Source organism: Pteropus medius, unplaced genomic scaffold, assembly GCF_902729225.1.
Source record: "Pteropus medius unplaced genomic scaffold, Ma_sr-lr_union100, whole genome shotgun sequence".
Lineage (NCBI taxonomy): Eukaryota > Metazoa > Chordata > Mammalia > Chiroptera > Pteropodidae > Pteropus > Pteropus medius.
This window is the reverse complement of record NW_024349802.1, coordinates 26,741,229-26,885,407: the sequence shown is the minus strand read 5'-3', so window position 1 is coordinate 26,885,407 and position 144,179 is coordinate 26,741,229. Positions and strand designations below refer to the sequence as shown.

Below are 144,179 nucleotides of genomic sequence, written 5' to 3'. Positions count from 1 at the left end.
GGATTTTTACAACAGACTCTCCCAGAATTGTAAAGGTAGAAGCCTTTATTTTCTTGCATTTCATAGATAAGTAAACTGAGGCTCCAGGAAGTTAAATAAGTTGCTAAAGTTTCTTCGGTCATTGCAGGAGTGAAGATTTCAGTCCAGTAGTTCAAGCTCTTAACTGCTAGACTGCCCTGTATATATGAGTTTTGAGAAGTGAGTGGTGCTCCGTGAATATCGGCATCATCATTATTATGCTTCCCCGTGTATGCTCTGAACTCCAGAAGACATTAAGTGAAAAGAGGGGACATTACTAGAACTCATTCCTTGAGTGTGAGACTGGTTGTTTGGACCCCAAAATACTTCACTACTGGCACCCAGTGGCACCCACAGGCATTGCCTAACCCCGCTCGGACCAATGACCCTTGTCTATAAGCCTTGGAAGACCCATTTGGCTGTGAGTAGTAAAGTAGAAGCAGACCAGCTCACCCCAAAGGACAGTTCACACGATCCCCAAACCCTCCCCCAGCGGCTCTGGCAGAGGCTAACCTCGGTCACTCTCCTCTAGCTTTCCCAGGCCTCCATGGGTGGGACCAAGCACAAGGGCTTAAAAGGAAGTTTGGTTTCTGTTAGATAACACAGCAGTCAAGATATGTGTGGGGCTCTGTGCTGGGTTCTAGAATTTACTGTTAGAAAATACAAACAGGCAAGTTAAATGCTCACCTGTAAGATGAGTAAGAAGCCATCCACACTGCAGTCTGTTCTCAGAAGCCCCAGGTGCTACCTGGGGTAGCAGGACAAGGGGGGTTTACAGTGCGGGGGTCTCTTTCTCTCCTACAGACATGGTCCTCGCTTTGCCCAAGCCGTGAGTGTCTGACCCCAGGGGACAGGAGTCTCACTGCTCTGCTTTGCATTTTCACTCTCTCAGACACTGCATTTGCCCCCAGCCAGCTTCTGCAGGAGCCCCAGTTAGTGAGTGGGTGCTAATTTGCCTAACAGGCATGTTACCAGGGCCTGTCGGGGAGGTGTTGGATCTGACTAAGGCAGTAAAACCACTGATTTCTCATAATCTCAGGAGACCTGGCTGGGGGATAGGGAGGAGTGGACAGAAGGAGGAATCATATTCATTGACACAAGCAAAGACCCCTGAACCACCAGGCCTCTTCCCAGTAGAGAATTTAGTTGGGAGAGAAGAGTGCTTGGCAGGGCCCTCTTGCCCCACACGTGAAGAAGCTGGCAGCTCGGAAGCATCAGGGCCAGAGCAAGTGTGCTCAGGTGGGAGGGGCCGTCAGACCAGGTCTGGCCCTTCCACTCCAGCACTCCCTCTGTGGGCCAGCACCACACGCTCAAGTTTCAATAGACAGTAAGCTGCAAAATGAAACGGCTAATGCATAATGTTCTTATGCAGAAGTCATGGCTTAAGCATGTCAGGCAAGAAACCTTGAGGGGAGGAGTCTCTTTTGAGTTGGTTCGGGATGGGTATCGAGGACATCTGCTGCTTTTGCCTGTCCACCAGGGCTACCACTTACAGTCGTCCAGGTATCACACTGCACAAGAGTACCTGCTGAGGAAACAACATCTGGGTTAATATCCAGCTTTAGCTCTGCTGACTCAACCATGTGTCCTGGGTGTGGGGCTGCTTCTGCCCAGAGGAAGGTGGGTGCCATCCACCCCCAGGCAGTGGGAGCACAAGAGTGCTTCAGCCTGGAGGGGGAGCCTATCTCCAACTCACAAGGGTCCCCTATGGGCCAGTTATGGCATCCTGCACCCATTTCCCCTTCTGAAGAGGAAACGATTTTCTTTTGGGGAACCTGATCTCAGAAGTCTATGGTTACATGGGGCTGACCCCACTCCCACCTCCAGGAAAGGACCAATGACTCAAGCCTGAAACCAGTTCAAGGACGGGCACCTGACCCAGTGAGCATTAACTCCAGAATTATTGCTGGGAACTATTGGTACCGAGGCAAACTTTGCCATGAAGTTGCTAATGTTGGGAGAGGCAGAGGGAGAGGAAAAGAAGACGCATTGACGGAGACCTTGGAATCAGTCGTGTCTGACCAGATTCACCCCCTTCAATTTCCCAGTTATATGAACCAAATCTCTTTTTTTGCTTGGGCTGGGGTATGTTGAGTTCTGTCCCTCGCAAAAGAGTCCTGACCACTGAAGTGAGAGAGTTAAAGTTTCACCTTGTAGAAAACTCCTTGTAGCCTCCTCCCGGGTTGCCTGAGAGATCTTTCCAAACCTGAGCCATTCTAATCTCCCGTCCTCATCCCCCAGGGCATGTTAGAAAGATTAGGGAGCGAGGGGAACCTAGGAGCACGCATCCGTGATATCTATTCTTTCTCTTCTCCCTGTTCTGGAAAACGCTGAAGCACTTATCCCTCAGGTCACTAACAGAACTGTCAAGCAAAGACCTGCATTTTAAATTTCGTTTAAGCTTTCGGCAGAGCTGGGTAACCAAATGAGACAGCCATGGAAAATATATGATTTTCATTATTATGACATGGAAAGTGGAGCTGTCTAATTGCTTTTGTCCACTGGTGTATAAAGATTGAGACCAGATGTGTGTGTGTTTTTTTTTCTTTAAAGGAGGAAAAGAAAGGAAAAAAGGCTTGTGTTGGCCGTTGCTTTGAACAAAGCAGTCTGATTTCCTCTCTCTCTCCCTCTCTCTCACTCACTCAGGGGAGGACGACATGAAAGTATTTTAACTGCTTGTAAGTTTTCATAGCCTTGTTGATTTTGCTTTTCACAGAAGATAAAATTGTGAAATTGGCCTTGAAAACTTTATTTTTGCTTTCCTCAATTCAAAGGAACAGTTGTGGAACTGAAGAACTGAGCTGCTGGTCAGACCTGACGTGCTCCTTTCTCTCTGGACAGCTGCTGCTTTGCAGAGGGTCGTGGGAGGAGTGAGTCCTAACAGGCACATCAGACCCTCCTTCCCTCAGCCAGCTTGGAGAGTGAAAAGTCTTCACATGTAAATCCACAGGAAGGGATGAGATGATGATCATCTTTAAATAGAACCACCCAGGGCCCAGCTTCTGTGTTTCATTTTCCAGAAGAGCCCCTAAATCTGCTTCAACATTTTTTTTTTAACCTCTTCAGTTATTTTTAGCACACACAGCCAAGAGAGCCCTGCAGCACCGCAGAGGCCCAGTGACGTCCAGATTTGGGAGGTGGAGTTCACTTCTCCTTCAGCAAAGGTGCATTTGAAGCTTGCAGTACAGAACAAAACAAAGGTGCAGGCCCAAAGAGGATGATGATTTAGAGGCCAGGCTGCATGGCCTTGACGCTTCTATATCAAGTCAGGGTTGCCCACTGGAAATACAATCCATTTAAAGATTACCTCATTACTCCTGAAACTAAATTTTTCTCTGCAAATTCAGAGCATGTATGGTGGAATTAGAAAGAGAGAGAAGCGGCTCTTCCCTGAGGGTCCTGGGTACTGTGCATCGTGGTGTCCAGACAAGCCTGGGAAATGGGAAGGAGTGGAAGGCAGACTCTTCCATGGCACCTCCGTGGGGCCCCTTCAGCCCCAGTTCCTGGCAGCCGGCAGAGCCACTGTCACATCTTCTGGGGAAGAGGAGATCGCTAGGTCACTGTTCCCCGAGTGCATGGAGCTCCTTCCCAGCCTGGGTCTGAAGCTGTGTCGTTGCATCTCTGAATATTTACAGGGATCTCATAGCTCCTGGGGGTCCTTTCCTTCCTTCTGCTGCAGTTCCCCACAGTTAGCCCCTGGTTTGGGGAAGATAAATAACTAATTTCCCTCACCTATTTCATAGGCAACAAGCCCTCAGTGATACTACCAGGAGAAAAATAAAATTATTGTGTAAAAGGCTATGAGATTTTAAACACTTTTGCTGGACAACATTTCCCCGCACTTATATTTACACAGCTATCTCTCCATCCTTATGTGTATTATCATTCCAAATCAGAGTTCCACAAAATTCAGGCCTCTGTTTTCTAGCATGGTGCCCTTGGCTTTAAATTAATTCCAACCTGATTTCCAGAGGGAGTGACTAATGTGTGGCATTAATGAGAACAGCCATTACAGAGGAATTGCATCAGAGAAAGCTGTAGACTCATTCTGGTGCTGTATGTAGGAGCCAGGTGACCTTGGGCAAGTCATTTAGCTGCTATGAGCCTTGATTTCCTCCTCTATGGGATGGGGCAGAGCTAAGGACTCCTTTGAGGCATTGTTATAAAGATTAAATGAGAAGAGAAAGTGATGCTCAATAAATGGGATTGCTAATATGATTATATCATTACCAGAGCCTCTCTTATAACGTGACCCCAGGATTCAGGCTGTAGGTGCCTTAGAAAAAGGAGTTTGGAGCTTGGACGAATGGAACACAGTCTCAGGTTTGATGTGGAACCCAGGATTCCACCACATTCTCCGGGGGCCTGTGCAAGAGACGTCTGCTTGAATATGTTCCTGCTACAGGAGGGTCTTGCTCCACAGGAAGAGACTGAAAGGGCAGGTCTGGGGGGCTGTGATCCGAGTCAGGTGGCCCTGCTGCCCTCCCCAAGCTCCTCAAGACTCCAAGTGACTGGACCAGGGAAAGACACCTGATCTAAGGTCAGCCTGTCCCTGGGTGGCCAGCAAACTTTCAATACTTGGGACTTTGAGTTGGGAAACCTGGAAGGACGTATTGAATAACAGAGGGATCCAAGGCTCAGGGTCATGAAGTTGGGAGAAAATGAAAACCGTAGGAAGCAGGAGCAGCTCGCAGAGGACAGTGGAACTGACCTGTTCTCCAGTTTCATTTCCTGTCTGCATGTCTCCTTCTCACAAATCACCTTTCTCCTGTGGCGGGAGGGATGAGAGGCACTCCATGCCTTGTACAGAGGGCTGAAATGTGGCTCCAAAACAGACATGTCCACATCTTAACCGTTGGAACCTGTGAATGCAAACTTCCTTGGAAAAAGGGTCTTTGCAGATATAATTAAGTTACGGATCTTGATTTGACATCATCTCGGATTATCTGGGTGAACCCTAAATTCAATGGCAAATGTCCTTAGAAGAGACAGAAAAGGAGAAGACACAGAGAGACACGGGGAGGAAGGCATGTGATCATGGAGGCAGAGATTGGATTGTGCTGCCACAAAACTAAGGAGTGCCTGGAGCCACCAGAAGCTGGAAGAGGCGAGGAGGGATGCTCCCCTAGGGTCTGTAAAGGAGCACAGGCCTGCCAACACTTTGATTGTGAACTTCTGGCCTCTAGAACTGTGAGAGAATAAATTTCTGTTGTTTTAAGCCTCCAAGTTTGTGGTAATTTGTAACAGAAGCCAATGGAAACGAATGCATCTTACAAACCAAAATTGCCTGACTATAACAGACGTGTCAAAGTTAAAGGGAAGTTACTTTTTGAGAAATTATGCCGACTCTAGACAAGGAGGTACATATCACAAGCTAATATCTGCTTTGTTTTCATCTCTAAATTTTGTTTCCTACTGCAGCTACTATAAAACAATAACAAACAGTGACCATTAACGGAACACATATTATGTACCAGGAAATATAATGTTTTCTACTTACCTCTCAGGTTTTTTTTTTAATTCACTGAAAATCTTTTTTTTTTTTTTGTTAAATCCTGCTCTAATGTCATTTCCATTTTATAGTTAAGGAAACTGAGGTTTAGATAAGTGGGATAACCAAGACTGGGAGCCAGACCAAACCCTCCAGGCCGTAAGAATGGGAGCTTCTCTGCTTCCACATCCCCACTGACAGAAGCAGAAGAGGAGAAAGAAAGGTGGTAGGAAGCCAGGGGGAGAGGGCTCTCACAGGCTCATGCTGCCACATCAGATCAGGTGTACGGGACAGGTCCAGGCTGCTTGATTGGCACAATGGCAGGCTGAAAGAAGTTGTTCTGAATCTAGGTCCCGACACTACTTCTTGGCTGAGGGACCTTGTATCACTACTCATCCTCTCTGAGTCTCTGTTTCCTCTCCCAAGAAACGAGGATTATAACATTCCTCGTCTAGTGTTGGGATTAAAGTAGAAGAACATCCTGTTCAGCGTGGAGCAGAGGCTCAGTAAAGCTTTGTTTGACATGGGAGAAACTGTCAGACCAAACTGAGGTTACTAGTCCCTTCTGAAATCCCAGGGTGTGTCAGAGGTCCTTGACCTGATAGTCAACTGTCCTAAAAGATATTTACTATCTCTCTCTCCAAGAGGTCGGTTTCCGCCTTCGTCTTTAAAACTACGTATTTAAAGTATTGCTAACCAAAATTACCTGATGAGAAGACTTCAGGAGCCTTCTTAAAAATTTACATTCCGGAGCCTCACCCTCACATCACTGAATTAATCACTACAATGGGGAGCATGAGAACCTGGATTCTTTAATAAGCAGTCCTAGATGGTTATTAAAATTAGAAAAGTTTAGCAATCTTCTACTTGAATGGGCTTGCCAGCTGCCTAAGAGATCTTGTAGAAATGCAGATTTTGGTTCAGTCAACTGGTTGGGCCTGAGAGTCTGCATTTCTCACAAGCTCCAGAGGATCCTTGTGTGGATCTTGGAAACCATACTCTGAGCAGTAAGAATAACTAACAAGCATGATGTGGACTGAATTTAGAGGTCTCAGTTATAATCCTCAAGGCCTATCAGTGCTTTAGAATCTTTGCAAGACGTTCACATTCATGTGCTTTAACCGGCAGAACTATCATGCGAGGTGAACATCATCCTCTTTTTACATATGAGGGTCCCAGCAACATATGCATTCAGGCAGATTTCTATATGGGAAATTGCAGTTTCCCATGGATGCCCATTTATAAAAGCCATGTTCCCAGCTCATGCTCACTCATGCATTCAGTCAACCAAGAGATTGTGCCCCCACAGCGCTGCTAAGTACACACCCAAAGGAAAAAGAAAGTCTGGGTGCAGCGAGGTTGTCTCCACATGCCTGGTTGTGGAAGTGCTTGGGTAGCACTTTCGAACCATGTCAGCCCTTACAGAAATTTCCACCCTGGAATCTCCCCTGAAGCTGCCCCTGACTATCACTCTAACCATCTCAGCCCAAAGGCACATCTGCCCCACTGAATGAAGCTCTGTCATCACTTCCCCGCTTTTGAGAACTTAGGTTTCCTTTCCCTTCTGCCTGGCTACCCACACTAACTTTTTAAAACTTTTTACCTTGAAATAATTTCAAATTTTGAGAAGAGTTGTAAGACTAGTACAAATAGTACAATGACACATCCACTTTGAAAAATGATTTGGCCATTTCTTAAAAAATTAAACATAAATTTACCATATGACATAGCAATGCCGCTCCTAGGAATATACCCCCAAAGGACTGAAAACAGGTACTAGAACACATAGCAGTACTATTCACAATAGCCAAAAGGTGGAAACAACCCAAATATCCATCGATGGATAAAGGGATAAAATGTAGTATATACATACAGTGGAATATTATTCAGCCATAAAAAGAAATGAAGTCCTAATATGTGTTTCAATGTGAATGAACATCAAAAACACTATGGTAAGTAAAAGAAGCCAACACAAAAGATTTCATTTACGTGAAATATCCAGAATAGGTAAGTCCATATATAAAGTGAATTGGTGGTTGCCAGGTTCTCAGGGCAGAATGGGAATGGGAACTGGTTGCTTAATTGATATGGGACTTTGCGGGGATGATGAAAATGTTTTAGAACTAGATAGAGGTGGTAGTTGTACAACAGTGTGACTGTACTAAATGCCACTGAATTATACACTTTTAAATGGTTAATTTAATGTTATGAATTGTACCCCAATTTTTAAAAACTGAACTTAGACTTATTTGACTATATATATATTTTTTCTTTTTCTGAACCATTTATGTCAACCAAATATTTCAGCATGTCTCCCCTAAAAACAAATACATAATACATCTTACATAACTCCAGTATAATTATTGAATTCAGCCAATTTAACATGAATACAATACTATTATCTGAGCTAGAATCCACATTCAAATTTTGCCAATTTCCCACCGATGTCATTTACAGCAATTTTCCTCCCAGTTAAGGATCTAGGATTACACAATGCATTTATTTGTCAAGTCTCTTTACTCTCTTTTAATCTGGAACCATCTCTCAGCCTTTATAATTGTTTTTATTTTTCTTTCTTTTGGTCTTTCCTGACATTGCCATTTTTGAAGAGCGTAGGCCGACTGTTTTATAGACTGTCTCTCAGTTTGGGTCTGTCTACTGTTTCCTCGTGATTAGATTCAGGTCGTGCATCTTTGGCAGAAATACCCCAGAAGTGATGCTGTCCTTCTCGATGCATCGCATCAATTTGTCTCATTACTGATTCTGTGCACTTTAATCATTTGGTTTAGGCGGTGTCTGCCAGGTTTCTCTGCTGCAAAGCTACCTTTCTTCTCTTTGTATTTAGTAATAGAGTATGGTGTTTTTAAGGTCAAACTGAACTAATTCGTAAAATCATTTTTTTGGTGCCGCCTGTTTTTGTTTATTTGTCATTCATTCAATCCCTACTTAGTTCAGGAAGGATATAAAGCTTTACATACATAAAGTTCATGATAGTCCCTGCCTTCACAGAACTCATTGCTTTGTTGGAATGACAGGTTTTAAAGTCCCAAATTCTAGAGTACTGAGTCCGTCCATTATATTAGCTACTTCTTTTATCAATTTTGTAAGCTGAACATGAGAGCTATATGAGAATCAAGGACAGAATATAACCATTTGGGGCATGAAAACCAACCAGTTGTTAAAACTCTTTCAAACAGTGAAACTAATAACAAGTCTAGAATATTTAACTAGATCAAGCAAAGAACTGAAATAATAATATACAGGCTAAGGCACAGATTTTTCTTATAAAGTCTGTTTCAATATTTTGTGCTTTGAAAATAATACTTGCTGTTTGTTTGAGTTTTATATTTTTAATGGACTGATTCTTTGAGTTGTTAAAATAAAACGATTTAAAAGAGAATAATCACAAGTAGGTACCCAAACTGGAGACAAGGTTAAACTGCTGTTCTGTGACTGCGAATCAGCTGGTTTTCACTTATTCGTTTTCCCTTATATGATTAACCCTTATTGTCCCCAATGTGAATGGTCAAACAGAGGAGAAAAAAGCAGAATGACAAAAATATATGTCTTGTGCAACTGCCAAGTATTTATCATACTGTCACTTTCCTAAACTTGAGTGCTAGAAAAGTTGTGAAAATATAATATAGAATTAAAGACATATATCTCTATATCTATATCACAGCCACCAAGTACCTGACCAAAACACATGAGTTAGCAGCCGAAGTATGGTGGTCAATGAATGTTTTAGGTCATTGTTTTTTAAATTAAAAAAAATAAACGCTTATTTGCTCTCAATCTGCCTTCTCCTAGGGCTGATTACATTTCTAGATCTGTCAGCTGTGATGTGGTTTTAAAAACAATTATCATTTTGTACTATTTAAGTCATACATGCTCACCATAGAAAAGGTCAGATACAGTACAGTAAAAGAGACATTACTCATAATTCTTATTCAGAAGTAATTATATATAAATAATTGTGTATATGAAACATTTAAGGCATGTTGTATTCACTTTCCTATGGTGAAATATATATACATATATATACATACATATATACACACACACACACACACACACATATATATGATATTTAAGCCAAGCTTTGTAACTGCTTCAAAGAAACTAGCGATATCCATAGCAAAAGTAAAACCTGCCTCTACCCTGCTTGCATCTTTCCCCTGGCCAAAGCTCCCTGCAGGTTCTCTGAGGCCCAGTCAGTGATGAAGTCTTTTCTACCCTTTGATTTCCCAGTGTTTAAAAAAAGGGCTATTCCCACCATCCTCCCTCAACTCAATCACTGGGCATGTGGAAGAGACACCAGGCAGAAACCATGGCTTGCTGGTTACTACTCTGTTTTTGACTTGCTACATCTCAACGAGGTGACAGCGATTTCTTCAAAGTTTGGGGACACACAAACACAAGGCACAAGTCCCTCTCTTTAGACCTGCAAGTTCACGCTGAGGCACAAAGGCTCAGGAACTCTGAATAAAATTTAAAAAAAAAAAAAAAATGGAATGGAAAACAAAATCCTAAGGAAAGCTGTTAAGCTGAGGGGCCCCAATAAAAATGGCCAACATTTAACGAGCACTTCTACAGGCTGCTCGTTATGCAAAGAACCTAACATTTCATTTCATCCTTCCTACAAAATACAAGTTATGATTACTCTCACTTTTCAAAACAGAACGTGAGGCTTAGAGGGTGCAGCAGATGCTGCCGTTGCTCCCGTATCCCCTTCCCATGTAAGTACCCGCCAGCTTGGCTCCCAGTGGCCAGCTCTGGAGCTTTGTGAGAGCTGCCTTTGGGTTGCAAAAATCGACTTTGCCTATGAACACGACAGGTCAGAGGTACCAGAAAGATAAACTACTTCCCTTGGGAGGCCCTTCACATGTGCCTGACATGTATGGGGTGTAAATACCCCAGCTCCCTCACCTGTTGGCTGGGAGGGAAGATGATCTGTGCGTTCTATACCATGTTCTGGAGTATCCGTGCAGGTAGAAGCTCCAGCTGACTGCTGTGGGAGCTGGCATAATAATACACTCTTATTGGCTGCTGCCACAGACTGAATGTCTGCGTCACTCCGCAAATTCATATGTTGAAACTTCATCCCCAATATGATGATTTTGGAGGTGGGACCTTTGGGAGGCGATTAGGTCATGAGGGTGGAGTCTGCATGAATAGGATTAGTGCCCTTATTAAAAGCACCCTAGATACAAAGTTCTAATGGTAAGATAAATAAGTCATGGGGATGTAATGAACAGCATGGTGACTGTAGTTAATAATACTGTATTGTACATTTGACAGTTGCTAAGGGAATGGACCTTAAAAGTTCTCATCACAAGGAAAAAAATAATGTGTTACTATGTGTGGTGATGGGTGTTAACTTATTGTGGTGATCATTTCACAATATACACATATATCAAACCATTATGTTGTATACCTAAAACTAAGACAATGTTATATGTCAATTACATCTCGATTTAAAAGAGAAGGAGGGAAAATGAGAGACAGAGAGACTCCAGAGAGTTCCCTTGCCCCTTCTGCCATGTGAGGACACAGTGAGAAGATAGCCATCTATGAACCAGAAGCAGGCTTTCAACAGAAGCCAAATCTACAAGTGACTTGGTTGTGGACCTCCCAGCCTCCAGAACTGTGGGAAATAAGTTGCCATTGTTTATAAGTCACCCAGTAAGTGGTATTCTGTTATAGCAGCAGAATGGACTAAGACAGCTGCCTTTCCTCCACTTTCCCTGGCCTATCCCCACACCTCCCAGATAACCGCCCTGACTCCGTCTCTTAGGGTAGGCTTCTGTGCGACACTCGGCCAAAAGAAAGATTGAGCCACTTGCCAGATGCTGCACGGGTGGTAAATAACAGAGCCAAGACTAGAACCGTGAGGTCTCTCCAGAGCCAACTCTCATAACTTCTAAGACAACTTGCTTCCCCAATTTGGGAACCTCCTTGGGGATCCTGAACTTTGGGCTCACAGGGATCAAAGAAGTGATGGTGGGGGGTGGGAGGAGATAGTTTTCTTAAACAGTGTTACACAGGCCCCACTGCTCAGCCCACAAAACTCACCACCACCTTCAAGGCCCAACAAAGGAGATGTGCTTCATCAGCCCAATTTCACATACCTGTCACACCTCACATTATCTTTCTGTCTCTCAAAATGAAGCTGCAGGTACTGGCCTTTCTAGCCTTGCTCTCTTGCATATAAATGCCCAGAGTTGGGCAGCCAGAGAGCGTTTGGTGGCCTGAGGTTCACACCTAGGCAGTGTGCCTGCTGCTTGGGAGAGGAGCAATGGCTACTTTTGTTTCTGAGCAGCGACCCTGTTGCCTTGGCCCCAGCTTCCCTGTGGAAGCTGAGGCTTTGCCCTGCATGTGGCAGATGGGCAGAAAGTGTGTGTAGCCTGCGTGCCTGGCACAAAGCCCCAAAGGACACGCAAATGTCTTTGCGGAGGGTGCCAGGGCTGAACCGTGCCACAGAGGGCTGAATGTTGTCCTTTAGAAAGGATGAGGCGTCTTTCAAAGGAAAACCCATGTTTCAGAACCACTGGGGAATAAGTAGCCAGACAACATGAAGTTATCATCCTTTGTCCCTCTGAGACTGAGTGCGAGGTTGCAGATTTCCCAAGGAAAGCACGTGATCCTTTTCTGTAAAGCATAATTCATTCCAGAAAAGTTCACTTTGTTCTCCTAGTGATCGGGAATAGAATCAGTATCTTGAACATATAAACAGAAGCAATGTCCCCTATTATCACATTTAAAAATAAAAAATAACTCAATTCTGTAAGACTCTACAAAGTAGGTGTTCAGAGTTTTCTGTTACATTATTGATGATGGGAAGACTCACAATCTCTATTTTATATTATAATTTACTTTATCCCTCATCCTGAACCCATAGATCATTACCTGAAATCTTCTGTGAGCCTGATGTGAGCAGGACGTAGCTTCTATTTTCACAGGGGCTCACCTAGGTTTACAGGAAGGAACCAGGTCTGCGTGTGGCAGGAGGCTGCCCTGTGCTCAGAGGCCCACATACCACCTGGGCAGTTCTAAGACCAGCCCTCTTCTGGTGGGTACCCTGGGAGGAGTCCATCTCTCCCTTACCTTGTCCCAGGTCCCAGCAACTGGACACTTTTCTTTCTTCTCTCCCTCCAAGCACCATCCGCTCCAGCTCTTGACGGCTTCCTGCCTCTCTAGCCTAGTGCCGTCTTCTCAGCTTCCCTTTCCTTAATGCCCTTGTAGAGAAGCTCGTGAGCCCTTTTCATAGAATGTTTTCACCACTCATTGCAGAAAGACTGACTAGGAGAAAGAATATCAATAAATGTAGGAAAGAAGTTTTTTTAAAAAGCATAAAATTGCAGAATGGCTACTGTGAGGATTAAATGAGATCGTGTAGAATGAGATCGTGACCCAAGGAAGTAAAAGAAACAGTAGAATATTAGAGTTCCAAGGTGGGACATGCTAAGCTGAGCTGTCTCAGCGATAATGGCCACCTCTCCATGTTCACATACTCAGAGCTGTCCAGTAGAAATAGAAGGTAAACTACATATGAAATAAAATTTCTATCAGCCACATTTTTAAAAAGTAAAAATAAACAGGTAAAACTTATTTAAAGAATATATTTTAATCAAATATTATCATCAACATGTAATCAATATAAAAAGTTAAGGAGATAATTTACAATCCTTTTTCATATGAAGTCTATGAGACTTGCTATGTATCTTACACTTAGAGCATGTCTGCACTCAGACCAGCCACCTTTCAAGTGGACATGTGGCCAGTGGCTGTCATAGGTCTACCATGTCTTGTTTTGTTTCATCCTCCGTGCTAGGTGAGAATTATTACTATTTGTTTTTTATAAATGGGAAACCGAGGCTGAGGGGTTGGGTAAAGTGATTGGCAATGAATGTTGGCTTTATTATTAAACAGAATTTTAATAATAAATTTTATTGCCAAAGTGACCAGCAATGAATGTTGATTTTATTATTAAACAGGGTTGTTTGAATACTGGTTTTGCAAATTCCAACTTCTATGACCTCTGGCAGGCTGCTCAGAGTGTCCTCAATTTCCCCGTAACTGGAGTAAAAAAGAAAAAATAATGCCTACTATTAGAGTGGTCACAAGGATTAGAGACCATGGATGTAGAGACCTATTGAGTGGCTAGAGCATTAAAAAAAAAAAAAGAACCTTAATAAATGTCAGCTGTTCTGATAGAAAGGACAGGGCAGGACGTCTCTGCCAGGTGAGTGAATAGCTGCTTTCCAGGGCCAGTGAGCCTAAACTGGCTACCTCCTCCTCTGGGCAGCCTTTCCAGTGTGCCCAGCACCCTCATGCATCCCCTTGGCTGTCGCAGATCCAGACTGTCCAGCCCATCAGTTCCTGACTCCCAGGCCAGCCCCACATTCCTGCCCCCGAAGCCTAGGAATCTCTCCCCAGTCCCTATCTTTTTCCCTGTGAGATTTGCTTACTGGGTAATCAAGCTAATGGAATCTCAATACATCTATTCTAGTTATCTATTACTGCATTAAAAAATCATAACCTTAGTGGCTTAAAACAACATTTATGTTGCTCATAAATCTGCAATTTGGGCATAAATTCAGTTGCCCAATCTGAGAGTGTTTTGTATACCTACTCAATGCCAGGCACTATGTAGATTCTGTGGATATAGAAATAAACCTGAGCCCCTGCCTCTCAGGGAGCCAAAAATCTGGTAGAAGTCTCCCTGCAGAGGTGCCTACCTCCTTGCCCTACACCACGACTCAGGAATTCCTTGCTGAATATGGACTGGAGTTTTTAATCCTGGAATCCTCCGCGCCTGCACTTCCAGGGACTTTTGAACCCACGGTGAGGCCCGGAGGACAATAAATGTAGATAAGGTTTCAGGTGGGGCATCCATCTGGAAATTGGACGGAAAAGGATTCCCACTGAGTAATTTCATTTTAATCTTAAATCTGGATTTATTTATTTATTTTTTTTTAGGCGAGGCAACGCTTGATTGACCTCACAGATTGCAAGGACCTGGTCAGCTTACGATCTCTTTTTTTTTATGCCTACAGCACCTATTTTTATGCTTATGGCACCTGGTCTTCCCAGGTGGTCTCCCATCCAAGCACTGACCAGGCCTGACCCTACTTAGCTTCCAAGATCAGATGGGATCAGGCTTGTTTAGGGTGGCATGGCCATAGACTGGAATTTTTTTTTTTCTTAAAAAAACTTCACTGTGGTTAGGCTTCTCCATAATTACACTTTTAAATGTTCCCTATTCTACTTTAAGTAAAAAATGTTCCCTATTCTACTTTAAGTAATGGCTAACTTTAAATTTTTAACATCTTCTAATTTTAAAAGGTCAACATCAACCTTTCTTGGTTCATGATGGCTGACTAAACATCTGTGTTTATACCTTTTCCCTACTTAAATCCCACTGATGTGGCGGAAGAAATATAACCATCATATAAACCTGTTGCAGTGTTGGGACCTGGGTGGGATGCCACCAAGAGGTGACATGATCAGTGAGGAATTTTGAGTTGAGATGAACAGCAAAATCTCATGAAACTGAAGGACTCAGTCCCCCCAAAAAACAGAGAAAGGGTCTCCCCTAACAGTGAAATTTTGCAGAAGAATCATGGAAAATCCCAAGGAAAAGAGACAGCAAGAGCCAGGGAAAAGAGTGAGTGATGGGTAGTCAACAAGATTACTGAAGAGCAGCAAAAAACTAGGCCCCATGTCTCAGAGGCTGCCTCTGGAGTTTGTCCCTTGGGAAAACCTGTGAGAATCTGGCTAGAAAAACGTAGGTTCTCCACAGGAAACTCTCTGGGAACTGGACTCAATACTCTTTGAGTTGTGCTCTAGGTAACCTTTGTTGCCATGAGGAACAGGGAGGTCCATATCTAGAAAATGCTGGAAAGGAAAAAAGGCCACACGTGCTATACCTCCTGTCCCTCTCACAATTACTGGAGCTAGAACTCACCTCGTCAGATGAGACAGATTTTTGTTCATCAAATTGGTAAATTTAAAGGATTGATAAATTACAGTGTTGGATGTGGGTAAGCAGGAATTCTCATATGCTGTCATTGGTACAAGGTGGTAGAGCTCTGTTTTGGAAGGCAATTTGGCAATGCCTATCGAAATTATAAATGTGACATTTTAAAGAGACACTGAAGGATGAGAATAATCCAGCTAAGCAGGGAACTGTAAGAAAACCCTCTTCGTCAGAGGGGAAATAAGTCCGAAGACCTGGAAGAGGGAAAGGGCTTAGTATGTTCAAATAAGAGAAGCAACAGAGTGAAGGAAAGCATGATTTGATCCATCGAAGCTCTAACACTGGGAAGACAGAGCGGTCTTCTGGGGAACTACCTCAGAGAAGTTGGGGTGCTGGGTGTGTGAGCTAATCATTTCCCTCCCCTGGGAGAAGCTTTGAGCTAGGAGGTCTCTTTCTGGTTGTACGGGAGATGTCAGAATGTTTGAAATTGACATGGTGCAGTGACTAGTGCGGCCACGTCAAAGCTGAGAGCAGGGCGGTGGGTAATGCGGTGAGGGTGGGGGACAAGTTACTGACAGACTGGAGTACTACGAGACCCCTAATGTGGGTGTCGAAATTACCAAGAACAAGGACAGGAGTCAGATGGACAGGAAGACGGTAAACTGGGAGATTAAATACTCAATGAGTAAAGTGCAGCAAGAAGGCAGCTGGTTGATGGGTGCATGGAGTGATGCCAGGGGCCTCTCAAAACCTTCCAAAGTCATTTAGGTCTTTCGGAGAGAATGGAGTTGAAATAGTTCGGCAATGGCACTGGGTAGCAAATTGGACATCTATTCCCCTTCCTGGCCCTAATGGACATTCTTTTCTAATGCATAGAAAATGATCTGAAAAGATATGCAACCACCCAGAAACCATGGCTGCTGCTTTGGGCGTGAAACTAGAATTGGAAACAGATTGAAAGAGATTTTTCTCCTGGAGTAGTGTACTTCTGTGTGGTCAGTTCATTTTTAACAATGAGTATTGTTGATGTAAGAATGGCCAAACCTGTAGAGAAATTTTATGAGTGTCTATTTGAGCCCAACTGATGGCATGCCAAGAAGCAAGATCTCAGATGCTCCTGAGAATGACAGCTTTGCAGCTTCTTTTATGTATTTGGATTAAGGAGGCATTTTAAGGAAGATTACAGAAGGTGGGAGAAGCAAGTCAGGGAAAATCTCTGTGATTGGATTACAGGATAGTTAACATGACTACTGCTCCCTTGAGGATGGCTATGCCTCCAAGGGGTCTGAAAAAAATTACTCTCGCATTTCAAAAGTGAGTTAGCCTAGATGAGCAAGAACAATGGACAGGGCTTGCTTAAGGCCAAGATAAATCTTTTACTTAAAAAGTTATAGGTCTGAGGTGTGACTACCAACCAGGACCTGCCCAATTAGAAATTTATGATCGGATCACCCTGTGAGAATACTTTCAGTCACTTGAACTTGTCAGATATATCACAGAGCCCCTTTTTCATTCACAGTGTACACGCATGATTTGCGCATTTTTTAAAACAGTGAAAATGGAGAATAGGATTAATGATGGGGCGGCGGGGGGTGGGGGAGGCCAACATAAACATTGTACCATCCCCATCACAACTGTTAATAGAATGATTTTTCACTAACAGTTCCGGGGGTGTATGAGCTGGCATTACAGGGTTTCCCCACAATCCTGTAAGATCAGCCACTCAACCTCTCTGACGGAGGGACCACCCTCATCTTCCTAGTCACTGTTCTAATACCTGAAATGAGCAGTAAGAAACCGTAATGGGTCCAGAGGGGCCATTGCGATTGGTTGGGTAGTCCGAGGGAGTCTCCAATTTTAAAAGGAGGTATCTTTATGAATCAATCATCCTAAAACTTATTTTGACAAGATTAAAAAGAATTAACTTTTGAGGCTGATAATAAAAAAAGGAGAACTCGTGAAATGTTGGGTGCTTCCGAGTCAGTCTCTATCAAGTGCAGTATCTCTGGGTGTCTGCTTCTCCTTATCTGTCCTCTTTTCTGGGGAGGTTCCTTTATTACATTCCAAGAGAGAGAACTGTCTCAATGCCCAAACCTTTAAGGAGCCATCTCCCTGTGCAGATGTCTGTGATTTAGAATGGGTGTGGTTCTTGCCTGCAGGTGGTTTATGATCTAGCTGTGTTCCCCAGGTGGCTTTGTCACACAGTCCCAGGGTACTGGCTTTATAAGGCAGCTGTCGGACTCTCCTCAATTGTAATGAGTCAGGATCTCTGCAGGTGGGGCCTGGGAGTCAACACTTTCAACCAGATTCCCCAGGTGATTCTTCTGCACAGTAAATTTTGAGAAATGACTGAGGTTGTAAAGGGTCATTTCAGAGGCGTAACCATCAGAATGTGTACAGTTCATGAAATGCCTTCCCTCCTTCTTGGCATGTAGCTTGACAGTTGTCATTCATTCAAATATATACTTAATAAATATAATGATATAAAGGAACTCGTTGCATTGTCGTTGAAGTTAGACAATTTTTTTTAAGTAAGCTGAAATAACTTAAACTGAAAATTGTTCTGTTGAGTTTTACATGAAATTATGGAGTTCCAGATAACTTTTTAAAAGCCAAGAAAAGCCGTCTCTCCAGTCCCTGAATGTTTCGAACCCTGGCATTTAATGCTTTAGATCCTCGTAACCTGTCCCGAAGTTCAGTGTCTAAACCTGAAAAAACAAATGCCAAATGTTCTCTCATACACACACACACTTATGATATTTAACCCTCCTTAAAAGAAAGCAGCAAATTCGGGAACAAGAGGCAGAATCAGATCCCAGCTATTACATAGTCTTGTCTGTGGAGCAAATGAAAAAATCATTACATGTTTTATTACATTTCTGAACCGGTTTACAGTTGCCTAGTCATTCTGAGTTTAGATTTTCCTTTGAAATGAAAAGCCCTGTGATAAAAACAACAATAATAATAATAGAGAGGGAAGAATGGTAATGGAACTGTAAAAAAAAAAATTAAAATGAATTATGCTATTGTTGTTCTTTAGGATTCACTCAATATTCACTTTTTAAAAAATGAATTAGGATCCAGGCAGTGTTCTAAGGACTTGACAGCAGCAGTGAATGAAACTAAACAACCATCCTTGTTCACATAAAGCTTTTATTTGAGTTAGGAAGGATATAAACAAATATATAGAATACCATGTGTGAGATATGCTATGAAGAAAAATAAGGCAGGGTTAGAGGTTAAGTGGGGGCAGGGCTTTGTTTTGTTTTGTTTTGTTTTGTTTTTGTGGGGGAATGTGTTACTATTTTAGATGAGCCAGTTAGGGGAGGCCAAGGTGACATTTGAGCAGAGACCGGAAGGAAGGAAGTGAGGGAGTGAGGCAAGTAGCTAGATTGGGGGCCAGGGCAGTGGGGTGATGGGGAGGCTGGAGGTGGGAGCAGCATGCATCTGTTCTGGCAGAGGGATCAGTAAGGGCAAAGGCCCTGAGGCAGAAGTGTCCTTGGTGCATTTAAGGAACAGCTAGAACATCAGTGTGGCTGGAGTAGAGTAAGCAAAGGGAGAAGTAACAGGAGATGTAATGAGAAAGGTGTCAGGGAATGCCAGTTCATATAGAAGCTTACAGATTTAGATTTCACTCAGAGCTGGAAAGCCACTGGAAGGTTTTGAGCAGATGAGTGACCTGATCTGACTTGTGATTTGTAGATACAGAACAGTAGGACGCCACAGGTGGAAGAAGGGAGACTAGTTCGGAGGTCACTGCAGGAAGCCAGGTGAGAGATAATGACAGTTGCCCTAGGAAGGTAGCTGAAGGTTGTGAGAAGTGTTAGATCCCTCTCTTTCTTCCTCTGGGTTGCCAACTAAAGAGCTGAATAAGAAAAGATTTCTCTGTAAAGACATGACCTGAAGCAAGCCCAAGTTTACTGAGCTACCTTTCTGTTCAGGCGGGCCCTTTGCCCTGCCCAGTTCTGCTCCAAAAGAAGTCTCTAAGTTGTGAGGGTCACACTCTTTCTCATTTCAGATTATTTCATCCATGCCAGGCAAACAATGTCACCAAAGACCTTTCAGTGGGAAGATTCCATTGGCCTCTCTATTCTCTATTCCTTGAGTTTTTAAAGACAAGTGTCCTTGCTCCTAGAGAAAACATCCTTGATGGGGACACGATTTATGAATATTCTAAAGGACAAAGAACTTCGCTCATGAGGCTGGTTGATCTAGAATGTTAATGACTGTAGCAAACTATAGGAAGACTCTTCTCTGAAAACCCAGCCTCAGCATATCTGCAAAAGCTATTAAATGAAACAGGTAGCCCTCCCATGGGAGGTTCATTTTTGAAAATTGGCCCTCTGAAGACTGCTGCAAAGAAATTATCTCATGGTAGAACTTGACTCACCAGAGGAGATGTTTGGGGTCTAGGTGGGAGAGGAAGGAGATGTCTGACTTATATCATTAGGCAGCTGCCCACTGTCTCCACATTATTCATTCATTCACTCATTCACTCAGTTATTGATCCATTCATTCATCCATCAAATGTATTGCATACCTACTATGTGTCAGGTACAGTTCTGAGCTTTGAGGTGCAGAGACTTAAAAACAAAAGCAAAACCAAAAACCAGACAATTCCTACTTTAAAGGAGCTTGCACAGTTGAAACGCCCCCTTTCAGCCTATGCCCCACAGGTAAAGTTTTCATTCTGTCTTACAAAGGTGAAAGGGGCTGTGATGCCCAGAACAAACGTGGGTCTTGTGCAGGGCCCTAAAACCACTGGCCCACCTCTCTGGGGTCTCCTGGGCCTGCTGTCAGTCCCCCAGGAGGTTCTCTCTCCGAATGCATTGGGTCTACCACTAAAATATTCAAACACAGGTCAGTTCTGATCTGAATTCTTAAATTAAAGTTAAAGGAATTAAAATTAGATAAAAAGAACTTTCTGATCCTGAGAGTAAGCCCCGGGAAGCAGCTTGTGTATGCACTGGTTTCGAGTGTTTTAAAAATGCTCATCATGTAAATGTGAAGAGAAAAAAATATTCAGGATGCAAATGTATACATACAGAATGATCCCTATTTGGTAAAAAATAATATATTTATATACATGCACATATGTGTGGAGAAAATACTGGAAGGAAATGCAACTAAATGTTTCCACGGTTATCTCGGGATAGTGGATTTATGGGAGAGTTTTTATGTTTTCTCTATCTTTTCTTCATTTTCCAAATTTCCTATACTAAGTGGGTAGTACTTCTAATGATCACTCAAGAGAAACTTCTTTGAAAACCGATTTTAAATCATTGCTACCATTTATGAAGTGCAGTTTACTGCAACTTCAAAAAAGCCCTATAGGGACATTTAGAAAGCTGCTGCTAAGTTCCATGGGATTCTCAGCCATGATCTTCAGCCATCTTCATTTTTATAGAGCAACTAAACCACCAAAAGTTAAAAAAAACAGGGTCCCATGAGGGTCAGAATGAGAACCTGTGCTCAGGGCAGCAATGTCCTTAGAGACAACGAGCAGCACTAGAATGTGTCTGTCCACTGACTGCCGTGGTGTCTTGTGCAGATACGAAGCAGCGACTACGCTGCTGGTCTACAGACCTCACAGCAGCTGCAGGGGTCTGTGTTAGGATCCCGGCTCTAAGGCTGGTTGACTTTAGATCTCCTACTTTTCTGTGTCTCAGTTTCCTCATCTGTAAGCCAGGAATATTAGTTTCTACCTCACGGGGTGGTTATGAAGATAAAACGAGAAGATGGCATCTGTAGAGCATTTAGCATGGTGCCTGGTCCACACGTGTGCTCGATGACTGTCAGACATTTTTCACAAACCCAGTGCTCGCTCCCCAGGTTATACCACACTTGCTTGTCAATATCCGCCAGCCTTACTGGAATCCATCAATGCCTCTCTTATTCCAGCTGCCCCAAGCACAGTCTCGACTCACCCACACGTAGATGTAAATATTGTCTAAGGGGCCTCTGTTTGCAAGAAGGCCCAGGAAAATACTAAGTCTTTCTTTACTGAAGAAATTTACTTTGCACTTTTTAAAAAACGTAAGGGATCTTTGGTTGAAATGTTTGCTTGGGGGCTGAGAATTAAAATTTATTTTCCTGAACCCACCAAAACAATTTTCTGTGAAGATTTCAGTTTTCAAATTTAGTGTAAAGAACCTCGGAGGAAGAAAAGAAGAAAGTGGTTTTTTGTTTGTTTCGCAGACACTTCAAAGGGTTTCCTCCTACACAGATGGAAGGGGAGGGTGGTGACTGGGAGTAAAGGGGGAGGAGAGAGAAGGAGGGACATTAAAGAGACCCTGAGAGGCCCCATTTATTGACAAACTTTCTGGCTCAGTGTGTCAATTCTCTAAGATCCTAACGTTGGAGGAATACGGCTTCCTGAGCTAATTGTCTTACTTGCTCAGGGAAATCCCAACAAGGAGGACAAACAAGTTAGGATGGATCAAAAACAGTTTCCCTGAGTTTGGTTTTCCCCTTTTCTGCCCCAGTTGAGGATGGATGGGGAGGGGAAGATGAGACTCTGCTTCCTGGTGAATACTGGACCGTGCCCACCTGGACAGGTGCTAGGGCTCAAGCCCAGCATTTTTCTTAGTAACGACCATCTCCAGGGTGATTGCATAGATTAATTTTACAATCTGGTTGTTGGCTGTCAGTCTAGACAGACTGTTGACTGAAGAGTGGTTATGACTGAGGTTGAGACAGGAAGAGCAAGGGAAGTCCAAGGGTTTCTGGGGCTTACAGGGGCCTTTGCTTGGATTCTCTCAAGGTGTGGCCTGGCTGCTGGCCTTTCTTGCTCCCCAGATCCACCATGAAACCCGGTTTCGTAAAAATCCTTCTCTGGCAGTCGTTTGTTCTGTTCTGATGAGTGGTATCAGGGATCCCTGAAGATTTTCTGCAATGCTATTCTTCTTGAGCAATGCATCTAGGTCCCCACAACCAGATGCACAGAGGATACAAATAGCAGAGTGCCAATAAAGGCATGATGATAACAGCATCAGAAGGCACTGTACGGTGTACAGAGCACCACTCCACATGACCTTATTTGATCCTTAGGACAACCTGTGAGGTATGACTTACTAGCATCATTTTATAGCTGTGAAAACAAGGATTAGAGAGTAAGTGACTGGACCTAATAACACAAAAAGTAAAGTGTTGAATAATATTGAAGCAACCAGGTATGAAATGTGAAGGAAATAATATGATATCTAATACAGAATAAATAAATGTTCCCCAACTTAACATGAAGTTTGATGAAATTTATACTCTGGTCAGGCTGAGGCTGTTTCAGGCAAACCACTTAATATTTATGCACCTCTGTGTACTTTTCCATCTGTGTTTGGTTTGACAGCTGTTTATTCATTCAATCATTCATTCACTTATTCATTCAACAAATATTTATTGATTGGCTGTTGGGCGAAACCCAAGAGGATGGGAAAGAAGACACACTGCCTGCCAGAGATATGAGGGGAAGGTGGAAAGGGAAGGGATGCCAGAGCAGCTGCAGACATGAGAACACCCACAGGCTGCCGGGAGGGTGGAGAGGAGAGGGGCTCCCCCGAGGGATGGTGAGTCCTCTTCTGCTTCTGGGGCAGGAAATTCGAGTCTGAGTCCCAGGTTGTGAAGCTGCATTTTGCAACTCAAGTCCTTGTGTAGAGTTGTTCTAGGTTCAGCACAAGGCATTCTACTAAGTTATGAGTTTGCATATTCTTGGGATTTGAAATCCAGCTGATGAAAATGGTAGTCATTATTGTCATTCATGGGCAGCTGGGAGGTTGGGCTCTGGAGTCAGTCCTGAGTTTGAATTCTGGCTCTGTCACCTAACAGCTGTGTTACTCTGTTCAACCTCTCTCTAACCTTAAATTTTCTCACCTGTAAATTGGGGATAATAAATGCAGCTACCTTAAAGGGCTGTTGTAAAGATTATGTGAAATAAGACAGGTAGAATACTTAGGACATAGAAAGCAAGCATCACATTTTGTCCTTTAATAATTAATAATGCTGTCTGACCCCCTATTCCAAATCATCTTTAGGAGCTTTAAAATGGAAATAGGCTATGGGAAATTTTCAAGAAACCATTTTTTTTTATATATATAACTATCAGGCATGATAAAAGATCATTATAATTTTTCAATTTTGTGATATAATTACTTTACCACAGCTCACTGAGATTTTGATGTCCCTCCCCCACATTGGATCGATGTATACGCTTTTAAATCTATTTCAAAGATCTTACTGGCTTTTATATAAGTTTTAATAAGTACTTTAAAAGTTAGGGTTATTACAGTTAGCAAATTAAACATTTTGTATTTCTGAATTTAAAGCGGACTGGAAAGGCAGGGGAATAAACCTAGTGACATCAGTAGCAAATATTTTCTGAGGAATGCACACAGTATTCACAGCTATTTTGACTCTGTGTGGACATAAAATGTGATGGCTCTGGCTGAGAATTCTGGGGGTTTAGATGCCATTCACCAAGTATGATTTCACACCTTGGAGGGGACAGATGCTCATCTGAAAGGTTTAACCCAGAGGACCCGGTGACAGCCACGCTTCTTTGTCCTAACCACACCTTTAAAAAGAACTCTCATGGTCATCATGTTAAGGTATAATTGACAAACTAATTTTCTTGATTTAAAAATCCTGGAGAAAAACAAAAACTTTTTTTTTTTTTTACTTACAGAAACAGCAGAATAGATCCTTTCAGAAACCACACAGTCTGTTAATATTGTTTTAGGACCAAGTGAAGCTATTTGGAAATCAATATTTAAACATTTTTTATGAAGTGAGCTATATGTCAAATAAACAGGACAAAAGGAGTAGAATTGTGGAGAAGAAAATACCGAATATCTGTTTATGGTGTCACTTCATATGTCTATTTCCCTCTAGGCAAAGTTTTTTATTATTGTTGATGTGATTTCTTTTATTCTGTTGTCAGTACCACTAGAGCAGGTAAGTAATAAATGATTCTGATTGTTATTTTATATCCATAATGCATGTCTTCCCCTGTAAATGCCTATTCATTTCGTGGTTATTAAAGTAATAGAATAACATCAGTGCAAGTCTGAAAAATAGAAAGGAAAAAACAAAAACAAAACACTATCCTCTCAATCCCCTAACACAACAACTGGTATTTTTGTGTCAATACCTCACTTTTGTACGGTATTACACGATTTCTTGCACAGGCTCTGTAGTCGGGCTGGTTGTGTTTACATGCCACCTCCCCCCTCTTAACCAGATGTTTGACTTGGACTAAATTGCTTAAACTCTCTGTGTCTCAGTTTCTTCATCTGTGCAATGGAGATGATAATAGTGGTACCTGTCTCTCATGGTTAGTGCAAGGATTAACGGAAATAGTGAATGGAAAGCTCTGCATAGCGCTTGACATAGTGATTGCCCAATAAATGGTAGTTATTAGTGGTGTTACTGTTATGTTCTCTTATGGTCCTTACCACAATCCTGTGAAGTTGCAGAGGTAAGTACTGGTTTTGTCTCTCACAAGAAAACTGAGGATCAGAGAGGTTAAATGACATTTGCATTTCTGGCTTCAGGTCCGGTGATGTCTTTTAAGAGAAATGAGAAATGGCAAATGTTTCTGCTTCTCAAAGGTGCCTTTCAAGGGACAAGAAGTCATTGCCTCCTGTTGTGATGCAAGGAGAAGTACAAAGTATACCTATGACTTGACCGTCTTGCCCGAAATGTTTAACTGAAATGAATAACTCCTTTCTATGAAACCTCAAATGTTCAGGACCTAGAAAGGATAGAGGGGTCATGTTAAATGGTATGACAAGGAAAAACAATCAAGCAAATCCAGAAGATGGGACATTCTGCAATACAAATTGGCATGTCTCTTCAATAAGCCAGTGCCACTGTAAAAAAAAACAAAAACAAAAACAAAAACAAATGGTGGGAGAAGGTCTTGATTAGAATAGTGATTTGAACCTCAAAGAAAATTAGAGAATTGAATATGTATGGAATATTTAGACAATACCGAGGATCTTCTGCTAGTTTTGTCAGGTGTGATAATGGTATGTATTTTGAAGAAGAATGTTGAAGAATTAGGGGTAAATTGTCTTGATGTTTGTAATTTTAAATGAATTAGCAAAACAATAGATAAAGCAAATATGACAAATATGATCAATTCTTGAATATCAGTGATGGGGTGGATATAGGAGGATCTTGTACTATTCTTTCTACTTTTCCAAATGTTTGAAATTTTTCACAATAAAATATAAACAAACAAAAAGGGGCTTTTTTAAGAAGCGTAAGCTGTGTTTTAAAGTTGTTCCAGAGATAGCACAACACTGTGTTCAAGTCCATGATGGCGACACAGCACAGCATTGCCTTCTACATCTTACACAAGTGGGAGTTTCATATATATTTCATAAAAAGAGGATAGAAAAATCCTATATTGAAAACAAAATAAAACACCCTATACTTCTAAGGAAAACCTCTCTAGCCTCTCCTATGAAGGGCCAAATCTAAATTTTCTAAATGTGCAATAAATAAATGATGGCATGGTATCAATAATAATATGTGTTTATAATATGAACACATTAGAGATCAAAGCAAGTTAGGCGTTTTTTGTTTGTCTTTGTTTTTAAGAAGGGGATGGTTGATAATTTTGGTAAAGATTGATACATAAGCAGAGACAGAGCTGAGGCAAATCTATAGAATTTGAATTCCCTATTTTGGGCTCTGCTCTAAACCATTCATTTCCAAGTGAGAAAGTTTGAGCAGAGTAAATGTATTCACCTCCAGGTTCATAAAATATTTTATTCATGCCAAGTTCAAGGAAAATCACAAGTTTTCATTTCATTCTCTAGCAGTTTCCAAAAATAACATCTTAAATATATACCTCTTAGGCCAACACCCCCCCCCAAAAAAAAACTTATTTTAAGACACAACTGGAACTAAGTAAACTCTAAATATTGGAATGTAAAACTCAGCATTAGAAGGATCCTTCTAATCTCTCTGCTTATATCATTCAAGGATACAGTAGTGCCAAGGAGTGACCCAGAGCTGTGGATAAGTGGCTTTTTCACTATTTGAGTGTTTCTGAATATAAATCTTTATATAATTATATTTTAAAAATCTGTTTTCAAAGAAAAGTTGACTCTCAACCCCTAAATATAATTAAAATATTGAAATCTAAGAAGAGGACAAATATTTCCCCAAATTATACAGTTCTAAATCTTTCCCCTAGAGTGGCCATAAGAACCCGAGCAAATGCTGCAGAACATGACTTTTTCAAACAAAAAGTGCTGATTATAATAGTTCTATTGTGTTGGGATTCCAAAGTGCAAATCTTATAGGGAAAAATAATCACTTTAAGGAGCCTAAACATTCTCACCAACATTTTTCACGCTCACCCGTGTTGTGATTGACAAATTGCCCAGAGAAAGTCCTTGTGTTTTAAACTTCTTTGAAAATCCCACCTTGCCCACAGCCAGTTTTCTTTAGGATCTCTTGATTTAACACTTTTAAGAGTCTGAACTAACATTCCATCTAGAGAGAAAGAGAATTCCGTGTGAGAGACACAAATCCTCTGAAACGAACCTTCACCTGACAGTTTTCCAGACAATTTAAGTGGAAGCATCACGTACTTGGGCCCTTCTGACTCACTCATTTAGAGAGGAACATTTCTGGGTAAAACCCAGATGTTTTCTGACTTACCTGTTTGTTCATGCTCTTTCAGAGGCTCTTGTCACCGTAGCAATCAGTCAACAGGTGGTTACTCAGTTCCATAATTTGGCATTGGGCTAAAGCTGGAATAGAGCAGGGGTCCTCTGCTTTTTCTAACAATTTTACAACTGACAGGAAACAACACAAAATAGTATATGGGAGGTTTGGCTGCATGCACACTTCTAATTTATTAACTCTGGAACAACCAAAGAAAGTCCGAGGTCACTGAATTAAATCTTGAAAAATACATTAAACCAGGATAACATGTTAAGTTCAGCTGATGATAGCTACCATTTATTGGGCACGTAGGCCATGTCAGGCACTGGACTAAGCATTTTACAGACGTTTCTCATTTAACCTTCAAAAATCTCATAAAGTCAGATTTTACACATGCGACAATAAAGACTCAGCAGGTTGAAGGACTTGTCAAAGTGCCCCACCTGTTTCTCTACTGCATTTTCCTCTTTTCCTATTTCACCGAGATCTAAAAAGACTTAAGGTGACAGAGGTCAGGAATGAAGAAGGGAATATAGGAATCTTTGTTTCTACTCTCACAGCCACATTGGGCAAATATCTGTCTTCACCTTACTCTGAGGTTTAGGATTGCTTTCAAGTTAGTAGATGTAACTCAGGAACCAAGGAGTGTGTGTGTGTGTGTGTGTGTGTGTGTGCCCGCACACGTGCACATATGTAGTGAATCTGCGCCCAAACTAATGACCCCTGCCGAGGGGAGATCAAAGATTATGATAGAGTCCAGCTCCATGGAAAGCAGTGCTGGGTAGATAGAAGAGCATCTTTGCCTCCACGGAGGTTCCCTCTGGCTTCTGTAGTCCCTGGCTGCTGCTCCATGTTTAAGATGTGAAGAGATGGATTCCTCAAGTCCCCAGAGTCCACGTTGATTTTTCCAAGGGAAAGGTCTTAGTTCTGAGGCCTAATCTTAGAAAACTCATCTTGCTTCTCTGGAACTCGGCTTTCATATCTGTCAATAGAACAGGGTAGGTTTGATGCTCTCTAGAGCTCTCCCAGCGTGGCATTCCATAACTCTGATGTCAAGGCGGGGATCCCTTTCCACACTGCGGGGTGGGGTGTCCTTCAGGCCTCATCCTGGGATCACTCACGCTTCCCTGGGAACAGCAACCCAGGCCCGACGCATCCCTTGTCAATGGCTTGATGGTGTAATCATGCATCTGTGATTGATGATCAGAAGAGGTGGGAAAAGGAAAGCGGGACAATTACAGACAAGGACGGTTTTCATTCCCTACCTTTGTTAATTTTTTAATTGCATGCCTACTAAGTGCCAAGCATTGTTCTAAAATAGCTCTAAGCAGATAGACTCTGTGCTACCACGGGACTTAAATTCCCAGAGCTTCCGCATTTAACAGTGATTAATTAAAATAAGCGCAGAGAATTAGGAATTAGGAGCTGCTTCCCTAAGCCTAGACTCCTCAATGGCTTCCTCCTGGTTTCCTTGACTTCTTTCTTTCCTTTCTGGCTTTTCTGTCAAACTAATCTTCTTAAAATACCCTCAGGCTAAAATGCCTCTAATGTCTTTCCCTTGTACCTTTCATCCTCTAATGAAATCCAGAATTCTTAGTTTACTGTGGAAGCCCCCCTGCAAACTCCAGGTACCTACTTTCATCCTTCTACCCACCACTCGCTTTTCTGAGTCCTTCAGCCAAATTAGTGTATTCATGGTCTCCCCAATCACTTCCTGAGTTTTTCGGCTTCCATATATATTTTTGTTCTTTAAAGATTTAGTGGTTAGACTTTTTAAAGGAACTAAAGTAATGCACAACTTACTTTAAGAAGTGAAACAATAGAGAGATGTGTAATGAGTTAGCAATCTCTCCTTCATTCCATTTCATTTCCTCTGAGGTAAACTACATTTTTTTTCCCCTCCAAATTTACGGGAAAGTCACGAGAATAACAGAGAACATAGGTATACCATTTATCCAGATTTACCAAATTGTAACATTTGGGCACTTTTGTTTCTCTCTCCCTCCCTTGCCCCCCAAACATATATTGTTGTTTATTTTTCTGAGCTATTTAAATCATTTTCAGACATCATGAATCTTTATTCTGTAATGTGTCAGTGTGTATTTCCTAAAAATAAGAATATCCTTAGTACAGTTATCAACTTCAGGAAATTTAACATAGGTGTAATACTTTTATCTAATCTAACTTCCATGCTCTTATATTTTCACTTGATCTAATTATAGTCTTTATAATTTTTTGCCCATCCTGTACAGGATGTGGTCCAGGATCATATATTACCCTTCAGTTCTCAGGCTTTTAGTCTCCTCTAATCTGGAATTTCAATTTTTCTTTGTCTTTCATGCTAGTGACATTTTTGAAGAATAAAGACCAGTTTCTTTCAGTTTTTAATGTAAAATATTTTATATGATATATATTTATATTTGAGTAATAAAATATTTTGAGTCCGATGTTTCCCCGTATCTTTTTAAATGCCATTTCAATATCTGGGCATGCCTCTCCATCCTCCCAAGTCCTACTGGCCCTTCTAGATTATATGATCCCTTCTCCCCTAGCCCATGCTGGAGGCCAGAGAGAACCTCTTAGACTTCTTTAGATCTGCCACAACACCTAGCACTGTGCTTAGCGCACATATGTCAATTAATAAATATTTGTTGATGAACTGATTTGGGGCTGAGACATGAGTACTGTCTGCTGCAAAGACAAAACTTGTCAGGTAGGCTTCACAAGTCAAGATTGCTATCTTTGCTGCTAATTGCCTCTGGGGTTTGCAATTATTGAAATAAAGTTCGGGTTCAAAACTGGATCCTTAACTATAGATTTGCCATACCATGGACCTATGAGGAAGCTGACGTTTTAAAAAATGTTTTACAGTTGAGAATTAAAAGTGTGACATTAATTTTTCCCTACTATTTCATTCCTCCAAATTTCAGTAAACTGAAAAAGTGCTAAGTTCAAGAAAGGTTTCAGAGACTAATGAACCAAACTGCTCACACTGCAATCCAGTATGTTCCAATATAGTCTGTCCTTGTGTTATTAACGTATAGGAGGTTGAAGAAGGCTAGTTTGTTTAGAGAGTAGGCCCTAGGAGGAGATCCTAAATTATAAACTGAGAAGAATGCTTTCATACTAAGCACTATTCATTTGTCGACATCAAACTTTTTTGCCCATGCCTGAGAAAGCATTAGACTCTTATTAAGTCTTGGTAAATTTTGAAAATCTCATGGTTGTTCAATGCCTCCATGTGGTAGAAAAAATAATTTAGCTCTTGTCCTAGCTTCCTGTGATAGCAAAATTTAGGACCAATAAAGTCTGACAATGCTTAGAGTCCTTCAAAGAGATTGGTGTTTTTTGTTATTTGGTTTTTTTTTTTTTTAAGCCTATGGAAAAGTAACCTGATGTACAGATTAAAAAACCCAGATCATTAGGCTTTGTGGAATTGACCCTTCTTTGGGAACCTTATTTTTAGGCAAAGGAGCATCGTAAAATACAAGTGGACTGACACCTGCAGTGCGTCCATCTTTTCAGAAAGGCTTTACAGAAATTCTTTTACAATTCCAAAAATAAGATTTTTTTTTCTTTTGAGAGATAAAGGAAATCCTTTCTATCCAGCTATAAGGTAAGTTTTAAAACCCATATTAAGAAATGTTAATTTGCTTGACATTCTTTGGGTGTGAAATTGGCCAATGAGAATGGCCGCCTTTATGAAATATTTGGAGTTCAGTGTAAGCAACAAGCCAAAAATACCAGTGCTCAAAAGTGAGACTGGGTCTCTTTGTTTTGAATCAACTGTATTATTTCACCTCCCAGGGATCAGTTAGCACCTTGATCTTCAAGTGCTTCTACTTAAAAGTGCTTGATACTCTAAAATGGCTTGAAGAAGAGAGTGGGATTATTCAGAGAATCAGGAATAAGTATTAGTAAAAATTGAAGCTCACTTTCTCAAAGCCCACAGCTATCACAGTGTTGCACCATTTGGGCTTCTGTGACCGGATGCATCTTTTAAATGTAAATTGAGCATTCCAATCAAAGCATCCCCACGTATCTGTATGCATTTGCTTCCAAATGTATAGACTACCACGGAGCTGGGGGAGAAGCAGAGGGATATTTTCGTGGCATACCCTTCGATATCCTTAGGAGAATACAGCATGAGAATGCGTTACATATTTAAAATATATTCTTAAATAATGTAAATAAATGATGATTATTCTAAGAATGGAGAGTAGAAAACTTCAATGGGGTAATTAATTGGTTCAAGTAAATATGATAAAATCAGTGATTCCCTTGTTTCCATTTTTCTATTTTCCTGTCTTGATTGTTAGTATCTTTTTGTAAATCAGTTTTTCACTATTTAATATATCTTTTTATAATATAATTGAGGATCCTCCCCATCTCCCCCAATATTGCCAGAATTGACAAAATCATCTGTAGGCAACATGGGCCATAGCCACAATTTTGCCACTTATTTACTGAATGACCTTGGACAAGACATAGTGACTTTCTTTGCTTTAATTTGAACTCAAACATATCTTAGATACCTTATAGTAAATAAAATCCTATGATTCCTTGATTCTCTTTCTCCTGGGAGGTTTCTGATACCTGTCATCCATTCTAAGTCACAAAGACCCCGTGTCCTAACAAAATTCCTGAGAAGTAGGATCGGGGTGGGATTATTAATAATTTACTTTGTATAACAGTTAATAAACCATCTTTATTATAGATACGCATTTGGTTCTTCTAACAATTCTGCCAGTCAGTACAGTGCAGGTATTCTTGCCCTTTCTAGATGAGGATCTGAGGCTCAGAGAGATCAATTTAGCTCCTTAGGCCGCATAGTTAATAAGTAGAAGAGCTGAAAGGTTGTGAATGAATTTTTTTTTTTTTATGACTCAGACAACAATATATTTAAAATAATCTAACATAAAGATTAGTCTTTTGAGAGTAGTGGATTCTTTCCTAAACATTTTGACGTTTTTATTCCCCCTCAGTGGTCATTCCCAAACTGTAAAGCACTAACCAGGGTTAGAGATAAGGAAGGCTAGTACACAAAATAGGGCTGGTGTCCCTCCAGAGCGGTGGGTGGTTAGAAAAGCACTTCCCTATAAAGGAGACCTTCGATTATATGATTTATTTCCCCAGGGACGAGTCCAACCCAAGCATCAACAATGACACACGAATTAGCATATTCCATTTTTTAAAAGAAATATTGTAGTTGGTATCCAAGTTTACGATTTATGTAAGCCAAAATGAAAGAAAAAATTCACCCACCGTCCTAGCCACATCAGCAAATCAAACCGTTTATTTTCCTGTGTTCTCAGCCAGTTCTCATCCTATATATGACTTTTTACTGGTTATACTCATAGCGTAGACTCATATTTTATATTTTAAAGTATCAGAAAACCAGATTTTTGTAAGAGGAAGTCCCGATTTTAATAACTGTTTTTAGATTTCCTTCATCCCAAATGAGTTTATTTCATGTTTCTTGTTTTCTCTTGAATTTATATATTTTTCATCAGAAATACAAAAAGTATACAACCTGGTTTTATGGATTTTGTTTTGTTTTCAAATAGCGTACAGCAGGGAATGTCTTTATTTTTATATACTCTACCAGGACTCTTGAAACCAAACACTTATGTCTGGGAATCTTTTCAACATTTTAATGTATTTGAGCAACTGAGAGATAGCTCTGTCTGCAGATACGAAGCTGGAGGCTGAAATGATGACCTATAGGTTTTTTCCAGCAATTGGACTCCTTGATTCTATGACAATTCCTTGTATACAGGTTTCCTGGTAAGTATTGAGCAAGCAACATGAACAATTATTTTATGAGTCTCGATAAAGTTGGGAGTTTCATGTCGATGGTTAGAAGGGGTTTAGGGGAGTGGTAAGAATGCTTGTTTTCTTGGTTAGTGGATATATCATGGGCTTTATATCTTGTGTTGTCTTGTGGTAACTGAAGCCACTGTTGCCATGGGAAAGGATGGCAATTTGAATGAGATAATTTAGAGTGGCCCACGGAAATCTGACTGGGCGATCTCCTTAGAGTACCAGACCTTGTACATGTGGCATTGCATATCTCTTTAAATACCTTCAACTGAAATGAAAAATAAGAAACTAAATCGTTATTTGATGGCTTAACCTTAAAAAAATTAATCTTGGAAAAAATACTGAATAAGGAACAATTCAGAATTTCCGAGGGATTATTTTAAAACGATTATTTGAATAGCATTTATATTGTGGCTGAAGAAGATACAAGAGTCCCCAAAACTTTTAATCCAATTTCCAAACATCAGACTGTCTAAATCCAGTCTAATTCAGTAGCATAGGGTCTATTCCCCGTGATTTCTCACACTTGTAAACCTGTTACACGTTGGTTTTACCTGTCATGAAATCCTTTATATCACTTTTATAAAACTCCACCACTTTCTATAAGTGACTAAAATTGTAAAATTGCACGTGCCTGAGCAGAAAATTTCTAGTTTGGTTTTTTTTTCCCCCCCAGGCGTGCCTAACCCAACCGACCTCTGTTCCTAGCAGGTAAACTGCCAGAGAGGGAAGCCCAAAGGAAACCCCTGTTTTGGGATTTCTGTTTCCCCCATAAACTGATCACTTTCAGGAGTTCCGCTGCATTCTCTAGTCCAAAGTCCTTGCCACCAGATTACCATCTTTTTCACCAATTTGCCACCGCCCCCTCCTTCCAAAAGCCCTTATTGGAAAGAACTTCCTCTCGTGGCCCCCTATTCCATACAGTTCCAATCGCTCCCAGAACCCCACTTCTCGGAACGGCTTTCCCTCTCCAGCCCAGGATCCAGGTCCCCAAACCGCTTGAGAGAAAATTCACACCCCTCGACCCCTTCCCTGGCGTCCGAGGAAGCGCTCGGTGGGGATGTGGGTGGGGAGGGGGGCAGGGTTTCCCGGGGACCCCAGGGTCCTGGCCCTCGCGCCCCCACCGAGGTGTGCAGGGGGAGGGGAGCGCGGGTGGGTGGGACCGGGCCCGGGTGGGGAGGGGTGAGAGCAGGAGGGAGGGGAGGAGGGAGGAGGAGTGTGTGTGCGAGTGTGTGTGGCTGGGGGAAGCCATTGCCTGTTTAATAGTTGCTGTTGCTGCACTTCCGCTTCTCTCCCAGCTAGAGACACGAGTGGCCAGGCCCAGCCGCAGCCGCAGCAGCAGCCGCCGCGGCGGCACGGAGGAGCCAGACACAAAGAGAGGTACGGGGATCCCCCCCGCCGCCCGCCGCCCCCCGGCCGCGTCGCGGGGCCTCAGGGACACCCCTCGCCGCCTCCACCGACCCGCTGCGCCCGGGCCGCCGGGCACCGGGCTGGGGGGCCCGGAGAGGGGCCGGGGAGCCCCAGGGGTCCGGGGCCCGCCCGCGGGGGATGGGCAAGGACCCCGGGCCGCGTGGGGTGCGGAGACCGCCCGCGTCGGGGACGCGGGGGGGCATCGTGGCTCGAACTGTCAGCGCTGCCCCGGGAGCCCCCCACTGGCCGCCCAGGGGGCCGGGAGCGGGGGAGGGGGAGCCCCGTTTTCCCCTGGGGTGGGGGCCCGCGGGGTTTAACTCCTCCGGGGCGGACGGGCTCATTGTTATTCCCTCACTGAGGAGGCCTGTTCCCCCTCGCACCCCCACCCCCACCCCCACCTGGGGTGCCAATCGGGCGTGTGCTCAGGACCCCCGCCGCGGTCGCGCAGCCCCGAGCCGGGCGGCGGAGCGGCAGGCCGGCGGGGAGGGGCGTCGGGGCGCGGCGTGCGGGGGACTTCGGGCCTCCTCGTCCCTGCACCCCCCCGCCCCGTGCCGGCCTCTCCCTTCCCCCACTCGGGCACCCGCTCCCCGCCTCCGTCCCCCTGTTTCGGCTTCCTCTCTTACTCCTCTCCGCCCCTGCTCTCTTCCCGACCTTGCCAAACTCTGCTCCTGGCCCCAGCAGACTCGCCCTGGCCACCCGCCCCCTCAGTGACTTCTGGGAAAGCTGTGACGAAAACACTCCCCGAGGATGGCTGACCGCTGGACCTTCCTCCTGTTGCTCGCTGAGGTGCGCCCGCGCCCCCACCCAGCCCTCCTCCGCCCGCCAGGCTTCTCCCCTCCCAGCCCCGATGCGAGCCCCGGGGGGCGAGGGAGGGGCAGCTCGCTTTGCTCCTGACGGTTTTCCCACCGCGTCCCCCGCTTGGGGCCCAAAATAAACAAACAAGCCGCGTCCAATGTGCAGAAGCCTTAATGGGCCTGAAGACTTTGAAAAGCGAGTGGAGGGCGGTGGGCGGTCGGGTGCACCCCTGACCCAAGTCCTGCTGACAGCACCCGAGTTCCTTATTTACACTGGCTGCAGGGTTGTGTTTCTGTTTTGTTTCCCTCCCCCTGCAGGGGCTGTTTGCGGGGTGGGGTGGGGGGTTCGCTATGTCGGATGACGATTCGAGGGCCAGCACCAGCTCCTCCTCATCTTCGTCCTCCAACCAGCAAACCGAGAAAGAAACAAACACCCCCAAGAAGAAGGAGAGTAAAGTCAGCATGAGCAAAAACTCCAAACTCCTCTCCACCAGCGCCAAGAGGTACCGTACTTTTTTTTTTCTTCAGGCTTCCTATTTCCCGAACTGCCTCTTGCGGCATTTGGTCTGTCTCCCAATGAGGGTAGCATAAATGCGCCTCATGATTTGTGTTCTTAAAAATGAAAGAAGGGCCTCGGACGCCCTAATTATTTTTTCTCTTGCTGCTTGTTTTTCGTTTTCTTTTTTTTTTTTTCCTTTTAATCGTTGTCCACCTGTCTCTGTTGTGGCTTGCCTTTTCCATTTCTTGCTGAAGTTTGTGAGAATCCTCATTTCTATTACTGACCCCCCCCAAAATGATTTCAGATTACTTGTCTTATTAATCACAAATATGTGACCCTCTCCAAGGCAGTCATCGCACTTAATTACTAATTCCTGCTCAGACAACTCTCAAAATGAAAATTCTATTACCATCTTACATCTTCCTCACCTGTTGCACATACGATCTTTTTGAATGGAGCTTTCCTCCACAAATTGCATAAGGAATAAATAACTCATACTAGCAGAGTAAGAAATGTAATAAGTGGAGACAGAAGTTTTCCAATGGAGTTTAAAGAGATTTTTCTGATTCGGAGTTGAGGCAAATGAAGGAATCAATATGTGATGAAAACGGTAATTCTCTTGTTCAGTTTAAGCAATTGAATTTACCGAATTTCAGGGAGACTCAAAAATTTTGGTGCTATTTCCTCTTGTGCTGTAAATTTTTTTTTTTTTAATGGCACAAGTTGTAATCAAGTGCTGGCTCTTTTTCTTTACTCTTTTCCTCTTGGAAGAGAAGAAACTACTTTTTACCTTCATCATCCTTCAGTAATTCCCTCTGATCCCCATGACTCTTCCAAGAATCTATAGCAGATTCCTGGAAACCCCCTTACTTTCATTAACTCCTCCTCTCAGGTGGACCGTCATTAAACTTTAAAGTGACAAACCAGAAAGATAGTAAGGAATCTAAATCTAACCAGATAGGGACATCTTTCTTAAAAGAATGTAAAAAATGGAACATGAGGCTTTAGATCTCTCCACTGACTAGTGAACCTGGAACTTGGAGTTTGCAAGTTCGTTCTGTCATTCTCTTTGACTTGAAATTTGAAAAGTTGGTAAAGTGCTTTGGTGATCTAACCCTGAGTAGATGGAGTGACTTAAGCTTAAATAGTCTAGACTATTAAGTGGCAAGAGTCCTTGGCAAGATTGTTCTCGTTTTCAGAGAATTGGTTTGACTGCATCTCAGCCTCCCGGGAGTCCTTACTGGCCCTCATTGTGTAGTGGAACCTGACATCTAGGCTGCCCACTCAGGATGGGGCCTTCCTTGATCACGCTCCCCTCTCAGGGTCAGGGCTCCTTGATCTGTACTGGGACAACTTTTGGCCTGATCTGACTAAAGCAGGATATTTGCTTTAGGTTATTAGTGTTTCTGTATTTTGTGTACATGTATATATTTGAGGGTAAAGGCGCAAGTTTCAGATAGAAAATAGTCTGCTTTGTGTCAGTAAATTACAGAGGGGGATTTGTCACAAAACAAAATTTGTCTGTTTATGCTAAGGAAGTTAAACTTTTGGAAATGCCTGGGAAGGTAAGTGTAAAAAATGAGATGGAAGCTACAAATATAATTTTACCTATAAAGTTAACATCAGTTTTAGCTCCGTGGATATCTTGCTGAAAGAGTGGCTGTTAGTGTTAAAGCAGAGCTTAGGTTAGTAGTAAAGGTAAAAAATGGAAAGCGACGGTGTATCCAGTAAAGAATAAGGGCAAATTGATCTTAGCCGGACCCAATAGAAGCGACTCTGTGAAATACATTGATTTGGAAAGCAGGTGTTGCTCATAGAATTGGAAGACGCTTGTATACCCGGAGATAGAATGAAAAAGAAGCCTGAATTGGCTGACAGAAGGTTACTTAACTGTATACTGGAAAGTGGCTTCTAGCCCACGGGTACAGGAAAGCCCCCATTGAGAGTGGTCTGGACAGGAATGTCTATGGAACATATGTGAGTTACTCTTGCAAATCTTTTGCCAGTATTCTGGAAATGGTGCAAATGTTTGCTGTAGAGATGAAGTGGATAAAGCTGTCTGGTGTTACACTTTTTAGATATTAAAGAAGCGACTACTCTTGACTATTTAGTAGTAGAGGTTGGGTTGGCAAGGAGAAGTGAAGTCATTGAGTATTTTTATGCGACATCCTCAGGGGGAGGATATTTTTTGCCTATGTACTTAGGTCTTAACATACAGTCATTCTAATATGCATGCAGGTCAAGAATCAGGAAACCAGGGTTCCAAACTTTTACTCCGACATGCAATAATGAGTCATACAGCAGGGATGTATCTCAGAACTAAGATAGTTATTGCTAGCAGTAGAATTTAGCAGGACACATAGATATTAGTAGGGATTGTGAGCAAAACCCCTAAAGTTGACCAGATTTGTAGGGGACAGGAAATGTTCTCCAGTAGGAGACTCAAAGCACGTCTCCAATCACCACCCTTAAATTCTCTTATACCTGGAAAAAACAGTGCTTTCTAAAACCTGCTCCCCAAAGGATCCAGCCAGCCTTGTCTTTCTACCCTCAGAAAACCTTTTAAAAGAGAAAAGCATCCATTGTGATTCAGATTGCCTTTAGAATGTGTATTAGTTTTTTACTACCGTGCTGCCTCAGTAAGATTTTTAAGTTAAAACCTAGCCCGTTAGAGCTTTAAATGAGAGGAGCAGGAAAGGTTATAAAAATTGAAGGCAGTGTTTCGAAGGCCTCAAACTTTGTCGTCTTAATTGATGCTCTAAGCGCCTAGGTAAGCAGAAGACAAAGGCAAGGGCTTGGTGTGAACGGCCTGGTGGCGTCGGCCTAGGAGTGGGGGATGGAGTTCTTTGTGAAGTCGTGAGTTGTTGCAGAGACAGAAAACCGGATGGAGAAAGAAGGGGACAGACCTAAGGGAAGTTAGAGAATGTCCGGGGAAAAAGCAGGTCCGCAAAGGTGGGCCGAGAGTGCGAGCGAGCCTGCGGGACCCGGGGCGGGCCCAGGTGCACCTGTGCGGGCTGCGGGCCTGCTACTGGAGGCCGTGTTCGCGGCTGGGGCCCGCGCGCGGCGTCGGGGCTGGAGGCTACGGGGCGCGGTGGAGGTGAGCTGGGAAGTCGCCCGGTGTCTCAGCGCAGTTCTCTCCACCCCTGACACGCAACTTCACCCGCGCGGCCGGCATGCGCGGCCCCAGCCGTGGGGTGCACGCGGGTGGGGGCGGGGATCCCGGGCGGCCGTGGGCGGCCAGCCGGAGGGGTCCGCTTTGCGGCCTGTGCGCTCCCGGCACCCCGCGACGGCGGGCAGGTCACTTAGGGCCCGAGGGGCCCCGCGGGGAGCGGCCATTTTGACATCTTCACTGAGGACGCGGGGCGGCCTGGGGGGGCGCCCTGCGGGGTTGGGCGTGAGGACGTCCCAGGTGCAAGGGGTGACTCGGGCGGGCTCTGAGGGGCGGGGGGGCGGAGACTGTGGGGCGTGTCCTTACACCCTCGCGATGGCTCTGATTTCTCCGGAGGTCCAGGGAAGATGAATGTGTGCTGCTGACACATTCTAGTACCATTCAGAAAACTAGTCCGCAAGTGAGAAGCTTTTAAATTATTTCCTAAGTGGAAAACACCAAGAAATAAAACTGCTTTAGGGTCCGAGGCCAGATTCGCACCCAAACGTTGTAGATGATAACAAGAGACCCTGGCCCGCCAACTCGCTGCCCGTGTGAAAAGTTTTTTCCTAAATGACGGATCTCTGAAGCTTTTGGTGTGTGGTTTTCTCCCTTAGTAGAATCCAGTTATCACGGCAGGAGGTTAGGTTTATCTGCCAGAACGGTGCATTACAGATGGGAGGTTACCAACGCCTAAATGCTTCTTGTGTTTTTCTCTCTTACTTCCCTGACTCCAGGATTCAGAAGGAACTGGCAGATATCACTTTAGACCCTCCGCCTAACTGCAGGTGAGCGTTCTTTCAAATTTATTTCTTTTTAAAATTCTTCTAACCTTCATCTTGGATTTTTTTCTTTTTATTATGAACTTTGCTTTTATTCTTTCGTTTAATACCCCTCGTTTTGGTGCTAACGTCAAGTAAAGCTGATATTAACCTGAGTATGATGTTTCGATGCGCCTCTGACAATTTCAGTACTATAATGAAGAGAAGTAATAGTTTATTTGGAGTGGATGCTTTTACATATATGAAACAAAACTGTCAAGTGAATTTAAAGATGTACATTTGCCTAATTCTGGATCTTTCATATGTCATAAGGATGATGTAAAACCGTTTAGATGATCAGGGACATTGAGGCTTAGAAAGTTGCTCTGCTATGATCGGTTATTCAAGCCCTCTACTAGGAAAGCATAGAGTTAAATCAAACAGTGGATCCTCAAATTTTTCCATAATATGTAAGTTTTGTGTTGGGCTTTTGGCAAACCAATTTAGGAAATAATTTGTGGCTTTGATAAAAAGGTTTTAAGTTATTTTATACATTTAAACTTTTCCATTGGGATGTTTTTCCTTGAAATTGCTTTATTCAGACTGTATACAGTAAATATGTGTTTCAATTTCAAAAACAGTGTGATACCAGTTTTCAAAGGGTTATTGATCACTTGATTTTATTTAGAATAGCCATTTGGCTACTGTTGAGTAAAGGTGGAAAACTTGGTGACTTTACTAAATCAACAGTGAAGTGAAGAAAGACTTAGTGCCATTTATTTAAGAGAGATTAATTGTCCAGTTCTTTTACTCTCGTTTAAAATTAAGTATAACATTTAACTTCTCAGTTCTCAGAATCGGCATTGGAATGGAAAGTGTCATTTCAGAAGTGTGCTAAACTTAGAGGTAGAGGTAGAAGTTACTGACAAGAAAATACTCAAGTGGCCATATACAGAATTTAAAACGAGCATTGTGGAAATAGGGAAGTTGAAGGCTAAATGAAATATTTTGCTTATTAACACTGACTTTCTAAACTATGGTTAATGGATTAAATGGAAACTAATTTTGCTATTGAGTTACATATATTCTTAGTGTTGGTCAGGTGTGAGATGTTCTTTGGTAAAATTTTCTCCTGCTTTGTAAGGAAAGTCATTTTGAGTATGAAATGCTCTCAAACTATAGTTTGTAACTGAACCACTCAGTCATTTTTGAGGGTTTCTTTCCTGGCTATTAAGAATCTTTCAGGCTTTTGAGAAAGTGGAGAAATGAGTAAGGCTTCGGGCTGTGATGTTTTCTTTCTTTCTTTTTTTTTTTAATCTTGGTGGAGTCGTTGAGTGGAAGCCTGGCGCTTCCCTTGGTTGGTCACGCTGCGGGCACAGGCATTCCCCATGCTAGATCTGTGTCCTGTAGTTAACTGCTCCTGTTCTGAATCGTCTCTTCCATGTGTCTCTTGAGAGTTCAGGCAGCTTTAGCTGATAATTATAAAGTTTTTAAAGCATGGTTTCAGAACTGATAACATTTACCAAAATACATAATGGCTTTCTTGCAAGTAAGTGCAATGAAATTAAAAAATTGTAAATAACTTGAAGGTTTTCATGGGATTAATTGCTTTTAAAGAATAGGATAAATTAAAGAATAGGTTAAGGACATTTTAGTTTCATACCATTTTAACTGAGTTCACCTGTGAGAGGTTTGTGCAGCTGAACATACAGAACTTTTTATCCTTGGAAAACACTCCTAATTACCTCTTCAAGGTGAAACTTTTAAACATTACCTGTGGTCAGGTGGAGCACCAAACTGGATGGTTATTGGGTAGTTTGGTGGTGGGGAGACAAACTTTTAACATACTTAAACATTTTGAGGAAACACCAGGCATCTTTATTTTGCAAAAGAATATATGTTATGTTGACTTTTAAAAATAAAGACTGCTCCATTTTCTGAAGATATTTTCTGGTGGGGCTATCTAAATAATTCGAATTACAGTTTCTACTTTGGATTGGCTTGTGTTACTGACTTAAATAATAGTCGTAATATTCAGCTTACTAAAATGAGTTTGGTTTTATGTTTTGTGTTGTACCTTGTGGAATTGAATTATTTAATATTTAAATGTACACTCTTGTTCAGACAGAAGTGGATTATTTAGTGTGGAAATAGTTTTTGAAGTTAGCTTCCGATTAAAATACGTGAATTAAATGATACATTAGATGCATGCATGTTTATTTTTTATAGTTTTTTTTTAATGTTACTCAGCATGAAAGCTTGATAGTTTGGTTTTTATGAAATTGTAAATTCAACTGTAAATTATATTTTGAATTTGTTAAATAATTGGCTTTCAATCAGTGTATCTTATGTATTAACTCTTTGTAGGATTGCATTTTTTTCTATCTATATTCAGTGTGTAGTTTTAAGTAAACACTTTTCTTCATTAAAGTATAGTAGTTGACGCATAGTAACCTCTCAAACAGTTGAATATTGCAAATCATCGTGAGAATTTTCTCTTGAAGGTGCCCATTTTATGTTCACTAATTTTAGCACTTTACTTGGCAAAAATATTTGGCTTCCAAGTTACTGAACTTCAAAACTTGTGTGAAATGCAGTTGCTAAATATGTTATAATGTAGGAGCACATAAAGTTAAATCCTCAGTGTTATATGTTGAGTAGATTTTACATGACTACTTTAAAACTCATACTGCCATAGAAATCAAATGCTTTGGTATCTCTGAACTCTTTGGTTATATGTAAGATAAGTCTCCCAACTCACGTACTGTGCATTTAGTTAGCGCCCCCCCTTCCTCGGCCCCCCCTTATTTTGGCTCTGTTCTGTTCGTTTAGGAAAAACATTTTCTTAACTATAATGATTTCCTAAAGCATGCGTTATCTGGGATTGTAAAATTATGCCTTTTCGATAGCTGGTGAACTCTGGGCCGTTAGAGTCAGTTTTGCAGCTATTATTTATAGCTTAGGGCTCAAGCTTTGCTAAATTGACTAGTTGTAGCTGTGTAACTAATCTGCAGACATAAATGTCTCTAGACAGTATGTCTGCACATAATAAATAATCTATTTTGCTCAAATCCTGTAAACTTCAGATTTTACTTAATGGTTATGTTTGTATTGAGTGAACTAGTCGTACAGTGACTCGAAACCTAAAAATTCTGATTTCGGGGCTGCTGTTTTAGGATAAAATGTCTTTCAGAAGTCATGAAACTTTCCGAGCTTGGTAGAGAATAATAAAAATAACTTTTCCTTGTATATGATTGTATTATATTTTGACTATTATTTTTGTTTTTTAAGTATGTAAACATAAGTCAATGTCTTTTATTTTTTCTGGGAGAACTATTATGTAATCAAATACAGTTGGTTTTAAATTTTTACAACTAAATCGTACTTTCTGGAAGATGCTTTAAAGGCTAAAGGGAAGAGCACTTTAAAAAAAAATGTAATGCATTTGTCTAAGAAGTTAAATTTTCTCAACCTTTTCCTCATTTACTGAAAAGGTTAAATATCTGGTTTGCCTATCTCATAGTGTTGTAAAGTTCAAATAAGATTTGGGTTTTCTGTACGTGTTACATTGGTGATAATAGAATTGCCCATTTAGCTCCTTTTAATAGCTCATCTTTTTCTTTAACTAACATTGCTTTTTATCACTTGTACTTTAAATGTAATTTTAAGTCATTACACAGTAACTGAGAATGCATGTTTTCCAAAAGTCGAAATGCAGCAGTTGTGGAGTAAAACGTGAAAGATCCCCTCATGACTTCTTCTGATCCTGCCCTTGCACAGAGATGCTCCAGGTTGAGCACCGTGTGTGTATCCTTGCGGATGGTTTCTCTGAATTTCCATTGTATTTGTTCCATTGTATCCTTGAATGAGTGGTAATAGTACTGAGATGTCAGCTTAGAAGTCCCAGACTGCTAACTTTGGAATGAAAAGAGATCCTTTCCTTGCAACAGTAATGGTGTCTCGTCCCAGTTTAGCATGTTTTAAACGGTTTTTGTTTTTTGTTTTTTTGGAGGGTATAAGAAATGCGTTCTGCAGAAGTCATCCTTTACAAAAGCCTCTGTCATCTCACTTGCAGAATAATATCCTTTGCTGTATCTTTAATTTATCAGATGTTACTAAATGTATTGAGGATTTCAGTGTGACTTCACACTGCATGTTCAGTTTCAGTACAATTTTCACTTGGAGAGCTACCATTGCGGTGTGCTTGCTTTTATGTGGTGCACAAAGGCAGTGTTGAAAAATAGAGCTGGGAGACTGGAGTGTCAGCACAATCAAAATAGCACCCAAACCAGGGTCAGGTTGCTGGAAATTAGATCATCACCTGGGGCCTGAGTGGATAGGAAGGAAGGAAGGAAATCTATCCAGGAGTGAAATCCTTACTAAATGAGCGGGAACTCTTGTGGTTGTTACATTTACCAAAAGACCATGTTTCTGGATTATAAAACTATACTAGTGTTGTTCCTCAAAAACTGAATTACTATGACTCAACAATTCTACTCCTAGGTATATACCTGAAAGGATTGAAAACAGGGACTCAAACACATCCTTGTCAGCATTCACAGCAGCATTACTCATAAGAGCCAGAAAGAGGAAACAACCCAAGTATCTATCAATGGTTGAGTGGATAAGCAAAACGTAGTATATACACACAATGGAATGTTATTCAGCCATAAAAAGTAATGAAGTTCTGCTGTATGCTACAATATGGATGAACCTTAGAAATGTTGTACTAAGTAAATAATCCAGACACAAAATGATAGATATTGGACGATTCCACTTACACAAAATATCTAGAATAGTCAAATTCATAGAAACAAAGATTAGAGGTTTCTAAGGGCTAGGGGGAAGGGGAGAATAGAGAGTTATTTCTTAATGGGTACAGAGTTTGAGGTGATGAAAAATTTGGAAACAGTGGTGATGGTTGCACAACAATGTGAGTGTAATTAATAGCACTGAATTCTACACTTAAAAAAGGTTAAAATGGCAAACTTTGTTATATATATTATCACAGTAAAAGAAAAAGTTCAAAAAAAAGATACCACTGTTAAAATGTTAATATATTGAAGGAAAATGCTTATAGCTTAGGAGGCAACACTTCACAGTTTTTAGGGATTCTTATAAAGGATACTAATGTTAAACTCCTGTCACAAACCACGAGTGCCTGTTACACATGAAAAGTCACTACCAGCAAGGAGTTCATGATCTAGTAAGGGTGGTAAGAAATGCATGCACTGATTTTGAATAGTACTGGGATACTTGGACTCACACTTGGAATATTATTTGGAAAGTATTGCATGTAACATGTTATAAGGGTTCAGAGGAGTGAGAAATTACTTTGACCTAGGTGCAAGGGGGTGGTGGCTGGAACACTTAGTGATCTGGGAAGCTTCATGGAGGAAGTGAGAAGTGGGACAGGGTAACAGTAAGGGATATTGGTGTTGGAGGAAACAGTGTAAGCAGAGACACAGAGGAAAGGCAGACCTCCCTGGGCAGTAAACCTATGGCTGGAGAGTAAGAAAGAGTGGGAGAATAAAAATAAGAGATCGAATTTGTGGTGTTCCTCAGTGTCAGGCTGAGGCTTTGAAGTTCACTTTATAGATACTGGAGAATCGTCGAAATCCTTTTGAGCTGGAAGTGTAATCCAGTTAGACCTGAGTATCTGGATAGAGACAAAGCAAGAGGGTCGAGTGGAGCTTGATGGGAGCCAGGAGATTTGGAGATTGCAGTAGTAATCCAGGTTGGGAAGCTAAGAGGGATGCATCAGTGTGGAGGGGAAAGAGATCTAGAAATCAGTGGAATCCAGAGAATTTGGCTGCTGATTTAGTTACGGAGCACTTGAAAAGAGTCAGAGATTCTTCAGGTATTGGGGAAGATGGTGGTGCCGTTAACAGAAGGAATAAGGCAGAAAGTGAATTGGCTTGAAAGAAACATTAGATCTTGCTCCTGGGGTTTAATCATTTGCTTCGTTGCACATATACAGTTATAATGCTTAGCATACTGTTGCCACTTAGTAGGTCCTTAGTAAATATTTGCAATTTGATTATATATTTAAGTTTATTAGTAATCAGCCGTTGAACTCTCAGGCCTGACCTACTTTTCGATTAGATTAGATGAATTAAGTAGATTATGAACTCCCCATAAGGCAGGGACCATGATTGCTGTCTTTGATTCTGATCTTCATGTTTTTTCCCCAACTTTTATAGTTAGAAAAATTTCAAAGCTACTGAAGAGTTGAAAGAACACAGGGAGCACCCATCCTTTACCCTGATTTATCAGCTATTAAAATTTCACCGTGTTTGCTTTCTCCTATCTATATTTTGCCGAACCATTTGAAAGTGGCTGCAGGCATCATGACACTTCCGTGTGTTTAGGTTTATATTGAATCAGGTGGGCTGGCAGGGGTGCTGAGATTCAAACTGGCTTTGGGAGTCCACATTAGATTTGAAAGTTTGGATGATAAAGGACACCTGATTGCCAAGGGAAGTGGAAGATTGAGAGTTGTGTTCTGAGGGAAGTCTGCAAATAAAGGATGGGAAAATAAAGAGGACCTGGAGAAAAAAGCAGCAAAGTAGGAGAGAGCTGCTAAGTTGTTTAAAAAAATATTTGAGGGGATTTTTCTTTGGGTTTTGAAGTTTAAAATTAAGAGTATGCTTTGTAGGCTGAGAGGAAGAAACAAATAGGAAAAGAGTGGAAATGAGAGAGGGAGATATAATGTTTTTTAAACACACTTGTAGAGAAAGTGATGGAATATGGAACTGAGGTCATAAGTGGAGAGCATATATTTAGAAAGGCTGGTAGCTTGGAACTTTGACAATTTTCTAGAGGATTAGAAGCATTTGGTCCTTGAATAACACTCCAGCTACTTGTATAGAACTGAAAAGCAGCCCCATCTGTCCCCAGTTTTATTTGTTTCGTTCTTTCCCAGTAGACTTTAAGTTCCTTGAGAGCAAGGATTATGTCTTCGCATCCCTACAGTGTCCAGGAAAGAATAGATAAACACTACACATTTGTTAAATTAAGACACCAGCGCAAAAACCTAATTCAGGTCTGATGGTTTAATGGAATGTCTTCATTACCCTCTTCAGAGGATAATGGGGAAACTGCTGTCACATTTTACAGCTGTCCATTGCTGGCAGTGTTTCTGAGTTGGCATCCAAGTAGTTTTGGCAATTTTCACCTTCCTGGAATCACAGCAGCTCTGGACTGTAGTGTGATAAAAAAGATGTGAACATACTGCAGGCTAGATTGAGAAGATGCATAAAGAAAATATCAATACCTTTGATTTGCATGTTTTGACTTTATAAGGTTACTGTTGGCCAACAAGCGAGTGTGGGTTTAGAGGTGCTAAGTAAATTGGGCTTCCTAGAGACGTTCCCTAAAATCTCAAAGCTATTCCAGAGAGTTGGTTATGTTAGAGATGCTGGCATCCGCCTGAGACATCTGACACATTCCCCATCATCAGTGGAGTGAAACAGGGTTTCATAATAAGCTCATTCTTTTTCAGCCTCGTATGCAGCCATGCTCTGAAGTGAAACAAAAGACCTAGTAACTGGTGTCAGAATATGCTTCTAATCCTCTGGGAAACTTCCTACTCTGAGGCTAAGAAGCTCATCAAAGCTCCTTACTTTGAGATCTGTAATCAGGAACTGCTGTGTACTAGTGGCTCTTTTCTTGAAACATATATATGAGTGATTATGGATTGCTTTGTAGAGTCCATGCCACACTACATGATAATAAACCTATAAAAGGCCAAGATGATGTCTCACCCGAGTCAGGAAAGTCCTATAAAGCCAGCGTTTTCATAGGCAGAACATAATTGAAAGTTGTCACTGGGTTATGCTACCTGGGGCAGCATACTATTCACTAAGTAGTCAAAAACTGAATTCTCTCTGCTTTTTAAAGAACTCGAATGAGACAGTGAAATGCCAGGGCAAAATAAAGGGACTGGCATTGGTATTATCCAGCCCTTAACATAGCATTCAACAGTGCATTGACCACAGGTGTCAGGTCTGACTTGTCTGTAGTGACTTGTCTCAGAATTAAATTTTGAGTAGTAGTAATCAATAGAGAGGTCCTGTAGAGTCTACCAGCATTGAAATGGTGATCATTATGTGTAATACAGGACATTGGGTGTTTGTATCTATTTAAATTGATAGGTGGAAAATCAATGTGTGATGGACCCTAGTAAGTTCTATAGAAAAAGATTTCAAGCACATTTTCAAATAGCAATAGATAGAACTCAACTTGGAATGTTCTTAGACAAAAGTTTTAGATAAGATACAGCTCAAAAAGACAGGATTATAATCAGAAAGCAATGTTGTATAAGAGTGACAGCAGCATGAGTAACCAGGTCATATTTAAAAAATATATATATTAGCGTGTCTGCTGTGTGCTAGGCCTTGCTCTGTGGGTTACTAAAACAGACTGGCCTCTGGCTTGTGGAGCTTGAATTTTAGTTGGTAGTACAGACAGCAATCAAATAAAAAAGAATCGGTAACTACTAGTTGGGTTGGCCAGTAGGAGAGAAATTAACAGTTTAGCGATGGAGAATAATTGCCAGGCGGGGCGGTGGGGCGGGGGGTGTGTTGTTACTTAAGGCTTAAGAAGACATTTAGGCAAAGACCTGAAACATGAAGAGAAAAGAGATAGCTTTGTGAAAAGCACAGAAAGAACATCCCAGACAGGGAAGCACAAACAGGCCCTGAGGTGTGGAGAGCCATGTGATCTGGGATCATATAAACCATGGCAGAGAATTTGGATCTTATTCTAAGAGCAGTGGGAAGCCATTGAAGGTTTTGAAGCAAGGAAGTGACGTTATTTCAGAAATGACTTAAAAGTCTTTATCCACCCTCCATGCTATGTGGAAAATAGCTGGGAGGAAGGCACAACAGAAAAAGGGAGACCAGAATGAAGGGTATTGCTTAATTCCAGGTAACTGGTGATGGTAGCTAGGATTAAGGTGGTGGCTGGAGAATCGGTTAGAACACCTGGACCTGTTAGGAATTGCATATGGGAGGTGAGAGAAAGAACCCAGAATTGCTCCAAGTTTCTGTGGTTTTAGCAATTAGATAGATGGTGGTGACATTTTACTAATAGGAACAAGACTGGAATAGGGCCTCTGTGTGTGTGTCTGTGGGTTGGGATGAGAACAGTGTAGAAAATTAGTCCTTTGAGATATGGTAGGTTTGAGACATGCTAATGAGGCATCCAGGTGAAGGTGTCAAATAGAAGTCAGATACAGTTAGTTGGAGCTCAGAGGAATATTTTGAACTTGAGATACATATACATTTGGGAGAAGTCAGTATATAGAGGCTTTTGAGTGGGGAATGCCTATAGCTTACCTATAGAGGAAAGGTATTGTGAGAAGAGGGCCCAGGGTGAGACTTGGAAGTCTGTCATTTAGAGGTTGTGCAGTCTAAAGGAGATGCCAGGAAAGGAGACTTGAAAGAAGGAAAATCAAGAAAGTTGGCGTCAGGCAGCAGTGAGTGGAAAGTGTTTTGAGTTGACTGATCATCAGTCTGAAATAATGTTATGAGGTGGAAAAAGATGAAGACCAGTAAGTAGCCATTGAATTTTACAACTTCAAATTTGTTACTGACCATAACAAGACAGATCCAGTGTAAAGGAGATGATACACAGGAGGGAATGATTCTCAAAAAAAAAGATGTTTGTGTTACTCTTCCCAATTAGAAGATTTCCTTATCTGATTTTTATACATTAGGACAGGATTTCTTAACATTGTGTATAAAATTTTTCTTGGAAGAGGGTCTATTATTTTTGATGAATTCTCAATTAAAAAAAAAAATGGTTTCCTCTCCTCTCCCTCTACCAAAAAAAAAGTTAACTTCTTTCCTAGATTCAAGCCCTTTGTGATCTTATGGCTAACATTGTAGTGTAGGTACCCTAATTAAATAGTGCCAGTTTCCTGTAGTACATCTTGATGAGCCCTTTTTGCAAGGCTTAGTTTAAAAATACTAGGGAGTGGGTAAATTGGAAAATCAGTAATTTGCTGCTGTCATCCTTAAAGTTTTTTACATGCTTTGATTTGCATTGAACTTTTGTACTTCATCATGAATGTACTAAAATTAGTGGGTACATGTGTTTACTTTTAACACAGCATAAGTTATTCATCATATTCAGTTTTTTTCATCCTTTCAAGATAGGCTATTACGTTAATGTTTTGCATTGAGTACCTAGAACTCTTAAAGCATCAATCATATAAGCATCTTTCCAATCTACCGATCATGTTTTATTAATTTGTTTAATTTGATATTCAGGTTGTCCCTTTTTTTGAGACTGGTCTTTGTGTCAAGACACAGACTTGTAAATTATACACAGTAAGCTGGGGGCCATAAGGTACCTGGAATCATTACTGAATGTGGTTAATAGTTTCATATAAGAAAATGTCCCATGATGTAAATGTTTATTTTAGTGTTTCCCATCAGAGCACTATGTATACTTAGCAGCTTGTGTATAAAAATTCAAATATCAGATACCCATTCAAATTCAGAGTGTGGGGAGCTTGAGGGAAGTGTTGCACAAACATCCTAAGTAAATCTAACTGGTATCTTTTTATTCATATCACAAAAGTTATCAGTCAAGACACCATATTTTTAGTCTCAAAAATATGTATGTTTTATTGACATTGATTTTCCTTAAAGGTGGATTCTTAGGGTTATAATTGATATTTTTGACATTTTCAAACAACTAGAGGTTATCTTCCAGTATGCTTTTACAGTAAATAAATATTTGGAGGAGAAATTATTTATATCTCTTATTTAAATAACCGACAAATTTCTAAATTAAAATCGATGACATAGAGAAGTCTTCTTTATTTGTATAACCTGAAGTTTCAGACTTGACTCCTGGTGCTGGAAGTCACTGGGGGAGATGGAGGCAGTCAGTAGATTGTGTCACTTGAGCAAGTCATTGACTCAGACTGGTAAAGGAGTAGAAGAGTTCTGGCAGCATTGAGGGTAGAATTAAGAAATTTTCAAGATTGGGAGACATTCTCACAGTTCAGATTATTAGTTGGAATCACAAAAGTGTTAGGTATTGCCAGAGTGAATCAAATGATAACATGTGGAACCACAGTGTTTTGGTTACAAAGGAACTTTGCTTCCCAAATGACTTAAATTTCTCCTACCACCACTCAAAACCCTTCCTCCTATATAGGAATACATCTCAGTTTTTAAAGATAATTTGTTGAAATTGGCTTTATAATTTATTTCATAGCAGACTGCTAGAACATATTTATCTAAAAACAAGCTGAGATCGTTGAATTGGTATATGTCAAAAGTTCCAGAAGAAAACATTTGTTTTATAACAAACACCCAGGAGGATTTTTTATAAACGTGATGGGATAACTTTTCTCTAACCTAAGTAAATATTTCAAAACAAAAATACATTAAGTGATTATAATAATCTGTGCGCAGAGACTGGCAGTGAAGATAGCAGTATCATATATTACTTAATAGTATATGATACTGCTTTGGCCTTGGTCTTTCTTCTGAATAACTATCTATGAAAGTCCTCAGAATGCATAGCTGCTTTCTTCAGCTAGACTGGTAGCCCTCCCCCTGCCCCCAGATGTTTCTTCTTTGTAGCTTAATATCCTGAGATGTTTTCACATCCAAAGTGTGTTTATTACATAATAAACATTGTCAAGTGTTATGGACCAGTCCTAAAATAAATCAAATGTTGAGGACACAATTCTTGTTAGAACTGAAATTTGAAATTGGTTTCCATGCTCTCTGGCTCTACTACTGGATTCTATGTAGATGCAGAGATTTCTACTACATTTTACTGTAACTATTTACATTTACATATATTGAGAAGAAATTCTATATTGAACCTGCAAGTTAAAACACATGATTGTGAAAAGAAGTAAAAAGCTGTTAAGATCTTGGAGCCCAAATTAATTTTTATGATGGAAATTTTGTAGCTAGGAAGAGCTGGATGCTCCCTTCTCTGTCTCTGTGTCCTGTTTATTGTGACATGTATCTTGATAAGTGATTTTTTATCAGTTGTCTCCATTCTGTCGCCAGATGACTGGTGCTGTGTTTCTCTTTTTCTTTCTCCAGATTCTCTTCTGAAACCTTTCTACATTTAGTTTGTTATAGTCCAACTCTCATGTAAATCCACAGATGTAATCCCAACCTGGTTGTAAGCCCCTCTCAAGCAGTCATCTTCCAGTTCAAAGATTCTCTGAAACCCGATAAGCCTGTAATGTGGTGCAAGCTTTGAGGAGGGTAACATTTACTAATTATGTGAGCTTTTTTAATGGGCGAATAAGTCAAATCTCAGGATAACTAATCACGTTACTGCAAGCTTAATTTGCATTTTCCTTTCTGGTTGAAATTTTTCTGTTCATTCTTGCATTTCTGGCTTTCTCCCAACCTGGTGTGCTCCCTCTCCATCCTGTTTCTTCAGGAAAAAAATAGGTTAGCCGGTTGGGTGAAGTTCTCTCAGAAATTTCTTCTGGACATGTTTACTAGAGCCATAAGACAGTTTATGACACTTGACGTTTCTAGAAGAGATATGATTGTGCATACCCAGACTATATATGAGAATTGATATGGCTTAAATTTTGAAGATATGATTCATTCCCCAACAGGTATTTACCAAGTCCAGTAGATTAGTAATTATGTTCCTTGAATGAGTTTTTAAAATATGTAACACACTGAACACACATCGTTTGCATCATGAGAATTGTTTGTATTAATAACAGATTTTTGTTTGTTCCAGTTCAGTCTTATTATTAGTTTTGCAAGTGCATTTATTAAGGCCTGGCAGGGTTATTGGTGACTCAGCTGGAGTGGGCGGGGCAGTCTCTTTACCTGCTCTACCTGTGTTCTCTGCCTGTTTCACTGTGACCCAGTCTGAGCAATCCAAATCATTGACAACGCTGCCAATACTTTGGTCTGGGCCTGCCCTGGCTTTTTCCATTGTGTGGCCCTTTGGCTTAAGATAAAAATGTAACCAGTTGTTCCTTACAATATGCAGTTGCTCATTCTAACATTTATTGGGCATTTCCTGTTGTGCCTGGTACTGTAGACAGAGCAGGGAAAGACGATATCTCTACTCACATGGAGGGAGGGACAATTAAAAAAAAAGTACAAAAGTAATTTCAGATAACAATACTAAGAAATGGGGAAATGGTATAGCGAGTGACTGGGCAGATTGGGGCATAGGTAAGTATCATTTTGGGGAGACAGCCACGAATAATGAAAAGACCCTGCCATGAGGCCAAAAGGTGCTGTGTGAGGAAGGGCCAGCATGACTGGACATGGTGCATGTGGATGGAGATGAGGTAGGCAGAAGTCAAATTTTATTCATATCAGTAGAAAGCCATTGGAGAGTTTTAAGCAGAGGAGTGACATACCACCACGGTTGGCCAATACTTGAATATCTCACAAAATTTCCAACTTTGAAAAACGAGATTATGGAGATACTCTTTGTAAACACCCACCTACCCCCTTACAGATTCACTGACATTTCTTTTATATAGCATTTCTGTTATATCTGGATATTATCAAAGTGTAACAAACCTCTGTTGGTCTTGACATGATGGGCGGGTAGAAGTATGAATGCTTTGTAATGCACATGGGGCATTCAAAGCAAAGAGAAACGACTTCTTCGTTGTCTTTGTGGTCTGCTCGCTTGGCTTCCGGACTGTCCACCTGCAGTGAAGATGGCCCCTGTCTGTCAGGATGGAGACATTAAGAGTTTGGCCTTCTACCTCTTTAGAGCAGGGACAGCGAATGAGAGCTCAAGGGAGTCTGGGAGGCAGCTTGCCAGTCTCCTCCCAGACCCTACTGGGATACCTGTGATATTTAAAAGATTTATTAATACAGTGTGAAGCCCCAAATCTATGTGATATGACTATATAGAAAGGATGTTTTCCAATTTCCTTGATTTGGTAGCTGTTTCGGTGGAGTAATAATTTTGCCATAATTTTTTGTTTTGATAGCCGAAATATTTGGACTAAAGGGGGCATGGCATGTAGGCCAAATACAGGTGATAAGGCTAATAAACAGATTGGAGTAGTGATATAATCATTCTTAGGTGTGTATGAGAAATTTCAGTTACTAAAACTCTTGATTTGTTTCTTATGTTATAGAAATATATTAAAATGAAATATAATATTCACATGTCTTAGTAAACCATTATAGGAAGTTTGGGGTTGCATTGATAAGAAATTACATTTCTCACGGGTAATTTTTCTTACTGAAGGACCAGTTTCTCATGATGTTTTTCTCCCTGAGCTGATAATAAACAGCTTAGAAAGGCCCTTTGGGAATTTTTTTTTCCCATTTATCCATTATAGCAGGGGTACCTGACCCCCAGGCTGTGAACGAGGGCTGCAAACCCTGTCTGTGGCTTGTTAGGAACCAGGCAGCACAGCAAGAGGTGAGCGAGCAAAGCTTCATTTGTATTTGCAGCTGCTCCCCAGCATTACCATCACCACCTCAACTTTACCTCAGATCACTAGGCATTAGATTCTCATAGGAGCACTGGTCCCTGGTGCCAAAAAGGTTGGGGACCACTGCATTATAGAAAAAATTATACTGTATTCAAAATTCTTAAGGGGACAGAATTTCAATGCAAATATAACATGGGTATTTGCTCAAAGGGCATCAACACCAGTAATACAAAATAATCAATGAACAAAACTTCAAGTAATTTATATTTGACTTTGAAATGAATTTTAGTAATTATATGGTAAAATGATATGAATGTGTCCATATTCTGGTGGTTCACGTAATACAAAATACTGAAGCAACAGTAGAAAGCCTAATTTATGTAATTCTGAACAACTCTTTAGACTTACCATACGAATCTTAGCTGCTTTAAGTAGCTTGCCCAAGGTCATTTGGCTCTTAAATGGTGAAGCTGGTATTTAAGCCCTGGCGTTCAAAGCCTGCTGCTGCCTCTTGTAGTAGCTCTAAGAATTTTAGCCCTTCAAGTTACAAGTTACTGCCTATTAAATTTTACTCAGCCAAATTGTATTTAAAATTTGAAAGGAAGGCTTATTTCACAATTTAGTTATTGATATTGTTTCATCAGACTGGCCATCTACCTCTGTATGTTCTCTAACATGGGTTTGATCATCATGGCACTCCTCTTTTAAAAATTTAAGGCCTCCAGTTGCCCTTAGACTTAATTGTCCAAAGTTCTTCATGTGATAAGTAAATCCCTTACAACCTTACTGCAATCTTACTATGTTCACATCTTACTGTGTCTCCTCCCTGTAATTCACTATAATCATTCTACTTTTAGAATCTCCCCTCTCCCAGTTTCTATTCTTATTATTTTTTCAAAGCACAGATAAAAATGATTCGCCCCACACAGCCCTGGCATCTGTGTCCCATGGTACTTTACACAAATCTCTCTACAACATTTATCACATTCAGTTATGGTTTTTGTGTTTGTCACTCCAACAGACTAAGTTCTTTAAAATCTGATTGTTTTATTTTTATTCTTGTGCCTAACACCAAGAGGTACCTAAAAAGTTTGAATGATTACTGAAACAAATTACAGTTTTTAATTAGTAGTTGTATAAATGTTACCAGTGTATTTCTTTAGAGGTTAATGTAAGTCATATAGAAATTATTGTCAAGTTGAAGTGATTAAACCACAAAGTCAGTTTTAATCTTTTATTGGTTAAAAAAATTATAATTTTATGTAAATGTCATATTTATCCTTAAGATTTTCAATATGGAAGATGTACAATATACCTAGTGATTAAAAATTTAAATCAGTTTTACAATATGAGAAAATGGGATCAATGTGGGGTCAGTATTTGGATATTTCCCAATGCTGGTTGAAGCATTTCCTGGCAAAAGCATTGGAGTTGCAGCATTATGGACAGATGTAAGTTACTTTTTCAATAAACTGTTAGAGTAACAGCCACCATCAGAAAGACTTGAAATATTTTATTTGAGTACAGTTAAAGCTGAGCGTTTATGTGTCTGTGTATGCATAGCACTGAATTACATTGTGTAGAGATATAAAAGTGAGATCGTTGCTCTCAACATCAAATGAACAAAACAGCTAGTGAACAAGACACTGTATTTAGATTCATCATGACTTAAGTTATAAATTTGTTGATAATTTTTATCATAATTCTCTTTCATCTAAACCTGTGTTGTGTGAAAGCAGTGATTTCAAATCCTGTCCCTGTCCCCACACACCTGAGGAAGGGAGAAAAGCCTACCTGTAATCAGGCTTACTTTCAGCGATGGAGGTGGAGGGGTAGAAAGATTAGCAAATTTGCTTGCGAGGTAGGGGATAAAAGCCCTCCAGCTGTTGTCACTAGCTGTAAGTAAATAGGGGTTGGTAATAACCTGAGGGGCAGCCCCTCCCTCTTTTCTTGTGAAATGTGGGAAAGATGTGAAGTGGGAGTGTTTACAGATTTAGGGAGTAGTGGGGAAAAGGTAGAGGCTTTTGAATGATCTGAACTGAGCTAAAGAGAAAAGAAGGAAAAAACTGAGAAGGGGAAGGAATCTAGAAGAGATTACATATTTCTTGAGGTTAGAAATGGGGTCTTGTTTTTCCCCACTGGCTTAATTTGCTACTTGGTACAAATAAGGAACATCTGAAAGAGAAGCAGAAAAAAGAAAAGGAGAAACCTCTCCAGAAAGTTTGAGACCATTAGCATGGATTGATTGGCTCTGCTGGACCTCTGTTCCTAGGAAGAGGAGACTTTGCCGTTATTTTAGAATTTCTGTAGAGAAGCCTTGGCGTTGTAAAAATATGGACATGCTACATATTATGTTTATCTTCCTCCTCCTCTCCACCTAGCTACACACCTGAGATTTTGGCTCTAGGATAGTTTAAAAGATACTTTTGTCAAGAAAATATATTTGGAAAAAAAATTTTTTAAAAACTATTTCCTGGCCCTATAGAACCCTCTGCAGTCACGCGCCACGAAATGACATTTCAGTCAATGATGGACTGCATGTACAACGGTGTTCCCGTAAGATTATAATGGAGCCGAATAATTCTTATCGCCTAGTGATGTCACAGCCGTTTTAATGTTTGTGGTATAAACAAAGCTACTACATTGCCAGTCATATCAAAATATAGCACATACAACTATGTACGGCACATAGTACTTGATAATAACTGTTACTATTTAATGTATTTACTGTACTTTTTAATTGTTATTTTAGAGTACTTTTTGTACTTATAAAAGTGAAACCGTATACGGGCTCTACTGTGTCTCCTGATCACATCTTTTTCTCTTGTGCCTGATTTAATCTTGTGTTTTGTACAGTAAGATGCTATACAGGCTTACAGCCTAGGAGCAAGGCTATACCATATATCCTGGGTATGTAGTAGGCTATGCCATCTAGGATTGTGCCAGTTACTTTTATGATGTTCATGTAATGTCAAAATCACCTAATGACATTTTTCAGAATGGATCCCTGTAATTAAGCAACATTTGATTATTTCTTAAATTCAGGTGCTTGATCTCTGTGCCATTATTAGTCCTACTTCAGTGAGCCTTTCAGATGGTGTTCAGAGTGATTCTAAACCCTTTACATGAAGTCTTGTAATATTCCCTCGACAGGACCATTAAGTGGGTATAGTGAGTCTTGATAGTTATATATTATAAATAGATTTAGGGTTCACATATATCAATAGCCTCCTTGTCCAATCCCCATTACTCACAGTAATAAAAATCACAAATAATGAAGAATTGTAAGGTTGATATCAGTCAGGAGTAAATTTTGGGTGGAAGGGCAAGCTGAAATCATCTGTTGAATCTAAAAATATGTAAAAATCTTTAGGTGTAGAAAACCAACAGAACAGAAGGAAGAGCAGTTCCTCCTCTCTACTGATGAAATACTAGAGAGGAGGCAGGTTTGGGGTTTGGTTGTGTGGCGGCTTCTTATAGGAAAACATACGTGATGCCTGAAGCTATGGATTACAGGCACTGCCTTTCCCTTAACTTTATCACCGCCCTCTGTTCACACCTAGATGTGGAACCTGTCCCTGCCTGAGAGTGGCCTTGCCAGTTGCTCTCTCCTTGTGTCATACTATAGGGAATGTGTGGCCCCAGATGGCTGGTCACAGAACATCAGCATATCACCCCCTGTGGAGGGGTTGGTGATGGAACAACCAAAGCGCTAACAGCTAACTGCTGCTAGGTGGTTACCGTGGGTCAAGCTTTGTTCTAAGGCCTTTAAGTATAGAAACTCATTTAAAATTTAAACCATCCCTAATGGTGGATATTGTTACTCTCATTTTACAGGTGATGAAATCAAGGCATAGGTTTTATATATATAACTAGCGAGTAGAAGGAGCCCTATGTTATTCTCTCGTCAGTTCCCTGTTAGGGAGTTCAGTCTGATACCACTTTTGTTATTAGTTAAGACTTATCATGTCGCAGGTAACAAAAACTGAGTTTAATCATTTAAATAAAAAGATGAGATTATTATAAGGGTATAGAACATGATTGATAACTGAAAAACTGAAATTTTCTGGTTACCAGAAGCCAGGGATTCTTTCCATCTCTTTACCTTTGCTTCTCTCTGCGAATGTGCTTTATTTTTTCTCACATTGCAGACCGTTGCTGCTTACCCCACAGCCTGCCTGGAGGACCATGACCACAGACACCCACAGAGAAACTGACTTTTTTTTTTTTTTTTTTTTGGTCAAAACTGGGTGAGGGGCCAGTTAGTGTTGCTTGATTGACTTCTAAACCAGCTAGTTTGGTAGGTAAGGTGAAAGAGGTCAAACAACACAAATGATTAGTGTACATTTAACAAATGGAAACTGGTTTCTAAAGGAAGAAACTTCATTCATTTAGCTTTTAATAAACTGGCGGTTTGAGTTTCTTCAGTACTCTTAAGTTCTGTGAGAATGGAGACCATGCTAGCCACCCAGCACAGTGCTTGAAATGTTTACTGAATGAATGAAGAAGGAATAAATGACTAATTTTCTTCAAAAAGGAGCACATAAAAAGAAAATTCCGTTTTCTGATCATTGTCCAGGGAATGGTATAGGTACAAATAGTGAACTGGAACAGAATATACATTTTAAGTAAGGGAGAAGGGACTGTATTTTTCCTGGGGTAGGCAGACATACGAAGGAAAAAAGGAAATTAAAATTTAACTATATAGCACCACAACTCCTTTTGTGTCTCTTTTATCGTTTTCTTTTTCTTGCCTTTTTCTTCAAATGTCTGTGTTTGTCTCTCAGCATTTCCTTTTATTCTGAATAACTCCTTTATTTCTTTCAGCAGAGTATAAATTTGTGATATTTTTTATTATGTATATTTTAAATACAAGTTTTGTGCTGCTTGTTTCTAATCTAAAAAATGAGTAGTATATGATATGGGCCTCTCTTGAAAAAGTGAACCATTTGATAATCATATATTAAAAAATAAGAATTTAATAGACAATTCCACTGGAGAAGATTTGCTTCCTAGACGCCTTTGGAGCAGCTACATTAATGAATTTAATTTGGTTTATTATCTTTGATAATAAATGGTTTCCCCCCATTTTTAGAATATTAATACAATGTCAGGTTGGAAGTTATAAATAGCGATTCAGAAAGCCACATGAGGTCTGAAAGCCATCCTGAAGCTATAGTTAAAGTACTAAATCTAATGCAGTAAAGAGGATGTTGGAAACAGCAATGTTAGCAAAGTTGGAGGGTAATTTCTTGAATCTTGTTTATGTAAATAAAATTAAAGGCATGACTGAAGAGGCTGATTTAAGATGTCAGAAGTTTTATATCAGAAAACTTTAACTTTTGATTAATGGCTTAACAGGTTAATTCTTAGTTCGTGTGCAGACATTTTTTTGGAATGTGTCTGGGCAAGGCTTTTACAGCTTATGTATGAGTCCCACACAGCTTCATTATCCTATAGTCATGCAGTTACCTTTGCTATAAGAAAAGTTTGGTTTTGAGTCTCACAGATGTGAATTCAGATCTTAATTCTGCTTCTTACTAGCGCTGTAACCTTGGGCAGATCACTTAACCTCTCCCAATTTTATTTTCTCAGATGCAAATTGGGGACAAAAACTCCTATCAGATTCTACTTTAGGGGATAAATATTTGCCACCATTTAGGGCAATTTTACTAAAACATGTCAGATTATTTTACTTACTCACTGAATATCCTTCTGGCCCACATCAGGAACCCGTGTAGCATGTGTTATCACCCTGTAGCTCTTCTGTGTTTCACCACTAACTTCCCTTCAGTCTGCTATTCCCTTCAATAGAAATTGGATAATTTTTTTCATAGTTTTATAAATGTTTTAACTTAAAATATTTATACAATGGGAAAATTCACTTTGAAGAATATTTCTTTAAATATGATTATATCTGGATGCTCACTAAATAAAATGCCCGTAGCTTTTTAATTGTCAGTCAGTATGTCCTTACCTAATATGTAAGCAGAAAAACAGATGAGGGACTGTGCCTGTTTCTTTTCTAACTTTGCAATGTATGAGGAGGACATATATAAAAAATTCAGTTTGGGGAGGTAAATAACTGTGGCCAGGTGTAAAATTGGCTTTGGGTTTTCTAAAACCTTTGACTCCTGCCCAGTCTCTTAGAACCTTTAGAAAGGTGACACAGAATCTCCTTCTCTTAAGTTAAGGAATTTCTTTTTAAAATTAAAGTGAATTTATATTGAATTTTGTTTTAAGACTTGTATTCCCTGGAATACTCACAAATCAGTGTAAGCAGTAAATTGCTCCAATTGATAATAGTTAAAATTTAGAAAATGAATATAGAAAAAGATACTGGACTAGTTGTACAATGTTTTAACATTTTTAGGTTTTGCATATTGAGTTAATTGTTTACTTGAAGTACTCAAACAATCTAGCATTAAGTGTTGTATGTTTAGTGAGTGGTTCTCAACCCTAGCTGCTTTCTGTTACATGTATTATTTAAAAAAACAGAGCACCCCACTGAATCACCATCTCCAGGGGGAGGCTCAGACTTCAGCATTAAAACAAAACGCAGAAGCCAAGGGGTAAGAACCAAGGAAATAATGCATATTTTGTGTTATTTCTTGATTTTTATTTTCATGACATAATCATAAATTATTAAACAAAACAAAATTTAAAAATAGTGATTCAATTTTAAGAACTATTTTTGTTTTCCAGACTTTTAGAAGGAAAACCTTAAGGTAAAGATTAGTATATATCTTTATCAATTTATTTGTTGTTGTTTGAAGAATGCTGGTGAATTGAGACTGCCTTAAATTTTAGTATGTTCTTTGCATAATCTACAGAAATAACCTTCAAAATAACTGATTTATTTCAAACATGGCACTGGGGAAAAGAGGAAAGGGTTTAGCATCCATCGGTTTCCTCTGAGTTTAAAGCTATTTCTAATAACCTTTTTTCAGCTGTTGCATTTCAGAAAGAAGTTTTGAGCTTTTACTCCTAATGTTAGATTACTTGTAAGCTTACATGGGTCTTTGAGAACAAAGGCTGTTTAGGATATAGGTGAAATACAACGAAACAGCAAGAACTAAAGCAGTTTAAAGTCTTGTGAATGCCTTTAAAGCACAATTTTTGTAGCTAAAGTTGATAGGAATATCTAAAATCCAGTTAGTAAAATTTGGAAACAACCGATTTAGAGTGCTACATAAAAAATTTTTCATTTCACTTACTGTTCACAAGTTTTCACCAATAATGCATTCATTCACACATTAAACATAAGTAGTCTTTCACATGTCAGGTACTGTATTGGGGGAATACATGTAAACAAGAAAGACTAGTTCCAGGCCCTGCTGGAGCTCTTATTCTGGGAGAGCAAGGGATTTTAAGTAAGAAATGGAAGGGCTCTAAATGTTACTCTTGAAAACTGCAAGGTGCTTCAGTTCTACTGGTCAGAGGTATCTCTTTTGTTATTTCTCCAAAAGGTGATGTTAGCTTTTCTTGGAAATGTTAGAGCACAAAGGAAACTTACATCTAGTTCATTTTCTTATTTTACAAATTAAAACACTCAAATCTAGGGAAGTGAGGTGACTTCCTAAAATGGCACAGCCGAGGACTGATACTGATAAGGTTGGAGATGAAACACCCTTCTTCTGATTCCCAGCCACGTAGGAGTAACATGACAAACAGGATCATGCCCAGAATCTCTTCATTCAGCAAACTTTCACTGATCTCCTTTGTGTGCTGTCTTTGTGGGTGATGCTGAGATTACTCAAAATGAGGAAGAGAAAGCTCTTATCCTTAAATAGCTCACAGCCTAGAGCTAAAGAGGGGCAATTTTGGAAAAAAAAAAAAAAATTAAAATTTACTTGTTTACCATGTTGTTTAAGGTGACCGGTACTGGAATCAGATGGAGTTAAATTACTAGCTCCCCACTTAATAAGTATGTAAACCTGGGAGGAACATAAATCTGTACTCCAGTTTCCTTACCTGTAAAGTGGGGATAAGAATGCTTATCACCTCATAGGTTTTTAGGATTTAATATATTGTATGTAAAGCACTTGGAATTCAGTACATAACAGTTATTACTATAAAAAGCATTTTTTAAAAGTTATACTGTTCCTCCCCATTTTAAAGATGAGAAAGTCAAAACATAAAGAAATTAAGTAACTTACCATGATCAAGCCACTGGAAAGTTTGGAAGCCAACCAGGGAGTCTAACCAAGTACTTTGATTAGATTTTGGGGGCTGAGCCAGAGAATGTTCCAAACCTACCACCAGCACTAGAAAAGCTCTCAAAATTCTAAGCATCCCCAGGGTATTAGTAATGTGTTAACTGCGAAATATTTACTGATGACATTTTCTTTCTTCTGAAATGCGGAGAGAGTGAAGTTTGGGGATGTTGTCCGCTTTATCCAAGTCCAACTTGCCATGTATTTTATTTTCAGCCATCAGCTGTTCTCGTTGAAATTCAAAGGATTTGTGATATGTTAAAAATCACAAGTGCCTTGTTGCATTTTATAAAGCATTGGACATAGTGTTTGGTTGGTTGGTTTTGATTTTGGCTTTTGTTTTGCTTTTTAATTAGGGAAGTAGCCTACATCTGATTTGAGTGAGAATGTTTGGCAAAGCAGCATTTTTACCAACCTCAATCTTTTGCGGAACTTTTGACACAAAGAATTAAATGCTATATGGTATATACTTTCAATAGAAGACAGACTGGTAATATGGAGAATTGAGAATTATAAATTTTTATCATTTTTTGAAAATTTGTCTTTCTACTTGTCTGTTAGTCTGTTGCTTTATACTTCAAGTTGCAACTTTTAAGTCCTTTCAGGAGAAGCTTTTCATATTAATTAGTAAATGTCTAATAAGTTATACTTGTTGTGTGACTTTTTAAATACAGGGCATGCCTCAGAGATGTTGTGGATTCGGTTGGTTCCAGACCACCACAGTAAAGTGGTCGTAATCTTTTTGCTGGTGGGGAGTCTTGTCTTCAATTTGTAAAAACTGCACCATCTGTGAAGTGCAATAAAGTGAGACAGTAAAATGAGATATGCCTTAATATTTACTATGGGTTTCTTTTAAGCAGCATATAGTTGAGACTTGCTTCTTTGCAAGACTGACAGTCTTTGCCTTCAAATTAGAATATTTAGACCATTTCATTAAATGTTACTGTTGATGTGACTGGGTTTAAATCTTACTATTTGTCCCATCTATTTCCTTTTTTCATGCTTTCTTTTGGGCTAAGTTTTTTTTTTAATGATCATCTATGCTTTTTTGGAGTACCAGCTATAACTTTTTGTTTTGTTTTTCAGTGGTTGCTAAGTTAGAGTTTGTAGAAAACGTCATTATCATCTACCTTCAAGTGATATTATGCCCCTTCCTTATGCTAGAGGATCCTTAGGCATCTCTTCCTCCCAGCTGGTGTGCTATTGTTGTCATAAATTCCTTTTCTACATGTTATAAACCTCCCAGTACTTTGTCACTACTTTAGCTTTAGATACTATCTTTTAAAGAGATTTAAGGAACAAAAGATTATAGTGTCTACAAATACTTATTTACCATTTCTGGTATTCTTTATTCCTTTGTGTAGTTCCAGATACACACATCTGTTATTTCCTTCCACCTGAGAGAAGACTGCCTTTAATATTTCTTAGAATCAGGTGTGCTGGTGATGAATTCTTTTAATTGTATGTCTGAAAAAATCTTTACTTTGCCTTTGTTTTTGAAACATTTTTGTTGGATATAGAATACTAGGGTGACATTTTCTCTTTCAATATTGTCTTCTGGCTTGCCTTGTTTGAGAATTCTGCCATCCTTATCTTCACCCTAAATGTCTTTTTTCATTTCTGCTTCTTCTGAGATTTAATCTTTATCACTGGTTTTCTGTAGTTTGATCATGATCTGTCTTGGGGTCATTTTCTTCATGTTCACTGACCTGTTCAAAGTCTTTTTTTTTTTTTTGCCTGTTTCATTTTGAATAATTTCTATTGCTGTGTTTTCAAGTGTATTCATCTTTTCTTTTGCAGTTTCTAACATGCTGCTAATTTTATCCAATGTATTTTTATCTTGGATGTTACATTTTTTAATGTCTAAAAGTTTGATTTGATTTCCATGACTCTACCTAACATGCTCAGGTATTGTCTATCATTTTGAACTTACAGAATAGTTATAGCAATAGTTTACCATCTTTGGCCATTAATTTTATTATCTCTGTCATTTCTGGATCAATTTCTGTTACTTGGATTTTCTCCCATTTTCAAACTTGTTTTCCATATCTGGTAATTTTTTAATGAATACCAGACTTTGCAAATTTTACCTTTTTGGGAGCTGGATATTTTTGTATTCTTAAATACTCTTGAGCTTTGTAGGTTGAGGTGCAGTTAAAGTTACATGCAAATAGTCTGATCCTTTCAAGACCTGTTTTTAAGCTTTGTTGAGAATGTTCAGAACAGTTACTAAGGCTAATTTTTCTCCTCCGCTGAGACTGTACTATTTTGAGTATTTTACACATTATCCTGGGAATTATAAGATTTTCCTAAACTAGTGGGAACACAAACCATTCTTAACCCGTAGCCCAGGGAGTTGTTTCCACTGTTCCTTCTGGGTGTTCTCACATTGGGTAGTGTTGTGTCCTCTCATGCGCGTGCAGAGCCCTGGTGTTCTCTCCCTGTGCAGCTCTCTTCTGGTGCTTGTGAGCGCTAGCCACCTGGGTTCTCCCTCTCTGTCCCACAGGGGCAAGTGGAGGTCTCCCTTTGTTTATTTTTTCTTTCTCAGGAATCACTGCCCTAAGCTGCCTTATGCCCAGTATCTAGAAACTATTGTTTCTCATATATATATACACACACACATATATATATGTGTGTGTATATATATAAGTTGTTTTAAGGCGGTAGGGTAAATTTGGTCCTTGTTATTCCATCTGGACCAGAAGTCGAAGTGACTTAAAAAGCTCATGATGATTTTTTTTGGTAAATAAAAATTTGTCATTAGAAAACAGTACTTTTATGCTATTCCAGCTTTTATACATTTATGTATAAAATAAATGATAATATTTACTTTTAGAAATATGGTCGAACTGTTTGAGAAAAGATATAAAGGTATTGTAGATCTTGCCATAATGAGTTGGGGGGGGGGCAAATTCAGCTCATTTTAAATGGCTCGTGCATCACATTTTATCTGCTATAAATGAGTCGATAGAGATTTTATTTAAAATTTATCTTAACAGTTTTAGACTGGTACTATTGTTGGCCATATCAATTGTACTTTGAAATTAGGAAATTTAATTGTTTTAGACTTGATTTTTTTTTTACCCCTCTTGATTTAGGATTAGGTGTGTTTTGAGTACATACTAATTTTTTTTAAATTTATTTTTTACTAGGTAACATTGGTTTATAATATGTAAGTTTCAGGCATACAGTATTATAAATCAACATCTGTATGGACTACATGCTCACCACCGAGAGTCTAGTTTCCATCCATAAGCATACAGTTGAGCCTCTTGATCTGTTTCACCCTCCCTCCACCCCCAAATATATATTAATTCTAACATGATTATAGGTCACTCCACATCAGAAGAATATATGTCTTGGTTATAGTAGGATTTAAGTGCCTACATTGTTACAAATTACATTTCTTCTTTCCACAAATTTCTGTTGGATTTGCAAATAAAATGTTTTGAGTCTAACAGAATGTATAAATGTCATTTTCATCTCACACTTTTTTTTTTTTTTTTTTTTTAAAGCCACCTTTTCTAAACCAATGCCATTCAGTCCAGGGCTTCTGGAGCCACATTTGTAGTCACCATTAACCAAAAAAACCACATGACTACCACTTTTGAATGCGGTATTGTACAATTCTGGCACAAATTTGAAATGCTGTGGGTTGGTGAGTGAAAGAGCCACATGCAGTGAAGAGTCCTGGTTTTAAATCATCGTCCTAGATCTTTTTGTTTGTGGAAGTGTGTTTGGGTGGCAGTCTTTTGGAGTCCCGGTAGGAGATGGGTGAAGGCATTTCTGGGTGGGTGGTCAGGGGATAACTTTTGTTGGTGGGGCAAAAAATCTTTTTAAAGACTTGAAGGACATGATTTTGTACTTTGATTATTCTAGTGATTGTTACATATTGGAGCAGAAAATTCATTTACCTTAAAACATTTATTGTAACTAGATAAAAGTAAATATGGTATAACTTCTAGTTTGACTGTAATGGGTGGTAAATCTCAGATTTAATAAGCTTTATGTTAAGATCAGGCAAGAAGGTAGATTTGAACTATTTCATGGCCCATTGAGTTTTTTTTTGGTTTTGGGGTATGTTTGAGAATAAACCTCTTCATTTCAGTATTTCACATCTGCTTTAAATATCACTAAACTGTGTCATCTTAAGTGAGATAGTGAGGCAAAGATGTTTTAGGCCTCCTTTTGTTATATAAACAGTTCAGAGTTTAAGGAAATAAATCATAAAATCTCATTTACCATAAGTTACAAGTGTGCTTTTAGATTTTTAAAAATTTTGATCCTCGAAGTCATAAGTTTTTTTTACTTTTTCAGGGAATGGAGGCTCCTCATTGTAGAGGACTAGGTGGAATGAACATTTATAACAGAGTTAAACCCTTCTGGAATAGTTGCTCAAAAGCTCAATTTTTCCATAGTTGACATTCGTGACCTCTAAGGAGAGCAGCGGCTTATTTTATTTAAATAAAAAATCCTTTACTGTAGTAGTGTAGTTATGGAGTAACTACCATAAAGTATGCCATATACTAGTTTAATATATATAATATATAAAATATTTTTAAGCATATGTAAATATAGTGCTACTATGTAATTCTTTTTACTGTAATACCCTGTTCTGTATATTGTCTAATCATATCATTTGCCCACTTATCTGCTGAAGTTCTGTTTGGATATGTTCTAGATTTTGCAAATATCTTCTCCCACTCTGACCCCTGTTAACTCTATAGAGTAAAGATGTTAATTCTCCCTGCTATAAATTTAATTCAATCTCAATCTAAATTCTAATTGGATATTTTTTTGAGGCAACTCTATGTAAACCTACTCTAAACTTATATGAGGAGAACATGTCCATGAACAGCTGCTAGAGAAAGGAATTGCAGGGGGAGTGTTGCTTATACTTAGGCCAGTGATCTGTTTTGAGTTAATTTTTGTGTATAGTATGAGGTAGGGATCCAACTTCATTCTTTGGCATGTGGCTATCCCGTTGTCCCAGCACCATTTGGTAAAAAGACTGTTCTTTCCCCATTGAGTAGCCTTGGCACTCTTGTTGAAAATTAATTCACCATAAATTTAAGAGTTTATTTCTGCACTCTCAATGCTGATCCATTGATCTATGTCCTAAGGCTGGTACTACACTGCCTTAATTTCTGTAGTTTTGTGTTAAGTTTTGAAATTGAGAAGTGAGAGTCTTCAACCTCCCCACCGATTGGATTATTTTGGCATTTCTGGGCATCTTTTATTTTCATATGGATTTTAGGATCAGCTTGTCGATTTATGTAAAAAAATCCAGCTAGAATTTTTATAGGGATTGCATTGAATCTGTAGAACAATTTAGGAAATATTTCCATCTTACTGTTAAATTTTAATCTATGAATATGAGAGATCTTTTCCATTTATTTAGCTCTCGTTTAATTTCTTTTAGTAACGTTTTGTAGTTTCCAGTTTATATATTTGTACTTCTTTTATTAAATATATTCATAAGTATTCTTTTTGATGCTATTATAAGTGGAGTTCACTTTCTGTTTATTTATTGGTAGTATATATAGATAGTTGATTTTTGTATATTGATTTTGCACTCTACAGCCTTGCTCAGTTTATTAGTTCTAATAGCTTTTTAGTGTAGTCTTTGGATTTTCTCTGTATAAGATGTCATCTATAAATAGAGATAAGTTTACTTCTTTTCCAATCTAGATGCCTTTTATTTCTTTTTTTGCCTCATTGCCCTAGCTAGAACTTCTAGTACAATATTGAGTAGAATTAGTGACAGTGGACATGTTTATCTTGTTCCTGATCTTAGAGGGAAAGCCAATCTTTCACCATTTGTGTGATGTTAGCTGTGGGTTTTTAATTATGTCTTTTTAAGAGCCAACTTTTAAATTCTGATGAAGTCTGGTTGGCTTGTTTTTGTTGTATGGTTTACACTTTTTGTGTCTGAGGACTTCTTTGCCTAACCCAGGATTATAAAGATTTTCTCCTATGATATGTGTTTTAACTCTTAAATTTTAGGTCTATTATTCATTTCTGTTCATAATTCAGTTTTTTAAAGATTTAAATGCATATAGGATAGTTGGCAAGGAGAGAGAGGCACTTGTCACTAATTACTTATTTCTTGGTAACGAATAAATTGGTGAGAATAACTAAGTATAAACCTGTAGCCCTGGTTTGTAGAATTTCTGCATTTAATAGTCTGCCAGTGCCCCTTGAAAAATCCTGGTGGTGTCTTTTGAGGACTACTACTCCATGACAGTCTCTGCTGGTCATGTTATTTGTTCACCTAATAACCTCTTGGGGTACAAACACCCCTCATAATAACCCTTTCCATTCTGTTAAACATCTCACCTTACTCCCAGGAGTGGTGCATGACTCAAGCCCAGCCCACCAGAGCTCAGCATCCTCTTAGCAACAATGATCATTTCAGTGCAGGGTATTTGACCTAATCGGAAATGATTGGAGCTAAAGTATTGGGGAGGGCTGTTTTAAAAGGTTATTGTCCCTATTCCTGAGGTAGCTGTTAGTTGGATGTGAGTCTTAAGCTTCTGATTCTGTCTTTTCTAAGCCACCGTGTGTGGAGAGCCTGTCTCAAAATGAAGTCAACCCAAAGTTGAGGTGAGGAGCTCTTAATGACTTTATCCATTTGTGTCCATCCTTGCCTGAAGCCCTCCCTTGGCCTTTTCAGTGATGTGGGCCAGTAATTCTTTTGGCTCAGGCTCATTTAAGTTAGGTGTCTGTGCTTGTAACTGAAAAAGTCCCAACTAATAAGATACTAATCTTCTTAAATAAAGGTCTAATATGTAGAAATTTCAAATAAATTAGAATCTGTTTTATTAATAGTATAGGAACAGTAACTTCTGTGTATGTGCTGTGGGAAGAAGCAGTTCCTTGTGGCTTTTACAGAAGCTAAGAAATTCCATTAAATGCCAGGATCGTGATACTGCTTTTGTGGAAAAGTGAATTTTTAAAAAATTGAGGTAAAATTGGTATGTAACATTGTATAAGTTACAAGTGTTCAGCATTTTAATTTGATATTTGTATACATGACAAAATGATCCAGCACCATAAGTCTTGTTACCATCTATCATCATACAGTTGAGCCCCTTCACCCATTTCACACAACCTCCTTCCCCTCTGGTAACCCCCAGTCTCTGTATCTATGAGTTTGTTTTTGTTTTGTTTGTTCATTTGTTTTTTAGATTTCACAGGTAAGTGAAATCATATGGTATTTGTCTTTGTCTGCTTTGTTTCACCATAGCATAACCCCTTAAGGTCTATGTTATTGCAAATGGCAAGATTTCCTTTTTTTAATGGCTAAGGTAGTATTCATGTGTGTGTGTATCTCACATCTTTATCTATTTATCTACTGGTGGACACGTAGATTGTTTCTATATCTTGGCTGTTATAAGTAATGCTTCAGTGAACATAGGGGTGCATATTTCATTTCAAATTGGTGTTTTCATGTTCTTTGGTTAAATATCCAGAAGTGGAATAGTTGGCTTCAGTGATAGTTCTATTCTTAATTTTTTAAGGAATGTGCATACTTTTTTCTGTATTTTTGTTGCACCAATTTGAATTCCCACCAACAGTGTATGAGGGTTCACTTTTCTTCACATCCTTTTCAGGACTTTTCCTTCTTTTTGATAATAGCTATTCTGACAGGTATGAGGCAATATTTCATTGTAGTTTTGATTTGCATTTCCATCATAATTAGTGATGTTGAACATCTTTTCGTGTGCCTGTTGGTCATTGTATTTCTTTTTTGAAAAATGTCTGCAGGGGTGGGGTGGCTCCATAGTGTAGTGGTTAGCACATCTGCTTTACAGGCAGAAGGTCCTGGGTTCGCACCTTGGGGATGCCGGGCGCTGGGTGCACACCGTGAGCTTGTGGGAGGAAACACCCCGCCTTCAGAGATCCAATTTTTAAGGGGAAACGGCAACATCCATAGGTCAGAATTGGAAGTGTGTGTGTGGAGGGGAGAATTAAAGAGGGGGAAAAAAATGTCTGCAGATTCTCTGCCCATTTTTTAATTGGATTTTTTTTTGTTGAATTGTATGAGTCTGAGTTCTTTATGTATTTTAGGTAGTAACTCCTTATTGGATTTGAAATTTATATATGATATGCAAATCTTCTTCCGTTCAGTAGGTTGCCTTTTTGTTTTGTTGATGGTTTCCTTTGCTGTGCAGAAGCTTTTTAGTTTCATATAGTCCCATTTGTTTATTTTTGCTTTTGTTTCTTTTGCCTGTGGCATCAGATCCAAAAACCATCACTGGTCAGGTTGCTTACAGCCTCTGTTTTCTTTGAGGAATTTTATGGTTTCAGATTTTACATTAAAGTCTTTAATCTATTTTGAGTTAATTTTTGTGTGTGGTCTAAGATAGTGGCCTAATTTAATTCTTTTGCGTGTAGCTATCCAGTTTTCCCAGCGCTATTTATTGAAGAGACTGTTCTTTCTGGCTTGTGTATTCTTAGCTCCTTTGTTGTAAATTAATTGACCATATCTGTGTGGGTTTATTTCTGGGTTCTCTGTTCTATTCCGTTGATCTGTGCATCTCTTAATGCCAGTACCATACTGTTTTGAATACTATAGCTTTGTAGTATAGTTTGAAATTAGGGAGCATGAGAACTACAGCTTTGTTCTTTCTCAAGATCTTTTTGTCTGTTCAAGGTCTTTGGTAATTCCCCACAAATTTTAGGATTTTTTTTTTTTTTGTTGTTCCAGTACTGTGAAAAATTCCATTGGGATTTTGATAGGGATTTCATTGAATGTGTAGATTGCTTTTGGTAGTATGGAAATTTTAACTGTTAATTCTTCCAGTCCATGAGTATAGATATCTTTCCATTTATGTGTCTTCAATTTCTTTTATTGGCATCTTGCAGATTTTAGTGTGCAGGCCTTTCACCTTTTCGGTTAAATTTATTCCTAGGTATTCCTTTTGATGCAATTGTAAATGAAATTGTTTTCTTAATTTCTCTCTGACAGTTCATTATAGTATATGGCATATAGAAATGCAACAGATTTCTGTTCATTGATTTTATAACCTGAAACTTAATTCATTTATTAATTCTAAATTTTTTGGTGGTATCTTTAGGGAGATTTTTATGTCTAATGTCATGTCATCTGCAAGTAGTGAGTTTTACTACTACTTTTCCAATTTGGATGCCATTTTTCTTTCTCTTACCTGTTTACTATGTATGGCTAGGACTTCTAATAGTATGTTAAATAGATGTGGCAAAAGTGAGCATCCTTGTCTTGTTCCTGTTCTTAGAGGAAAAGCTTTCAGCTTTTCACCATTCAGTGTTAGTTGTGGGTTTCTCATATATGGCCTTTATAATACTGAGGTTCGTTTCCTCTGTACCCACTTTGTTGAGAGTTTTTATCATAAATGAATGTTGAATTTTGTCATTATTTGAGATGATCATGATTCTTATTCTTCATTTTGTTATTGTTGTGTGTTACATTTATTGGTTTGCAGATGTTGAACCATCCTTGCATCCCTGTAATAAATCCCACTTAATCATGGTGTGTGAGCTTTTAAATGTATTATTGCATTTATCTTGCTAGTAGTTCAAGGATTTTTACATCTATGGTTACCAGGCACATTGGCCTGTAAGTTTCTTTTTTTGTAGTGGTCTTGGCTGAATTTGGTGGCAGGTTAATGCTGGCCTTATAAAATGAGTCAATCTCCGTGTTAGTAATTGATCTCACATTTTCTATTCATGATTCAGTCTTGGAAGATCGTATGTTTCTAACAATGTATTCATGTCTTCTAGGTTGTCTGATTTGTTGACATAATTGTTTATAGTAGTCTCTTAGGATTCTTTGTATTTCTGAGGTATCAGTTGTAATGTGGAAAACTGAATTTAAGTCCTATGGTTAAATGAGAATTAACAGAGAGATATATCTTTAAATGTCTTCTCTTAATATATGGATTGAATATTCATTTGACCAACTTCTCGGTAGTATTTTATGGGAGTATTAAATGCATAATAGGGGCTTCAGGTTTATGAAAGCAGGTTATTTCCTGAATGGGTTTGGATTTTGAAGTATAATTTTTATTACTTTAGAGTAATTATTTTGTGAGACTATAGATTTGAAATTAAAATGAGGAATATTTTTCAACGAAGATTCACAGAGCAGTTATTTCAGGTATGTATCTAATGTAAAAATAAGGAGTTCATTGTGTAGTGGTAAAATTAAAGCATCCTTAAATCAACTTTTAGGCTTAAAGTAGATCTCCAAAGTGTCTCTTTTTCCTTATTTTGTTAACTAAGGGATACAAATATGGAACCTTCTATAGAAAGCATTTCCACCATTTGCAGTGATATGTTTTTAAATTTTATTAAATTAGTACATATCTTAATTGATAACCATGTAGCTATTTGATATCAGTATAATGCCCTCATTAATTCTGTGGAATTTTACTATATTAATTTTGACCTTTAACATGAAAATATTAACTTGATTATCAGAAAGCCAAAATGTAGCTTTAGATTTTCGTGACAACTGTTATTAATACTCAAGTATGCAGTCATTATTTCTGTGAAAATTGTAGCACCTATTGCTTTAAAAATAATTGTGAGGGTTTAAAAGTGCTTTAGGATTCAGAGCCACTTCATGTAGTACTTTCTTTACTTCTCAAGGTTCAGTTCAGTGAGGTGTGGTATGTAGGATATCATTAGCCACGCTTTCCAGATGAGGAAATGGGGAGTTGAACTGGGATTTGCACACTGTTCTGATGTTCAGGTGCCTTGCATGTTTAGTTACACTATTTAGTGTGCTTTTAAAGATTTTCTGAAAAAGCAGATTTTGGGGAAATGAGGCATTTACAACGTTAAAGCCTTCACTCTCCATTTGGAATACAGTTTGAAAGTCGTTGCTTTGTAATAGACATTTTTCTAGTGTTTTGCCAAGGCCCAAAAACTGTTAAGACAGCAAGCTAATGTTTCCTACCAGGTGTGTATAAGATTTTGACTTTGCCCTCTCTCAACTTCCTTTAATGCCTGTTTGAACCACTCTGGACCTCACATACGTCCAAACCCTTCCCTGAAATGCATCTTTCTCTCGATACCATTGCAGGCAGCACTCTTATTGGCTTTGTTCCCTATGCCTTGACAGATAAGCAGGGAAAGGGCTTTGTAAAGGGAGGGAGGAGTTCGGAGGTAAGAGGAGAATCAGAAAATCAATGTCATGATTGGTAAGAAAGCTTTGAGAAGGCAGGGCTCATCGGCTCTTGACAAAAAAGCTAATAAATGAAAGTGGGAAATACTATTTCATTTTGAGACTGGAAGGTTACTGGTAACCTTTAAGAGAATAAACAATTTACTGTAGAATAATGAGGTAAAGCAGGGTTAAATTTTGGAAGGTAGAAGTAGAAGGTTGGCACTGAAGGGAAAAAGCTGGGACTAGTAGCTCGAAAGGAGTAGGCTGCTGCGTTTAGGAGTATTTAAGGGTTTGTTTAGTTGTGTTTCTTTTCACATGGCAAAATTTAAACTTTTAACCAAGTGTTAGATTCACTGATAAAGTAAGAAAGAGGAATTTGATAAAGACCACATGTTTGTCCTGGAAAGAATCACAATACTTCTGAAATGAAAGGAAAAAAGAAGAAAAGGAGGGAAGATAAAATTTTTCCTGTGGGAGAACTGACGTTTAGGGGAGCAAGACACCAAGATAAGTGAGAAGTCCTTACAAATAACACATTTAATACTTTCAGATGTTCTTTGCCTCCCTCTCACTGTCTTTCTCTTGGTATTCTCTACTGTCTCTCTCACTCTCTGCCTCAGAGGAGAACACACTCTGGAGTGTTACTCCTTTTCTAATAAACTTTCCTTTTGACTCTAAAAAAAGAAAAAGAAAAGATATTCTTTCCCAACACTATGCCTTTGTGTTAACTATCAGACTGGAGATGTATACCGGCCAACACAAAAGTACACTGAATTTATTTAGGAAATAGTTTGGCACAAACAGGCTTCGCTTCACCTGCCACTTGTGGGGGACTCGTCTCATCAAGAGACAGGACTCACTTCTGGTTGGGAAGCTCTTCGAACCTTCTGTGTACATGGAAACTGCTTCCAGCGTGTGTTCCTTTCAGGAATGAGTCTCAGTGGGCTGTAAGGAGGGGCTGTGGCCTTACCTACTTGGGCTCTCTGGAGAGGCTGAAAACTTGAGTACAGTTGAGGGGTGCTGGGCCAGTTGAGCCCTGGACTTGGGACCGGTCCCTTCCTCTGTGGAAACTGCTATGGCACATACCACCCAGGGCTACAGGAGCTGTTACTACAGTCGTAAATTTGGAATTTCAACACACACACAGGGACTGATATAAGGCTGCTAATTTTGTCTTGCAAAGGACATTGAAAACAAACTCACCATCTACTATCGTTACTATTTCACAAAAGAGAGGGTAAGTTTTTATTACAAAATATAAAGACCTTGGTCTCAGAATGAAGGACAGACTTTTATATTGAATAAATTAAAATTTATGAAAAATATAATAAATCCTTTTTCCGTTATTCTTTACCATTTCTTTTTTCTTTACCTTTCCCTTATTCTAAACTTTGTCCTGGACTTGTGTATAGGAACCACTGACCTACATCGATGAGGCTGTTCATTTTGGGGAACTTGTTTTAAATAGTTGTCCTCCTTTTCCCGACTTCACCTTACAAATGAAAGAAAGAGAGCTCTTCTTGTGGAAAGCCGGCATGTTGGCATGTGTGTGTGAATGGGAGGGAGTTACTACATCAGATGTTTACGTCGGTCCCATTTCTAAGCTCCCCTCACATGAGCTTACCTGTCCTTTCCACTTTCACCCATCGTCTAACAATTTACCATGTATTTTAATCATCGCTTGTTGGCCCTCCTCTTAGCTGGGAGTTTTATGAGAGTAGACACTAGCTTTTACCATTTTTGTGACTCTTGTACCTAAAATGATATTGAACAGATATTAAGATCTAAGTAGGTGTTTTTTATTGGTTTATTGAGCACTGAAGATAGTAAAACACATTAGGATTTATTTTATACTCTCATTGTTCCATGTCTTGCAGCCTCGGCTGCCAGAGCCACTGGAATTTTCCTTTCCTTCCTTTTGAGGCAGTTCTCCAGAACCATGTCCTGTGTTTAGGTTTTGCACAGAGCAGATGTGTAAGCCTCTAAGTGAAGGATGGCCCCAACTAGTAACATTGTTGCTGAAGGAGAAAGGCGTTTTGCTCAGCCAGGCTGAAACTCAGAGGCTCATTCCTTCACCTGCCAGGCTGCCCCAGCAGCTGTCTGCTCCTTGGCTTCTGGGCACTTGCACCTTGGCTGAGTGCAGGCGGACGTTCCGTCCCCCGATCAGGTTTCTGTGGGGTTAGGACTACTGCTGCAGCTGCTGCTCCTCTGGTGCTGTTGACTGCACCTCACTTGTTTTACTAAACAAATTTTGACTGCTCTGTTTTGGTTTTAAATTCTTAGCGAGACTTGCTTAGTGGGGTGGCTCCTCGTGGCTTTGCGGGTGCTCATTGTTAATACCGTTAAGTGTACATTAACAAAACACTAAAATGGCCAAATATTGACAATGCCTTTTTGTTAACAGTGTTCTCGAGGTAATAATTAGTGGTCAAAAGTACACTGGATTTTAGTGGCTATCCAAGATTTATGTTGGTATTCATTTTACCTCATGCTTATGTGGTGTCGAATGTGCCTGTCTGCGAGTCTTTAAACTGGTGAGCCTTGTTCCTAAAAGAAGCACCGCCCAACCAAGCTGCCAGATAAACTGATTAAAAGTATTCATTTTGCTTAAACGTGTTTCCTTCCAATGTACTTCATACCTTTATTTGCCGTCATAAACCCATTTAAATAAAGCTGTAAAGCCATTTAAATAGTGCTTTTTAAAGATTAAACCTGATATTTTCAAACTTTTTGAAATAAACCTAGACAGTGCCTAAAATAGCATGTATACTGTATTTTTAAACTATTTGAATGTAACAGCAAACAGATCAACTAAGCTTATAATTAATGATCTGTATTTTATGAACTAAAATCAAGGTACATGGTATGATAGTTTTCTGAAATATTAATTTATTAAACATACAAGGCTATATACATAAGTTCAAATTTCGTTTATTTAGCGATGGCTTGACTAAGTGCTGCACAGTGGTGCTTGCGATGCCTGGTTAACAGTACTGCAGGGAGACGGCGCAGGCCAGGTGAGACCGTTTGGGTTCCTTTCTGCTCATTGAGGATTGGATGTAGATATTTATGCAGGTGTGGATGTATTCAGAGGGTCTGTGGTTTATTGATAACTTAACTCTTTAGGATTGTTACCATGAAGTACTTAAAATTTCCCCAGAGACAATTTGGTTCTCACTGTCACTGCTCTGCATAGATCTCCATAGCCTCTTAATTAGGCTCCCTGCTTCTTTCACTGAAGGTTGAATGTGCAGCTTCCTATTTCTGAATAGGTTGATGTTTTCAGTGTTTGGGGTTTTCCATTTCTTAAAACAGTGACTGTTTTTTCATTTCATTTCTATAGGCAGTGCAATTAAAATCTAAACTGCTTGGTAGGTATTTAAAGCCCTCTGTGATCTGTTCTCATTTAGTCTTTACAAGTCCATTTTCAATATTCCTGCAGGAGACACACATCTCTACCAGAAGTTATTTTCCATTTTGGTCGCCCCTTCCCCCCCAAAAAAGCCTGTTCAGTTTCCTAAGCAGAACTTAGATACCATTACACTGTGAAACTTCTCGGTTCTCCTTAGAATAAATTTCTGTACCATATCTCCTCCTGGTTTATATTTTTGTTAACATTTTAGTTTGCATTATACTATGTATAGTGCTGTGGGCATTAAACTATATGTAGTGAATCCATAATATTAGGCCAGTATTTTATGCTTGATTTCTGGGAACCAAGTAGATGATCATTTGGAAAAATAGCCAGCACACATACTATTGTACTTGGAGGAACTTGAATTGGGAAAAGAAGCTGTGTCACATGGTTTTAAGATGTTATCTTTGCTTTTCCTTTCCAACTTTTCTCTTTTAGTATTTAGTTTTATTAAAAGTAAACACCAACATAGTTTAAATGATCCAGTAGTTCTTTAAGGTTTGTTACAAAGAAACAACTGTTGTTCCCAGCAGCCTTCCTCACATTTAGCTCTTAAGAGGCAAACACTTACCAACCTCTTTAGATTATTTTGCTCTTTATCTTCCTGTTTATAGGCAGTATATCCACACTACTTGCTGTTTTAATTTTTGACAATAATACTTGATTCGCAACAATGAATAGTGAAGATTTAGTTATTTCCTCCCTACTCCCCCCCTTTTGTTTATATTACTGTTTGTTATATCATTGTTTATGTTACGTGAACATTATTCACAGCTGTACAGAGTACTATGGTACTGTGTATGCAGAAGCCAACTGTGATTACTTTTCCTGAATAACTTCTGTTTCCTCCTCTGGAGTTAATTTTTCTCTTTCCTTTTCTTCCTCTCTCCCTGTTGCTTTCCTCCCTTCCCACCTCATAGTTTTCCAGACTTGTCAGTAATTCAACCTGAGATGCTCTCACAGTTGTCTAAACCTTCTCAAAAGACATCCAAAATGCATTGGGTGTATTATGTGAATTTCATATTGTTTGAAGAAATGTCTCCTGGAGCCCGACCTGGTGCAGTGTGCACAGACTACCACTGAATTTATACACAGCTGTCATGCTAGGCTCTCTTCACACTCTTCCTTTTGGGGATTCTCTCTGTTCTCTAATTTTCTCCACTCTCCTTTGAATCTTGGTTCCTTTATCTTTATTTCTCTTTATTTATCCCCTTGTTTTGTAGAGTGCATCCCCTGGTAACTTCCTGAAAAAGAATTCTGGGAAGATAAATTTTTAGAGACTTTAAATGTCTGAAAAGATCTCCCTTCTCTCCTCATATTTGATTTTGTCTGTCTGGGTATGGGGTTTGTGTTGTACATTATTTTGAAGACATTACTCCAGTGCCAGCTCACTCCCAGTGTTGTTGTTGAAATCCAAAGCCAAGCTGCTTGATTTCTTGTACATTATCTCTTTCTTTCTCCCTGGAAACTTGATGTGTCTGTTTTCCTCTAATGTACTGTGTGTCCTTTGAATCTGGAAGTTTATGTCCTGGGAAGTTTTCTTAAATTACTTTTTGACCTCCTCTCTGTTTACCCCTTTTGGATTACTATTACTGTTCACATCTTGGACCTTCTTATGGTCTTTAATTTTTGTATATTTTCTCTTATTTTTTACCTTTTTTCCTGCTTTTTTGGGAGATTTCAATTTTATCCTTCATTGTCTTTTTGAAAAATTTTTTGTTTGCTTTCATTTTGAATTTCCAGAAGCTCCTTTTTCTTCCACCCCCTCCCTTTTATTGATATAATTGACACATAACGTTCTATTAGTTTAACTTGTACAACATAATGATTTGAGAGAGAAATGTATATATTGCATAATGATGGCCACAATAAGTTTACAGCTATCAACCTCACATAGTTAGTTTTTTTTCCTTGTATTGAGAACTTTTAAGATCTACTCTCTCAGCAGTTTTCAAATGTTTAGCCATATTCTTGTTTCATCAGTCAATATATTCTGTCTCTGTGGCTATTATTGATGTTTACTCTGAAATTTTCTTTGTAATTTTCCCTAATTGGCCATCTTCTACTTTGTTTTGATTTTTGTTCACTGTGTTAGAGGGGAACCTTGTTCCTTGGATATCTGTTAGTTAGGGCGCCTTTAACGTCAGCACGTTGAGGTCATTCCTCTGGGCTGTTCATATTCCCCAAAGGAGACTGCCTGGAGGGTGAAGGCCCGGCTCTGTTCTGGGAGCTGAGGACAAAAACTGGGATCTTATTGTCTGGCATGCATAAGCTCATTTTCAGTACAGCATCTCTGTCCTCATTCATATTAATGTCCCCTGGTTCAGAGACCCTCAGCTCTAACCTTTCCAGAAAATAAACCTCAGTCTGGCAGGATTTCTATTGCTGTGTAACAAATTACTGCATCTTTAGCAGCTCAGAAACAATACACAATATGTTTAGTATCTACAGTTAACACTAGTCAGGGGTCAGGACACAGTCTTCCACTCAGAGTCTCTCAAGGCTGCAGTCAAGGAATCAGCTGGCCTGTGTGCTCATCTGTCGCTTAGGGTTCTCTTCCAAGCTCAGGTGGTTGTGACACAGTTTTCAGTTCCTTGCAGATATAGGGCTGAAGTCCACAGCTCCTAGAGGCCACCTGCAGTTTTCATCATAGCAGTTTGTTTACATCATAGCAGCTTGCTCCTTCAAGGCTAACAGAAGAGGTTTTTTCTCCAGTCAATAAAGACTGAGTCTTATATGTTATATAGAAGCATAACCTGATCTGTGAGTGGTAACCCATCAGTGTCATCTTACTCTCTTGGTGAGGAGGAACTTACAGCTTCTGCCCGCCCATGTGACAGGGAGATCATACAGGGCATAACACTAGGGGGACTGGAGATCATGCTGCCTGTCACAGAGGGTCTTGGAATTTGACTGCTGCTTATATACATTTTTAATCAGTCCTTATTTTAGAACCTATGCTGCCTCATTCTCAACCTCCAGAAGCGCCACAGATTCCAAAGTATTTAGGGGGATTGTGTGGTATACCTGGGCTTTCTTCACAGCCAGTTTAGGTTTCAGTTTCCTTGCACAAGTCAAGTCTTTTACCACTTGTACATTTGCTTTCTAGCTTCCAAACTTGTGTTGATACTGCCTGTTCCTCCCATCTTTATAGGTTTATGCCTTTTTGAAAAATCCCTTTTTTACTGTCGTGTTGGTGGAGTTTGGAGAAAGAATAAAAGTCGGTACATGTATTCAGTCTACCATCTTTATGCACATGTTCTGATACAGCTTTTCCCTCCTCTGGTCCAATACTTAAATTAAGGTTTTTTGGTGTTTTTTTTTTCCCCCTTTTAAGAAAGGAAAAGATAAGATTAAAAATTTCCCACTTAATTCATTTTGCATATCCTTCTATTCTTTATCTGTATTTTCCAGTCATATATGTAGGGTCTTAGCATTTTCACTCTGTGCCATACTCTGTGCTAAATTCTTCACCTTAGGCTTGGAGCAGCTGCCTCTTCTCTTAATCAGAGCTTTTCTTGCTTCTTGGTTTTTTCCATAAAACTTATCCTGAATAGGCATATACCTGAGCAGTTAGTTTTCTGAGAATTTGTTTCATATAAAATTGGAAATTACTAGCAACATTTTTGTAATTCAGGATGCTTTTCTGTTTAGGGATAATGCTTTGCATTCTCCTTGCTATTAAATGACATTAGAATTGTTTAAGGAAGCACCTGATAGTAACATGAAGTAGCTTCTCTACTGCATGTGTTAATTTGTAAGCCAGAATGGTGGCTGACCAGTGGCCACAGGTGAGAGTCCTGTGTATCTGCTTACCAGTCCCAGTACCAGACTCTAAGTTAGACTTGGGCAGCTATGAAATGTCACATGCGAGTGCTCCAGTTGGGCCTCTTTAGCAGCTACTACAATGCCTAGCTTTGTTAAAGCTGTTGTCTACTGCTCAGCTAGAAGTGTGTGTGTAGACAGTAGGACAGAGATTTGCTGATGAGATTTAGCAGTGAGAAAGAAGCCAGACACTCCCCTCCAAGCCCAGCCCTGTATTTGACATACAGGGCATAGCCTCACTCATTCAGTCTCTCAGCCCTTTGCAAATATAAGCAGCCTTCCCCTTTCTCTCCTGACCAGCTGGGACCAAGAAAGCAGCCAGTGACTCTCCAAGTGCAGTAAATAGCTCTCCTCACCTCCTGACCCTGTGATTTCCTGGTGGTTCTGAGTTGTAGATCCTGCAATGGAGAGGGAGGGAACAAAGAGGTTGTAGAGGCCTCAGCTTCACAGAGCACTGAGCAGTGGGTGATATTGTATTCTCTGGCAGGGGTTAACCTCCATTTCAGTGCAGGTCATTCCAATGATTGCTGGACCTCCCAGTGCCACTGTGAACTAGAATGGAATGGAATGGAGTGGTGGAGTGGATCTGAATTCCTGGACTGTCTGGGACCAAACTAAGTTCTGAGCCAGGGAAGTAGGTGTCATGTTCTATACCTACTGTTTAGCTTTTTTTTTTTACCCTCATGAAAAAATGGAATGGTGTTTATTTCTTGTTCTCCTTGTAATTGAGTAGTATAACAGACTGTTGTTTGATCGAACTGATGCTTGTTTCCCAAAACCATGTTTGGTTTTCATTAAGCAGGAGATTATCATTTTTGTAGTTGTCAGTTGTCACATTATTATTGAAATCCTCTCTCCTCCACACTAAATACTCTGTGTGGTATGTATTTTCAGTTAATTCATTTCTGCAAATAAAGTGAATCAATTTTAAGAAATTTTGATACCTCTTAGCACATCAAAGAATTTTCTTGTTCCTGTTTATTTGCAGTGTCCATCCAAATGTGAAAGAGGAATGAAATAAAGTAGGAAAGGTAGACTAGTAAATATGATTAAACAAAATTGATGAGGAGTGGAGTCCAAAAGCGGAAATTCTATTGGAAGCTCCCCGAATGTAGTGGAAAGAATATCACCGTAGGAATGCCTGGATTGGATTGGGCAGAACTGTGACTTCCTAGCTTTGGGACTTTGTACAAACACATCACTTAACCTACTGAATCTGTTTCCCCATCTTTAAAATGGGTGTATGTTACCTTTCCTGATACAAAGGATTTGAGTAAAGATCAAAAGAGTCAGTTTATAAAAGAACTTTGAAAGTGGTATGTTTCTCTGCAAATGTTAGAGTATTTTTTTGCTTTTGATTTATATTGATTCTTGGAATGATATTTTAAATATATATATATTAGGCCAGAACAAACTGCTACTTAATAAATTCTAGAGAATTAAATTCAAGCTTTATTTTCTTATACTTAGGTAAATTTTAATCTACTTTACCTAAATGTAATTTACAATTAAATTCACTCACTTTGTGAATTTAATTTTTTTGACTGTTTAGATAAATTGACTAGATTATTTAGATAAATTGAACAGATCATCTTATCTAACAGTTGGTATTTGGTAGATGTGTTCGCTGAGTAGGCTGTCAGACTCCCTCGTTTTGAAAAATATTTGCATTCTGCTTTTGGAGTAAACTTGAGCCCCTTTGATTTACACTCTTGGAGTGTTTGCAGGATGTAGGCTGTCAGCTCCGCGTGTGGGAGCATGGTAGAAAGACAGGTTAGGGAAGAGCGCCAGAACTGAAGAGAGGAAGGAGGAGGAAACAAGACAGGGTGATAGTTTTCAAATTAAATGTCAGTGGAAGCTTTTATCATAGGGTCAGATCTGTCCTTTAATGCGACCACAGGAGCAGACCTTACCCTCTAATCACTGATGGCTTTCATAGGGCTATAAATTGGGGATGGGAGCAGTCATATTCATTGCCTATGAATGACTCCTTTAGACCTTCTCCCGAATATGCAGTAAATCAGTGGGTCACTATTGAAAACATATTTGGGCCCTAACAAAGCAGGAATGAACTTGGCAAAAGTCTCCCTTCCTATGTTTAACAACCCTGTTCTAAGCCACAGTCCAGGAAAACAGGGCCTAAATAGCCCTGATGGAGTACTCCCCATCTCCCAAGTCCTTAAATCTCTGGCTTTCAAGTCAGAAACCCTACTTTTACCCCAAGATAACCAGTTACTTTTTTTTTTTTAACCTTTGCTCTTACTTTCTGTTATTAGGTGGATTAGATTCCATTTCTTTCACACTTTGTTGTATTTTTCAGAATGAAAATATTTAGCTATTATAAAAGTTAAACATGATCATTATTTTTAAAAATCCTAGTAATTTAGATCTGTTTAAAGGAGAACATAAATCTCCTTCCCGCATTTGATCTTGCAGGTATAACCACTATTAAGAGTTTGGTTATATGCTATGTCTTAAAAAAAAGATGTGGTTTTACATATTGTTATGGAAGCTGCTGCTTTCAATTAACAGTACATTATGGATTTCTCTACACCCTCTTCAGGATATATACCTCATCTCATTTAAGAGCTGCATAGTATACGATCATACCACAATTTATAAGATTGAGAATTTGCTTATTCGCCATATGGGTTTCTTTTGAGAAATGCCTGCATACTTTATCCATTGTTATTAGTATGTTTTAAGTTTTTCATAGTCAAGGTATTAATCCTTAATCATGTACAGGCAGAACTCATTTTATCGTGTTTTGTTTTATCACTCCTCGCAGATGTTGTGCTCTTTTATAAATTGAGGGCAAGACCTTCCACCGGCAAAAAGATTACCTCTCGCTTTATTGTGGGTGGTGGTCTGAGACCAAACATACAATATCTCCGAGGTATACCTGTACTACAAGTATCTTCCCCCTACCTTTTTATAAACTATTTATGGTGTCTTTCTCTTAAGAATTTTCTATTTTTATATAGTCATACCCGTTCATCTCTTTTGTATATGTGTGTGTGCGTGTTTTTAACTTCATTGGTGTCTCAGCTTTGGTTCCCCCAGAAAGAGATTCTTGAGATGAGAATTCAGATGCATGTACAGTTGACCCTTGAGTCCACTTATATGTGTATTATTTTCATTAAACACATAAAGTACTGTAAATGTGTTTTCCCTTATGATTTTCTTAACATTTTCTTTTCTCTAGCTTACTTTATTATAAGAATACAGTATATAATACATATAACATACAAAATACGTGTTAATTGATTTCGTAATTGGTAAGGCTTCCAGTCACAGTAGGCTGTTAGTTACATTTTTATTTTTAGGGAGTTAAAAGTTATATGCAAATTTTCAACTGTGTAGGGTGTGGGGAGTGCCGGCACCCCCAAACCTGGTGTTGTTCAAGGGTCAAGTTTCTTTAGTGGTATAGGAACAAAAGTAGAGGTGGGAAGTAAGGCTGTCAATAAAGGATGCCTTATTAGCCAGCTCCCATAGTGAAAGTTGCTTAAGGGGAAACTCTGGGGAGTTGGGTAAAGCAGTGGTCCCCAACATTTTTGGCACCAGGGAATCTAATGCCTGATGATCTGCGGTGATGCTAGCACTGGGGAGCTGCTGCAAATACAGATGAAGCCTCGCTGGCCGCTCACCTCCTGCTGTGCGGCCTGGTTCCTGATAGGCCACAGTACTGATGTGGCCCAGGGGTTGGGGACTTCTGGGGTAAAGCACTTGCCTCAGAGTTGTCCCACCCAACAATAAGCTATTGGTTGAGAGTTGCTCCTGGGGAGTATTCTAGTTATTTATTGCTGCCTTACACAACACCCTAAACTAAGTGGTAAAGCAACCACCACCATTTATTATAATCACTCATATACTGGGAAGCTAACTGGGGCTGGGCTCTCATGCAGTTAACAGAGGCAGAGGCTGGAGTCACCTGAAGGCTTCCTCACACATGTCTTGTGCCTTTGGGAAAACCCAAAATGGCTGAGGGTGTAACATCTGGGGCTTCTCAGGCATCCCTCACGCTCCATGTGGTTTCCCACATGGTTTCTCTTCCAGCATGTAGGTTTCAGATTAGTCAGACATCTTACTTTGTGTTTACAGTTTCCAAGGCACAAAGAGACAGACAGCTACATGTGAGCCAGGAGAAAACCACCTCACTTAAAGAAAAAAAGGACCGATCTAGCTTGGGAAGTCATGCTGCATCACTTAGATATCATTATGACCAGCTCATATTCAGACGGAGAGGAATTAGATTCTCCCTTTCAGAAGAGTATCAGAGAATCTGTGGTTTGTGTTGTAAAATAACCAGGAGTTAATTTACCTGCCTATCTCCGTGGACAAAGCAGCTTTCAGGCAGAGATGCTGTTAGGGGCAGCTGGGCATTGACAGGAGCATGCTAGAACCTTGAGGCATGAGGGATGCAGATGAGGCATTGACAGTCTCTGCTCTAGGTGGTCAAGATAAAAATGTCTTTCCCCACTCCCCCTAATATGAAACTAATTACTAATATTTTCTTCTAGTTCCTGTTTAAAGCTTTTGGTTTTTTTAAATATCTGATGGGATTAAGAGTCAAACACTTAATTTTAATAGTTAGCCAGTTGTGCTAATATTATTTTAACATAAACTACCCAGCAGTTCTCTAAGTTTCAGGACCCTGTTACACTCTTAAAAATTATGTACGGACCCCAAACAGCTTTTGTGGTTGATAGTTTTTTACTATATTCAAAATTGAGGCCGAAACATTTAAGAATATTTATAATTCATTTAAAAACAATAACATGTTAACTTATTTTTGATGAAAAATAACCAAGACGACTAGCACTATTTTACATATTTGCAAATTCCCTTAATGTCTAACTTAAGGCGGCTAGATTTTCATATCTGCATTGTCTGTTGCCATATCACACCTCATGTAGTCTCAGGAAAACTTCACAGTACAAATGTGAGAGAATGAGAGTAAAAAAGGCAAATAATGTTTTACAATTATGAAAATAGTTTTGACCTGTGGGCTTGCTGAAAGGCTCTTGGGAGAACTGCTGATCTAGCCTTTCCCTGATGATGTATGTGAATGCCGGCTTTGGCTGAAGGTGTCTTTATCCTCCCATTGTAGGGAGTTGGACCTAGGATGAGACACACACCTGCTTGGGGTGCTTACTCAAAGCCTTCAGAGGAAGATGCAGGTTGAGGACCAAGAACCAGCGAGATTGCTAGAATTAAGAGACTAGGAGGAGGAGTTCCAGACCGATTTGGGCAGTGCAGGAAGGTGTTCTGAGAGCCTCTCATAAATAGCTTAACCGTATCATCCAAATTGGAACACTTTTAAGAGCAAAAAGGGGCAATAAAATGTGAAATGATTACTAAATACTCTAACTATTCCTAAATAAATCTGTTTCTGGTGTTTTTACATTTCACTCCCCACATTGCTCAATGAGCATACCTCCCCCTGACTGCCCCACTTGCAGACTTAGTGTGGAGGCTGCACAGGAGGTGTGAGTGAATGGAAAATCTTTAACTATGATAATTTCATAGTCAAAGAGGTGTTCTAAAATCTTTTCTTAGAATTGAGTAAAACCTGGGAAGTCCCTTTTTCAGAATTTTGATATCTTTTAAATAGCTTTCCTTGTGACAGACGCTTTTGCTTTTGAGGATCAGCACTGTATGGAGGGTACAAGGGTTAACAACTGCACTTTAACCCCTTAAAAAAGTCTAACGGTATTCTATTTTCCTCCAACTGCCTCACCCACAATACAGTTGTCCCAGTAGAAGAGTTGGTTGTGTTTAGTAGCCCCTGCGAACTTACCGTAGGAATCAGAGACTAAGTAATTTCTATTTACTTAGGTAGCAGTTGCAACTAAAAAATAACTAAAAAATCCAGACTCAACTACTTGATTCTAAGGCAGATATCCTGGCCCTGGGTTACTTTAGTGGGAGGCAGTAGTCACCATAGCCTTAGAATTTTACTGGGCTCTGACCCTTTTTTTTTTTTTAACTCTGCAGAAGGAGCAAATTAGAATTGTTCTAAGTCAGGCTTGTTTAGAAAAGAGCTATTGTCTAATCCACCTTTATCCTGAACACCTACCTGTTTAACCTCGCATAGGAAAAGTTTTTGAGACACCCGGGATGTTGATCTTTTATTTCAATCTCTGTCATGGTTCCTGTGTGTCCTCTTCGTCTACGCCTCCTCCGCCCCAATTTCTTTTAGGCCCTTTACATGGGACTAGTTTGTCATTTCGCTTGTATGCTACCTACCCTCATTTCTGTACCAATAGTCTAGAAGCTAAAGCATGATTCTTAGCTCAGTTCATTAACTGCTCACTCAGCCACCCCTGCTGGACAGTAAGGACCCCCTAATGGCCACAGTTTTTAGGTCGGCTCTTCCTTTACCATCGCTACTGGAGTCTTTTTCAGATTATCTTGAAATGTTTCCTTTTTAAAAAAAAATTGTGACCTTACTCTATGTGCAACTGGTTTTTTTTTTTCAATATTTGAATATAAATTTCCAATAGTGTTAGATTATTGCTTTTTTCTACAGCAGCAGCATATAAGGTAAAACCACAATTGAATGGGTAGCTGGGCAAAATGAAGCTTTTTGTGATGTTTTTTCACCTAATTTGGGAACATTGCCATTGTATTTCTAAACAGTGGGTAAATATTTTGATCAGCTCATTAAATAGTTAATTACCATTATTCCAACTCCTGTAATATGAATGGGAAAATTCTATACCCTAGAAACTTAAAATATGATGTAAGAGATTGTGCATATGGCTATAACATCATGTAAATATCTGTAGACAAATCTGTTCTTCTTTGGAACACATTTCATAATAGGTTTGGGCCTCAGATCAGCCTCGTGCTTCATGAAGGTTTATCTACTTTCTGCTGGAGGAAGACAGTGGGCACCGGCTCCTCAGTTTGTTATAACAGGATTGTAGGAAGGCCATTCTTGATGGACACAGATCCTGTTGTCTTAGAGCTTAAGTGTCCTAGTTAGTTTCCCTCCCATATGTAGGAAAATGTACTCCGCATTTGGGTCCGCTCTGTTCCAGCGTAACTGCTTAGACACACTGGGCACTGCTGCTGTGAATTCGTAAGTGGGCACTAGCTTTTCTGGGGAGTACTTTAGGTTGTCCCTTGGTCTAAAAGTTCTTTACAAGGGACAGTAACCTGAATAGTATATCCCTAGCAGTACCACCTTGTATGGGGAGGCCTAACTTAGTTATTAGGACTGATAACTAAGTGATTGTTCTACTTTTTAAGCACACACTCACCAATAAGCCATATCACTACCCTGGTTAGTCAACTTAGTAAGGTTTTCTGATTTTTCAGGTTCCTTCTGCCACTCACTTGTAGGTTACAAATGGCTACTGTTTAGTGAAGGGATGCTAAGGACAAGAAATGTTTTGTTTTTATTTTTTACAAAATTCCTATGGACGTGCTAAGTAGCTCTCATGGAGAAGGCAGCTTTCATTCCCTTGAGAGTATGTCTATTGGGAGATCCTTTTGGGAGACGAGGATTCCCTTTGGTAGGTTGCAGCATTCATATTATTTTACCTTATTCTCTTTGAATTTCTTAGCAAAAGTAAATTAAGAATAGATCTTAAGTAGTATATTTGTTGTAGGGAATATAGATCTGATTGTGGGTCTCTTCCTATAAGCATTTTCTTCTAATCTCTCTGTATGGTATTGATTTCACAGAGCTAAGCATTACCAGGGTTGATAACTTTTCTTACTGTAAAGAATTATGAACAGTGAAGGAGGGAGCTAGATAATACACATGGTAATTTAAGTCTAGAAGATTAGAAAGTAGAGCTGGTATTCACTGTCACTTAATGTCATATGTAGCTGGCTTCTCAAACTTTAAATGTTCATAGGAATTGTTTGAGGGTCTTGCACGTTTTGATGATGCATTAGGTCTGGGGTGGAATCTGAGAGTCTGCATTTCTAACAGACTCCCAGGGGATGCTGGCTGGTGTTGCTTTTGTCCAGGGACCACATTTTGAGTAGCCGGGGTCTATAGGAATTTAGGACATATGAAATCTAACTTAATAACAACCACCATGTATTGAATGTTTTTTTCTGTACTAGGCACAGAGCAGTAAAACAAAAATGTGAGAGAATAGGCACTAGAGTCTGACTACACGGATTCACAATGAAGCTTTTCCCTTTACCAGCTTAACCTCGAGTAAATTTTCTCTAAGGCATGATTCTCAGCCCTGGCACTACTGATTGACATTTTGGGTCAAGACAATTCTTTGTTGTGGGGATGCTGTGTGTTGTAGGATGTTTAGCAGCATCTCTGGCCTCTACTCACTAGGTGCCAGTAGCATACTCTTTCCTAGATGTGACATCTAAAATGTCTCCAGACCTTGCCAAGTGTCTCCTTAGGGGCAGAATTACCCCTGATGGTGAATCTACGGCTACTGTTGAAATGTGGAAGTTTGGGGGATCCTGTGATGTAAGTAATGCACTTTATATAAGCAACTAGTTTGCTTTATCATGAAGCTTCTACAAAGAAAAGAATAGACATGGACTAGCTAAGCAGTAGTCTTTGCCACGTCTGGTTTTGCGGATGATGATAGTTTGCTGTTTGTAAGCAAGGGTCATCTCTCCCAATAGAATTTCAAAATGGATAGAAATAGAATTTAAAAATTTTTGATTATGATTTTCACCTTGCTTCCAGGATGTTCTTTGTAAGAAAGCAGTGATATCATTTGAAAATTAAAATGCAGCTTTGGTTTGTTAAAATGGAAGAACAAGTAGTCTGTAATAAGTTAGTGTTGAGAATGGGAATGAAGGAGTTCTCACAAAAATGTAATTTTAAAACAAAATGAAACTTAAACATTAGCTGTCGTTATCTTGGAAATTTTTAAGGCAACCCAGAGAGCACAATAAATTCTAGTAAGACTGCTCTAATAACCGCTTTTAAAATTGGTTTTATTAAGTTCTTAGCATTATACCTTAAGTGACTTCATCGATTACATTTTATGGTGTTCAAATTGTTTAAAACCATGTGTTGAGCAAAAGTTACAACCACTTGAGAGTCCTTTGCTTTGTATAATTAGCAATATAGTATTAATGAGGCATAAGAACTATATGACCTGTAGCCGCCCTGTCTGCTGCTCACTGGAGAGAGGATGGGTCTCTCTAGAATTGTAGGAAAGACTGTTGGGGTGAGCGGTCCTTGTCATTGAGTTTACTCAGTGGAGACAGTGCTTATCAGTCAGCAGAAGTGTATGTGGTTCATGACAACTCCTGCTCTTTATGTTAATGTATTTTTATGAAGTCAAAACCCATTATAGAAATAAGAAAGTATCATGCCAAAATTAGAAATGACTTTTATTTTTCTTAAAATATTCGCCATAGCTGTATTTATTTTGACTAGAAGAAAAACTGAATTAAGGGCACAATTCTTTTTTGCCTTGTATGAGTTCTTTCTATTATACTTTATTTATTCATTCATTCATTCATTTATTTAATTTCTTTGGCAAGGCAACCCTTGGTTGACCTCACAGATTACAATGACCTTGTCAGCTTATAATCCCTTATTTTTTAAAGAATTTTTATGCCTACCTGGTCTTCCTAGGTAGTCTCCCATCTAAGTACTAACCAGGCCCGACCCTGCTTAGCTCAAATGGGATCAGGCTTGTTCAGGGTAGCATGGCTGTAGACCCTTATTTTTTATTTTTTATGCCTACAGCACCTGGTCTTCCTAGGTGGTCTCCCATCCAAGTACTAACCAGGCCCGACACTGCCTAGCTTCGGAGATCAGACGGGATCGGGCTTGTTCAGGGTGGCATGGCCATAGACTATACTTTTATTTTGAAAAGTGTTTTTGTTACAAATATTAAGTCATTAACAAAATCTGAAAGAGAAAGGCCTGGTCTGGTTTTGCCTTCTCAGTCTCATGCAAAGATTCTAATCACAGTTAAGTTTCAACAGCTTCCAAGAAGGATATATATTTTTTGTTCCCTTCGTTCCTTAATATCTTAATTTCAATCCCCCATTTCCCAATTTAGAACTTTCTGTACTTTCTAATCATATAGATTAATAACATAACTAAATACGTGCCATTTTAAAGTTATATCAACCAGTGATTAAAATTGAAGTCATATTTCTTATTGTGGAACCAACAGTATCTTCTGTTAAAGGGAAATGGACACACTGACCTGAGGGTAAACTTAGTCATTTTATAGAGAAATGGGTGGAGTGCTTGAAGGGACCTTTTCCTGAACAGCCTCACGTAAAGAATCTCCTTTCCCTGTTCTCCTTGACAGTAACCTTCTGAGAGTTGTAAACTTCTGGCCCTGCCATGGGTCTGTCTACATACCTTCTAGACCAGTGGATCCTACCTTGGAGGGGGAAAAAGCAAGTTTTTCAGGCCCCTATATCATAATTTTTGTCTTATAGTTTAAGAAAATGCATATGACTGAAAGCTACATTAATTCATTTAATAACAGCTTTAAAGGGAGTCTGAAGTTTTTATTCAGGAAGCAGTGGTCTTTCTAGTGGGTTCTCAGACCCGTCATAGTAATTCCCTGTCCCCTGGGTGAGGATCCGCAGATTAGGGATCCACACTATGGAATCTTCTCCAGAGCTCCTATTTCATGCTTTATGATTTCAACTATATTTGAAATCACTTAGTATTATTTTTCTTATAACCCATATTTATTCTCCATTTTTGGCTGATAGAAGTGTGGTACACTTTTTTTTTTATTGTTACATAATTATGTTTATGTTGGGTACTTGATTCCTTAACTCCCTTCTGTATACTTTTTCTGAACTTGAAACTGAAAGCTAATTACAAACAAGTGATTTGGATTTCTAGTTATATTACAGGTGACAAGCTGTAAAATATTAAAGCTTATTTTCTGAATTGGTTGTCCTACTTCCAGTAACTTGTGCCAGTGGTTCCCAAATGCCCCCTGCTTGGGGAGCTTTTGAAGTATAGATTCTTGGGTTCCCCTCTGGATATTCTTAACTCAGTAGGCCCGGGATGAGGGGTCATAAATCTTTAATTTTTAAAGTTCCATACGATCTGCTTGCAGTGGCATATTGTTAAACCTTAGTTCTTCTTTTCTATACTAAGGGGCCAGCAGAATTGGGCCCATGCCGACGTGTCATCTCTAGGGTTAGACTGACTTTACTATTAGTTTTTTTCTAAGTCTTTTAGTATCACCAAGCTATGAGAAAAAGTGTACGGTTCTGATCACTAGGAGGCAGCTTGGACTGCTGCCTACAGTACTATTAGATGGCCTAGCTTCTCCTCTTGGCCTTCGTTCCCCAAAAAGAGGAGTTTAGAGTAGCCTTTTGCCTTTAAGTCTTAGATGCATGATCTACATAAAAGAGGATAGCTCATCTTTGTATCTGCAATGTCTGTGTTAATGTCTCCTTCCACGTAGTCCACTTGTCCTTTAACTCCAGTTTGGTAAACAGGTGTCACAGTTTTATCAGCCAGTGTCTGTAGATTTTCTGCCCAAGTACATATGCTGTATGCAAACATACAGGCAGGGAGGAGACTTCAGGTGACCGAGGACCGGTTCTGATAGGATATGAAGCAGTAATCAGAGTAGTTAGGATATGAAGCAGTAATCAGGGTAGTATCCTTTCAGTAGTGAGGTTACTAGAGGGATAGGGCTGATCAAGAGCTCTCCCTATATCCCACCTTGAGCTAACTATGGTTGGATGTCATGTAAAAGTAGGAAGCCGCCTTTTTAAACTCAAAGATGATCTCCGCGCATGGCCTCATATTAGAGACAGTGTTAAATGATCTTTTTCCATATATATACAGTCTAAAACAAGTTTTTAATAGTTCTTGGGATTACCTGTCACAAATTGATTTTAAAGAACCGTACTATTTGAGCCAGTGGGGTTAATTAGTAACAATGATGATCGCTACCATTTATAATGATACTGGAGGCCTGTTGCTCTCTATAGAGGTGTTCTTTCCCCTCTTCCTAATCTTAATTCTCAAAACATTCTTGTTGGGGTAGGCGGTGCCTCTTGGCCAGTATGGGCCCTACTCTTCTCATTAGCCCCTATTTTTTTCTTTTTCCATTTACCAAAATAATTATTTTTCTCATTTTTTTTCTTGTCTTAATCCCATTTCTGAATGCCTACAGCTTCATTCACCAGAACTATTTCTGACTGCTCATTGTAAACTTTGTTCACTATGAAGTTATTTCAAACTCTTAAATTCTTTAGCTAAAAATTCCCTTTAAATTTCTAGACATGATTTGTCTGTAGTTTTTGTAGTAAAAGCCCATTTTCTTGGGAATCCCCATCTGTAGTCAGTGTTCAGCTGGCATCATGACATGGTTATTCTCTTAAATTCCTTTCTGGATGCATGAGAAAGGCTACTTTGGAAGTGACGGCAGGAAAAGCATTAGGATCTTGACTCTGGCTCTTTATTTTTATTGCTCTTCCTGACATCAGTGTCTATCAGCCAACACCAACTCTTTGGTAATTATCTCCCTTCAGTCCACGATCAAGGCACCTGCATATTTGGTGTCTGGTGAGGGCCTGCTTCCTGGTTGACACATGGCTGCCTTCTCATTGTAACCTCACATGGTGAAAAGGGGTCATTAGCCACCATTCTTTTGTCTATATTTTCTCCTTTATTTTTTGCCATATTTTTGATACCCCAACTTTTGATTCTTTCTGGTTTTCTTTTATGTCCTTTTTGTTATTTGGCTGACATATATATGATCCTTGAAGCAGCTGTTACTAGTTAGGTTTGAGAATCTGAGATGAAAATGTGTGAAGTTAACCACTGTATACCATTACCCATGTTTGACATTCGTGAGGTCTTTTAAATTAATAACCAAGACCATTTCCCAATCTTTGTCCTTTCCTCTCTTTTCAATACCAGAGTATTACACTTACTTGTTTGGGTGGATATTTTAAGCTCTTCATAGGTCTTAGAGGGCAAATATTTTTATATTTTTATTAATGATTATATCTTTGAATGCACTCTAAGGCAACACAGTGCTTTGCAAGGTTAATATGGCCAAATTATGGTGTAACTAAATGTAAGTAACAGTGATATAACAGGCAAAGGATAGATTAACTTCCCAACCATAATATTTAGAGAACCTGATTATAGAATTTAATATATATTGAAATAAAAACTGAATAACTTGTAATTGGATGCATTCTCCTCCTCCCACCGAACATGGTTTATAATGTAAAAAGTACTGCAATCTATTGTATTCCTTTTAGGGTAAGATTATAGAGATGCAAGTGCAAGAAAGTAGAGCCTCGGTCAGGTCAGAAATGAAACTCTTGTGCTTTAATGGTCATTAGAAGTGATATAGCTGTGAGCAAAAAAACTGCCATAATTAGTTGCTAATTTAATGCAGTTCTGTGTGCTGAGAAGTGTTTGTCTTTTTTTGAAGTATTGTTTCCATTTTCTTAAGATGTGTCAAGGAGAATTGAGGAATTTCTTGCTTATTCACAGCTAGGTAGGCTAAGAATGGGTTGGCTCAACATTTTTTTTACCAATTTACTTGACCTAAGGCTGGTGGGTTTGTTGCAGTCCTGAATCATGTCTCAAAGATACTTCTGTTTTGTGGCGAGAATCCACACATTAAACAAAAAGGGAGAAGAGAGGGGAGCTTTCTCCCTTTTTTGATACTTTGTAAAAATTGGACCATCTGTTTATCTTTTGATATATTATTTCACAGTGCTGGTCCCAAAGGTGATAACATCTATGAATGGAGATCAACCATTCTAGGCCCACCGGGATCCGTGTATGAGGGTGGTGTATTCTTCCTTGATATCACTTTTACACCAGAATATCCCTTCAAGCCTCCAAAGGTAAGGAATTACCCAGATTTATACTAAAATTTACATATTCCCATGAGAGAGTACTGAAGCTTTTAAAAATGAGTTTTTATTCATAGTAGATTTGTATTATACCTTAATGAACCTCTTAAGTACCATTCGAATGTACATTCAACACTTTATTGGGTTGACGTCCCCTCATTTGGCAGAGATCTTTTCTAGGAGTAAGTGCTTGGTTTGATCCTGCTACAGTAGTCCCCACTTACTCACAGGAGATGTGTTCCAGGACCCCCAGTGGATGCCTAAAACCACAGATAGCAACGAAGCCTACACACACAGTTGACCTTGAATAATGTGGAAGTTGGGGTGCCAATCCCCCCTGTGCAGTTGAAAATCCACATGTAATTTTTTTGGCTCACACAAACTTTACTAATGGTTCACTGGAACCCTTAGTGATAACATAGTTAACGCATATTTTGCATGTTACATGTATTATATACTGCATTCTTAAGCTAGAGAAAATATGTTAAGAAAATGGTAAGAGAAAATATTGACTGAAAAAAAAAAAACCATTTGTAAGTGGATCCATGCAGTTCAAACTTGTTTTCAAGAGTCAACTGTGCTGTTTTTTCCTATACGTACATGTAACCTATGATAAAGTTTATAAATTAGGCATAATAAGAGATTAACAAGAATAACGAAACATCGATTATAACAGTGTGCTGTAATAAGTTATATGAATGTGGCATTACTGAGTAAAATATGGGTTACTTTGAACACAAGCAGTACAATACCTCGATAGTCTATTTGATAACCCAGATGGGAAGGTGGTATATATAGTGTGGATATGCTAGACAAAGGGATGATTCACATCCCAAGCGGTACTGTGCAAGATTTCATCATGCTACTCAGAACAGCACATGATTTAAAACATGAATTGTTCATTTTGGAAATCTTTAATATTTTTGGACTGCAGTTTGACTACAGGTAACTGAAATCAAGAAACCGCGGATGGGGGTGGGGGCACTCCTCTACAGCAGTCCGGTAACATAGCAGCCCAGAATTAATCCCCTACTTTCCACTCAACAAAAAGTTTCTGAACAGTTAAAAAGTGGTGTCAAAATAACCATGCACTAAGACAGTAAGAGAATCAGAGTCTCCTACCAAAGCCTTGGATTCTGCTCCTTGTCATCTTTTGGTCTTGTTCAAATTCTCAACTCTAGGCTTTGGGAAATCACTTATCTCCTGTAACAGTCATCAATCTATGATTCTCATTCACAGTGTTAGAAGGAAAGCATCTTCTTGGGGGTGGGGGTAGATTACATGTACAATTGCAACAGCAAGAAGTGACTGAAAGTCTGTCATTAAAGAAAAAAGTGGTAAAGTTATAGGTTTTTACTTTGGAATGATTCAGAGTATTTGACAAACAAAAATTAGACCAAACAGAATCGCCCAGGCTTCTGTGACCTATGTTTATTATTGTCAATTGCTGTGGTCCTTACCCATCTTTGGCTCCTCTCCTGTGGAGACTCCATTATAGTGAATTTCTGTGATTTACGTAGACGGGATATCTGTGGGAGCTGATGTAAATTAAAGGTCAGCACAGAAACAAATCTCATCTTCAAATTTTTTTTACAGCTTTTTGGGGGTGTGATCATTGTTTGCTAAGCATTTTGTTTAACTGTATTTTAAGTACCCACACTATTGCACCTCTGATTTTGTTTCTAAAGCATACTTTGAGGCCATGTAGTACTACCAGCTAACACAAGAGGTCAGCAAACAATTAGCTATTCAAACTTGGAAATGTTAGCAAAATACTTAAAACATTAAAATTGCTAAAGATGAATTCAAGAAATATTGAATTTTGAATATTTGTTGAGGGATATTACTTTTTAAATGAAATTGACAGTCCCTGAGATTGTATCAACATATACTTTTTAATCTCTTAATCTGAAATTTATTAGTCTCTTAAACTCTTACCATCTTTAAACTGTTACTTTATTTACATTTTTTAAAACTATTTCTTTAAAAGTTTTTATAGTATAAAGCTTTATTATTTGATGTTTTTTGTTTAACACTTATTTTTTAGGTTACATTTCGGACAAGAATCTATCACTGTAATATTAACAGTCAAGGAGTTATTTGCTTGGACATATTGAAAGATAATTGGAGCCCAGCACTAACCATTTCGAAGGTCCTCCTTTCTATCTGCTCACTTCTCACAGACTGTAATCCTGGTAAGGTTAATGATTCCTCACTTTTATTCTTCCTCATCCAAATAATATCTGTTTTCCACATAAACCTAAGGTACAGCTTTCATTTTTCTACCAGCTTTCAAAGGACAAATGTAATTGCTTTTCAAAGATATTTTTAATCAAGTTCAATCTACTAGTTGGAATATGCAACTTCACCATTGATATATTCTAGGAACAAGTTCAAACAGAAGACTACAGTTTGCTATAGTTTTTCACATTTTCCATTATTCTCTCTCTTGCATATTTCTCATATGGTTCTCTTAAACCACATACTTCTAAATGTTGAGTCATTTGCCTGTTTAACCTCAATGCACTTGCCCTCTAGCTGGTTACTGAGGTGGTGTTCAATTTCCTTTATTAAAATTTTTTTCTCCAAATAAACCAAATATAAAAGATTCTATTTAGGATTCAGAGAAACGCTGTACTTAATTGGAGTCCAGGCTCTTTCTGGGTAAACAGTGTAGAGGTAAACGGTGTTACACTGCAACAGCCTGCAGGATTTCCGGTGTTCAGTGTCATTGCTGCCACTGAGAAAGGTCATGTGAACACAGCTGGATGTGCATTGTAGTCTGGAGCCTTGAACATTCTAGTTTATTGAATTTACCCTAACATACAACGACAAAAAAAACTCTGGGTGGCGTTTGGGCGAGGAATGGAATGAACTAAGGAGATAAAGCCAGACCAGTACTAAAAGCCTAAAAGTATTCTATTTTGATAAGAATTTTCGCTCCTGCATTGCTATGTTTTTTAAAGTACCTGGAATGGTGGAGTGGTGTATCAGAAATGGATTTGATCACAAATACTTGGTACAGTTCTTCCTAAGCTATAAGCTGTCACTAATTTGCTAAAACTTAAAATGTCCTTTTCCTTTCTCCAAAGTAATCTACATTCTTTTCTTCCAGCCGATCCCTTGGTGGGAAGTATTGCCACTCAGTATATGACCAACAGAGCAGAACATGACAGAATGGCCAGACAGTGGACCAAGAGATACGCTACATAAATTGGGTTTTCACAATTCTTACCTTATTTGTCACAGAGAGCTGCTTATGATTTTGAAGGGGTGGGGGAGGGTGGGAGTTGGTAAAGAGTAGGGTATTTCTATAACAGATATTATTCAGTCTTATTTCTTAAGATTTTGTTGTAACTTAAGGTATCTTGCTACAGTAGACAGAATTGGTAATAGCAACATTTAAAATTGTCATTAGTTCTGCAACATTAGCTGAAATGTAGTACAGCGAAGAATAGACATTTGGGTTCAGTTGCTTGTAGTCTGTAAATTTAAAACAGCTTAATTTTGTACAGGTTACACACATGGCCATTTATGTGAAGTCCTTCAAGAGTACATACATTTTTGTTTATAAAAAATTAGAACTTGTTTGCCCTTCTTGGAAGAGAACATGGATATTTACGTTTTTAGAGATTGTCATCTCATGTCAATGGACACACATCAGGAAATGAATAGTTATGTGTTTTATTTTATATGTCAATCTACTTTATTGTGAAAAGATTAGAAATTTGAATCAGGACTTGTGAAAACCTGTAGTAAAATACCTTAAGCTGTTAACTGTAAAGCGTGGAATAGGAATTGCTCATTGAATTGGTTATATGTTGTGGACTACTTAAGTCTGCATTTGTTACTGTGCTAATAAACAATATTAAAACAAACCAGCCAGCGTTGCTGTGTTCATTTACTTTCTTTTGCTTTTGTAATTTGCAGGTTCTTTTAAACTTGATAGATCTTTACTCCTAAAAGCAACGTAGTAACTGTAGACTGAATGAACTGGTATCATTTATCAAGCACCTATAAGGATTGGTATGTTACTCTAATTTATAGCAGTCTTACAGGATAGTCTTACAGGATAGATTTTGAGGTGCCTTGGAAAAGGTCTTTCAAAGATGTACCCTACCTCATCTTTTTAAAAGCATTTCTAAGTTGCAGATGCTATGATGACAAGTATGTGAGAAATGGGTTCTCTTGTGGATAAATTAGTACAGCCACATTAGAGCAGTACCTAAGTGTTTCTATCTATAGAATGCAGCAATTCTATTTCTTTGTATCTATGCCAGAGAAACACCCTGATGCACAGGACAAGGTACATACACATTCATTAAGCATTTAAAAGGAACATGGTAACTATATGCATGCTAAGACAGATCTAAGTTTAGTAGGGGAAAAAAGCAAACTGCAGGATGATCTAGTATGTTACTTAATAATTATAAAAGTATTTATCCATCTATATAAAATACACAGAAAAAAAGCTAGAAGACCAAATAGTACCCGAGAGAGAATGCAGGGAGTGGCAGTCATATCTGAGTGATCATTTTTGACCTAAAAAATGATGAGAAATTTTGAAGAATTATATGGTAGCGGCACTGATTTATAAGTGTTATATCTCTTAACGTGCAGTTAGTTCTTGGCTGGAATTCACAGGACTGAGCTTTAAATTCACTGAACATAGCCTTAAAAGTATTCCATTTAAGATGTTAAAATTTACTAGATGTTTTCACATTTCTTTGCTGAACAGCTTATTCTTTATTTTACATTTAAATCAGTTAACTGCTTTCACATTGAAACCACTAAGCTTGCTTCCTCCTTTTAAAACTAGATACAATATTGTCAATTTGCTAAATATAAGCCCCATTGCTCAGATTTTGCCAAAAATCTTCAGAGAACCTTAGCACAAACTCAGATATCTAACTTGAAGACTACCTGTAGTTCAATAGTTTTATGATACATTTTATTCTACATTTCTATATCCAAGAAAGTTTTCCAAAAGGTATAGTATTCTAAGTGGAAAATGGAAACTTTCCTGTCCTTACACGTCTACCAGTTTTCTTAAAGAAGGAGGAAACAGTCTGAACATATTTATACCACCTACTACCTCAAGTCATGCTACACATACAGTGTGAACAAAGCGGTATCATAGGTTTTGTTCAATTTAGCAGGATCTCCACCAGATAAAATTTAGTACCCAAATTGTTTGTGATCCAGTTTGGACATACAAAAAAATGTCATTTTATAATCCTAGGCATTAGATGACTGGTGAATTTTTTAAAAATGAAGTTATGTTTGAGCTAACAGTGCATAAAGTTATACAGAATAATAGCTTCTGAAACAGGTTAAGGGGGCGGGTCGCTACTCATAGGCACAAATATAAATAACGTGCAAATATCAGGGACAAGTTTCAAGCATCTAGAATGCAAATATATTATTTTATATCAGGCAATAGTAATACAGCCCAAATAATTTAATTAAATCCTAAAGTGCATTAAATTACTTCCTTGGGGATTTTCAAAGGACCAAAAGCAGCTACAAATGGCCTATTTTAAATATGTTCACAGACAGTTAAAGGCAGTCACTATTCAACAAACAACTGTGGCACTGAGTTTTAGTTCTCAGAGCTAGAGTTCCCTTTGTTTTTCCTCCCAGGCAAAGGAAAGCTGGATTTACTCGGGGGCTGGGAAAGTTTGCTGGCTAATAGAGTGAATGGTTCAATCAGAGTTTTCCGATCTGTAACCGTTACCTCCCACAGTCTCACTTTCTCACTTTTTGCCCATTGCTGTGCCACTTCAGCGTCCACTTGTCTCTGCTCTGAAAGGTCGATTTTGTTTCCTAATACGACAATTGCTACCTGAAAGAAAAATGGATAAAAAGATCACACTTTGCCGATATCAGTTCCTGGGCAAAATGGAGAAATGAAGGAAGTTGTCCCATTTAACTGCTTCAACAAAACTGATTCCTAGATGTGACCTGAATAATAAAATAGTATAGGACACTCCTTAATGCATCTTTGTTTAAAATGGAGATGCTCTACTGGCTGCTATGAAACATTTAAAATGAACAATGGGTGAAGTTACTCAATTCAGGTATGTGTGGAAGCTAGCCTTGGAGAAAATATCTAGGATACAGATTATTTTGACTTAAATGGATCTGCATTTCAGTTTCACTGTGCCTGCTGTTTGCTGTTTCGCTGTATGTACTTCAGAATACTAGAGGACTCCCAGAGCTGTGAGTTCTGCACCCCTACATCCTCTCTAAATTGAGCTCCCTGTGCTCCAGTTAAAGCCATGCCTTCCTGGCAGGGTGGAAGAGCAGGCCCCGAGCTCTGCTGTTCCTGGCGAATCTCATACTCCTCCATTTCTTAGCACGAATTCCCTTCAGGCCCTACTGTCATTTTTCATCACCCGGATTTTCATTTTCACGTATATCCCCTAGTCTGACCTCCATGTCCCTCTCCTCCTCAACTGCAGAAACTTCCACTTTGCCCCTAGATTTCAACAGAATGTCCCTATATCCCCCCATCGCTGCTTTGAATGTAATGTCACCTTGCCTACCTGAAACCTGGCTCAGCCCTGCAGTACTCTTGGTACAAGGGCAGGTAGTAGTAGAATGTAAAGTGTCCTTGTCCCTCAGTGCTGCTTCCAACAATGTCCTTCCCTAAAAACCCTAAATCTGGAGGCTGCTGCTATTAATCTCTGCTACTACCTACTACCCACTTTCCACCCGATGTTGCTGTTCATTACAGACCTGGCTCCTGGTCACCCCCACACTACTTTTGTCATAATTCCTAGTGATTTCACTAGCTATGTGAATGACCCTTCGAGTAACTTTGTCTCAGTTCTTTGACTTCACAGATCCGATCATCCTCCTGACCTCAGCCATTCTCACCCATGAACATATCCCCGCTCTTGCCATTATAGCTGCTCCCCTCTGTGATCTCAATTCCAGGGATCCCACTCTGACCTCTGCCTACCTAGTTCACACCTAATACCCGACTACAATTCTAAATACCACAAGGACCTACTGCCTTTATCACTGTCCTTCAACCCCTCATGTCCTCAGTTCTTCACCCAGCTTAGATTATTTTAATTTACTCCCTTGCTGTCATTATACCATTGTATTCACCTGGTAAACCCTCAACCTTGGTTAAATTTAACTGGACTCTGTGCCTACACTACTTACTGAACATGGCTAGAGAAAAACTTGGCTGGTCTGAATGTATGCCTGGCCTCAAGTAAGGTGGTTTTCTCCTGCAAATATATTACATTTCCTCCATTTACTCTGTACCTAGACGTTACCTTGGTCCTCTTCTCCAACCTCTAAACATCTCTTCCTTCTCCCACCTTAATCTCAAGTGATGTCCATACTATTTCAGGAAGAAAACTCAAGCAATTAGAGAACTTTCACATGCTTCCATCATACATCTGCTACCTACCATCTTCCACCCGTAGGTGTCCTCTAGAACTCATCCTCAACCTGGACAGGGACGTCGCTCCAGCGATTATCCCCTCTCCTGCACCAATTTTCACTTCTCTGTTGAATCATTCTATTAGCATACAATGTTATCTCTCATTTAAATAACAAAATTAACCCTCTCTTTATAAATCCTTCTCCTGGTCCTGTTTCCCTTTATGGGACAACATATTTACCCTCTGACTCAAAACTCTTTCAGAAGCTGTTTCTTGTGTTCAGTTCTCTCACATGCAGTCCAAGCAGACATTGTATCAGTGTTTTATTAAAACTGTTTAGGCCTCCACATTACTAAAGGCTGGCCACTTCACCCTTCGCTTTAAAGTGCCCTACTTCCTCCTTGCCTTCCGGGACACCCTTATCTGTTCTCCTACCTCACTGGCCACTTCTTAGACTCCTTTGCTGGTTTCTCTTCAACTCTTCTCCAACTGGGTAAATATTAAAGTGCTCCAAGGGAACAGCATTTTAGCTAAATTCCTTGCTTCTCACCTTCCAACTGTCTATTGTCAATACAGTAGTCAAAGTGATTTTATAATGACACTCAACCTCATATTAAGGAAAATGAAACTACTAAAATTCCATTTGCAACCAGAAGATTCACAAAATCCAGAAGTTTAACCACACATTATTGTCAAGACTGGAGAAACAGACATTAAGGTAATCTGACATTATTATTTACCCTTTGACTCAAGAACTCCATTTCAACTGCTTGATCTTACAACTATACCCTAAAATGTACAAAATAGTAAACATATGATTATTCATCGTAGGAAGTCCTAGCCGAAGCAACTGGGCAAGAAAAGAGGCAACCAAATTGGAAAGGAAAAAGTAAAACTATTTGTGGATGGCATGATTGTATATACAGAAAACCCTAAAGACCACCAAAACAGAAATAATATAGTAAAGTTGCAGGGTAAAAATCATATACAAAAACCATATACAAAAATGTGTTATGTTTCTATACACTAACAACTATTAGAGAAATGAGAATTCCATTTACAATCACAACAAAAAAATACCTAGGTAAAAATTTAAGAAAGAATGAAAAATCTGTACACTGAAGATGAAGGGGACCAAAAGTTTTGCCTTTTGGAATATTAATTTTAAACTGGTTATTAAGAAACAAGACTTAGAACCCTTGATTCCCCCCGCCCCCTCCCCGCCTTTCCTAAGATATTCAGATAGAAAAACGTACTTCAGGAAGGAAACCTTGGCATAATCACCCCAGCATTAGACAAAGACTGAGCAGGAGCCTATTAGTTAGATACCCCGTGTCCCATTGCTTTTGTGTGCCTAGCAAGTATTTGCCCGCCATGTGTGTTTTCTGTTCTTTCTCAACTACGTGTAAGAAAAGTCCATTCTCACTTTTGAAATCTTAAGATCCATTCCCCACCTTCTGTCAACAATGTCATATATACTCAATGCTGCCTGTCTTTGGAATTCTCATGCTTATGTGAATTCCCCACATGCATCTATTAAAAATTTGATTTTTTTCTTATTAATCTGTTAATTTGATTCTAGAAGAACTTAGAAGATGAAAAGATATATATATTTTTTTACCCACCCCACCCCCCATTTTGGTGAGCCAGCCAAGAGAATTCCCTGGCTGGGACACTGCTAGCTCCCTGGACTGCTGCAGCTAAGGGATAATGGACATCTCACCACAGTTGGCAGAGATGGTAAGCATTTTACCCCATCTGATGTCTGAGGGGTTTGGTGGAAGTTAGAAGTGCTAAGAGATCCTTTTTTTTTTTTTCTTTTCTAAACTTGGATTGACAGGAGAAATATTTGCGAAACTAGTTTTGGGGCAAACATGACTCTGAGAAAAACTTGGTTTACGTATTCCTGTTTTCTATTAATACCGCTCCTTCCAGAGATGGTCTATTATCTCCACCAGCTGGATTATGTATATGCATCTGGCGAGCAGCTGAATAGGCTGTGGATCCAAGCTTAGTTCATCTTAAACCATATTCTGTTCAAAAGTGGGGAGAAGCACATGATTCCCTATTTTGGAAGAGCTGCTGAAAGACAGGGCTCCCCATCTTTTTTAGGCTAACTCTGCTAATGAACTGTTGGATCCATGAGGGCTGCGTCCTTTGCGCTCTTTATGGAAGCCTTTTGCTTCCTTAGTTAAGCATAAAACGCTTATGGTTTGAGTTGCTATTAAAATCTTACCATCACTGGCCAGGTGATGGATACCCTGAATTGGAAAACTTCTAAACTGAAAAATTTTTAAGAGAGTCCTCATATTGGTATAATAACTAGCCATTAAGATTCCCTTAATAAGATGGACGGAAATCAGAACAAAAATCAAAGTCCACTCAGACCACTTCCTATTCACCTTAAGATATTTGCAGATATTGTAAAAAAGAAAAAAAAAAAATTGGGACATTGGAAATACAACTGCCTGGCACTTTAGAGAAAAAGGGAGAGAAGGTGGCCAACTACAAGCCAGGAAGGAGTACTCTCACCAGAAATGAAACTGACCAGCACCTTGTCTTGGATTGCCCCTGCCCCATTAAAGGCGGGGATAAGGTAGACACAAAGAATTATAACTAGTTTTAAGCCTTTTGAATTTGCTGTTTCAGCTTCTTAGGACTTACAGATGCTAATACAAACATTAGGTGAGTAAGAGTGGAAAAAAAGGAAAATCAAGAGATTTTGCAACAAGGTGGAAATTTTTAGAAAGTTATGATAAAAGATTATGAGAATTGGTATATTTGAACAGGTTTTAAAGGATTTAATAATTCTGATCATAAATTCTGCAAAAGTGGAAGCTGATTTTTCAATCTCATAGAAATTTTAAGAAAAAGTTCTCAAGATTTCCCCAGGCCCTCCTACTAGGTAAATCAGAAATACAAATACAATCTGTAACTATCTGAGCCTGAGGAAACTAGAGGGAAAAAAACTGGAGAGGTGGCACTTTTAAAAACACAAGCTGCTTAAGTCTCCCATACCCGACCTCCACTCCTACTCCCGCCCCCACCCCAGCATACTTAAAAATTGCCAAGGACAAATTAAAAATCTTGGGTATTCCCTACAATTATTAGTAATTCTATTTATGTTTTGATCTGTCTGTGGCATCTATGTTTGTCTCTTTTATATATGGTATAGTGTTTTCTGCCTATTGATGGTATTACTAGTTTGTAATATTTGACTGGCTTAAAGGAATTAAGTGGTTATATAAATTAAGAAATATAACAGAAACTAATGCAAATCCTTTTCAGGATCACGTGATCTGGGAAAATATTTGACATTAAGCAGGTTTGATTAAATAGACATGTCTTTCAGTTATTAACAAATATATTTTTGTTTTACCTCGGTTTACAAAAATGAGTTCATACTATCTGTTACAAAATTTCTAAAGAAAACAGCTTAGGTAATAATTGATTTTGAAATCTCATAGAGTTGTTAAGAACTAATAGATATAAATATAAGTGTTTTTAGTGCTTCGGCAGCACGTATACTAAAAAAGGGTTTTTTTAGATAAAACTTTTAATCTCCTGCAAAAACTACAAAACATTGTCGAAAGAAAGTGAAGGTGACACAAAGAAATGGAAAGATTATCGCGTGTTCACGGGCTAGAAGAGTTAACATTGTTAAAACTTCTATATTACCTAAAGCAATCTGATTACAGACTCAATGTAATCCCTATCAAAAATCCCAGTGTCATTTTTCCACAGAAATAAAACAAAAAAAACCCATAAAATTTGTATGGAGCTACACAAGAACCTGAATTGCCAAAACAATACTGAGAAAAAAAGAACAAAGCTAGAGGTATCACACTTCCCAATTTCAAACTATATTACAAAGCTACAGTAATTAAAACAGTACAGTACTGGCAGAAAAACAGACACACTGAACAATGAAACATAATTGAAAGCCGAGAAATAAACCCACACATATATGGACAACTAATTTACAACAAAGGAGCTAAGAACATACAATGGAGAAAGGAAAGTCTCTTCAATAAATGGTATTGGGAAAACTGGTCAGCCACATGCAAAAGAATGAAACTAGACCATTATCTCATACCATACATAAAAATTAACTCAAAATGTATTAAAGACTTGCATGTAATACCTGAAACCACAAAATACATAGAGAAAAGAAAACATAGGCGCTATGCTTCTGGACATCAGTCTTAGCGATGTTTTTGTGGATGTGAATCCAATGGCAAGGTAAACAAAAGCAAAAATAAACAAATAGGACTACATCAAACTAAAAAAGCTTCACACCAAAGGAAACCATCAATAAAAATGGAGCCAACCAAATGAAGAAGATATTTGCAAACGATACTACTGAAAAAGGGTTAATATCCAAAATATATAAAGAACTCAAACAACTCAACAAAAAACAACCTGATTAAAAAATGGGCAGATGATCTTGATAGACATTTTTTCAAGATAAACAGATGGCCAATAGGCACATGAAGAGACGTTTGACATCACTAATTATAGGGAAATGCAAATCAAAATGGCTGTTATCAAAAAGACGTAACAAGTATTACGATGTGGAGAAAAGAGAATCTTTGTACACTATTGGTGGGATTGTAAACTGGTGCAGTCATTATGGAAGAGAGTATGGAGGTTTCTCAAAAAATTAAGAACTGCCGTATGATCTAGCAATCTTCTTCTGGGTATATTCTAAGAATATAAAAACCATAATTCGAAAAGATATATGCTCCCTGATGTTTACTGCATTATTTACAATAGCTAAGATATGGAAACAGCCTAAGAGTCCATTGATGAATGAATGGATAAAGAAGATGTGGCATATATACACTATGGAATACTACTCAGCCATTAAAAAAGATGAAATATTATCATTTTTGACAACATGGATAGACCTTGAGGTGACAGTATTACATCAAGTGTAATAAGCTAGACAGAAAATAACAAAAACCATATGATTTCACTCATGTGGAATATAAAACAAAAACAAAACAAAAACAAATTCATAGATACAATGGACTGGTGGTTACCAGAGGAACTAGGGGAGGGGTAGGGGAGAGCGAAATGGGTAAAGGGGGTTAAATGCATGGTGATGCATGGAAACTAGACTTTTGATGGTGAGCATGCTATAGTGTTATATACCTGCAACTTATATAATGCTATTAACCAGTTACCTCAATATAAATAAATATTCATTGTATATAGTTCATAATAGCAAATGACTAGAAATACCCCTAGTGTTCATCAGTCTGGGACTGGATGAATAAGTATGATACATCTACATCCACACAATGAATATTGTTAAAAAAAAAAGAATCTGAGTACTAATATGGAAAGGACTCCAAAATATGTTACATGAAAGATACAAGGTGCAGAACAACATGCTACCTTTGGTGTAAGAAAGAGAAAAATAAGAAAAAAAGTATATTTGTTATTCCTACTTATGTATACTTACATTAAGAAAATTTGGAAGGATGCCCCATAACTAGTAAAATGGGAAAATATAAAAAGAATGCACCTGAGGTACAGGAACTCAGTGAGTAAAGACAGAGGTGGGAATTAGAGTTCACTATAGTACTTTTTATATATCATTTTTATTTTTGAACCATATGTAAACATTACCTATTCAATTTTTTAAAAACGAACATGAAAATAAATGTAACCTCAGTCAGATGATGTCATTCCTCAGCTCAAAACTAGTGGCTTCCAATCCAAAGCGTGGCCCTCATCTCCTTCCACACTCTTCCTAGACTACTCTGGCCTCACTGCTGTTCCTGAACATGACAAGCAAACTCCTGCCCCAGACCCCTGCACCACCGAGTCCCTAGTCCCTCCACCTTGAGTACTCCTCCTCCACACATCAGCTCCCTCCCTCACTTCCTTCAAATCTCTGCTAAAAGTCACCTCTCAGGGAGACCTTTCCAGATCACCCTACAGGAAGTAGTACCCTCATTCCTCACTATTTTACTTTTCTGCATAGCGTCACTCTTCATAATGTATATCTGTTCATTGGCTCTCCCCCACTCATCCCCGAAATAGAAGCTTTATGGGAACAGGGACTGTTTTTTTGTCTGTTATATTCCCTGCACCTCGCCTAGAACAATGCCAGGCACAATAAACACTTGCTCAATGAACGTGCTTCTTAAATCCCTGTAAAAACCATATGAGGGAGATACTATTATTATCCCCATTTTACAGATAAGGAAACTGAGGCAGAAAAGTTGAGGTGCTGAGCCAAGATTCAAGTATCAAGTATATGAGTGTTCACTGAACTAGACTTTCAACTTTGTGGTGGACTGGGAGGAGAATCGGGAGGATACTCCACAAAGTAACAGCATTTATCTGTTAAGATGAGAAAGAAGGAAAACAGTCGGAAGGGAGCATTCAATTTGTTTTACATGTTTTTAAGATTGAACCTTATGAAAATTGGTATTTATTCACAAAGTAAATAAGTATTCAAAATAATAAAAATAAATAACAACCCAGATGTCCTTCAACAGGTAAATGGTTAAACTTTGGTACATACATACCATGGAATACCATTCAGCAATAACTTGGATGACTTTCCAGGGAATTATACTAAGTGAAAAAATATATACTGTATCATTCCATTTACATTAATACTCTTGAAATGAGTTAACATATCTAGAAATGAAAAACAGATTAGTGTTTGTCAGGGATTAAGACGGGGTGGCAGTGGGAGGGAAGTGGGTGTGGCTATAAAATGGTAATGTGAGGGATCCTTGCAGTGATGGAAATGTTCTGTATCTTGACTGTATAAACGTCAGTATCTTGGTTGTGATGTTGTACGATAGCTTTGCATGATGCTGGCACCAGGCGAAACTAGATAAGGATCTCACTTATTGCATGTGAATCTTCAATTCTCTCAAAACAAAAAGTTTATCATAAGAATAAATAAAATATAAATATCTAGGTTAAAAATATCTAGCCAATGCTGTTAACCAGTACATTATGTGATGTACTCCTGGATGATAAGGAGTCAGCCATGTGAAAATCTGGAAAAAGATCTGTGGTAAGAGAGTTCCAGGCAGGGGAAACAGTAATTGAGAAGGACCTAATAGGGGAACAAAATTATCATGTTGAAAAAACAGAAAGTAGACCAATGCCAGTGGTGTACAGTGACAGGGGAATAGAATGATAAAGATAGGATGAAAAGGATAGGCGTGAGCCAAGTCATATAAGACTTGAGACCATGGTAAGGATCTTACTTTTAAGTAGTAAATGGGTGGTACCCAATAATTATTAAATTTTTTTTTGTAAGGCTGACTACAAGAATCCTCTTTAGCCCAGGAGACAATAAAGAGCCTTAGGAAACAGTGATCCTAAACAATATGAAACAAACTATGTAGTACTTAAGATATGAAATCATTAAAATTCAACTTATACATGGTAACAAGCAAAGGCAGAAAGTCAAGTGCTGGTCTTGACTGAACTCAGTCAGTCCTTTATTTCCTGGGCTAAGAAAAAAATGAAGATTAAAGATACCATGAATACATGGTGATGCTTTAAAAACATTTTAAATGCTCCAAAGTCCATGCTACAATTTAAATAGTATTATAATTCATAGTTGACATTTTTAATATACCCACTTACCTCTTTTTTGTCTTTGAACTTATCAATTTCTTTCTTCAGTAGCTCCACTCTTTGAAAGGATTCAAGATTATTCACACTGTATACAAGAACAAAGCCATCGGCAAATGAAAAATAATGCTTTGGCAGTTCCACCCCTTCCTGTAGGCCTCTGGTGTCATAAAGATGTAACTGTTCCTTCACTCCCCGATCAGTTTCCACTGAAGCCATATATACATCTTCCATTGTTTCACAATCTTCCATTCCTGGTATTAAAAACAAATTCTTATATATACATATACAGAATCATTAGGTTCTACACTGAAACTAGTATGTTAATTATACCTCAATTTTAAAAATTACTCTTTTTGGATAACTCGGTACCAATTGTTGAGTATTTTTTTATCCTTTAGAAGTTGGCTTTCTAGCTTCTCTATTTATTACATATAAGGATCATATTTCCATTTACTAACTTCTTTAAAATGAAAGGTAGTTGTAGTAAATAAAGTGCTTTTTAAAAATATTTCTTCTGTATAGAAACAAAAGTAGAAATACAAATTTAGCAATGAGATCTATTATTTTTAAAAAGTAACTGTAATAAGAGTCAAAGAACTTAATACCTAAACTGGAGAGGTAAAGGCTGATTTTAAAAGTAGCTTCAACAACAGAGCATCCCATCAGACCCAAGGGCAGGACCTGGGGTAAATCTGCTGCTTTTTTCCTGTACAACTTCCACTATTTCCAGGATCTGTTTAAGGGACTCAAAAATTTCTATGTCCAGTGTGGGCCTGAGCACCAGGCTTTAATTCACAAGTGCCTATTGGGCACTTTTATGTGTCCTGCAAGTTCTTCAAACTAACAAAACTTGTTATTTTTCCTCCCACACCTGTTCCTCCTTGATTTCTTTTGATCCCCATCCACTCAGGCAGTCTTTAGAGTTCTATTTCAACAAGGAAAGTGTGGGCGAAAGTTACCATAAATAAAACACTCTACTGAAGAAACATGTGCCCAATATACATTGGCTCTTTCCATTCTCACTGGTGTGTCATCTTCACCTGAACCACTGCAATTGTTCAGTTTACACCTGGTAAACACCTTGTAACCTTTCTGGGCTCTGCTCAAATGTCAATGCTGTGGATCCTCTCCTGATTATCCCTTTCCCTCCTTTCTGCTCCTACAGATAATACCATTTTATACTTAAACCTTCATATCGGTCCCCTCTAAAGCTGGAGTTTAAACTCCTTGAGAGCCAGCACTGTGGCTAATCTACCTTGATAGCTCTGAGGACTAACGAATTGACTCACAAACATAGAAAGTCCTTAGTAAATGTTTGCTGAATGAATGAATGAATGGATAACTGTCCCAATTTCAGGCCCCTTCTTGCCTGAGTGATCGTTTTAAGATGTATTTTATTTTGCTCCATTTGTACAGGTTTGTCTCTTCAACTAGTCTATAAGTTCCTTGAGAGAAAGGAAACATTCTGTGTACACAGCCAGTATTCAATAATCATTTGTTGATAAGAGAATTAAGGGGAGATGAACACTTTGAATTTTAATGCGTATTGGGAAAGGCATGTAAGATAGGTATTGTGCTGTCCCAGTAATCACATTCATATTTAAATATGAGCTACCTCCAGAGGTATTGAATCGTATAGATAACATCCTATACCAATAAAACATACTATGTTATAGGTTTTTGAAAACTCTTGCTATAGTTTTCTTAAACCTAAATACTACAGAATGATGTTACAGATACCTTACAAGAAATGTCTACAAGTATTAAAAAAAAATTTCATAAAGTATTAGACTAAAAGGAATAATCATGTAACAATAAACACTGGATCATGAGATCAAAAATTTACTTTCATCAGCATAATTCTTTACATTAAAGAATGTGTTAAATGTTTAGAAAGGGACAATTATTCATAAGTTTGAGTATGTGTATCATCCTTGATAAATTAAGCTACCATTAGGAAATTAAAAGTTACTCTATTAAGACACAAACTTATCTGGCCTTTGATTACAAAAATATTTACAGAAAAAGCTACCAAGACTTTTGGTAGATGTTTTATCAAAAGCCAGTCTAGTTCCCCTCCTCCCCCCATTAAGCTTAGACCTTTTGAGATTTTGTTACTGTATAAATCAACTTATGTCACGATTCTTCCATTGGCTCTCTAAATCTCTCCTACTCCAAGACGCTGGACAACTACCCCTACACTGTACCAGCAGAAGACTCAGGGTACAATTTTTGGAGAGGGTAAACAGGATGCTTAGACTGGAGGATAAAGGGTATGAATTCCACAGTGAAAATAAGGGGAAATTAAGTGACATGCTCCCTTTGCTCCCAAAACTTTGGCAGCCAGGTCTTTATCCTCTAGGCAAAAGAATCTAGGGAATCTGGCCAGTGAAAAAGGTAAAGTCCTAAATATGATGACTTCTAGGGTTCCTCAACAAATGCCCCATCCAGATCACCATATAGTGAAGCTCAATGTCATAAATTTTAACCATATGCTTACGGCTTTCAATTAACTTTTTAGTTCTCCATTCTTAAGTAGGAGCAAGAAAATCTAGGATTACCAAATATCTGAGGAAAAGAGAGACCAAAAATCAGAAAAGAGTACCTAAGGGAAAAAAAAGAAAAAGAAAAAACCACCCAATATTTTACTCAAAGATATAGGATAATGAATCCATGAAATAAGAGTAGTATACTAAGAAATGAAACCTCAATAGAAGGGCTGGAAAGTAAAGATAAGGAAAACTCTCAGAAAGTGGGAACAAAATATTGAAAAATGAAAAACAGGAGGAAAAAAAATTAGATAACTAGCCCAGAAGGTCCAGCATCCAGAAAGAGAGAAGAGAATACAGAGGAAGGAAAGCATCAACAAAATAATTCAGAACTGAAGAATATGCATTTCCATATTGAAAGGGCCCACCAAGTGCCCAGTACCGTGGATGAAAACAGACTAATTCCATGATACATCACTGTGAAATTTCAGAACACTGGGGACAAGAAAGAGAAGCTACAAAAGGTTTTACATCCAAAGCATCAAGAATATCAATGGCTCTCTGCTTCTCAAAAGCAACAGTAGAAGCAAGAAGATAATAGAATCTGGTAAAATTGAAGATATACATACTCTATGAACCAGCAATTTCACTTCTAGATATATATCCCAGAACTTGTCCACATAATAGCTGGGATACATGTACAAGACTGTTCATAGCAGCATTATTCCTAATAGCCCCAAACTAGAAACAGCTCAATGTTCATCAAGTTAGAAGAGATAAATAAATTGAGGTGTATTCACATGAAAAGGCAATGAAAATTAAATCACAGCTAACTAGAACAATATGAAAGAATCTTACAAATAAAGAAAAGAAGCCAGAAAGTGAAGAATTTATACAACATGAGTCCATTTATATAAGTCAACAACAGGCAAAAATAAACTATTATTTAGCAATGTGGCAAAACTATCAAGAGAATGACTAACCAAAAGCCAAGGGAAGAGCTAGGTTGTCACTGGAGAGGGAAACATGGGAAGCTACTAGAGTGCCTTCGATGTTCTACTTTTTCACCTGCGTGGAGATTATGCAAAGGTCGGTTTTATAATTATTCATTAAACCATATATGTGTTTTATGTACTTTGCTATGTGTATGATGCATTTTATAATAAAAGGAGAATAGATAAAAATGGAGAATGCCTTCACAATTCTGAAAGGAAATTATTTTCAACCTGGAATTCTCTACCCATCGAAATTATAATTCAATTGTGAGTGTAAAATAAAGACATTTTCAAGCATGCGAAGCCTCAAAAAATGTATCACGTTCATTTTTTCAGGAACCTATTTGAGGGGGCTCTCCAAAATTAGCATGTAATCATAGAAAGAGGAAGATTCCAGATCCAGAAAGCAGCACCCAACACAGGAGTAAAGAGAATCACAAGAGCAACAGTAAATAGCTCTATTCAGAAGCCCCAAGATTACTACTATGTGCCAGGCATAGAAGGCATTTTGAGGTCTGTCATCACCCAACCCTCCATTCTACTGTACAACCTTTTCAACATAAAAAAATTACTGGAGATGTGCTCCACCAAAAAAAGGGTGTAAACCAAAAGAAGATGACAAGAGATCTAGGAAACAGAAATCAAATCCAGGAGGAAAGAAAGGTAAAGGGAAGTTCCATGGTGAGAGTTGTGCAACAGGCCTAGGATGTTAGCTACTGGAAGGCTATCTCCAAGGGGAAAAAAATTACCTGATAGAGTTGACCTGGAAAATTGAGAAACATCTGGACATCTTGGAAGGATTAACTAAAAGTATAAACAATGCTAAAGAAATGACAAATAAAGCAAATATTAGCCTCCATAAAAACAAAAAGAAAGAAAAGAAACAGTCATACTGCACACCGCTGCTCAGTTGAGAATATTTATATGCACCAGTAGCTCTCGAAGTGTGGTCTAAAGATCCCTTGAGGTCTCCTTTCAGGGAATCCATGTGGGCAAAACTATTTTCATAATAACACATCTGCCTTTTTCATTATGTTGACACTTGCACTGGCAGTGCAAAAGCAATGGTGGGTAAAACTACTGGTGCCTTAATACAAATCAAGGCAGTGGCATCAATGGTATTAGCAGTTGTATTCTTCACCACCTCTTACTTGCAGTTAAAAAAATAAAAAGCCAGTTTCACTTCCTCATCATTGCTTTACAGTATTCTATTGTATAAATATACCTCAATTTATTTACCTCTTCTATCTTGACAAAAACTTGGGCTGTTTCCAGTTTGAGGCTATTCACTTAAGAATGTCCTTCATGAAGCAGTAAAAATTACTAATTTTATTAAATCTCAATCTTGAGTATATATTTGTATTTTTTAATACTCCATGTGATTAATGGGAAGTATGCATATATTATTTCCGTAAAATGAATTACGGTAATTGTCTAGAGGAAAAGCTCTTGTGTTTGAGTTGCAAACTGAACTAGACACTTTTTAAAAAAGAAGAAATGATAGAAAAATCATGGTTAGTCAGGATATTTGACAGACATTTTCTCAAAAATGAATAAAGGGAGACTATCATTTCAAGGAAAATAACTAGCAGTGTTTGTTGTCAATGATAAAATTTGAGCTCTCAAGCAGAAATTAGAATTGTATCCATCACCATGAATTTGATAGCTTCTCCACACTGATGAGATTGGTGATGACATTAACGTTATTTGGAAGATCTGCTAATCTCAGGGAACCAGTATTTTCCAAATGACCAGTTAATGATGTGAAAAAGCCATGGTTGGGTAAAAAAACCCATTTAAAGTGCAAGACAGATCAATGAGAATTTAACATAATAGAATAGGAAAAGTTCACTTACGTAGTTTCAGATTCCACATTGCAATAACCTTTAAATAATCATCACATGTTGGCTTTTTGTGAAATACCAAAGAACATCCACAATTATCTAGAAAGTCTTAAATACTCCTACCTTTTCCAACTACATATCTGCATAAGGTCAGATTTTCTTCATTTATTTCAAGTAAAACAACATAATATAGTAAATATGGTATTCCAGCTACTTTCTGTCAACCTAGACATCAGATTTTCAAAAATGTAAATCAATGCTCTCCTAATTTTTTTGAAAATGTATTTTTTTCATAAAACACGTTATCTTAGCATGTGTTAAGTTTACTGTCATTATTTTAATAAGTATTTTTTGAATTTTTCAGTTTTAATTTCTACTACAGGAAAAATTTCAAAAGATATAGCCTTTATTATATAAACAAAAGTTGTCTGTGGCTTTTTAAGAGGATAAAGGGATTCTCTGCTGGGCATAATTTTTTTTTTTTTTTTGCACAGGCATAAATTACAATTCGGAGGTAAAAATTTAAGAACCAATAGTGCAACATTTTATGACAGGAGGTATTCAGAAACCAAAAAGTTTGAGAACTGCTGGCACGGGCACCATAATAAAAACTAAATATGGATTTAACCAAAATTGTTAAATATTATTTTGGGAAGGTAGAAGAGAAGCAGAGCTCATCAAAACAGTTAATACAAGTAAAATAGAAATGTGCTCTAAGCTACTTGCCAGAGACAAATACTTCGAAGATCTATGAATCTACCTTCTTCTCTAACAAAAACATCACTGCATTCTAACTTGTAATGTCTGTCTTCCTTACTAAACCATGAACTCCTTAAAGCCAAACGTGTCTTCTTCACCTCTGAATTCTCATGAAGCCTCATCACAGCCTGGATTCATATAGGAAGTATTTAGTAATGATTTAACCCAGTGAATGACTAAATGAATGAGATAATCCAATTCACAAAATTGGGTCATACTATAGCAAAGAGCTATATCTCCCATTTTTAAAACAAACCTTACACAGCAGTATTGGGAAGTCATGTTTGAAATAAGAATGAAGGATCATTCAGTGTTACTTTTTTTTTTTTTAATGCAATTTTTTAAAAAATTTTTTTATTTGGTGCACCTGGGGCCTGGCACACCCAGGGTAGGGGCCATGGCTCTGCTGGGGCTCAAACCCAGGACCTCCTGCATGTAAAGCAGACGTGCTCACCACTACTCTATGGAACCACCCCCAGTGTTACTCTTAAGTCAGTGATTCTATGACTCCAAGACCACTCTTCATTATGTAAATCATAGGAAACCACACATGTAGAAAGCACACACACACACACACACACACACACAGAGTTTTCTTTCCAAAAACTTACAGCAAACACTCTTAAACTTCAATATTATTAAAGATTTTTTTTCTATTTTTTCCTCTCCCATTCTGTTGACTTCTATGATCCTTTTGGTGTCTCTGGATTAAACCTCACTTTGGTGTACCGTCACCCATCTTTAGGTTAGCATGACCAACAAAAGGCCCCTAAGAGTTCCCAGAACCTAAAGAGAAACTAGAGAAAAGTCATCTTACCAACAGTATGATTCCCATAAAGAAGCTGCTCCAAAATTGCTGTTTTCCCCACAGATAAGAAGCCACAAACCACAACTTTGCAGCCCTTTCCCATCTTCTCTCAAGATATCACTGTAAAGAGAATAGGAGATCTTTAAAACTGTTGAAATCAACCTTTCCTTTTTCCTTTCTACGTTTAAATTTAATAAGTACAAACACAGGGGGAATTGCAAGTATAAAAAAAGGATATATAAAATAACGTATAGAATTGCAAGTGTAAAAAAGGATATATAGAATAACGTATACCTTCCAAACCCCATTTGCTCCCTTAGAGCAATCAGTGCTACCAGTTTCTTATACATTTTTGCAAGGTAATGTAGACAAACATAAGAATACATGAATCGATATGGATACACGTTTGTTTTCAAAAATAAACATTTTATACGAAGACTATTTCAATACCAATTAAATCTATAGGAATTCAAACTGAATCCTATGTAAAACCAACTCTTGAAAGAGACTGCCAGAAGTATTTTTCTCCGTCTGTTGAGATCTTGTTTCCAGACATATCTTCTGTTTGGCTCAAATAAATTTTTATAAAAATTCAAAAAAAAAAAAAAAGAGGCTGCCTGCTCATCAATATTTACCTGGAAAAATAACATTTAAGTAAAAATTTAAGAAAGCCTGAAGATAAAAATTTTGGATGGAGAATGAACCTGATTTTTTAAGAGAAACATTAATGCTATTAATGCTACTGTCAGTCTCTTCTCAGGATTTTGGTAGCCATACGGGTTACCAAAATCTTGAGAAATAGTTCTTTTTGAGTCATCCTTCTTAATGCTAGAAAAACTGCTCAGGCACTTCAGAAAGAAAAAGTAAACTCATCTCTCCTAGCTTCCTAATATATCCGAGGAAGAGCAAGATCAGATAACATTTTCTTTTATTATCCTCAAAGCTTTTATTTTCCAGAAGGCAGTTACTAAAAGCCAAGGCAGAAAGGGAAAAAGGCTCACAATAGAATAATTTGAAGGAGAATTTAAATGTCCACATTGCCTTTGCCATCTCCCACCACCTTTTTATTTCCCAATTCTCTCCTTACCTAGAAGGATAGAATATGTGTAAAAGGGATACTAGAATAATTTGAAATCAAAACACAACTACAAGAAAGTTCAAATAAGCATTCAGATTAAAGGGATGCTGGGAGTCTTTCCGTGTATGCATGTGTGTTGTACATCCTATTGATTTTTTTTAACACAAAAAAACATCAAGTAGCAAATGATTTTTTATGAACCAAATCATCTGCAACACTAATCTGCTGACAGTAACATTTTTAATGCTACTATTATTGTTGCACAGTAATAATATAGCACTCATTTACAGAGCAGTACACATTTTATCAGCAGAGAAATAATCATCACTTTATTTTCTTTATACTTTCAACATAACTACAGTGGGAAAATTCTCAGTATTTATAAGAGCAGAGCTTTGTGTAACATTGATCACCTATGGTGTGCTATCTCTTGCGTCAGCAGCTGTGGCCCATTTTAAAAGGTTTTCTATACATACCTCTGAATTTATGATTGATTTAATGTCATCTCATTTATCATAGGATTCCACTCTCTTCTGCATATTGTGGGTCTCCTATAAGTTATAACACTGAATCTTTCTTTCAAAGGGTTTTTCATGATAATAGTTAAAATTTAAAGGAAGCTGCCACCTAAAGAAATCTTCCAGAGAATAAGAAAAAATGATGGCAGCACAAAACGATTCTGTTGTCAGATAAGGTTGCAACTGGGATATAAATTCTGATTTTTCTATTGTTATTTTCTAGTATTTCCCATCCTCTGAAAATGTCTTGGCCACAGCAGAATTTCAAAATACCAATGCTTAGCTCCTCTTTCCTTCTTGTTTAATAATAATAATAATAATAATAATAATAATAATAATAATAAAAAGTCCCTTTACCACACATTATACCAATCTTCAAAAAACCTCAAGTGCTTTAAAAGAGCAGGTACATACTGTAGTTGAGTGAAGCAGGCATTTATAAGAAAAATACATTAATTACAGCAACTGACCCTTTGTTAAAGGGAGGCAAATATGAGTGTTGAGGAGGGCAGCAAACTGGGAAATTACTGAAACCAACAGAATCCTGAGAAATTCAGAAATCAAATACTTCAAAGTGTCTTTGGAAATGATCTTGATATATCTGCTTTAAATTGTATGTTGCTCACTCACTGATATTAGGATTAGTAGAGAAAGTTTGTTAAAAATATGTATTATTTTTTGAATATGTATAAATGAATAAATTGGGAGAGAGTTTCTTCAACATATCAGAGAAATCTCGACATCAAGAGCAAACAGTAAAAATAACTGAATAGAGGTAACTCAAACGCAAGGTAAGGACTTTAAGGTTTTTTAGGAAAGAAAAACAAGGAAAGATATAAGACAGAATAGATCACGTTAAATATTTTACAACATGAAAAAGAAAACAAAGATAAAAGGTTAAGTGATTAATCAAAGCACAGCTGAAACATTCTAGGTACTTAGTTATCTTCAACTGGAAAACAATACTACATAAAGCTGAAGATTAGTGACTTGCTACTATCAATGAAAAGTATTAATTCTTTAAAAACTTAATATCTAATGTAAGATATTGAGTGAATAACAATCCACACACAAAAATATTTTCTGTATATAACGATGTTGGCGACTCACATAAAAAGAAGTGGTTGTTACACTTATACTCAGATTTACAAACAAAAACTACTAAAAGCTCAGTTCTATAAGATTGTAATATTTCATAATTCCCAAACACAATAAATATGCACCATTTTCTTCCAAAAAAAAAAAAAAAAAAGGAAGTCATCTGCAGTACACTGAATTGGCACTGACTCACACAAATAGATTCTGGGGGTGGCCAAGTCTCTGATGTAAATCTAGGTTTCAAGAGTTTGAAATGCTCTCATGTCATCTGCTAGTTTGCCCTATGGTTGATTCCAGCCACATTGCCTCCTGTTCCTGTGTTAATCTAGGCATACTCCAGCCTTGCCATTTATCCCTCTGACTGAAATCAGTCCCCCATCTCCACCGCTCACATCCTTCAGGTCTTTTCTCAAATGCTACTTTTCAAGACTTAACCTGAACATTCCATCCAAAATTTCCACCCCGACCCCAACACTGCCCATCAATGCCCTCCCCTTTAACGTTTGTCCCAACATAATACACACCTTAACTTACGTTGACTGCCCGTTTCCAAGAAAGCTAGTTCCGCTGCATCCCCAGCAACTGGGACACTGCGGGACACATATTAGGCACTTTGTTGGGGGGCGTGGGGAATAACCAAGACCGCTAATGATTTAGAAGGTCAATATGATTCTCTTAAACCTTGGCCACACTTAAACTTAGAATGTGTAGAATTAAACCCCACGACTACCGAAAATGAAAATATTCTGGAGACCCAAAAAAGCTAGTAAACCATTTTTCAATAAAGAACACAACACAAAATGCCAGCATTTTCTCGGCATTTCTTCCCAAACACTCGCAACTGCCAACCAGGTCTTGGCAAATAAATATTTCGCTTTCCTAAAAAACTGTGGTTCTAACGTAGCAATACTTGAACCAAATCCGTGCGCAGGAAAGGCACGGAGCCGCCCACGCTACCCCTACCCCCGGATCCTTTTTAGGGAAAAATCGCTTGGAGCTGGGCCCACCAGAGCTAAAACCAGAATTGATCCGGGGGCCCGGGAGAGAGAGAGAGGGAGATACAGTGCGAAGGCCCCGACTCCCGTAGCCCCTGCACCACTAACGTTTTATTTGGCGGCAGCGTCGCAGGGGTTTGTCAGAACCGCCTCGGGTCTCCAGATTACTGCATCCATCCCGGGGGAGAAAGAGGACAGCGTTCCCCGCAGCGACACCTCAAGTGAGGAGCCTGCAGTGCGTGAAGCCGACCCATAAACCTCATTACACAGACCTGTACACTCGGCAGAAGACAGCGGCACACTGGCTGCGCAGCTAGCTCCACGACGGGTTTCAGCCCCTGGAGCACCGCCTCCAACTTCCCTCGCCCGGCAGCGGGACTGTCTTGGACAGTAGCCGCGGAGGCCTCGCTACCTACTGCCGCCAGGAAGAGCAGGGGGCGGGACAATAGGGAAAGCTGCGTCCAATCCCGACGGAACTCCGCCCACAAGGCTCTCTGCCGGAACTACATGTCCCGTGAGGCTCTGAGCGGCCGCAGCTTTCTACCGGAAAGAGTTTCTCTGAATTAGGGGAGGAGCCCAAAAGGGATTGTGGGAGAAAGGCTCTTCCTTTCCGTCTGGCCGCAGCCATCAGGTAGGCTTTGTAGGGGATTTTCGCTACTCCATCCGCCGCTCATCTCCGTTCGCCTGGGCCATCCAGTCTCGGGGACCCTGCGTCTCCGAAGCTTCTCCTTCCTCCTACGCGGCGCGAGTTTGGTCAGGATGCGGGACAGCGCGGTTGTGGAGAGGGCCCCGGGGTGGGCTGGGGGATAATGTGATGGCGGCGGGAAATCGAGCTGGGCCCACAGCATGAAGGAAAAGGAGGCGTGGGGTTGAGGAATAGGTTGGGCCTAGGGCTTCCTAAAGCGAGCTGGGCGGGTTGGATGGAGTAAGTGTTTTTTTTCTGGAGAGTAGAGCGGCGGCGGCGGCATTTTCCCCCGTGGTGTCGGCGAGATGTTTTTACAGGCAGGGCGCAGCCTTCGGTGACTCTGCCGGCCGCAATCAGGGCCTAAGTCTAGCTCCATTCATTTGTCCGGCAAAAAATGTCCCGAGTGCCTCCCTACGGTGCTTTTCGCTGGGGTCGCAGAGGTGACTGGGCGCTGCTATCCGTGGGCGCAAAGGTGGGGGTTGGGCTTAGTATCCCCCTCAGTTCGTGCAGAGCCATTTTCATTGGTTTCTTTGTGGTTGGTAGGGAACTAAGATGGACGGACGGAGTCTTATACCTTAAATGGATGCTATAATTTAATACCCAGTTTTGTCTCAAAGGTAAGCCAAGATGGGCGCTTACAAGTACATCCAGGAGCTGTGGAGGAAGAAGCAGTCCGATGTCATGCGCTTTCTTCTTAGGGTGCGCTGCTGGCAGTATCGCCAGCTCTCTGCACTCCACAGGGCCCCCCGCCCCACCCGGCCGGATAAAGCGCGCAGGCTGGGATACAAGGCTAAGCAAGGTGAGTGGTTTCTGCGTGGGTGCCTGGATAAAATTATATTCCCCGGGAAAAGTTGGAAACCATTGATAAAAAAGCTACTATCGCCTCAATAGGGCTTTGGCAGAAACTGTATTAAGCTAGCAGTGGATCAGTAAATAACTGCACATGATTGTTAATAGAGTGGAAATGAAAAGTTGATCAATCTCCCTGTAAGCCTCAAACTGGTATTAATTTTACTTACATCAGTTATACAGTATTTTACTTATGGTCTGAAATAATTTTGATGTGGGAGCAATAGCGACAAGTCACTGAATCATCCACTTTGAGACCACCATATTTTTTGTTTATAGGTTATGTCATATATCGGATTCGTGTCCGCCGTGGTGGCCGCAAACGCCCAGTTCCTAAGGGTGCGACCTATGGCAAGCCTGTCCATCACGGTGTTAACCAGCTAAAGTTTGCTCGAAGCCTTCAATCTGTTGCTGAGGTAGGTGGTTTTTGAGAAGCAGTTATTTTGGTTGCCACCTGGAGATGAAGGATTTGAGCAACTTTTCTGATTGTTAATTTGCCTAGGTGAGCCCTGTTGTGTTCGAAATGGGGGTTGTGATACTACGCTTGGTAAAGAGTTGCTGTCAAGAGACTTTGTCCATCTTTGTTGTTAATCTATGTTTGATCATAGATATTGGAATTTTGTTCTATGATTAGTGTGAACCTCTGGAACCTAAGCTTTTGAAGGGCAGTAAATTTTGTCCCTCACTCTATAGAAGCTGCATTTTTCTGTATTGCTAATTTTCTGTGGTCAGGTATAAATTATAAATTGTTTTTCTGGGTTAGTAAATTAAACTTTGCTCTGTTGTAGTGTTTTGTGAACAATGGACTGTTGCCTTCTATGGTCAAAGATGTTTTTGATATTAAAAGGCGAAGACTGCCCAAAAAAAGATCATTGCGGCCTGCACAGCCTAAAACATGATAATTAAGGTTTTCTATAAAAATTTGCTGACCTCTCTATTAGAAGAAGACAAGGTTCCAGAATTTGAAATTTTGTTAGCCAGGTAGTCTTTAACATCCATGCCTTACTTACGGAGTGGGTATGTTAGGGAATAGTAAGTTTACCTTATATGTAGTGGTCACACCTCAGTCACTTGTCTAGTAGTGAACTAAAGAGAATTCTTGCTGCTTAATTTGCTATCTGGGAAATGTAGGAGGTTGACCTTAGGCCTTTTTTCCTCTTCTAGGAGCGAGCTGGACGCCACTGTGGGGCTCTGAGAGTCCTGAATTCTTACTGGGTTGGTGAAGATTCCACATACAAATTCTTTGAGGTTATTCTCATTGATCCATTCCATAAAGCTATCAGACGGAATCCTGACACCCAGTGGATCACCAAACCAGTCCACAAGCACAGGGAGATGCGAGGGCTGACGTCTGCAGGCCGCAAGAGCCGTGGCCTCGGAAAGGGCCACAAGTTCCACCACACTATTGGTGGTTCTCGTCGTGCAGCTTGGAGGAGGCGCAATACTCTCCAGCTTCATCGTTACCGCTAATATGTTTGTAAAATTCTTTCCTAATAAACAATTTAGGACAGTCATGTCTGCTTAAAAGTGTTCTTTGTTAAAACTAGTCTGCAGATTGTTTCATGAATGCATTGTCAAATTATGAAAGTTAAAGTGCAATAATGTTTGAAGACTTAAGTGATTGGTGTATCCTATTTGTCAAACACTTGTCTTTGCTTTATCTTATTAGGGAGTTTATATGTCAGTGTTTAAAATGCTGTTTGGTATAATAGGTGTTAAATAAGTTCTGTGAAAAGAGTACAGAACTAGCAATGTAGATTTGTTGGTGCATGTGATGAAACCTACAGCATTTTGGTAATGCAGTGCTCTGCTGGTTTATTCTCAAGGGGCTACTTTTTTGGAGTTTGGCAAGAACAAACATTTTAAATTGAATTTTGCTTGGAAATGTAAAGGATATCCTAATCCATTCTAATCATATGCAGAAAAGTGAAAGTTGACTAGAGGGCCCATGTATTCAGATGTAACCTAATTATTCACAAAACTTATTCTTCTGGAAGAAAAATTTAAAGCCGCCATTACTAGGAAATTTGAACAATCCTGTTGTAAGAGAGTTGGTTATATTACAAATGGAAGAAATCTTGGTTAACCTAAACAAAATTGGCTTGGCCTCCAGAGTCCCGTTGAAATTCACAAAAGGAAGCAGCTCCTTGTTCAATCTCATGACTCCATGGGATCTATAGAATACTGAATTTCATGCAAAGTTGGTAAACTGGTATATACTGAAACTGATGGAAATTGAACATAAGATAGACAAGGGAATTTATTAGCCTTAGAGTTTGTTGTAGTGTTAATTCGTGACCATTATGAACACTAACTACCTTAAGATAAAAATATGGTTGGCTTTATTTAAAAGTACTTCATTATTTAGTCCAGTCTTAGAAGCAAGTCATCTTGGGCCAACCCACATGATCCCATAGGGCTATTGAGAAAAGTCATGTTGGTATCAGTACAGATTCATGGTTTCTGATGTAACTAGTTTTTCTCTCCTTGCTGAAACTACCTTCAAAATTCTTATTCCACAAACTTTCCAGGCTTTCAGCTGCGTCTACCTTAATGATAAAGCATACTACAATGTTCTGTTTTCCAGGGTGAATTAGAGTATAGGAAATACAGAAGAGGAATTGCCCCAATTTCAAATTCTGGGTTTGCTGATTTCAGAATAGGTAGTTTGATTCCAAAACCTAATTGCTGTGTATTTCCTTGAACCAATTTCCCTATTTTCTTCAGGGGTCTTAAAAAGCTCAGTTAAATGATTTCCAGAAAACATGTAGCAGACTCAAAACCTCTTGAGACCAAAATTCCATTCAAAAATCTTAAACCATCTATTTTGTGTGTAGAGGTTGTTGAAAAGAATAAATGTCTGTTAAACTAAAATGGACCTGTTATCTTTTGTTGCCTAATACTAATGTGCTTAAAGCAAACCAAATACCCTAACCTGTAGGTAACAAGGTGATGCAGAAAGTCAATTTAAGGGAAAATGTGTAGTAAGTTTTTAGAGTTTTCTTTCTTGGTTCTTCAGTCCTTGCATGAATTAGAAAAACTTAATTTGTCTTTTTCAAACTATTCCAAATGATAGTTTTGGATAGGGGAGGTTGGAGGGTTCAGACCAAAGGTCGGCCTTACAGTCTCCAGGGAGGGCTTTTTCCTATTAGTGACCTTACAGTTTTGTCTCCATACAGCAGATAGAAGAATCCTGTTAGGTCAATGTGTCACTCCTGTGTTTAATTAGTACTCAAGTCTTATAAATAGCTTCCACGATCCTATTTTCACCAAGTGACCTCATGTCCTACTGTCATTCCATCTCATCCCAGCCTTGCTGTTCCTCAGATATGTCAAGCACTTTTCCTAATTCTTTTGAGATGAGGAAACTCCCCAGGTATTAAATATCACCTGAGAGGCTTTCCCTGACTGCCCCACAAGCTGTTAATATTTCTGGATTGCCATGTGATTCAAACATACCCAAACTGATTATAGAATTTTCTTTAGAAATGGAGCAATTGGTTTCTCAAAACCCCACAAGATGTAGGTAGTTATTTAACTCTCTTTTTGTCAATGAGAGATTAAGCAACTTTCTCAGTTACACAGATAGTGGCAGTCTCCATATCCTTAAAAACTAAATTTTGAGTTAAGTAATACATTGACATAACTAAAAACTCAAGATACGTAGGGTCTGTAGTAAGTCTTCCTATCCCCTAGTTCTACAGGCGATGTGATTAGTTTTTTGAATTTTCATAAGATACAAATGGTGTAGGATAGGCTATAGTTGATTTTTTTTTCATTTAGTTAGATGTCTGATTTTTATCAGTTCACAAAGAGTTTCTTCTCGTTTATGATGGCATGGTATTATATAGATGTATCACAATTTGCTTAGCATGGCTCCTGCTGATGAATATTTTTTCCAATCCATTGCTTTATAAAGATGCATATTTCTTAGCTTATCTGTAGGATAAATTCCTAGAAGTAGATTGTCCGTTAAAAATTATATGTATTGGCAGGGATTCTGCTCTGCCAGTCTGATAGGGAAAACGATACTGTAATCTAGGGGTTTTTTTTGCACTTCTGAGTATGGCAGAGGCAAAGCCATGTGTATACAGCGTAGCTTTTTTTTTTCCCCTGGGCATAACAGCTAAACTATGTACCTTACACATTTAGGTATAGATCTTAGGACTTATTCTTGCCAATAGAATGAGAGCAGAGTGATATGTTACTACCCCCCAAGGCAGTCAAGAGTTGAAATGCCAATGGAGGCCAGTGCTCCAGATAGCATAGCTACAAGATGGAAGAAAGCTGCACAGTCTCTGTACAATTGAGCAATAAACTTCATTGTGTTCAGCTCTGTTGTGTTCATTCTTATGGCAGCATAGCCTAACTTGACCCTAATTCAATAATTAAAGCTGAGCATTTATATATTTAAAGAGTCTTATGTTTGCTTTTACAGTGTCCTCCCATTATATTCCTTTGTCCATTTTTCTATCAGAATCCATATACTCTGAAGCACCCTGCTATGTTAAATGAATTGTAGGATGGCTGCTAGCTCATTACTGCTATGCTTCATCATTTCTCTGCTGCCGCGTCCTCTTTCTACCCTACTGCGTGACAAGGTCCGGAGATGGGGACAGAGGCTTCAAGGAATGCATCGTCAAGAACGAGGACGTGGCATGTGTTTAGGGATAATTGGTTTCTTAGAAATGATTCTATTAATAGGGGGAATTTGGGTAGCACAAATTCTAGTAAGTATAAACGCTATACAAATGGATTTCCTCAAAATTGGCTCTGAGGAAAACATAGTAAATTCCCCGCGTATGGAATCAGCTCTAGTCACCCTGACGTGTCCAGAATGCGTAAACCCTTTATTTGAACAATTATTAAGGGAAATTCCTTTTGACGCGCCTCTTAAAGATATTATGAATAAATTATAACAAGCTGAATTACTAGAACCAGTTTATACTCCTGTTCCCACGCAGTTAGTAGAAAAATTTTTAAGGATAAGAAATTTACTCATAAGCCTGTGCCTACTATAGAAGGGCCTCCTTTTGTGGCCTAGTGGATAAATAGAAAACTCTGGTATCCACCTAGGGGGGTAATAGTATGAAAAGATTACCTGATCTTCCTTTGCCTTATTCAGAAGCTTATAATAAAGATAGTATACATGTAGTGAATAAAGATAGAATTCATGTGCCTTATAGTAGTTTAAGTTTCATAGAAAGGCTGGCTAGGTCAGGATCTCCTTGGTGCTTAAAAACAAAGGAACAGAAACTTAGCTTATGAAAGCAGCTTTGTAAAACTGATTTTTATAAATATTTTCCTCATTACTGCACCAAGGAAACTTTTGAACAGCTATGAGAAAGGTTCAGCTTGAACTTTAGATATAGCATAAATCAAATAGCATTTAAAAGATTTCTTCAGGCAGAAAGAAGAACAATGTCTGCCCACAAGCCAATGCTTGCTGTTATGAATACATCTATCTATCACCTTTACTTAAATCAAACTGTATCTTACGTAATAGATATAAGAATTAAAAGTTTAGATTGTTCCATCAGGTAGTTCTGTTCTAATGATTGAGAGAAAAATGTACTAGTTAATCATGAACATTAATAATAATATACTCTATAAGATTTTCTGCTCCGCCTAACCACAGAAATTTAACTCCCTGCTACCTTAACAACAAAGTATAATCAAATGCCAAATAAAAAGTATAAAAGTTGTACTCAAATCACAATAAAACGGAACAGTGTCACACCGCCTCTGAGCTGTGTAGTCGACTGTCTCCCGCGCCGACGCCTTGCCCACCTTCGGGGCCCCCTGGATCCTGTCGTGGCTGGACCGCGGCACTCTGCTCTCAAGATTCTTAACAGCGACTTTATATAGGATAAGTTCTTGAAGTTTCAACTGTTCGTTTTATCCGTTCAAGTCTAAGCTCTGATTCCATCTCTTAAGTTCTGAAATTCCTAAGAGAAATTAGGAGGTATATTGTTATCAGGAGGTATATTGTTAAATTTAGTCTCCGGTGACTAAATTTAAATTAACTATAATTTAAAAGTTAGTTCCTTCAGTCACACTAGCCACATTTCAAGTGTTCAATGGCCACATTGGCTACCATACTGGACAGCACAAAAAACATTTGACCGTCAGAAAGTTCCATTGACAGTGCAGCTTTATACCTGACCTTCTTTTATCATGTGTGTATGTGTGTGTGATATTTCCCAGTAGATAAAGACGAGGCAACTGAAGTCGGGTTTTCCACACAAAATGTGTTTGATGTATAGATTTCATATCAGAATAATATTTGTTGCTACAGATTTTTATGGTGTATAACTACTACTCCCTTTGTTGGGCTAATAGTAGATTTTTAGAAGTTTTAACAAAAGTTTTATCCCAATTGTACTAACTATAAAAGAAGGAAGTGCTACAACACCTTTTAGACCTTTTGTTTTCCACTGGTTTCAATTTAGACTGTGTCTGCTGCCAAAGTGCTGGACACTCAAAGTAAGTTTTATAGATATTCATAATTTGGAGGAAAAACAATTCATTGGATTTGTCTGGAAAGGATCAAGCTGGCCTGTGATACCAGTAGTGACGTGACATTCAGCCGAAAGCTACATCTTGACAGGTTTTAGCTAACAATCCTCTCCCCACAGCCCCATCATCACCCTCCAGTTCAGCCTCGGGAATGTTGGCGGGACATTTAGCTTATTCATAGATTTTAGCTATTGTTACTAATGCTGCAGTGAACATCATCACTAGACGTATAATTTTCAACCTGTTTTTACATAGGGGAGATAAACAAAATAGAGGCTCTTAGTAGGAAACATTAATCAAGTCTCCTTTAAAAATCTGCTGCAAAGGTGACATAGTTGGTCTGTACCTTTAAAACTCATATTCAAAGCATTCAAATTTAATAAAGCAGCTGGAATACTTCGCAACTCACTCTCAAATCCTGGTTAAGGGCAACTCACCACTCCTGCCAAAATTAAATAAATCATTTAATTTAATTAGCATGCTACAAACATCTGAACTTGTTTGCTTGCAATTCTCACTGTCACTTAAAAAGAGGTTGATTATTTGGCAGTCCTATTTAGTTTAGAAATAGTAATTTACGGGTAATATAATTATCAATCATTCAATCACTAAACTACTTTCTATGAGACTATAAACATATTATCTAGGTTCCAGAGGTTGATTATTAACTATGCTAAGACGTTTCATTTATCAGACAGGAAAATTCAAAAATGACATTCACATTCAAGAATTCTGTCTGTTGGCCCCCAGTTGGATTCTGCAGGTAGTGTTAGAATCCATTGTTGCAACACATCCAGCATTAGTACTTCGATTAGAATGAACAAACATTTTAATGCTCTGCCCCCTCCCAACTTAGTAGTTCTCTAATCCGTTCATTCTTACTTAGTTTTTATATAATGTATGTTGATATAATAACAGCTGATAGAATTTTATCCTTTATGTCCTCACTGTAATCTTGTTCCCTGTTCAGTGAGGGGAAAATTGCAGATCCCCCAAATAAAGTGAATAACAAAACCTGGGGACATGACCAAGAAGTGCCAAGCCCAAAGATAAAACCTTCCACTGAAGATGTTAGCTATCAACTGAAAAGTTTTCCTTATGTAACCCATCCTACAATGTAACGGTAAAAATTAATATGTGTAAGGCCACAATGTCATTGTTTTTTGTGTGATTTGTAAAATAGTTCTGAAGTTCTCAAAAAGCTTTGGGCAACAGCATTATTGTTCTTTCAAAATGGTGCTGTTCTTCTCATTACTCTTCATGAATGTCAGCGGGTGCTCTTTTAAATAAAATAATATTTTTCCCTCAAGTAGTGGTAATTTAAGATAATGCCTTATACAAAAGCTGACTTCAAATCAGGAATCTCTGTGTTAGTGGTTTAACCTCAGGAAATGACAAGGAAAAAGTCAGTATGATTTTAGTCTCACAGAGGTTATTTCTGTCTGATCCTTCAGGTAAATTCAGGAGTGTAAATTACGCCTCAGAATTTGTCCCAACTCATGGCAAGGAAACTGGGCTTGTACCAATCAGCAATGGGTTCAGGGCCCATTATACGTTTAGTTTTCAGGAGAATGTGAACTCCCAGGTACTGGAATGTAAGCCAGCAGGACAAGTGGCACCTGGAGGTCAAGGGCAGGCTCCCATGAGAATCACAGGTGTAGAAACAAAAGCACACAGAAGCTGAGGAGGGCAACATAGAAGTAGGAAAGAACTCAAAGGAATTTGACTTGAGCATCAATAACCTCTGTCTCACAAAATCACAGCTATTTCATTATCTTTTCTTTAGGTGGGGTTTTATTATGAAAGTATTTTCATTATCAATAATTTCTTTGACCAACATTTCAAGTACAATAAAATCAGGAACAATTTTGTGTGAATTACCAGGCCTTGGATGTTTTGGAACTGTTCATAAAACTGAACCAGTTTTAGGTAAATATTTAAATGTAGTGTTTCAAAATACGTTTGTGCCTCTAGAGGGGGCATAATTATTTAATTACATGTAGTCTCTTCTATATACGGTGATTTTCTAATAGTCATCTAAATATAATTTCTAGGTCAAAGATGTTCCAAAATTTTCACATATCATAAAATAAATGAAAGCGTTCTTAACAAGCTTACTCTAAATCAGTTTATTTTATTTTTCAAATAGAGTTGACATTCAATATTATTTTATATTAGTTCCAGGTGTACAGCATAGTGGGAGACATTTACATAATTTACAAAGTGATCTCCCAATTAGTACCCACCTGGCATTATACATGGTTATTACAATATTCCCTATACTGTACTTCACATCTCTGTGACTATTTTGTAACTACCAACTTGTACTTTTCAATCCCTTCATCTTTTTCACCCAGTCCCCAATCCCCCTCCCATCTGGCAATCACCAGTTTGTTCTCTGTGTTTATGAGTCTGTCTTCATTTTGTTTGTTTGTTTATTTTGTTCTTTAGATTCCACATATAAGTGAAATTGTATGGCACAGAAATTGTATGGTCCCCAATCTTTCTGGCACCAGGGACTGGTGCTCCAATGAAAATCTAATGCCTGATGATCTGAGGTGGAGCTGAGGCAGTGATGCTGCTGGGGAACGGCTGCAAATAGAGATGAAGCTTCCCTCATTCACCTGCTGCTCACCTCCTGCTGTGCTGCCCAGTAGTGGTCTGTGGCCGCGGGTTGGGGACCCCTGTTGTATGGTATTTGTCTTTCTCTGTCTGACTTATTCCACTTAGCATAATACCCTCTAGGTCCATCCAAGTTGTTGCAAATGGTAAGATTTCATTTTTTTTTTTTATGGCTGAGTAATATTCCATTGTATATATGTACCACCTCTTCTTGATCCAATTGTCTATTGATGAATACTTAGATTGCTTCCATATCTTGGCTATTGTAAATAGCACTGCCAGGAACATAGCAGGCATAGATCTTTTTGAATTAGTGTTTTGGTCTTCTTTGGATAAATAACCAGAAGTGCAATTGCTAGGTCATAAGGTAGTTCTATTTTTAATTTTTTTGAGGAAACTCCATATTGTTTTTCATTGGTCGTTATACCAATTTGCATTCCCACCAATAGTACATGAGTGTTCTCTTTTCTCCACATCCTCACCAACACCTGTTGAGTTTTGATTTATTGATAGCTATTCTGACAGGTGTGAGGTCATATCTCATTGTGGTTTTAATTTGCATTTCTCTGATGATTAGTGATGTTGAGCATCTTTTCATATGCCTATTGGCCATTTTGGAAAAATGCCTATTCAAGTTCTCTGCTCATTTTTTAATTAGATTTTTTGTGGGTTTTTTTTGGTGTTGAGTTATATGAGTTCTTTATAAATTGTGGATATTAACCCCTTATCTGATGTGTCATCGGCAAATATCCTCTCCCATTTAGCAGATTGTCTTTTTCATTTTGTTGATTGTTTTTTTTTTTTTCTGTGCAAAAGCTTTTTAGTTTGGTGTATTCCCATTTGTTTATTTTTTCTTTTGTTTCCCTTCCCCCAGAAGATATATCAGAAAAAAATATTACTAAGTAATGTCAGAGAGTTTCCTGCCTATGTTTTCTTCTAGGAGTTTTATGGTTTTGGGTCTTATATTTAAGTATTAATCCATTTCAAGTTTATTCTTGTATATTGTATTGCATGTATCTGTCTGGTTTTCCCAACACCGTTTATTGAAGAGACTATCTTTACTCCATTGTGTATTCATGCCTCCTTTGTCATAAATTAAGTGACCACATAGGCGTGGATTTATTTCTGGGCTCTGTATTCTGTTCCATTGAACATGGTTTTTATGCCAATACCATGCTATTTTTATTATTATGGCCTTATGGTATAGTTTGATACCAGGTAGTGTGGTACCTCCAACTTTGTTCTTCTTTCTCAAGTTTGCCATGATTATTTGAGGTCTTTTATGGTTCCATATAAATTTTCAGATTATTTGTTCTAGTTCTGTGGAAAATGCCATTGGCATTTTGATAGAGATTACATTGAATCTGTAGATTGCTTTGGGTAGTATGGCCATTTTAATGATGTTAATTCTATCTATTCATGAGCACGGTATGTGTTTCCATTTATTTCTATCTTCAGTTTCTTCAAAGACTTATAATTTTCTGAGTACCGGTCTTTTACCTCCTTGGTTAAATTTATTCCTAGTTATTTTATTGTTTTTTTGATGCAATTGTAAGTAGGATTGTCTTCTTAATTTCTCTTTCTGAGAGTTCATTATTGGTGTATAAAAATAGAATATTAATTTTATATCCTGCTACTTTACTGAATTCATTGATCAGTTCTAACAGGTTTTTGGTGGAATCTTTAGGCTTCTCTGTACATAGTATTATGTCATCTGCCAATAATAACAGTTTTACTTCTTCCTTCCCAATCTGGATGCCTTTTATTTCTTTTTCTAGTCTGATTGTTGTGGCTAGAACTTTCAATGCTATGTTGAATAAAAGTGGTGAAAGTGGACTTCCTTGTCTTGTTCCTGATCTTAAGGAAAATGCTTTTAGTTTTTCCCCATGAGTATGATGTCAGCTGTGGGTTTGTCATATATGGCTTTTATTATGTATGTTCCCTCTAGTCCCACTCTGCTGAGAGTTTTTATCATAAATGGATGCTGGATTTTCTGCATCTATTGATATCATTGTGTGATTTTTATCTTTCAATTTCTTAATGTGGTGTATCACATTAATTGATTTGCAGTTAATGAACCAAACTTGCAACCCAGGAATCAATCCCTGGGATACACTTGATCATGGAGTATGTATGATCTTGTAATATATCGCCAAATTCAGTTTGCTAATATTTTGTTGAGGATTTTTGCTTCTATGTTTATCGGGGATATGGGCCTATAATTTTCTTTTTCTTTTTGTAATGATTTTGTTTGGTCTGGGAATCAGAAGCTTACCCTAAATCACTTTTAATTTTGAATAAGTAATAAACATGTGTTTGACTTATTGGCTAATCATTGGCTAATGACTTATTGACTCATTGGAGAGTATTCCAAGGAATAGTGAGTTGCTTTAAATTTTTCACATTACTTAAGGGAACATTTAAAATAAAAATTAAAATTAACTCTAAAAAATGTATTTTAGATTATAAAATTATGTCTGTGCTTACAATTTGTGGGACTCTCAAACTTCTTAAGCATACTGCTAACAAATAAATACAGGACATAAAAAATTACCTGAGTTACACCACCCAGAGAGAACAATGTTAACGTTTGGGTTTCTTTTCTTCCAGTTTCTTTTTTTTTAAATTAAAAATAATTATAGAATTTTTACTTTTTGTAATGGTATAATTGATAAGTGGTAGAATAGCTAATTTGGCCAAGCTTTCTCTCCAAACACAATGGGAAAGGCAAGATAATTTACATATATATAATATAAAAGTTTATCGATCATCTATCTAATCTATCTATCAATTCTCTTTTATCTATCTGTTTATTTCAAGGCAAGCAGTGAAGAATTACAGACCCAGATCCATGAGAACATGGGGAATCCAGAGAGGGCGTAGCATTCAGGGCTGCTTAAACTGTGGAGTGTTTACTGATTCTGGAAGGGGTAGCTAAGACTCGGAGAGGCTGAGCAACACTTCAACAGCCTGATGAGCTAACAGGATAAAAACAGGGATCTAGGTCCACCTGATAAACCCTCTACACCCTGGGTTAAGATTGTGCAAAATCTAGTATGCCATGGTCACGAATATATAACCACAGGTACTAGAAATTCTAAAACAGTATTTTTAGTTGCATACCACAGAATTTTGTTTTCTGTTAAGCACTACTTCGAAATGATTTGTATGGTATATACTAGCAGCCTAATATTTCTATGAGAATGTAATTTTTTGGCCTTTTAAAATTTATATATTTTTATTATAAATATTAACAGTGCTTAAGAGAGATTTCTAAATTTAGCTCAGAATGACAAAGTAATGATCTGAACTTTATTTTAATCCAAAATGGGGAGCATTTATGTATGTGTTTTTATTATTTGCTCCTTCTTTCCATAATTTATGTGCAGAAACTATTTTTTTCCACATAGAAAAACCAAACATCTTCTCACCATTCCTCACCCACAAGCAAAGTACTTCAATAAACCAAAACCAAACATCACCAAATGTAATCATATCCTTATGTTTTGTCATGGGTACAAAGTAAGAAGGAAGTATGCATCTTAGGCAGCTGTGGGCCATGCTGTCATAATGACATGTGTCTTGCGATATTGGTTCTTTGAATGATTAAATGGTTATTCAGTTATCTGAATGATGTCATTCTGTTACACTTCCTCTAGCTATTTTGCTTTCATACAGCAAATGTGTTAAAAATTTAAGTCCCAGCTTGAACTTTTATTTATGCTGAGATCAGCCCTGTGGATTGCCTCATTATACAGTGCCTGCAGGGGTGGCACTTCTGGGCAGGCAGCCAACACTCTCGGGTCAGCAGGAACTATTTCAGCTCAATTTATAAAGCAACAGAAAGGGATCTGGTTGACTTATAAGGACCAACTCTGCAAGAATTAATGCTAACCACAGTGGTGATTATTCACAGCTTACCCATCTTCCTCAGAAAATAAAACATTCTTCAGAGATTTTTTTCCCCTCTCCTTTAAACGAAAGCATCCATTCTTGCTCTCAAAAAAAAAAAAAAAAAAAAAAAAAAAAAATCAGATAATATCATTAGACTTATTATCTAATAGATTTTTAAAAGAAATTTGTAAACAGTGGCTTAAGGGATCCATGTAATAATAATGATTTCTAAATCTTGAAAGAATAGCAGGGTAAAACAGTGGTGATTGCTGGTCCCACTCCATCCTAATTCATTCACTTTTTCCCCTTTATATACTGAAGGTGATCTTAAAGAGTTCTCAGTTCTTTAGGTTGTTCTCATATGTTATGCAAACAAAGGTGAATTGTATAAAGTCGGCATTCCAAGACTGGAAGTCAGCTTCTCTACTGCTTACCAAACCTTTTCCCTCCACCAGTCCATACACTCAAACTAGTTTTGAGCTTTGCTTTTTCTTTCCTAATTTTACTTAAGTGGTTTTTTGGTGTCTTTATTTGTGCTCTATTGTTTCTGTAACGAGTTACCACACATTCAGCATCCTAACGCAACACAAAATTATTCTCTTACAGTTCTGGAGATCAGAAGTCCAAAAAGGGTCTTGCTAGGCTAAAATCTCGGTAGTGCTGCATTCCTTTCTGGAGCATCTAGGGGAAAATCTGTTTCTTGTATTTTCCAGTTCCTAGAGGTTGCCCACATTCCTCTTCTTATGGCCCTCTTCCACCTTCAAAGCCAGCAATGACTGGTGTAGTCTTTCTCAGCCTACATCATGCTGACACTGACTTTTTCCACATGTAAAGGACCCTGGTGATTACACTGGGCCCATGGGTAATCCAAGATAATTTCTTTATTTTAAGGTCACATAATTAACAACCTTAATTCCATCTGCAACCTTAATTTCTTCTTGTCCTGTCACACAAGGTTATCACAGGTTGTGGGGAATCACATCTCAGGATGTGGATATCTTTGAGGGGCATTATTCTGATTATCACAGTGTCTTTGACTGTCAGATAGTAATGAAACAACTTCTGTTTCCTCCTTGCTCAGTAAACCTGTTCCTTCTTTCTCATTTAGGCATCTTTGCACCGACTCCATCTTCCAGGATGTCTTGTACTTACTTTTCATCTCCATTCTCCTACTTGGCCCCCTTCTCAACTGCCTGACTCATCATTTGAATTGCAACTCATTATTTATTCAATAGTCACCTTTTTAGTGATGGTATTTCTGACTCTTTTATGACATTTGTTACAGCTCTATTACAGCTCTTTCTACACATCATTTATTTATCTATCCATTCCACAAATATTTATTGAGGAATAACTATGTGTCAGGGGTTTAGACTACACTAGCAAATGAGATGGGTAGGGGCCCTGCCCTTACGTTTCCCATATTTTAATAGAGGAGACAATAAATAAGTAAATGAATAAAAGAATTTTGGATAATGACTAGGATTCTGGAGGAATTGGGAAGTCTCTAGAAGGATATAGAAATGAAATGTGGTGGGTAAGATGGAGGCCACGTGATAACCTGAGGGAAAAACATTCCAGGCAGAAAGAACAGCAAATGTGAAGGCTCTGAGCTGGGACTGAGCTTGAGAGGTTGGAGGAAAGGAAAGGAGGCCAGTGAAACTGGAGTGGAAGGACAACCAGGGAGAGGGGAAGGAGATGAGGTTTGAGACGGAGGCAGGGACCAGGTCCTGTGGGACCCTCTAAGACATGGGAAAGACTTTGGATTTTATTCTATGTGAAATGAAGAGCAATTGGAGGGTTTTTAAGGAGCAAGGTAACATCATTTAATTAGATTTTAAAAAGATCACTTAGAATGGATTGTTGGGGGACAAGATTGGAGGAGGCTGGATGTCGGGATGGAGAAAATCACAAGGTGGACCAGGGAAGCAGTTAGAGGTGATGGGGCATTGTAATTATCTGCTTACTGGCAAAATCTTAAATACCTACTATGACAAATGATTAAATGTATCCAATTTAGCCATTAACAAGCATATTACGATGACTATATAATAGCCCTGCTGCCTCATTAGAAGCCCTGGAGTTCCTTGAGGGTAGAGACTGGCATCTTTTCATCTCCAGGGCTTACTATGGTGCCTGGTATCTAAAAATTCTGAATGTCATATATAAACTTGTCATTTCAAGTTATTTGACTTTTATGAAGTAGGACTTTTGACCTAGCCTTTACTTCTCTGCTCCATCGGCAGCTTGTGTACTTGGTACAAAGTGGGGAAAAAACAGTGCGATAGCCCAGTCATAAACTTTGTACTAATCTTGAGATATCTGAGGGGATTTTATCACATTTTTTTCACAAATTAAATAAAAGAGCAGAAACTAACAGGCTTTTTTTAAAAAATCAAATTTATAATAATATTACGGTAAAAATAAAACCAACAATAGCTAAAACTAAACATGGTAAAATTTGTTGCTGATACAAAAATAATAGATTAAATCTTGGCAAATTGAAAATCTGAAAAATATGATAAGGCAGATGCACTTGGAAGAAATAAGTCCTTGAAAGAAACCTTAATGGTTGAAGCTCCAATTGGTCAAAAAAAATTTTTAATTAAAAAATAAAAATTGCTCAATGATTCAACTCTTTTTTATAAGATTTTGAGAGAGAAACTTGATTTTTATGAAAATAATTCCAGGAAACCAAAATGAAAATGGGAACTACTTGAAATAGTGTCACTTCACCATATACAAAATTGATCATTTATTGATTTGTTCAGCAATAAATTATTCAAATCAAATCAGCCTAATGGATTTCTCTAGTTAATACTTTGCTGAAAATTTATCAATGTTAGGATAATTATAATTAGAATGTTTGTATTCATAAATTTGTCAGACTCAATTATCTATGGGTTTTAAATTACTGCTATTAAAAATATCCACTGAGTGAAAACATTAAGACCAAATTGGCAGAATCAAAATGGTAAGCCTCAAAAAAGTTTTTCACATAAATGAATTTTGATTACTATTTCAAGTATTTTTATTATACTATTAATATAAATTTTTGAAGTGTTTCAGAAAATGTACAAAGTAAAAAAGAAAAATATCACCCATAATATCGCTACTGAAACAAAACTGTTGTAAACCTTTTGGTGTCTTTTCTTTTTTAATGCATAGAATTAAAAAAAAACAGTTGTAATAATTTTTAATATTGATTTTTTCACTTAACATTAGATTATCAACATTTTTACATGATTACCTCATCTTCATAAATATTCTTTTTAAAAGTTGAGAGCAATTTACTCATGTTTGCTTTGGTTGGCAGTTAAGGATTTACTAATTTTGTAGTAATATGTAAACAGTGCTATATATAGTTTCACATAAAGATTTTTCTGTCTTTATGATTATTTTGTTAGGATAGATTCCCAGAAATGGAATTATAGCGTGAAAGGATTCTTTTTCTTTTAATTTAGAAGAAAGAGACTGATTTTCATCAGTAATAGTCTAACCAGAAACAAGACCAATGAAAAAGCAACTGAGACACCTAATAACAGCTGTAGTTCAGCTGCACGTCTTCTTGTTATTTTGGAAGATAGTGGTGCTTAAGGGGAGTTGGACAGTTTTTGTGTTAAAAGTAATTTTTATTTTCATCAAACTAATAAATTCACATTGTCCTCAGCTTTAACTCTTTTAACATTTCCTTCTTGTTTCTAAATGATATCCTTAAAATGTTATTTCTTTTATTCATAAATTTTAGGCATTATCTATTGACTTCCTATTATGAAAGATAAGAATTTAAATAACACTTCCCTGTCACACATTCCTTCCTCTCCTACCTTTCACATGTGTGGTTATATTGGCACACCCACATTCTTGTCACACACATGATATATACACATACATACACACATATAACACACACACACTTCCTTCTATCTGCCTAACCTATGTTAAATCACCTTAGTAACTTTCTAAGAAAAGGTATATATGAAGGGAGTTTTTTTGAAAACTTAATTGTCCGAAAATATCTTTATCCTACCCTTGCACTTAATAGATGATTTGGCTGAGTTTTGAGATTTAGGGTAAAGCATTTCTATTTCAGAATTTTGGAGGCATTCTTTAGGTGTTCAGTTCTGCTGTTGAGAAGTCTGATAATATTCTGATTTCTATTGCTTTGTATGTGATCTGGTTTTTCTTTTGGGATATTTTTATGATTTTTCCTTTATCCCTGATGTTTTTAAATTTCACCATGACATGGCTTGAAGATTATTTTTTTTTTCATTATTTGTGCAGGATAGTCTGTCATTATTCTAGTCTGGAAACCCTTTCATTTAATTCCAGGAAAACTCCTGAATTATTATTTTTTGATAATTTTCTTTCTGAAACTTGTACTACATCTCCTGGATTAATCTTTAAGTTAAAAAAATGCCCCTAATATCTTCTTGTTCTGCTTAATGATAATTTCCTCGACTTCCAGCTTTTCTAATACATTTTTTATTTTCTATGATGTCTCTAATTTTCAAGAACTCTTACTTGTTCTTTTTTCCTTTTTTGTAGCACCCAGTTTTCATGGATGCTCTATCTTCCCTTATCTCTCCAACAATAGAGAATATTTTTCTTGCTTCTTATATTGTTTCTTAGTTCCTATTTTCTTTCTATTACAGTAGAATCTTTCTTTCAAAAGTCTAGTGCTCCATTGCTATCTGTTTATATTTGAGCAAAGCATTAAAAAGCTGATAAGACACTCAGTGTGTATGCGTGCACGTGCATGTGTTGGGCAGCTCTGGGGAGCCCCCTTGACTGTAAAGCTTCACTATTAAGTGCTGGGTAGAAACTGCTGCTTCCTTTATACAAACTTTCAACCAATCCCACTGTTTTCAGTCTCATTACTCACCTTAGACTCAAAATCTTTTTCCCAGGTATCGATTCTACCTAGATGGTGTTTCCTATCACTTCAGAAGAGTCTGGACGATAGCTGAACTTATAATGTCCTTGATCTGCTGATTGCTCCTTGTATTAGTCATCTACCATGAGTAACAGATTACTCAAAAGCTTAATGGCTTAAACAACATTTATTCTCTCAGTTCCGTGGGGCAGAAATCTGCAGGCAGCTTAACAGGATTCTCTGCTTCAGAGTCTTTTACAGGTTGAAATCAAGGTGTTAGGTGTGGCTGACGTTATCTCAAAGCTCAACTGGGGAAAGATCCATTTCCAAGAGTTTCCAAGTTGATAGGATCCAGCAGGGCAGCTCCCAACATTGCAGTTTGTAGGATGAGCAGGTGAGAAGAGTCAAGAGAGAGTATGAGGAAGATTTCTCAGTCTTTTCTAATGTAATCTCAGAAGTGACATTCATTACTCTTGCCATGTTCTATCTTTAGAAGCAGTTCACAGGTCCAGTTTACATTCAAGGAAAGTAGATTACACAAGGGAGCAAATACCAGGAGGCGGGGGGCATTGGGGGACATTGTAGAAAGCTACTTACCACATCCCTCAGGAGACACTCATGCTGTAAAACCTGTCTCCTAGGTATAGTGAAACGGGGCTTCTCAAACTTCACTATGTATACAAATCACCTGGAGCCCTTGTGAGCATGCAGATTCTAATTCAGTAAGTCTAGGGTGGGGCTTGAGATTCTGAAGTTCTTACTGGCTCCCAGGTAATGCCAATGCTGCTAGTCCAGGACCGTACTTTGCATAGCAAGATAGTAGAGTAGAAGACCAATATGCCTCTTGGCTCGATCGGCAGAAATTACATTTGGCCTCTCTTTTAAGACTGAGAGAAGGCCCATACATAAAAGATCATTCCTGGTCCAAAAGCCTAATATGTTAATCACAAATTGTAAAGTCTTTGGACCTCCCAATGCGTTGCCTTGAAACAATGGAATCCAGACATATGAAAATTCAGTATGCAGTCTGTTGGTTATAAGTGGAAATTCTTCCCCAATTTTTTGTTATAGAACTGCATTATGAAGAGGAGGAGAAATGAGTTTTATGTGAATGTAGAAGCTAAAAGATGATCCTGGATATTGATTGAGATTTAAATGACCATCCTATCGTTACAACTATTAAAACATTTTGTTTTTCCTCTATAGCCAGAAAGGAGAAGGATCTAAGCCTTAGAAATACATTTTTTTTAGAATGTTTATAAATAAATCTATAGATAGATAATTAGTAAAGACTTATTGGTGATAAACATAACCGATCACTAAGAATAGCAAGTTTCTTCTAGAGTTTATGGGCAGAAATAAATCCAAGCCTGGAGGAAGAAGTGAAATTAGAAGCCCAGGCAATCTGGGCTTTGCATTTATGCAAAGAATTCATGACTACATTTTCTTTTTCTTTTTTTTGCATTTTGAATTCTATCCTGTCGCATTACATCCTATCATATTACATATATATTGCAGGGCACAAATCCTACTCACTTTGAGGCACGGAGCAGAAAATCTGGAAAGAGGCAGCCATTAGCCTTTTACACTTAGTCACATGGGCCTATAGCCCTGGAATACACGGCTGATCAATTCTCTGGTGGTAGGTGCTACTGGCTTTCTAAGCCTATGTTCTCAAACCTGAGCACATCCGAATCCCCTGGAGGGGTTGTTAAAACACACGTTGTGGTACGACGTGCAAAGCTTCTGATTCATTAGGTCTGAGGTGGAACCCCAGAAACTGTACTTCTATCAAGTCCCCAGGTGATGCTGATGCTGCTGATCCAGTGACCACACTTTGAGAACCACTAGCCTGGGTTACCATCCCAATGAAGGAATAAAGCTTGAAGAATTAACCAGCTGAGGAGAGTTGCTGATAAACTGAGGCTGAGGAGAGAGGAATTGATTGCTGAAAAGGAAGACATCTGAGTCTCTAAGTCCTCTTTGAGTGCTGGTGATAATTTGAGATAGAGAACTTAGGAGAATGGTTAGTTAATGGAGGTCACACTAGGACAGATTTCACTGCTAGGACGGATTCTCAACTAGATGAGTTTTCAAAAGAATAAATAGGAAGATTAGATAGGAAAATTAGAGAATCAGCAAAATGTATTGTTCTTTTGGTAGCATACCCTGTTGTTAGAATTGGCTTTTTTTGTATTTGATGTTTTTGTCTACTCTCTCCCTGCCAACCCCACTGCTGGAAGCAGTATTGCAGATTTTTTTTTTTTCAAACTGTGATAGTATTAAAGATAATCAGGCATTTCTTACAGCATTTTATTGATTGAACCGCCACACAACTCTTTCTTCATTTCCATTCTCATTTTTTTCTAATTTTTGTTTAGTATGTGATTAAATCAATGGAGCACTTTAAAAAGTTCAACTAGGGTTTCCAAATTGCATTAGCTATTTTCCCACTTTGCATCTTGGCCAGATGGTTTCTGTTGTGGATTGTCCTGGATTTTTATGTAACGTGTAGATTGCATTCATTACTTTTTCCTACTAGATTCTTCTCTGAAAAAGCAGTTACAGTCCAATGCCATAAAGTATTATTGATGTTGGACAATAAAGGACTCAGAATAGACAACAGACTGGGTATGTATTTGAAATATCATTCCGTTGACCTTCAACTGCACAGAGAATAAACCAAAAAATAGAGTGGAACCATCATGTGGTGTGGAGACCTTTCTTATTCCACTCGTTATCTGACTAACTTCTTTCTCTGGATCTCCTTTCTCCTTATATCAACACTTAGAAAATGCTGCCATATAAAGGGGATAAAAATCTTAAAGCTTTGATGTAAGATGGTCCTCAAGTCAAGGTGGACTGTGTATATGTGTTATTTTTTAAATTTGTTCCCTGTTTGAACAATGGTAGCTGCAATAATATATTATATCTCATATGCTACTCAGAATATGACCCTGATGCTCTTCTCATGAAGAGATGAGGTCTATGTACCCACTCTCCAATTTGGGTGTGCTTCTAACTCCTTTGTAACCAATAATGCAGCAAAATTGATGTTGCATGACTTTCAAGGCTTGCTCAGAAAAGGTGATGCAACTTGTCATGTACTGGAGCCCTGACCTGCCCTGTAAGTAGTCTGACTTTCCTCAGGCCACCATGCTTCCAGGGAGCCCCAAGCAGCCCATTTGTAGAGACTATGTGGAGAAGCCTTGCAACTACCTACCTGAAGAGAGAGAAAGGCTATACTAGCTTCTAGCTGCTCCAGTCCCCTGATGTTCTGGCTCCACCTACTTTCTGATTGCCACAGATGAGAAGAAACCCTGAGCTAGAAATGCCCAGTCAGGAGCTCCCCAAATTTCTGATCCAGAGATAGTAAAATGATTGCTGCAGTTTTAAACCTCTGAGTTATGGAGTGATTTGTTACACAGCAGTACTAACTGGAATATTCTCTATAATAGGTGAGAAGGAGTTAAAGCAGTTGTATCAGTGAGGTTTCCTTAGTTATAGGAGAATCTGACTCTGGACAACTGAAGCAAAATTGGTAGGATAAATGTACAAATTAAGAAATTAGAAAAATCAGAGTAAAAGAGAATGGGAGGAGGGAGATCAAGATAAAGAGCAGAATCAGTGAAATTGAAAACAAATACAGTGGGTCGATAAAACTAAAAATTCAGCCTTTGAAAAAGCTAATAGATACATCTCTAGTAGCACCTATTAAGGGGAAAAAAACACAAATAAACAAAATTAAGAATGAGGAGCTATAGAACCCGTGGAGAGTAAAGAGATAATGTAAACAACTTTATTTCGATAAATTTGAAAACTTATACAATGTGGACAATCTAGAATAATTATTATGCCGATTCAGGAAAAGTAAGAAAGGCTCTAAATCTGTAATGACCAATATGGTTACCACTAGTCAAATGTGACTATTGACACTTGAAACATGGCTAGTTCAACTGAGGGACTACATTTTAAACTTTATTTAATTTTAACTAACTTATATTTAAGTGTAAAGACTGGAACAGTATAAAATATTTTCCTGTTAAACACAACTTGACTCTTGGTAGGACTATATATTTCGCTCTAAACGCTGCCTCTTGTAAGATATTGCATTGTAGTGTGTGTTGGATGTGTGCATTATTTCTAGTATTGCAGATAAACACATCACTGATCTTGTTGGTATTGATGGTTTGATTCAGTCTGAATGATGTATTTCTAAGTGCAGAGAATACTGTAATATATTTATTTGAATATTTTATGAAAACAAAATGAGAAGACATGATTTACCTAGTGATACCTATGTAAGTCATAATTGGTAATTAAGTTGACACGTTTATCTTTTACTGATAATGTAATTAGAATATTTTTCTAGTTAAAAAGTAAGCATAGACAAAACTTTGAACTTACAATAGGGGCAAACTTTGATGCAGAATTGGGAGATGATATAGAAGCTGGTACTATGGTCAAAAGAGTAAAGCAAAAAAGAGACAAAGAAGGTAAAACAAATATTATGATGAATAGCAACTGTGATTTGCTGTGGCAGAGGAAACTGACAAAGCTGTTTTTGTTGACATGTGATGATGTCACTGAGCTGTGACATATATGCTGTGCATTCTTTTGTTTTCATTTCTAATAGGTAAGTATCAATAAATACAGACCACAAAA

At 38.5% G+C, this 144,179-nt stretch overlaps 3 protein-coding genes and 2 pseudogenes across 11 annotated transcripts; 2 read left to right on the top strand and 3 right to left on the bottom strand.

Moving 5' to 3' along the window:
* Positions 1–14,580: 14,580 nt before the first annotated feature.
* On the bottom strand, positions 14,581–14,699 carry LOC120581719 (uncharacterized; annotated as a pseudogene).
* A 19,533-nt stretch (positions 14,700–34,232) lies between these two features.
* LOC120581656 (ubiquitin-conjugating enzyme E2 E1) lies at positions 34,233–98,340 on the top strand. Its single transcript, XM_039836762.1, has 6 exons — positions 34,233–34,370; positions 35,513–35,697; positions 39,579–39,629; positions 94,321–94,453; positions 96,510–96,657; positions 97,578–98,340. Exons 2-6 carry the CDS (start codon positions 35,546–35,548, stop codon positions 97,673–97,675), a joined length of 582 nt encoding a protein of 193 aa, XP_039692696.1. The 5' UTR covers positions 34,233–34,370; positions 35,513–35,545; the 3' UTR covers positions 97,676–98,340.
* LOC120581693 (uncharacterized) lies at positions 90,327–90,445 on the bottom strand (annotated as a pseudogene).
* On the bottom strand, positions 94,508–120,503 carry NKIRAS1 (NFKB inhibitor interacting Ras like 1). Of its 9 annotated transcripts, none has more exons than XR_005647363.1 (8): positions 120,342–120,501; positions 119,599–119,664; positions 116,390–116,500; positions 113,726–113,791; positions 109,495–109,739; positions 100,223–100,307; positions 95,923–96,000; positions 94,508–95,778 (listed from the first exon to the last, which is right to left on the bottom strand). XR_005647363.1 is itself a non-coding variant. In XM_039836757.1 (8 exons), exons 3-8 carry the CDS (start codon positions 116,481–116,483, stop codon positions 95,740–95,742), a joined length of 630 nt encoding a protein of 209 aa, XP_039692691.1. In that variant the 5' UTR covers positions 116,484–116,500; positions 119,599–119,664; positions 120,342–120,502; the 3' UTR covers positions 94,508–95,739. The 9 variants fall into 9 exon arrangements, 8 of the variants coding, with proteins under 8 accessions (XP_039692691.1, XP_039692687.1, XP_039692689.1 ...); XM_039836757.1 differs by having other exon boundaries at positions 100,200–100,307; positions 120,342–120,502; XM_039836753.1 differs by having other exon boundaries at positions 94,508–96,000; positions 100,200–100,307; positions 120,342–120,503.
* A 44-nt stretch (positions 120,504–120,547) lies between these two features.
* RPL15 (ribosomal protein L15) lies at positions 120,548–124,477 on the top strand. Its single transcript, XM_039836761.1, has 4 exons — positions 120,548–120,700; positions 121,372–121,553; positions 121,883–122,019; positions 122,768–124,477. Exons 2-4 carry the CDS (start codon positions 121,382–121,384, stop codon positions 123,071–123,073), a joined length of 615 nt encoding a protein of 204 aa, XP_039692695.1. The 5' UTR covers positions 120,548–120,700; positions 121,372–121,381; the 3' UTR covers positions 123,074–124,477.
* Positions 124,478–144,179: the final 19,702 nt, after the last annotated feature.

What these genes read in the sequence shown, in the direction of transcription:
- NKIRAS1 (XM_039836753.1), bottom strand. Translation starts at nt 116,483, where the DNA reads ATGGGAAAGGGCTGCAAAGTTGTGGTTTGTGGCTTCTTATCTGTGGGG. An exon ending in TTATGGGAATCATACTGTTG is followed by an intron (nt 113,792 to 116,389) that starts GTAAGATGACTT and finishes TCATTTCTTTAG; the next exon opens with CATTGTTTATACTTTTAGTT. An exon ending in AGTTCAAAGACAAAAAAGAG is followed by an intron (nt 100,308 to 109,494) that starts GTAAGTGGGTAT and finishes TTTTTCTTTCAG; the next exon opens with GTAGCAATTGTCGTATTAGG.
- RPL15 (XM_039836761.1), top strand. Translation starts at nt 121,382, where the DNA reads ATGGGCGCTTACAAGTACATCCAGGAGCTGTGGAGGAAGAAGCAGTCC. An exon ending in GGGATACAAGGCTAAGCAAG is followed by an intron (nt 121,554 to 121,882) that starts GTGAGTGGTTTC and finishes TTTTGTTTATAG; the next exon opens with GTTATGTCATATATCGGATT. An exon ending in GCCTTCAATCTGTTGCTGAG is followed by an intron (nt 122,020 to 122,767) that starts GTAGGTGGTTTT and finishes TTCCTCTTCTAG; the next exon opens with GAGCGAGCTGGACGCCACTG.
- LOC120581656 (XM_039836762.1), top strand. Translation starts at nt 35,546, where the DNA reads ATGTCGGATGACGATTCGAGGGCCAGCACCAGCTCCTCCTCATCTTCG. An exon ending in CTCTCCACCAGCGCCAAGAG is followed by an intron (nt 35,698 to 39,578) that starts GTACCGTACTTT and finishes CCCTGACTCCAG; the next exon opens with GATTCAGAAGGAACTGGCAG. An exon ending in ATCCCTTCAAGCCTCCAAAG is followed by an intron (nt 94,454 to 96,509) that starts GTAAGGAATTAC and finishes CTTATTTTTTAG; the next exon opens with GTTACATTTCGGACAAGAAT.